The sequence below is a fragment of the Schistocerca nitens genome, chromosome 4, assembly GCF_023898315.1.
Source record: "Schistocerca nitens isolate TAMUIC-IGC-003100 chromosome 4, iqSchNite1.1, whole genome shotgun sequence".
NCBI classification, from domain to species: Eukaryota; Metazoa; Arthropoda; class Insecta; order Orthoptera; family Acrididae; genus Schistocerca; species Schistocerca nitens.
Genome location: NC_064617.1, coordinates 941,342,644 through 941,486,822, shown reverse-complemented (window position 1 = coordinate 941,486,822; position 144,179 = coordinate 941,342,644). Strand labels below are relative to the sequence as shown.

General features: G+C 44.3%; 1 protein-coding gene and 1 non-coding gene across 2 annotated transcripts; one reads left to right on the top strand and one right to left on the bottom strand.

Annotated features, from left to right (window-relative positions):
- The first annotated feature begins 41,464 nt into the window (after window positions 1-41,464).
- On the top strand, window positions 41,465-87,846 carry LOC126252811 (cuticle protein 21-like). The gene is made up of 2 exons (XM_049953751.1): window positions 41,465-41,560; window positions 86,876-87,846. Exons 1-2 carry the CDS (start codon window positions 41,549-41,551, stop codon window positions 87,626-87,628), a joined length of 765 nt encoding a protein of 254 aa, XP_049809708.1. The 5' UTR covers window positions 41,465-41,548; the 3' UTR covers window positions 87,629-87,846.
- On the bottom strand, window positions 86,256-86,329 carry Trnat-ugu (transfer RNA threonine (anticodon UGU)). The gene has a single exon. It is a non-coding gene; the product is annotated as a tRNA-Thr (tRNA).
- Window positions 87,847-144,179: the final 56,333 nt, after the last annotated feature.

Genomic DNA, 144,179 nt, shown 5'->3' with positions numbered 1-144,179 from the left:
AGGCAAGGCGTAGGTCCACTACATCTTCTTGTTCTTCTTCTTTTCTTTCTTTCTAGGCTAAAACTTGTTTCCTTCACTACTACTACCCTGAAGTTGTCAATCCATCTTTTCCTTAGACGGCCTATGTTTCTATTACCTGATAATGAATTATGTCTTACGATTCCCACAATCTTCCTTTCATCCAAACTGTCTATGTGTTCGCCTGCTTCATGCTTTCTCTTAGGTACCCTCTGATTAATGGAGCTCACTTTACATTATGGTTTAATGATTTTACTTCTCTGTCTACCTCTTAGTGTCTTCCCCACAATCCACAGAAAAATTTCACTCCTGTGGTTTCCTGAAGTCTTCTAGTGTCTCAAGTTTAGGACGTTCCTCAGCTGTCTATGTCATAATTGGTCTCACTTTTGTTCTATATATTCTTGCCTCTGCATCTTAGATGCTTGTTTTTGCAAATTGTATCACTTAAACACATTGCCATTTTGTTTGCTTTTGCTGCTTGTCATCTAACCTCCTTTCCGACGGTTTCACTGCTCAACAATTCACTACCAAGTTATCTACAGTGAAGTGACAAGGGAACAGTTGCAGGTATGCGTATTCAAATACAGAGATATGGAAACAGGCAGAATACGGCGCTGCGGTCGGCAACGCTTATATAATACAAGTGTCTGGCACAGTCCTTAGATCAGTTACTGCTGCTACAATGGCGGGTTGTCAAAATTCAAGTGGTGTTATAGTCGACGCACGAGGGACGGGACATAGCATCTCCGAGGTAGCGATGAAGTGGGGATTTTCCGGTACCACCATTTCACGAGTGTACCGTGAATAACAGGAATCCGATAAAACATCAAATCTCCGACATCGCTGCGGTCAGGAAAAAAACATGCAAGAACGAGACCAACGACGATTGAAGAGAATCGTGCAACGTGACAGAAGTGCAATCCTTTAGCAAATTGCTGCAGATGCCAATGCTGGGCCATCAACAAGTGTCAGTGTGCGAACCATTAAACGAAACATCATCGATATTGGCTTTCGAAGACGAAGGCCCACTCGAGTAGCCATGATGACTGCACAACACAAAGCTTTACGCCTCGCCTGGGCCCATCAATACCGAAATTGGACTGTTGACGACTGGAAACATTTTGCGTGGTCGGACGAGTCTCGTTTCAAATTGTATCGAGAGGATGGACGTGAACGGGTTTGGAGACAACCTCACGAATCCATGGACTGTGCATGTCAGTAGGGGGTTGTTCAACTGGTGGAGGCTCTTAATAGTGTGGGGCCTGTGTTGTTGGAGTGATATGGAAACCCTGATACGTCTAGATACGACTCTGACAGGTGACACGTACGTGAGCGTCCTGTCTGATGTCCTTCATCTATTCATGCCCATTGTGCATTCCGGACTTGGGAAATTCCAGCAGGACAACGCGACACCTCACACGTCCAGAATAGCTTCAGAGTGGCTACAGGAACACTCTTCTGAGTTTAAATACTTCCGCTGACCACCGAACTCCCTAGGCATGAATGTTGTGTCTAGACAAGACAGCCTAGACACAATGAGAGGAAGCCGAAAGGCACGCGCTAAGCTAAAGCAGGATGGCGTGAGGTCTGAAACAGGAAACGTAATGAATGCTATAAAGAAAAGTACGTAGCTTCTTAAATACTTAACTTCAATCCATCCTTGTGGTACATCTGGAAATTGTGGCGATACAAGTGAGACTCTTTAGATACATGCAATGTTACTAATGGCGCCTTGCTAGGTCGTAGTCATGGACTTAGCTGAAGGCTATTCTAACTGTCTCTCGGCAAATGAGAGAAAGGCTTCGTCAGTGTAGTCGCTAGCAAAGTCGTCCGTACAACTGGGGCGAGTGCTAGTCAGTCTCTCGAGACCTGCCGTGTGGTGGCGCTCGGTCTGATCACTGACAGTGGCGACACGCGGGTCCGACATGTACTAATGGACCGCGGCCGATTTAAGCTACCACCTAGCAAGTGTGGTGTCTGGCTGTGACACCACATTCCTCCCCCGCAAATCGGCGAACGGTCGTGTTATAAGGCTTCCGCCCGCCGTATGCGAGGAGGTTGGGAGCCTAACAACAGGCGAGGCTGTGCCACCCACACCCGGCCATTCGGTCCGAGGGGATCTAGGAAACGCCTGGAAACCTAGTCCAGGGTGCACGTCAACATGCGGTGTATGCGCCCGTAATGAGACAGGAGGTGCCGAAGGGTCGACCTCCATTTGGTCGGGGTACCCGACGGGCGAAGACGACATCTGGTCCGGAGCGGGCAAGAGTTCCACGGCGGAGGACGGTTGGTCACGGGAAGCGATCGGCGGCGCGTGACCCAGGGAGGCGCCCGGCGGTTGCAGCGACGCGTCCACTGCGGGCGGCGCCGGTGGGAGAACAGGCGGCGGCGGCGCGTCGCCATGAGGCAAAATGGAAGGCAGCGTCGGTAACACCTGGGGACGAGGCGAGCCAGTAGATGGGTCCCCAGGGCGCTGACCGGACGGCACCGTCGCTGAAAGCAGACGGGGAGCGGCAGAACCCAGGCGACGACAGAGGCGCAGCTGATTGAGATGCCGACGCACCTCACCAGAGGCCCCCAAAACCAAATACATCGCGCAGCCGAGGCAGCGAAGAATGCGCCCTGCGAGCCAACGCCGTGAACCGCGATAGTTGCGATAGAATACAACGTCACCTGGAGCAAAAGCAGGAGTCTGCCGCTGCACAGGAACCTGATGCGGCGGATGCAGCAAAGACATCAAGGTTCGATGAGGACGACCGTGGAGCAACTCAGCCGGCGAGCGACCATCGCGGGGCTGAGAGCGATACGAAGACAAAAACAGCAACAACGCGTCCTCCCGAGAATGCGACTCTTTTAACTTCAACATCTGTGACCTGAAAGTCCAGACCAATCGTTCAGCGGCACCGTTTGACTGAGGTGAAAACGGCGCGGATGTCAGATGTTGACTACCATTGGCCTTGCAGAATGACTGAAATTCTGCGGACATGAATTGTGGGCCATTGTCGGAAACAATAGTCTGTGGAAGACCTTCAATGCAAAAAATAGCAGACAACGCTTGGATGGTGGCAGATGACGTCGTGGAAGACATCCGGACAACAAAAGGAAAATTACTGAAAGAATCGACCACAACCAACCATCGAGCATTCCAGAATGGACCAGCAAAATCGGTGTGCAAGCGTTGCCAAGGGGAAGTGGCGTTCGGCCATGCAAAGAATTTCCGCGGCAGTGCGGATTGTTGTTCGGCACACGCCATGCAAGAAGAGCACATATTCGTAATCGCAGCATCGATTCCGAACCAAGTACAGTGCTGACGAGCAAGTTGTTTCGTTCGCACTATACTCCTATGTCCTTGGTGGAAAAGCCGTAAGACAGAGGACTGTAACGAACGTGGGACCACGACTCTGGACTGATCATTATCAGAACGCAACAACAAAACACCACGTCGTACAAAAAGTCTCTCCTTGTGAGCAAAAAATCGTCGAACCAACGGATCCTCGATCCGTGACTTTGACAAGGGCCATTGCGTAGCAACAAAACGCAAAACAGTAGCAAGGACAGGGTCAGCAGCTGTAGCTGTAGCTACACGACGAAAATCAATCGGAAACGAGTCGACCACGTCATCGGTTTCCGCATCAATGAACATGCAAGCAAGATCGGATGAATCGAATGCTTTATCCTCAGCAACAGGCAAAATTACTAAGGGTGAGGCCCAGAGAGAAGCTTGCACACGTTCAATGACACCTTGTGATTCGAAATCGGGTAATGTTCTTGCGACCTCATCACGCAATGCGTGGGGAACATAGCGCGCTCTGAAAAAGTTCGGTTGCGCGTTTACTTTCAGTTCCAAATGTGCTTCATAGCTCTTAGCGCAACCAAGGCCCGGTTCAAAAATGTCTGCAAATTCTTCACACAGACGAGAAACACTGTCTGAAGGCACAGTCTGATTCACTGATAGGACCTGATTTACTATAGACAAGTTAAACAACTGAAATAAATCTAAACCAAATAAGTTCACTGCAGTAGAAGAAGGAAGAACGTAAAATGACACAAGTTTTGTTTGTCCCTTACATGTTGCAAGAAGAGTGCACTGTCCTAACACAGGGATTTGCTGTCCTGAATAACTAGTGAGCTGAACATTTGCGGCACGCAACGGAGGTTTGCCCAGTTGTTTGTACGTGTCGTGATTGATTAAGGAAACTGCAGCTCCGGTATCGAGCTGGAATGGTATCACTTTGCCTTCAAAGTCTAAGTCCACAAAAATTTTATTGTCCTGCCGACGACAAGAGCGACCGTCTCGTGCAATTTGAACTGATACAGGTACAGAAGCACTTGCGACTTTACGGGATTTCTGGCGACGTCGATGCACACTTTTTGTGGGACGGACACAGTCACTGTTAGAGAGAGTAGCACTGGATGGCTGGAATTAACTACATGAATGTCCATGGGCGAAGGTCCACGAGCCTGAGTGTCCTTGGTTCGATTCCGGCGCGAAGCAAAGGGCCTGGAATGGTTGCAGTTGTCGGATCTGAGCTTTTGCTGGCAAACACTTTGAACATGTCCTTTCTTATGGCAGTAAAAGCAAATAGCTTGGCGTGACGGGCAATTGTCACGCGAATGTCTAGTGGCACACAGCGGGCATGATTTTAGAACTGCATTGGCATGCTGACGCTGCACACGTGTTTGAGAGCTAGGCTGCAGCTGCGCGGACGTGCGCGAGGGCCGTTTAGCGTTCCGTGCAGCGGGCCCGGCGGGCCGGTTAATGTGACACACGGCCGGCGAAGTTTCAAATGAGTCCTGAGCAAAGTCAAGTGTATCTTGTCTATCTAATATGTCTATCACTTGTTGAAGGGAGGGATTAACTAGTTTCAAAATTTGCTCCCGTATACGAACATCTGAAACGATCTGTGCAATTGCATCACGCACCATTGTATCTGAATAAGGGAGTCCACATTCACACTCAAACGCACAATCCCTAGTAAGGCCTTGCAATGTTGCAACCCACTCCCTATTAGTTTGACCGGCTGTACGTTTCATACGAAAGAAAGTATACCTCTATGCAACTACATTGACTGTATCTTTGAAATAGGCATCTAACGCCGACAAAATTTCTTCGTAGGATAGAGTCGCTACGTCGCGTCGCGGAAACAATTTCACTATCACACGGTACGTTTGCACCCCTACACATGATAATAAATGAGGCTGCCGCTCGTTACCTTGAATGCTGTAGGCGGCGAGATGAAATCCAAATTGGCGTGACCACTCCGTCCAAGTCTCTATGGCTGGGTCAAAGGGCCGGAACGGGGGTGCAACTGCATGTTGTGGCTGCGGCAGCGGTGAAGCGGCGGCTGCCGCATCGGTTTGCATTGCACGCTGACCCTGGACGAGCTGTCCAAGGGCATCCAATAATGCCTGCGTCTGCTGATTCTGCAAGCGATAAAATTCGGACAGTACATCTGGAGAAGCCATGACACAAGGAAATTTAAGCAAGTATAAAGAACAAGACCCCTTTCTTTTTTTTTCTCGTCGCCAAAAATGTTGTGTCTAGACAAGACAGCCTAGACACAATGAAAGCCGAAAGGCACGTGCTAAGCTAAAGCAGGATGGCGTGAGGTCTGAAACAGGAAACGTAATGAATGCTATAAAGAAAAGTACGTAGCTTCTTAAATACTTAACTTTAATCCATCCTTGTGGTACATCTGGAAATTGTGGCGATACAAGTGAGACTCTTTAGATACATGCAATGTTACTAATGGCGCCTTGCTAGGTCATAGTCATGGACTTAGCTGAAGGCTATTCTAACTGTCTCTCGGCAAATGAGAGAAAGGCTTCGTCAGTGTAGTCGCTAGCAAAGTCGTCCGTACAACTGGGGCGAGTGCTAGTCAGTCTCTCGAGACCTGCCGTGTGGTGGCGCTAGGTCTGATCACTGACAGTGGCGACACGCGGGTCCGACATGTACTAATGGACCGCAGCCGATTTAAGCTACCACCTAGCAAGTGTGGTGTCTGGCTGTGACAACACAATGAACATTACTGAGCATATCTGGGATGCCTTGCAACGTGCTACTCACAAGAGATCTTCACCCCCTCGTACTCTTACGGATTTATGGACAGCCCAGCAGGATTCATGATATCAGTTCCCTCCAGAATTACTTCAGACATTAGTCGAGTCCATGCCAAGTCGTGTTGCGTGCTCGCAAAGGGCCCTGCACGATCTTAGGCTGGTTAGCAGTTTCTTTGGTTCTTCGGTGTAAATCTCATCATTACCTGCTGAACAACTTTGCTACCTACTTCCGGTTTGCATCTGATTGGCTCTACAGACATGGTCATACATTTGGCTTCTTTGAGTTGATATGACCATATTTAGGTTTCTGACTGTCACGTTAAATACAAGTAAAAGTTTCTGCAGGTTATCTTCACTGTTTGCTAGCAGAACTGCATCGTCAGCATGACAAATGGTTTTCATTTCTTCGTCCCCCATTCTAAAACCTATGTTAATCAATACTTCTTTATCATCTCGTCAATGAATACATTAGAAAGGAGCGGGTTCAAAGGGCCACCTTGTCTAATGCCATTATTTACTGGTAAACAAGTTTACCTTGAACCATTTTCCGCCTGGATGTAATTGTTGGAATAAAAACCTTCAACAATTTTTATTAAGGTGGATGGAATGCATCGGTTGTAGATCAGGTTTATCACATCTGTTAACTTAATCCTCTCGAAAGCCTTCTGAAGGAGTAAAACAAAGTATCCAGCGAACTTCTCTACAATCTACCTAAGAATGAGGTGCACGTCTTTGTATGACGTATCAGATCTATAATTATACTGCTCCCTTGAAGAAGTTGTAATGTTGTATTTTATTACCTATTACTTTGGTAAACTGTTTAAGAACTGAATTCAGTAGATTTATCCCTCTGTAATTGGACCAGTCTTCCTTATCTCCTTTCTTGTACATGACAATAGTAATATTCTACATCTACATCTACATTCATACTCCGCAAGCCACCCAACGGTGTGTGGCGGAGGGCACTTTACGTGCCACTGTCATTACCTCCCTTTCCTGTTCCAGTCGCGTATGGTTCGCGGGAAGAACGACTGTCTGAAAGCCTCCGTGCGCGCTCGAATCTCTCTAATTTTACATTCGTGATCTCCTCGGGAGGTATAAGTAGGGGGAAGCAATATATTCGATACCTCATCCAGAAACGCACCCTCTCGAAACCTGGCGAGCAAGCTACACCACGATGCAGAGCGCCTCTCTTGCAGAGTCTGCCACTTGAGTTTATTAAACATCTCCGTAACGCTATCACGGTTACCAAATAACCCTGTGACGATACGCGCCGCTCTTCTTTGGATCTTCTCTATCTCCTCCGTCAACCCGATCTGGTACGGATCCCACACTGATGAGCAATACTCAAGTATAGGTCGAACGAGTGTTTTGTAAGCCACCTCCTTTGTTGATGGACTACATTTTCTAAGCACTCTCCCAATGAATCTCAACCTGGTACCCGCCTTACCAACAATTAATTTTATATGATCATTCCACTTCAAATCGTTCCGCACGCATACTCCCAGATATTTTAAAGAAGTAACTGCTACCACTGTTTGTTCCGCTATCATATAATCATACAATTAAGGATCCTTCTTTCTATGTATTCGCAATACATTACATTTGTCTATGTTAAGGGACAGTTGCCACTCCCTGCACCAAGTGCCTATCCGCTGCAGATCTTCCTGCATTTCGCTACAATTTTCTAATGCTGCAACTTCTCTGTATACTACAGCATCATCCGCGAAAAGCCGCATGGAACTCCCGACACTATCTACTAGGTCATTTATATATATTGTGAAAAGCAATGGTCCCATAACACTCCCCTGTGGCACGCCAGAGGTTACTTTAACGTCTGTAGACGTCTCTCCATTGATAACAACATGCTGTGTTCTGTTTGCTAAAAACTCTTCAATCCAGCCACACAGCTGGTCTGATATTCCGTAGGCTCTTACTTTGTTTATCAGGCGACAGTGCGGAACTGTATCGAACGCCTTCCGGAAGTCAAGAAAAATAGCATCTACCTGGGAGCCTGTATCTAATATTTTCTGGGTCTCATGAACAAATAAAGCGAGTTGGGTCTCACACGATCGCTGTTTCCGGAATCCATGTTGATTCCTACATAGTAGATTCTGGGTTTCCAAAAACGACATGATACTCGAGCAAAAAACATGTTCTAAAATTCTACAACAGATCGACGTCAGAGATATAGGTCTATAGTTTTGCGCATCTGCTCGACGACCCTTCTTGAAGACTGGGACTACCTGTGCTCTTTTCCAATCATTTGGAACCCTCCGTTCCTCTAGAGACTTGCGGTACACGGCTGTTAGAAGGGGGGCAAGTTCTTTCGCGTACTCTGTGTAGAATCGAATTGGTATCCCGTCAGGTCCAGTGGACTTCCCTCTGTTGAGTGATTCCAGTTGCTTTTCTATTCCTTGGACACTTATTTCGATGTCAGCCATTTTTTCGTTTGTGCGAGGATTTAGAGAAGGAACTGCAGTGCGGTCTTCCTCTGTCAAACAGCTTTGGAAAAAGGTGTTTAGTATTTCAGCTTTACGCGTGTCATCCTCTGTTTCAATGCCATTATCATCCTGGATTTGAAATCTTGATATATGTTATATCATTGTTAACTAACTCGATTAATTGTAGGCTCACAGCATCTCCTATCTCTGCATGCGAAGTAGTTACACCAATGTTCACTTGTATGCCGATCTCTGATTTCTTCTCGTTTTGTGGTACTTTGTACCTTAAACAACTGTGTAAAATATTCAGCCCATGATTCCTCATTTGCGTCATTTACTTCTAATATTTCATTCAGGTCTTTTCTCAGGTGTCATATCATTCTCCAGCTATATTTCTCCAGCCCATGAGAGTCATGTTCTATATTTTTAGAAAAGATTTCCTATTGTTCCTTCTTAAAACGATTCAGTAGTGAGTTTGTCTCATTACGAGTTCTTTTGCTATCTCGATGCACATACACTGAAGGGACAAAAGTCGTGGGATAGCAACATGCATATATACAGATTGGCGGAGCTGTCATTTGTACACAGGTGATTCACGGGACAAGGTTTACAACGTCAATATGGCTGCACGACGGAAATTAACAGAATCTGAACGCGGAATGGTAGATGGGACTAGATTCCCATTTCGTAAATCGTTAGGGAATTCAATATTCCGAAATCCACAGTATTATGAATGTGCCGGTAATACCACATTTCCGACAATACCTCTCACCAAGGACAACACAGTGGCCGAAGGTCTTCACTTTACAATCGAGAGCAGCTGCGTTTGTACAGGGCTATTACAAATGATTGAAGCGATTTCATAAATTCACTGTAGCTCCATTCATTGACATATGGTCACGACACACTACAGATACGTAGAAAAACTCATAAAGGTTTCTGCCACCAGAGCGCTTGAGAGCGCAGTGAGACAAAATGGCGAAAGGAGCCGAGAAAGCGTATGTCGTGCTTGAAATGCTCTCACATCAGTCAGTCATAACAGTGCAACGACACTTCAGGACGAAGTTCAACAAAGATCCACCAACTGCTAACTCCATTCGGCGATGGTATGCGCAGTTTAAAGCTTCTGGATGCCTCTGTAAGGGGAAGTCAACGGGTCGGCCTGCAGTGGGCGAAGAAACGGTTGAACGCGTGCGGGCAAGTTTCACGCGTAGCCCGCGGAAGTCGACGAATAAAGCAAGCAGGGAGCTAAACGTACCACAGCCGACGGTTTGGAAAATCTTACGGAAAAGCTAAAGCAGAAGCCTTACCGTTTACAATTGCTACAAGCCCTGACCCCCGATGACAAAGTCAAACGCTTTGAATTTTCGGCGCTGTTGCAACTGCTCATGGAAGAGGATGCGTTCAGTGCGAAACTTGTTTTCAGTGATGAAGCAACATTTTTTCTTAATGGTGAAGTGAACAGACACAATGTGCGAATCTGGGCGGTAGAGAATCCTCACGCATTCGTGCAGCAGATTCGCAATTCACCAAAAGTTTACGTGTTTTGTGGAATCTCACGGTTTAAAGTTTACGGCCCCTTTTTCTTCTGCGAAAAAAACGTTACAGGACACGTGTATCTGGACATGCTGGAAAATTGGCTCATGCCACAACTGGAGACCGACAGCGCCGACTTCACCTTTCAACAGGATGGTGCTCCACCGCACTTCCATCATGATGTTCGGCATTTCTTAAACAGGAGATTGGAAAACCGATGGGTCGGTCGTGGTGGAGATCATGATCAGCAATTCATGTCATGGCCTCCACGCTCTCCCGACTTAACCCCGTGCGATTTCTTTCTGTGGAGTTATGTGAAAGATTCAGTGTTTAAACCTCCTCTACCAAGAAACGTGCCAGAACTGCGAGCTCGTATCAACGATGCTTTCGAACTCATTGATGGGGACATGCTGCGCTGAGTGTGGGAGGAACTTGATTATCGGCTTGATGTCTGCCGAATCACTAAAGGGGCACATATCGAACATTTGTGAATGCCTAAAAAAACTTTTTGAGTTTTTGTATGTGTGTGCAAAGCATTGTGAAAATATCTCAAGTAATAAAGTTACTGTAGAGCTGTGAAATCGCTTCAGTCATTTGTAACAACCCTGCTAACAGACAGACAACAGTGCGTGAAATAACCGCTGAAATCAAAGTGGGACGTGCGAGGAACGTATCAGTAAGGACAGCATGGCGAAATTTGGCGTTAATTGGCTATGGAAGCAGACGACTGATGCGAATGCCTTTGCTAACATTACGACATCGCCTGCAGCGCCTCTCCTGAGCTCGTGATTGTATGTGTTGGACCCTAGACAACTGGAAAACCATGGTGTAGTCCCGATTTCAGTTGGTAAGACCTGATGGCAGGGCAAGAGCGTGGCACAGCCCCCACGAAGCCCTCACCCAGGTTGTCAACTAGTCAACAGGTGGTGGCTCCATAATGGTGTGGTCTATGTTTCCGTGGAATGGACTGTGTCCTGGTTATGTTCTATTACTTGGAGATCATTTGCAGCCATTCATGGAATTCATGTTCTCAAATAGAGATGTAATTTTTATGGATGACGATGAGCCATATCACCTGGCCACAAATATTAGTGATTGCTTTGAAGAGCATTTTTGTCATTTAGAGCGAATGATTTGGGCATCCAGATCGCCCGACATGAGTTCATCAATGTGTATGGTATTCCTTCTCCCTTACTCCTCCTCTCACTTTTTTACTACTGGAGTCAATTTTATTCCGCTTGTGGTTTTATTTATTTAGATATGATTATATATGCGTTGCAGCAAGTAAGTTGGTACATGGTAACTAGTAACTTTGCTTTACGATATTAAAGTTTGGATTTGCAATGTTCAGACTGATATAAAACTGAGAGCTGATGACAGTACACAAAATTATTTGTAACAAGTTGCTATGGTTTTGATTCAACGTTAACACACTGTCTTTACTTGGTAATTCTTTCTTCATAAAAGCAAGTACCTTTGAGTAATGTTCAGTAAATATTTCACTTTGGCTGTATGAGTCACACTAGCACACATATCTTAAGTTCAGACATGGAGTGGGAGAGGGAATAAACACTTTTATCATAAATGTGGCACACCGTGGATCAAATTATTGCTTGTCCACATCTGCTTTGGATAATCATGTAGGAAACATTCACTTGTTACTGTAACGTAATCAATAAAGAAAGAAAACTGTATCTGAACTCACTACCTTGCATAGTATTCAGAAAAGTCAGTAATGAAATTCAAATGATCGTCACAGCACTGAATGTTGGTTACGTTATGCAGTGGATTTTTGAACAGGCTCGCGGCTAGCCCGCGTTCTCTTAATCTCAGGGAAAAAATGTAAAATATTGCTTTAGTTTCACAAAATGTGAAAATGATAAAGCCATAACACAGTTACTTGTTATATTTTTGTGATCGCATAGAACATGTCGCACAGTACCTTTCAAATCAAACTGAGAAATGCACTGAATAATATAATATAGTCTACCGGCACTGCTGGAAGCTGTAAGAAAATGTTAAATATTATTATGTTACCTCGCTTCACCGGCGAGACGACTGCGATGCCTGAAATAAATATTTTTTAAATGTGCCGCGGCTGCGGCCGTTGTCCTCGCAGATTGGTACAGCGGCTTCCGCTAAATTAAATGCTGAAAATGTCTAAATTATTTACGGGACGAATGGCTGGCAACTTCACAAATTATTTTAAAAAATATATTTGCTCAAACTATATATTCAAACAAAAATGCATTAATTTTACGCACCTTTTACAACAACTCACCTAATGGCGGATATCAAGCTTCAGGAACAAAAGACTCACGGCCAGCATACACATTTGCTTAACACGCAAGTGTTACTCGTAACGAAACCCAAAGAGAACAGAGAAATTATTACAATGCTTTTTACTATTTATACATGTACTGAATTGTCCTTTTTATCTGAGGCATAGATCATAATCACTAATTCATTTAACAAGAATACGATTGTCAAAGATAATAATATGTCATGGATTCAAAGTTAAAAAATACATAAAACGTCAAATAATTATGAATGTTCTACATACACACATAATATATTCGTGAAATGTTTACACAGTCTTGCTCTATTGCTTCACTTGGTCATGTTTATTCGTGTTTAAATTATTTCTCTTTCGCCGTGTGCGTGGCACTATATCGATACATGTTAACTGGTCTTACACACACGGAAAAAATTCTGTCACACGCTTTTTATGACGATTGACCAGGAGACGCTACAATGGGACACAATCGACAGGTCAGTTCGTACAGAAAATCCTGCTCCAGCAACACTTCGCATTTATGGACAGCTGTAGAGGGAGTATGGCTCACTGTTTCTTCAGGGGCCGTCCAACTACTTGTTGAGACCATACCAAATCAAGTTTTTTTTTTTTTTTTGTTATGGTTTTAGGGCGCAAAACTGCTACGGTCATTAGCACCCAAACCACATCAAGTTGCTGCACTACACCAGCCAAAAGAAGATTCGACACGATATTCGGAGATTTCTCATGTCGCCTAGTGTACTAATGTCCAGTAATAAGTGTCCGGATACATTTGACCGGTTAGTGTCAATTCATGGCTCACCAGACGATGCGGATCAGGGCAGTAAAGTCTCAGTCTTGCCGCGTTGACGCAAGCTCGATTCGCAGAGTTGTGAGAGGGCTACAGAGGGCAGGATGGTGGCGGATAATCCCTCGCGAACTCTGCACGGCAACCTTTCAGAGCGCCGCAGCAGCTAAACACTGGCAGCGACGCGCTGCGCCTGCTAGGTCTGCTGCCCGCTCAGCTGCTCCAGCGGTCGGCGAACCCGGCGGTGGGCGGCGCACAGCTGCGTTTTCTTCCCGGCGCCGGCCAACAACCCGTGGTGAAAGGATCGCGACGCGCCGCTCCCAGCATTGAACTTGGCCTACAACCGCGCAGTCTTAATGGTGCTCGTGATATAACCCATGCAGCCGACTCGCTCGGTAGAAAGGAGTCAGCTGCTAACGATACGGCGTCCAAGGCAGGTTTGCTGGCGAAAGTCGTCCGAACGCACGTTACGTACGTCCATTCACGAAGCCAGCTAGAGTAACAGGTGGCCGCTAGGTCGCACATTCCCAGTCACCGCGATCAGTATTTATGTAGTCCGCGAACAGTGAACCGCAGACAATCTATGGCTGTTGCAAACGCATACGCTTTTGGTCAGCGTCCTAAAGCGAGCCGTGATGCAGAAATTTGCAGGTTAAGTCTCGCATACATAGACTCGGTTTTAAAGGTACTACAATCGATATTGGTATACCGTAGTGAGTCGTAACCCTCACTCATCGCTGGTTCTCTGAAACTTCTGTAGGTGAGCGTGCCTTTTCTCGGTAGAGACATTGTCTTGCTGTTACATTCAACCAAAATCTAATATATACAGTCGCGACACTCACTGCTGTAAAAGCTGTTACCGTCCAATAGACAGAACGACACATGCGCCCCTACCAGCGAGAAAGCCAGCCGTAAGATTAAGCTTTGCTTTCAACTGAATCGGTAAGTTGGAAAAGGGTTCATTTCCCAGAAAGTAAGAATCTCAGGAGACGCAAAAAATTGTTTTTCTACCCGGTCGGTTTAAGTGTGGTATCGTGGAGTAGCTATGTAGCAATTAGCCCCAGGGTGAAGCAGTATACACCATTTTAACATACTGTAGCCATCAAGTAATCCCAAAATTCAAATGGCTCTGAGCACTATGGGACATAACTTCTGAGGTCATCAGTCCCCTAGAACTTAGAACTACTTAAACCTAACTAACCTAAGGACATCACACACATCCATGCCCGAGGCAGGATTCGAACCTGCGACCGTAACGGTCGCGCGGTTCCAGACCGTAGCGCCTAGAACCGCTCGCCCACTCCGGCCGGCCAAGTAATCCAGTTTGAATGTACTGGAGGTGCCCCCTTTTTCGAGCCTAATGATGTTGGTGAGGCAAATACCACTCTCTTTGCAGCGGAAGGATTGTGTTATGCAAAAATATATATTGTTAATCCTCATTACAGCAATAGAAGATAGTGTTGTGAGAAAACAGATCCATTCATAATACACCCAAAATACAACTAAAATCAAAATACAGCAAAGCAGACAATGATGGGCATGCTTTATCTTTGTCTTGTCCACCCTTCGCTGGTAACCGGCAGATATTGTCATACAATTATTTCTGGTCATCAGGTATGTATCATAGAATTTTCTTTACATCGTATAGTTCCGTTTTTTTTAATGGAACAGCTCCACCATATGCTTGTTTATCTGGACACTGGCCCTTCTCTAACACAAAACGTATCTAAGTAGTACTTCTGTTGACGCGATGTGACCACTTGTTATACCAAACGATGCGTACAGATGCCGGTAAACGCAATATTAAAAAAAAAAAAAAAAAGACAGGGCGTCACACCTTTTCCAACTCACAAATTCAATTTTTTCTACTTAATTAACGGAATGGTTATTACATTTTGGTGTTCAAAGCTTTAATAAATTATCAAGGGATATCAATTATTGTGAAATAAATGTAAAAATAACTAATCTGATTCAGAGACATAGCTACAACTTATTCACGAAGAAATAATTTTGAATATGTGCATAATTGCAGCTTGCTCCGCTAAAAGCAGGAGAATATAAACACTTGTGTCAAGCATGAGAAGCACGTACTTCTATTGCCTGTTCTTATTGTGATAGACACTTTCCTACACATGCAACAATTTTATGTGGTAGACAACCTTTTAGATAGGGCAACCATGGCTATGAATAATCACCTTGGGTATTAATAAACAGCTTCAGCTGTATTTAGTCCTCTATTTTTAGAACGTCCACATCTTCAGGTGAACATCTGTGTAACAATATATCAAGAAGAATGACAACGTTAAGATATCCACTGATACGATAATTTTCCAAAATTATGTTAATATTTTAAAAAAGTTTCAACAAGCTTTTCCTTAAAAATATAGAAATATTTGTACAGTATTTGCACTTCACATTTATGCCGTCAGTAAGAGTACGCGGTCGCACGCCGTGCTCCGCGATTGCGTATTGACCGAAGAAGCGACGAGCGTGCTTTACAGGTTCTACTTTTGCGTCAATAGCTATTTTCTTGACGCATTTTGTCCGGGTTACTTAGAACATTTCTCTTTTTTGCTGCAACCACTGCTTGTTGTTTCAAGATAGCCGCAGATCAGGTTTTCATAATTTTTCTTGTATTTTTTCCATATCAGTAGGCCCCTATGGTGTAATTTGTTTGGGCCCCATCCACAGTACTGAATTTGAATCCAAAATCAGCTGTTTTATTGAATGACATACCGCCTTTTAGCGGTGTTTTATTTTGACGATGACTGGGTGTTATGTGATGTCCTTAGGTTAGTTAGGTTTAAGTAGTTGGTACTGATGACCATAGATTTTAAGTCCCATAGTGCTCAGAGCCATTTTATTTTGACGTACTACGAATTTTGGGTGGCAAGTTCCGAGAAAAAGCTAGTTATTTGAGTACATACACTCCTGAAAATGGAAAAAAGAACACATTGACACCGGTGTGTCAGACCCACCATACTTGCTCCGGACACTGCGAGAGGGCTGTACAAGCAATGATCACACGCACGGCACAGCGGACACACCAGGAACCGCGGTGTTGGCCGTCGAATGGCGCTAGCTGCGCAGCATTTGTGCACCGCCGCCGTCAGTGTCAGCCAGTTTGCCGTGGCATACGGAGCTCCATCGCAGTCTTTAACACTGGTAGCATGCCGCGACAGCGTAGACGTGAACCGTATGTGCAGTTGACGGACTTTGAGCGAGGGCGTATAGTGGGCATGCGGGAGGCCGGGTGGACGTACCGCCGAATTGCTCAACACGTGGGGCGTGAGGTCTCCACAGTACATCGATGTTGTCGCCAGTGGTCGGCGGAAGGTGCACGTGCCCGTCGACCTGGGACCGGACCGCAGCGACGCACGGATGCACGCCAAGACCGTAGGATCCTACGCAGTGCCGTAGGGGACCGCACCGCCACTTCCCAGCAAATTAGGGACACTGTTGCTCCTGGGGTATCGGCGAGGACCATTTGCAACCGTCTCCATGAAGCTGGGCTACGGTCCCGCACACCGTTGGGCCGTCTTCCGCTCACGCCCCAACATCGTGCAGCCCGCCTCCAGTGGTGTCGCGACAGGCGTGAATGGAGGGACGAATGGAGACGTGTCGTCTTCAGCGATGAGATTCGCTTCTGCCTTGGTGCCAATGATGGTCGTATGCGTGTTTGGCGCCGTGCAGGTGAGCGCCACAATCAGGACTGCATACGACCGAGGCACACAGGGCCAACACCCGGCATCATGGTGTGGGGAGCGATCTCCTACACTGGCCGTACACCACTGGTGATCGTCGAGGGGACACTGAATAGTGCACGGTACGTCCAAACCGTCATCGAACCCATCGTTCTACCATTTCTAGACCGGCAAGGGAACTTGCTGTTCCAACAGGACAATGCACGTCCGCATGTATCCCGTGCCACCCAACGTGCTCTAGAAGGTGTAAGTCAACTACCCTGGCCAGCAAGATCTCCGGATCTGTCCCTCATTGAGCATGTTTGGGACTGGATGAAGCGTCGTCTCACGCGGTCTGCACGTCCAGCACGAACGCTGGTCCAACTGAGGCGCCAGGTGGAAATGGCATGGCAAGCCGTTCCACAGGACTACATCCAGCATCTCTACGATCGTCTCCATGGGAGAATAGCAGCCTGCATTGCTGCGAAAGGTGGATATACACTGTACTAGTGCCGACATTGTGCATGCTCTGTTGCCTGTGTCTATGTGCCTGTGGTTCTGCCAGTGTGATCATGTGATGTATCTGACCCCAGGAATGTGTCAATAAAGTTTTCCCTTCCTGGGACAATGAATTCACGGTGTTCTTATTTCAATTTCCAGGAGTGTATATTATAATACCCTTATGTAAAAAGTTTTCAAAAGTTTTTTTTAATATTAAAATAATTTTGGAAAATTATCATATCAGTGGATAACTGGGTGTTGTTATTCCTTCTTTATTTATTTTAATGTAGGTATTCACCTGAAGACGTGGCTCTCAGTGCCATGAAACCGGTAGTGATCTAAAAGTCATGGACTAAATACGTCTGAAGTGGTTTATTAATACCATAGATAATTTCGTATAGAGTCTAATGATTCGCACGTTCTTACACTTCACTCAAATTTCCAATGCAGAAATATTTTTGTAAATGATACTTCTTTTGATAAAGATTCTTGCCGTTTTGTGGCTCAAAAGTAGCAATAATTGTGAAATTGGTTTTACTGTGTTGGAAGACAATTTTCTTGCTTTTGACGTTTTCTTATCACGTCTGCGTGGTTTTCGCTTCTGTTACATTTATGGTGGTTTTTTTGGTACGTCAAATAATGTAGGTAATACACTCCACACCAGTTTCTTATGTTCCAGAGGCAATGATTTCACTGGAAACGCAGTGAACAAATTTTCATGCTGTCAGGTAGATATATGACGTCTTTCTGTAAAAGATCAGGTCTTCTGTTGTTTACTTGACATCTTTCTGTTTTTAAAAGAAAACGACTTTCCTCAGTAAAGAGAACGGTAAATAATCTGTCTTGTAACGTACCGTTTCATATCTCTCAGAAACCTTGGGTAACTAAAGACAGACAAATGCGGTGTAAGTTTTTAGCAGATTTTTGTAGCACTACATACTCTTTCCATTGCAAAAACTATGTTACAAGTCAATACAAACGATACTATTCGCACTCATCGGATATCTTATTCATGTAGCTCGCTGGCCACTTGGTGTGCTGCTGTCGCAGAGTATAACAATAATACGTAGGAGTGTCGTGACTGTATGTCTCAGACTGCGATTCAACAATGCCCAAGAGATTTCGGTCACGCTTCAGAGTGCAAAGAGCGAGTCGTTGTTGCGGTTTATTGCGGAACGGTAGTGGATGGTTGCGACGCACAAAGTTAAATGAAAAGTTTGCTAAAGCGATGAGTTATTACTTTGGAAATATTACAACTGGTAGCGTAATAGCTAGCAATGATTCGGTTATTAGCGGAAGGTGTGCATAATTATCATAATTACCCATGAAATCAGTGACTGAACCGTCTCCACACGGTTTAGAGTATCTCCTCCACAAATAAAACAGGATAGTAGCCTAAAGTAAGAGGGATGAGGCCACACACAAAAACACCACTATTCTTCGCTGGAACAAATGGAACTTCCTGACCTCTGTAAGACCACGAAATCCGCATCGTTGTTAGCAAATATTACCTCCAGTTAGCTGATGCCTCCACGTTTTAATACGAGGCCTCTGTCCAAATATTCACACATTAAATCGCTCGCTTTCTCACAACAAGCAGAAAACAGTTTTGTTCATCAATGAGGGTAAACTAACTGTCGACTTCCTACAAACAAAACTTTTAAAAGCTCAGCTCCACTCCACAGGACCTACGATTCCGGTCCTAACTTCACGAGGGCTGCAGGCTCAGTCCTAATTTCACAAGCTCCAAAACCGTTCCACGAAGTTATTTTAACACTGAGGCCTCTCGGTTGTCGGCATCCACAGCAGAATGTAGACACGTCAGCTGGTCAGTTGCTTCTAACGCTCATAGTACTTGGCGTAAGATGTTGCTTCCTGCCAACACCATCACAGGCTTCTTTGCCATAGGGTACAAGAAGCACCGACCATCCTGTGGAAACCATTCGCCTTTGAAAACGATAGTGTCGGACCACATCACTACCTATTTAGTCGGATTAAGGGAATTCTCTAGGGTAGAGAACAGTCCTCGTCCCCCAGAAGCGAGAAAACTGACCTGGTGTTCACAGTAGCGGCCAGCACTACACAACGGGCGCAGTCAGTAACTGATGCAAGTATACTCGATAGGGAAAATGGGATAAGTACAGAAGAGTTCGAAATTCATGAACTTTTATGTTTCGAATAATAAAATGCAACTGCACGGAAATCGGGGGAATCTGAATGGCCACAAAAATTATGGGAATGTATACGGCCGTAAAAACAGCCACTAAATGTAGTTCTCATGCCCTTCTAGCTCCCCGTTGAATCGAAAGGCAAAAACGGGAGATCTCTGAGAAGCTGAAATTTCTGCAGATATTATACGTAAAAACATTTAACAATTTCTTTAACGAAAATTGAAATAACTAACATATTAATTTTCCGTCTTCTGCTGCTCAGTGACTTTATTTCCTCGTTATTCACATACGAATGTCGTTTTTGCTATTTGCCGTTTTCAAGTCGTCCTACAACATACAATATATAGTTTTTTCGTATAAAATCATAAAAATATAAGCATGATGGCCCACGTCTATTGCCGAAACCACAACCGTCGCATGTAAATAATCAGACAATAACATCAGTGTGCAGTAGAAAACTGAAAATATATACATCATTCATCGACCTAAAGCACGCTGCAGGCCCACTTGAAAAGAAAATAAAACTGACGTATCGTGTATAAAAAATAGTTTTAGAAATCACAATGGAATCTTATTTTTGTCTCGTAAAATATAAAGATTTCACTAAATACCTGTATATCGCATGCCTAAACGAAAAAGTGAACGCAATTTCACGGAAATCGAGGGAGTTTGAATAGCCACAAAAATTATTGTGATGTATACAGTAGTAAAAACAGCCAGGAAAATAAATCAGCTGAGTAGCGGTGGACGAGCCGTTTATTATACAAGTATTCCTGTTCTCTGTGTGCAAGCGTTGTGTGTACAGGGTGTTACAAAAAGGTACGGCCAAACTTTCAGGAAACATTCCTCACACACAAAGAAAGAAAATATGTTATGTGGACGTGTGTCCGGAAACGCTTACTTTCCATGTTAGAGCTCATTTTATTACTTCTCTTCAAATCACATTAATGGAAACACACAGCAACAGAACGTACTAGCGTGACTTCAAACACTTTGTTACAAGAAATGTTCAAAATGTCCTCCGTTAGCGAGGATACGTGCATCCACCCTCCGTCGCATGGAATCCCTGATGCGCTGATGCAGCCCTGGAGAATGGCGTATTGTATCACAGCCGTCCACAATACGAGCACGAAGAGTCTCTACATTTGATACCGGGGTTGCGTAGACAAGAGCTTTCAAATGCCCCCATAAATGAAAATCAAGAGGGTTGAGGCAAGGAGAGCGTGGAGGCCATGGAATTGGTCCGCCTCTACCAATCCATCGGTCACCGAATCTGTTGTTGAGAAGCGTACGAACACTTCGACTGAAATGTGCAGGAGCTCCATCATGCATGAACCACATGTTGTGTCGTACTTGTAAAAACACATGTTCTAGCAGCACAGGTAGAGTGTCACGTATGAAATCGTGATAACGTGCTCCATTGAGCGTAGGTGGAAGAACATGGGGCCGAATCAAGACATCACCAACCATGCCTGCCCAAACGTTCGCAGAAAATCTGTGTTGATGACGTGATTGCACAATTGCGTGCGGATTCTCGTCAGCCCACACATGTTGATTGTGAAAATTTACAATTTGATCACGTTGGAATGAATCCTCGTCCGTAAAGAGAACATTTGCACTGAAATGAGGATTGACACATTGTCGAATGAACCATTCGCAGAAGTGTACCCGTGGAGGCCAATGAGCTGCTGATAGTGCCTGCACACGCTGTACATGGTACGGAAACAACTGGTTCTCCCGTAGCACTCTCCATACAGTGACGTGGTCAACGTTACCTTGTTCAGCAGCAACTTCTCTGATGCTGACATTAGGGTTATCGTCAACTGCACGAAGAATTGCCTCGTCCATTGCAGGTGTCCTTGTCGTTCTACGTCTTCCCCAGTCGCGAGTCATAGGCTGGAATGTTCCGTGCTCCCTAAGACACCGATCAATTGCTTCGAACGTCTTCCTGTCGGGACACCTTCGTTCTGGAAATCTGTCTCGATACAAACGTACCGCGCCACGGCTATTGCCCCGTGCTAATCCATACATCAAATGGGCATCTGCCAACCCTGCATTTGTAAACATTACACTGACTGCAAAACGACGTTCGTGATGAACACTAACCTGTTGATGCTACGTACTGATGTGCTTGATGCTAGTACTGTAGAGCAATGAATCGCGTGTCAACACGAGCACCGACGTCAGCATTACCTTCCTTCAATGGGGCCAACTGGCGGTGATTCGGGGAAGTACAGTACATACTGACGAAACTAAAATGAGCTCTAACATGGAAATTAAGCGTTTCCGGACACATGTCCACATAACATCTTTTCTTTATTTGTGTGTGAGGAATGTTTCCTGAAAGTTTGACCGTATCTTTTTGTAACACCCTGTACACAGTTCAATTATTTTTGAATCTACTTTGAAGCCGACTACGACAAATTTGGTTAAGTTTGGTAGGAACACGGTCTCATTTGTTGCTTGTCAGACTGTCAACGCTTGCACACAAAGAGCAGGAATATTTGTGTAGTAAACTGCTGGTCCACCAGTACTAAGCTGATTTATTTTCACGGATTAAGCAAAATCGTACGTATGCGGTGGAAAAACCGTAACGTCTGCTGAGAACTGATGAAGAATCTCATCAACAGAGCCAATGACGTGGATGATGAAGATCTCCGTCATATGCAAATTTTTTAATTGTTATAGCACCTCTTTATCTTCGCGTAACTAATGCAACATCCATCCTTTTAAACCTGCTTACTGTATTTATCCTACGGTCTTCCTGTCCAATTTTTACCCTCCACACTTCCTTCCATTGCCATCGATTCCCTGGTAACTTAGATGTGTCATATTAACCAATCGCTTCTTTCAGACTAGAGATGCTACAAATTTCTTTTCTCCACAGTCTGATTGAGTACCTCCTCATTAGTTACTCTATCTACCATCTAATCTTCGGCGTTCTTCGTAGCATCACGTTTAAAAAGCTTCTGTTGTCTTCTTTTTGAACTGCTTAGTTCCACGTATCGCTTAACCTACAAGGCTGGACTCCAAACACCATGAGAAAAAACTTTCTATCTACTTAAGCCATCATCAGATATTTGCTGCCCAAATAGCAAAACTCATCTATTACTTTTTGTGTTTCACATCCTAAACTAATTCCCTCAGTATCGCCTGGCTTAATTTGACTACATTCCATTACCACTGTTTTGCTTTTGTTGTTGTTCGATGTATAATCTCTTTTCAAGGCGGTACCCAGAGCATTTATTTGCTTCTCCAAGTTCTAATCTGTGTCTGACTGAGTTACAGTGTAGTCAGCGAATGTCAAAGTTTTTATTTCTTCTTCCTGAACTTTAATTCCTACTCCAGATTTTTCTTTTGTTTCCTTTAGTGCTTGCTCGATGTGCAGATTGAATAACTACGTAGATAGTGTATAATCTTATCTCACTTCATTCTCAACCATAGCTTCCTTTGATATCCCTCGAGCCTTATTAACTATAGTCTGGTTTTGCACTAGTTGTAAATACGTTTCGCTCCTTGTGTTTCATACCCGCTGTCTCCATAACTTCAAAGAATGTGTTCCAGTCAAAAGCTTCCTCTAAATCCACAAATGCTATAAACATAGATTTGTCTTTCTTCAATCTTTCTTCTAAAGTAAGTCATAGGTTAAGTATTGCCACGCGTTCTTCTACATTTCTTTGGAATCCAAATCAAACTTCCCCGTCGGCAACAATCAGTTTTTCCGTTCATCTACTCATAATCCTTTCAGTATTTTCCAACCATGGCTTAGTAAATGGATAGTTCCGTAATACACACACCTGTCAGCACCTACCTGCTTTAGAATTTGAGTTATTACATTCTTCTTGAAGTCTAAGGGTCCGCTTCCCGCGCCCGGGTTCCCGGGTTCGGTTCCCGGCGGGGTCAGGGATTTTCTCTGCCTCGTGATGACTGGGTGTTGTGTGATGTCCTTAGGTTAGTTAGGTTTAATTAGTTCTAAGTTCTAGGGGACTGATGACCATAGATGTTAAGTCCCATAGTACTCAGAGCCATTTTTGAAGTCTAAGGTATTTCGCCTGTCTCGTGTATCTTACACACCAGACAGAATGGTGTTTCATGGTTGGTTCTTCTAAGGATCTCAGTAATTCTGAGAGAAGGTCGTCCACTCCAAGGGCCTTGTTTCGATTTGGATATTTCAGTTTTCTGTTAAACTCCTCTCACAATATCATACTTCCTAGCTCATTTTAATCTACCTCATCTTCCCTTTCTATAACATTTCCGTTGTAGAACCCTCTACATATTCCTTCCACCTTTCAGCTTTCCCTTCTTTGCTTATCACTGGCTTACCATCTGAGCGCCTGATATTCATACAGCTGCTCCTCTTTTCTCCAAAGGCCTCTTTAATTTTCCTGTAGGTAGCACCTATCTACCTCCTACTTATGCACTCTTCTACGGCCGTCCGCTTGTCCCTCAGCCATTCATTTTTTACCATTTTACACCCTCTGTGAATCTCGTTTCTTACCTGTATGAGCCTCTGCTGTCTTCACTATTTCACTCTCAAGGCTACCCATTCTTGAATTGTGTCCCTTACCCATTACCTCAAGTACAGTTATACGAGGACGAAGATGCCTCAGAACTGTTTTATTCTTTCTCATTATCATTTGGGGTATTCCATCTCATCCATAATACTCGGTCGACTTTCTCGCTTCCCCGACACAAATTGCAACCCTCTGCCGCTACAGAGCTGAGAATTGTAGCGTGTAAGGTGGCGGTGTGTAACGTAACTATGTCGATGCGCGAGAGACCCTAGGAAAACCGAAACCACGAATTCGAAAAGTTCATCCACACAGCTCTTTCTAAAACTTACAGAACACCTTCGAGTATTTCACTTTGATAGTGATGGAGTGGTGGAAGCGGAGGTGAGGTGGTGGCTCCGTCAACAAAGTCAAACATTCAGCAGTGACGGTATCAACAAACTGGGCTCTCGTTGCGTGAAATGGGTGCGTGGCTAGGATGACAATGTTCAGTTATAAATATGTACACATGAAAAATAAATATGAAGAATGTCAATAAAGTCTGATTTATTTAAAAAGCTTTTAAGATTTTGCACATATAAATTCGGACGCATTACTTTTCAGCACGCCCTTACGGTGTATATAATTCTGAAAATATTGTACCTGAAACATGTGTTGATCGCCCTAGTTTCTTCCACAAAAGATTCTTTCTACATCTGTCCTGTCGTCTGTGATTTCGAAACCCACAAGAGTTGACGAAAAATATAGTTCTGCGGACTCATATTACTTCTTTCTATGTCCTGTTTGGAATGCGATCCAGCCGGCCGTTGTGGCCGAGCGGTTCTAGGCGCTTCAGTCTGGAACAGCGCGACCGCTTTGATCGCAGGTTCGAATCCTGCCTCGGGCATGGATGTGTGTGGTGTCCTTAGGATAGTTAAGTTTAAGTAGTTCTAAGTTCTAGGGAACTGATGACCTCAGATGTTAAGTCCTATACTGCTCAGAGCCAATTTTGAATGCGATCCAAACGCTGTCCACGGAACGAAATGTATCCTGAAGGCATTATCGTGTTTCGTGGCAACAGGTCACCGTTACCATCTCATTGTAGCAACAGAAAGAAGACTACGAAGATACCAAAGTATTTTAAACATACGGTTCGGATCGTTCAAGTATATGTGAGCGAACAATATAAATTACAGATAATGAGTCAATTTACTTGCATTTCTACATCTACATCTATATCCATACAACGCAAGCCACCTGACGGTGTGTGGCGGAGGGTACCTTGAGTACCTCTATCGGTTCTCCCTTCTATTCCAGTCTCGTATTGTTCGTGGAAAGAAGGATTGTCGGTATGCTTCTGTGTGGGCTCTAATCTCTCTGATTTTATCCTCATGGTCTCTTCGCGAGATATACGTAGGAGGGAGCAATATACTGCTTGACTCTTCGGTGAAGGTATGTTCTCGAAACTTTAACAAAAGCCCGTACCGAGCTACTGAGCGCCTCTCCTGCAGAGTCTTCCACTGGAGTTTATCTATCATCTCCGTAACTCTTTTCTGTAACGAAGCGTGCTGCTCTCCGTTGCATCTTCTCTATCTCTTCTATCAACCCTATCTGGTACAGATCCCACACTGCCGAGCAGTATTCAAGCAGTGGGCGAACAAGCGTACTGTAACCTACTTCCTTTGTTTTCGGATGGCATTTCCTTAGGATTCTTCCAATGAATCTCAGTCTGGCATCTGCTTTACCAACGATCAACTTTATATGGTCATTCCATTTTAAATCACTCCTAATACGTACTCCCAGATAATTTATGGAATTAACTGCTTCCAGTTGCTGACCTGCTATTTTGTAGCTAAATGATAAGGGATCTATCTTTCTATGTATTCGCAGCACATCACACTTGTCTACATTGAGATTCAATTGCCATTCCCTGCACCATGCGTCAATTCGCTGCAGATCCTCCTGCATTTCAGTACAATTTTCCATTGTTACAACCTCTCGATATACCACAGCATCATCTGCAAAAAGCCTCAGTGAACTTCCAATGTAATCCACAAGGTCATTTATGTATATTGTGAATAGCAACGGTCCTATGACACTCCCCTGCGGCACACCTGAAATCACTCTTACTTCGGAAGACTTCTCTCCATTGAGAATGACATGCTGCGTTCTGTTATCTAGGAACTCTTCAATCCAATCACACAATTGGTCTGATAGTCCATATGCTCTTACTTTGTTCATTAAACGACTGTGGGGAACTGTATCGAACGCCTTGCGGAAACACGGTATCTACCTGGGAACCGGTGTCTATGGCCCTCTGAGTCTCGTGGACGAATAGCGCGAGCTGGGTTTCACACGACCGTCTTTTTCGAAACCCATGCTGATTCCTACAGAGTAGATTTCTAGTCTCCAAAAAAGTCATTATACTCGAACATAATACGGGTTCCAAAATTCTACAGTTGCAGCAAATAATGATGAATCGTACACAAAACGAAATATAAAAGTATGTTGTTTGTTGACTCAGGTTTCGTAAACTTCAAGTAGTCTGGAAAAAGAAAGTGAGGAGCTTTAGCTGTTGAAGGAACAACAATCTGTCGTAATTTTTTTCTTGAAATGTTTATTTGACCAGTAGAAAGGTTTCTTGTTACCGGCTATATTCACGGGAGACTACAGAGGAACCAACGTGTACATCACCGTGAGAGTGGTAGTTAAACATGTTACCTGCTACCGAAATTGGAACGAAATACTCGGGAAAGAGTCTACATTGCTACTTACGTGTCACAAGTGCAGAGGATTATAATTATACTACTTTCGCTATTTGAGCCTGTGTAGATAGAAAATTATTTACCATATGGATACCCAACTTCATAGGAATGATGTTCAGACTGTGCGCTGCAGCTTTTGTGTTGTTAGTACTATTAGCGTCATGACTTGCCGTCAGGTACCGGTACTGGAATGGCGACATAGGGTTGAAACATAAGCATTAGTTATATTGCAGACAGTCAAGTTGGTTCTGGACAAGATGAGCAGGGCTTTACTCGTAAAGCTGTTTTATCAAAACAACAGCAATAGCGCTGCTGCTCTTCCCAAGTATCGACTCATTAAAAGAATACGGAGAGGTCCTCTTTCCGAGCCGGTATTGAAGAACGTGATTGGGACGTTCGAATTAACAGGCGATTCGGGAATTGCTCCTGGAAGCGGCCGACTGCCAATTGCGCCACAGATTGTTGAAGAAGTTATTGTTGCCAAGGCACAACTTTCACATAGATTTGCAACTTGCGATGTTCCACTCGACTTTGTGTATTTATGACGTAATGGCAGACGATAGTGTCCTATTACGAATTTATGGTTTGCACTGAAAACACAGAAAAGCTGCAAATACTTTTAATAGTACAGTAAATATTTTCGCCTGAAACTGATAGAAAATATGGAAGATTTTTGGGTGAGTCGATACTTAACGAATGTATATATTATATTACACTGCTTCTCAGAGCTACTAGAAATACGCTTGGTAGAGCAATACTAAAATAATTGTACATGTACTGCTCACATTATCCTCATGAAAACGTAAATACACAATACGATTTCATACGGTATCTTCTTCGTTACTTCGTTCCTCCTAGTGTTCAAAGGTGATACTGCTGCTTATCCAGCATACTGCAGCACGTAAGCGCGTTGTTTGAAATATTTAATACAAAATTGCTGTAAATGACTTTAACATCAAATGAATAGCTAATGCCGATTCTGATCCACCCACAATAGAAGAGATAGAGGAAATCATAAAACAAATGAAAAATAACAGAGCTGCCGGAGAAGATGGTATTATCGCCGAGATCTGGAAACTCTAAGATGAAAACATCACCAAAAAAATCCATAAGATTATCTCCGAAATTTGGATCACAGAGAAAGTGCCAGAGGAATGGAAATGTGCATTGATCCATCCGTTACATAAAAAGGGTGATAAGTCAGATCCAAACAATTACAGAGGCATTTCGCTAGTACCAGTTACATACAAAATTTTCTCTAAGGTGCTATTAAACAGACTAGAACCACAAGCAGATCTGCAAATTGGGGAATACCAGGCGGGCTTCAGAAAAGGGAGATCATGCATCGAACAGATCTGGAACTTGAGAACACTTTTGAAAGTCAGACAGGCAAGAAACACTGTAGTTACCTTTGTGGACTTTAAAAAAGCATATGATTCCATAGACAGACAGACACTCTTTGACGTACTGGAAGAATATGGTATCGACAGAAAAACCAGGACACTTATACAACAGACGCTTACAGACACTACCTCCAAGATTAAGTTCATGGGAGAAATTTCGGAACCCTTCCACATACACACAGGTGTCCGACAAGGAGACGGGCTCTCACCAATCCTGTTCAACATGGTGTTAGACAAAATTATCAAGCAGTGGGAGGAACAAGTTAAAGGAATACAGCTGGGAAGAACACGTGAAACCAAAACAATCATAAAATGTCTGGCATTTGCAGATGATATAGCCATACTCAGCAATAATACACAGGAGGCAAAGGAAGCACTGGAATGCTTGCATGAAATAGCTGCCAAAACAGGTCTGCAGGTATCTTACGAGAAGACACAATATATGGAACGACAGACCAACAATGTACACACCATGCATACTGTATATGGATCCGTAGAAAGAGTCGAAAAATTTAAGTATTTAGGGGAGTACATACAAATGGGAGGATCAAACAAGGCGGCTAACATGGAACGAACGAAGAAACTCCAGAAGGCATACAAACTCACATGGTCACATTATAATAAGAAAAGCATATCGAGGCAGGCCAAACTTAGGCACTACAAAACAGTTGTATTACCAGAAGCATTGTACGCGTCAGAAACAACCACAATTGGAACATCAGGCATCATAGACACAGAAAAAATAGAACGCAAAATTCTCAGAAAAATATTTGGACCAATTCACAGAGATGGCATATGGATGAAGCGACCTACCAAAGAGCTGTACCAGCACACTGACAGACTAACAGACGCGATCAGAAAACGCAGATTAACTTTCTATGGGCACATACAGAGAATGGACAACAACCGACTTACAAAGAAAATTTTTGATGTAGTAAACAGCTCAAGCAAGAAAACAAATTGGTATCATGAAATAGACGAAGACTTAAGGCAGATAGGGATCAACAGGCAAATGATAGGAGACAGGAAATACTCCAGAAACAAAGTTAGGAGTGCAAAATTTATTGTAAAGGAGAGAAAGAAGACAGGAACATTATGGACAGAGCAAAGGAAACAGGAGCACAGCCAAAGGATGAAGAGATTTTGGGAAGAGAAGAGGAAGAGAGGAAAGAAGTGAAAATTGTGTCATCATGTGATTTTCGAGTTCAAACACTGTCCATAAGGGCAACAATGAAATGAATGAATGAAATGAATAGCTAATTATCTGACTACGTCAGAAGTCAAATATATTTATGTACTGAGTCAGAAAAATAATAACTTCAGAATATTGGCTTAAGACTAATAGGGAATTTTTGTTTTACTTGAATTCCAGAAAAATAACGTCACTTTGTATTGTTTCAACTAAAACTTAAAAATTTGAGCATTGAACGTTCACAGCACAATGCCGTGCACGAAGACTGGAGATACACTCATATTCAGATTTAAGCTTGCCAAATGAAAAATTGTAGTTATTGGCTGCTCATGTTACTCCCGCAACAGAAATTCATTCTGCTTTCACCTGGAAAATAATAAAAAATAGCTACTAATTTCAGTACATCCATTACTTTCGTATCAAACAAAAATATGCTAGTCATTGCTTCAGGCGGACATTCATCTCTATTGTACTCTCCCAAAGCTAAAACCTAACCCACACCCCCTACTCATCGAAAAAATGATAAATTGGAGAATAATTACCTGTTTCAGACCAATTTTATTATTTTTATTGCTATTATTATTATTGTTATTGCCATTATTGAAACTCTTGTTCGCTATACTTGCTTCCTCTAGCGAGACTTCGATTCGATGTTCAACTTCAAATGTAATTACAACGCAATGAATGACGATTATTCTCTTTACAATGGGTTTTAACAATGTCAATAACGACGGTAGATAACTGTTACTTTCGTTTAACAATTTTTGTTTAGTTTTGACGTTAAGATCGAAACTTCAATATTACACGTATTTATCCTACTTTTACACATGTATTAGTTAGCAACATCAATGGTGAATAATTTATGCTGCTACGGATGCTCTTGGAAATACGTCAAAGAGGAGAAGATTTTTCATAGGTAAGTATCTCAAACTTCTAACTGTGTTTATCATACTAATAAGATGTGCGTTAGGTGTTGAAAAACATCGAGGCACAGTTTAATAAATACTGCCGTACGGTTAATCAATCTGACTGCTGCATTTACGAGATAGTTATAGAGAAATTCGGTAGCAATGAAGTGCACAGCCAATGAGTCGTTTGAATGCATACAGATCTTGAGCAGTATTTGAATGCAGAAAGGATTTATCTGTGACAGTTTGAGTCATTTCACAAGTCTTCAAGCCATTAAGCTTGTTTTAAAGTAGGAAAATAGGAAACTGTACCACTAGTACCGGAAACTTTGACGTAGGGAACAATTACATCCGGTTAATATTTTAGTTTCCCTAATCATGAGCTGACATTAAAAATATGGCTCCAGAAAATAAAAACCGAAGACTTCCGTTCTTAAAAATATATCAGAGTACCATAAGTCGCTAATTCGTTGAATGTAGTAACTCCAAATTCGAAGCTTTGTTGAACTCTTTCACTTTCATGTACTCGGAGTCTATTTCACAATGCCATCGCAGTCGACAGTACGATAAGGAGCAGTGCAAAAGCTATAAGCTAGCGGTGGCTCCCCCTTCTTGCCCAGCAATTTAAAAAAAAAAAATATACGTAGTGTGTTCAAAAAGTGACGGGAATTTTGAATTTCGCATGTTGTATTAGACGAATTCGAGTGTTTTTTTGTTGTTGTGTTGGTAAACATGTCTTAAAAATATCTGTACAGTGTTATCCATTTGGATATTTAATATTTTATCAGCTGCCAAGAAGGTTGCATGTGTTTTCGTTGTATCGGCGATTATTTATTTTGTGTAAAAATGTGTAAGAGAATATCCATTACGTTTTGCTATAGGGACGGGGTAAAATGCAGCAGAGTTTTAGAATTGTTAAATATTGCTTTTGATGACTCTGATGTGGGTAAAACAAGGGTTTAAGAGTGTTAATAAGCTTTCAAAAGAAGGTCATAAAGACGTCGAAAATGCCGAGCCCCAGCACATCATCAACCGATGAAATCGTGAAAAACGTGATATAAATTACTATGAACGATCGTTGAAACACAGTCTGAGGCCGCTCTGATGATGTTGGTATCAAGTGGCTCGTGCCTTGAAATTTTTCCAGTTGTTTTCGATGTGAAGCGTGTTAAAGTTCAAACAAAACCGGCGGTGAATGCATGTCGCTCAGCAGTGGCTAGATAAAGTCAATAACGATGCTTTACTACCGATACGTGTCGCCACAGGTGATGAAATATCGGTTAACGGTTGTGACGTCGAAACTAAGGCCCTGTCATCCCTGTGGAAACATTCTGGATCGCTCATCAAGGTTATGCGCACTGTGTTCTTCGATTTTAACGGCGTAGAGTACCAAGCGTTATTGCCTCAAGGTCGAACTATCAATCAGGAATTCTTCATGCAAATTCGATGCCTATTATATGAAGTAAACTGAAAAAAAAAAACAGCTTGAATTTGGCTTTCGCACCACGATAATGAAGCTCGGTAGCAGAAAAGAAAACCAAATATTTTAGATTTAGTTGCAAGAATTCTGGGATATATTACGGCAGAGATGTGTTCTGTCTATCGCCGACCCAATGGACCAATAGAACACGTCTTTGATTACTGACAGTTACTCATCAACGGGTGTGAATTAGGGAGAGTTAATACAGATTTCGGTTATGGGTTGTACCATAAGACTGTGGCATGAGTGAACCTCATTTGAAAATAAATGTAGTACTAAATCTTAAACCGATCTACGAGATTGGTACAAACATGGCTTAAAATAAAAACATCTCTCGTAAGCAAACATAACATTTCCAAAATGAAACTTTTCCTGTACAGCGGAGTGTGCGCTGTTGTGTGACATCGTGACACAAAGTTTTAATATACTAGGAAGTTTCATTGCAACATATATGTACTTAGTATGCCATTGTACTAACGTGTTTCTGACTGTAGAATACTAAAGATCATGACGCCGCTGAATAGCTCCACGTAAATGTGACGGTGGTAGCACATTGCAACTCACGAGTGATAAGTTGCATTGTTTTCATACCATTTTTTACAAGAACCTTTGAGTGTCCCTCTCCGTCAGTACATGGGGTCTTATGGTCTTGGTATAGATGGCATTGTTCTCAAGCGTCACCAGCAGTGGAATTGGGCAGCTTTGGATGGCCCGAAATAATGTCCCTGATGGATTTATTAATGTGTGTTTAGTTGGGCCGTATTTTATGGCAGTGTTTGGCCACATAAACATTGCCATCAACATTTCTGTATTGTGTCTGCAATAGATGACAGTTTTGCAGTATGCCTGGAAAATATTTCTGATGTTACAGGTAGTTTCCGACGTATTACCCAGGGTCTGACGGTGTTGTCCACCAACGTTGGAGAATATTTCGTATTGCGGTGCAATAGCTATCTCTGTCCTCGTTTGTAAGTGCTTCCCTCTCGCTCTCGCCATTGTTTCCTACTTCTCTCACCAACAGCGCTGCAGTCACGTGTCACGTGTCTGAGCCAAGGTCTGAACGAAAACAATATCGATTTGGTTTTTTCCGAGAGTTCGCTCGCAAACATAAAGGCACGTGTTTTGTAGTTGTTGGCTGTCGTGACTTTGTTGTATACAGCAATGAAGAAGTGGACAAACGAGAGACTTATTTATTTTATAAATGCGATTCGCCTATGAGCAGAGATATAGGACGTCGAAATTAATGTAGACAAAGATTCTAGTCTGAAAAAAACAGTTGGCGAGCTGTTGCCAATGAGCTCAGAATCACACTTGATGAAGCATACAATAATTCCGAAGCCTTCGAACCTACGCCAAATGCGAGGCAAAAGTGTTCCATAGCAAATGTGGAAGTGCATATCGCTCTTCATCCACATGGTTTACACTTGATACCATGAGTTTCATATTAATCTCGGATATACCTGATGCAGAAAATGCCAGTAAAAACAGCGATGAGTGCTGGTGAACAAAAATCAAATAAAAATATTATTATTCTTATTTCAAACTTCCCTGAATGAAATCTTTTACTTCTGTCAAAGCACTGCATACTTCTGATACCATTTGCCTTATTGATGGACAGCCAACTTTATGGAGGTACATAAACTTCCGTACGAATCACCAATAGCAAAAAAACAGAAGGGCGATCACCAGTTGGGTTGTAACTCGTATAAAAGTTTGGAATAAATAAGTAAATAAAAAATAAATATACCTTGTCTCATATCTGCATCGGTTTTAGCAATTCTCGGAGAGATATACTGGAAACCTTGTTTCGAGATCCCTGTAAAATTCTGGAACAGGTTTGTATTCAGCACCAGTTCACTATTTAAATTTTCTGAAAACATTTTCTTAAAAAGAAACGCCTCCACTAAGCCCGACTCACCTTGTTCTTAATAACTTCATTATTTGTGTAATGTGAAGGCAGGAGAGCTACTTATGACCCGGAAATGTTTTGCCGCAAACATTGCCAGGCAATAGTGGCCAGTAATGTTGTAGTATGTGTGGCCGCAATGTTACAGCAAAATACTGTCGAGATATATTGTCGGCAATATATAGTTTTTATGGTCAATGTAAACGAACCTTTAGGTGACATCCAATGAGTATTCCACATCGAAGTCACTGATCTCTCCTGATAGGCGCATTCAGCTGTTAGTGCTTCCCTGCTGACAACACATTACTCCCCGCCTCTTATAATGGCGGATCCGCCTCTCGTGAGATATAACGCTCAATTCCGCCTTAAATAGAAGTGTTCGGAGACTTTTGATTAACAACTGTATTTGAATGTAGTGCCTTGATAGCAGACTGCTAGTAAGTTGCAGTACTTTGTTTTGGGCTTTTCTCACCCTTACGTAGACTTCTTCCATTACTACCTCAGGTTGATATCGATATGTTTGACTTCTCCACGCAGTTACATTACTGGGGATTAAAACTGCTACACCAAGAAGAAATGCAGATGATAAACGGGTATTCATTGGACAAATATATTATACTAGAACTAACATGTGACTACATTTTGACGCAATTTGGGTACATAGATCCTGAGAAATCAATACCCAGAACAACCACCTCTGGCCGTAATAACGGCCTTGATACGCCTGAGCATTGAGTCAAACAGAGCTTGGACGGCGTGTACAGATACAGCTGCCCATGCAGCTTCAACACGATACCACAGTTCATCACGAGTAGTGACTGGCGTATTGTGACGAGCCAGTTGCTCGGTCAGCATTACCCAGACGTTTTCAATTGGTGAGAGATCTGGAGAATGTGCTGGCCAGGGCAGCAGTCGAACATTTTCAGTATCCAGAAAGGATCGTACAGGACCTGCAACATGCGATCGTGCATTATCCTGCTGAAATGTAGGGTTTTGCGGGGATCGAATGAAGGGTAGAGCCACGGGTCGTAACTCATCTGTAATGTAACGTCCACTGTTCAAAGCGCCGTCAATGCGAACAAGACGTGACCGAGACGTATAACCAATGGCACCCCATACCATCACGCCGGGTGATATGCCAGTATGGCGATGACGAATACACGCTTGCAATGTGCGTTCACCGCGATGTCGCCAAACACGGATGCGACCATCATGATGCTGTAAGCACAACCTGGAGTCATCGGAAAAAATGACGTTTTGCCATTCGTGCACCCAGGTTCGTCGTTGATTACACCATCGCAGGCGCTCCTGTCTGTGATGCGGCGTCAAGGGTAACCACAGCCACGGTCTGCGAGCTGATAGTCCATGCTGCTGCAAACGTTGTCGAACTGTTCGCGTAGATGGTTGTTGTCTTGCAAACGTCCCCATCTGTTGACTCAGGGATCGAGACGTGGGTGCACGATCCGTTACAGCCATGCGGATAAGATGCCTGTCATCTCGACTACTAGTGACACGAGGCCGTTGGGATCCAGCACGGCGTTCCGTATTACCCTCTTGAACCCACCGATTCCATATTCTGCTAACAGTCATTGGATCTCGATCAACGCGAGCAGCAATGTTGCGATACGATAAACCGCAGTCGTGATAGGTTACAATCCGACCTTTATCAAAGTCAGAAACGTGATGGTACGCACTTCTCCTCCTTACACGAGGCATCACAACAACGTTTCACCAGGCAACGCCGGTCATCTGCTGTTTGTGTATGAGAAATCGGTTGGAAACTTTCCTCATGTCAGCACGTTGTAGGTGTCGCCACCGGCGCCAACCTTGTGTGAATGCTCTGAAAATGCTCTGAAAAGCTAATCATTTGCGTATAACAGCATCTTCCTCCTGTCGGTGAAACGTCGCGTATGTAGCACGTCATCTTCGTGGTGTGGATATTTTAATGGCCAGTAGTGTAATATGTCATCTCATATTGCTGCCTAAATGCTTTATGGTATGGTGGTTTGATTTGAAAGGAATTTGAAATACCTGAAGTAATAACATAGTTCGTATTTTATGGGCCTCAAAAATCATGAACAAAAAACGGAGTGAAGTTGAGGAAACAATCAGTTTCTTGTATACTGAAAAACTGCAGGAATGGTTGCAGGAATCTTTTAATTGGAAAAGGTGGAGAAAAATAAGAAGAAATATGGTTTAAAATTTAAAACTAACTAGTGAAAGAAGTTGGAATCTTACCCGAAGCATCTTACCAACTTGTTTAGGTCAGTCTCTGCAGCTGTAGACAAAAGCGAAATTAATCTGATTTTGTAATAGTAAAGAAGTGCATTAGCACCCACAAGCATGATTTAGAAACGTACGCCTAATTGAATACTGTATTCACAGGAGACAAAACTGGGTTTAAACAACGAAAATGCTTAACATGTAAGGAAGACATAACGCGCTTGATTGTTTTCGGTTTATTGCGAGAATTTTAGTAAAGTGTGGTTCATCTGTAAAAGATACTGCTTTAGGGCGCTGGTGCGATCTACTCTTGAATACTGCTCGAATGTTTAGGTTCCGTACCAGATCAGGTTGAAGGAGGACATTGAAGCAATTCAGAGGCGGGCTTCTAGATTTGTTACCGGTAGGTTCGAACAATAGCCGGCTGGGGTGGCCGAGCGGTTCTAGGCGCTACAGTCTGGAACCGCGCGACCGCTACGGTCGCAGGTTCGAATCCTACCTCGGGCATGGATGTGTGTGATGTCCTTAGGTTAGTTAGGATTAAGTAGTTCTAAGTTCTAGGTGACTGATGACCTCAGATGTTAAGTCCCTAGTGCTCAGAGCCATTTGACCCATTTTTCGAACAACGTAAGTGTTACAGAGATGCTTCGGGAACTCAAACGGAAATTTCTGGAGGGAAGGCGACGTTCATTTCGAGGAACACTATTGACATAATTTAGAGAACCGCCATTTGAAGCTGACTGTCAAACGATTCTACTGCCTCCAACATGCATTGCGCGTAAGTAGCACGAAGATGAGATACGAACTATTACGGCTCAAACGGAGGCATGTAGATAGTCGCTTTTCCCTCGCACTATTTGCGAGTAGAACAGGAAAGGAAGTGACTGGTAGTGGTACAGGCTACCCTCCAACACGCACCGAACGGTGGTTTGCGGAGTACCTATGTAGAAGTAGATGTAAAATATGTAAGAAAGAAAATAATTAATTGCAATAATGAAGGACACGAAGAGAACGAAATAGAGGAAAATGTCTCGAAAGCAGTGGACGATTTGGATATGAAAGAATTATGCATACAGAACACAGGCCGGCCGGAGTGGCCGTGCGGTTCTAGGCGCTACAGTCTGGAACCGCGTGACCGCTACGGTCGCAGGTTCGAATCCTGCCTCGGGCATGGATGTGTGTGATGTCCTTAGGTTAGTTAGGTTTCAGTAGTTCTAAGTTCTAGGGGACTAATGACCACAGCAGTTAAGTCTCATAGTGCTCAGAGCCATTTGAACCATACAGAACACACACAACCAGCAAAACACAGATGTTTTTCAATGCGACGAGATGTTTTCTCGAAATTGCAGTTATCAAATGTTCCCTTCGAATTCAAAAATATTTTTTTGCTCCCATCTATGTAGGAAGAAGTGACCATCATAATGAAATAAGAGAAATCGCAAATCAAATTCAAAGTTTTAGGTAATCATTTTTCCCTACATGCTACACAAGAATGTAACGATCGAGAAATTATCTGGAAATGCTTCTACAAACCCTTTGCCAAGCACTTAAATGTCAGTTGCAGAGTAGTCATGTAGATGTAGGTGTGGAGATAGACATACAAATTGAATTTGTGATTTTATGGTTATATTTGACTTTGAGATCGCAACAATCGGTGTCACTTCTACAAGTCTTTCAGACCGTCTTTAATGAAATGGACAGTTCTTTATCTCCCTTACCGAGCGAGGTGACGCAGTGGTTAGCACAATGGAGTCGCATTCGGGTGGACGACAGTTCAAACCCACGTCCGGCCATCCACGTTTTCCGTGATTTCCCTAAATCGCTTCAGGCAAATTCCGTATTGGTTCCTTTCAAAGACCACAACCGATTTCCTTCCCTAATCCTGACTTGCCCTCCGTCTCTAATGATCTCTTTGTCGACGGGACGCTACACATTATTCTCCTCCTATTCCTCCTCCATCACCCATGTCCCGTTCGGTGCTTGAGTATCGACCACCCACTGTTAGGTTTTGAATTGTATGCTCTTTGTGGGATGGATGTTCATTCCACTTCTCAATGACATCGAGTACGACTATGACCGAAGCAAGGTGCAAGGTGCAAGGTGGTTTGTGTCATTTCCATCGTATAGCTGGTAGATTCTGGGAAGCGCGACGACGTCTGAAAAACATGTTCAGAGATTCCATAATGTTACTACTTTTGAAAACTAAACTAACATAACTTACATTGAGAAACTAAGGGGTCAGGAAAAGATGTAGTGTAATACGAGAGTGGGACCTCAGTTACGATAGAGGGCTGAATCAAAAACAGACAGCCTCATTATATTTCCCTGTCTCCTATATTAAGACGATACCTTGCTTTTGGCAGATAAAGAGGATGATTTATTGGGCAAGACATGTAAGGAGTGTGGTCGTAAGGTATTGAATGTAAAAGCAAAAAATGGTTTTAAAGGAAAAAGTTACATAAGGACAAAAGTTGTTATACATCATGAAATGGTAGAACAAGTTAAAAGTTTTAATTACCTGGACTGTAAGAGAATATACTAATACGATAAAGATATAAAGAAGAAAATAGTGAATTTCGCAGATATACGTAGGCAGTAAACCTGAAACACAACATATGATTGAAATTTTGTAAGGTCCCAGAGTTTATTGTATCAATGTAGGGTCTGGGTCGTAAGTAATTCAAGAACAGTAGATTTCGGGCAGCAGCATTAAAATAGCTCAGAGTTGTGTAAATATGTCACAGATTAAATTACAAAGGATGATAATGAGGAACATTTCTAACGACTATACATTATGAAATAAAATTCACAAAAATAGAACAAAATTGATTGAACAAAATAAATGGTTAGTTTTTGCTTCTCAAAATTTTAATACATAAACCTGTAGAAATAAGATGGGCTCGCTACAAGAAGAAAAATAAGCAATGTCCAGTCCCTTGGTACACGATGTAGTAATGGCACACGATGTACTAACACGTCTAAAGAGTGCAAAGGAGATGCACCAACCGATTGATCTACACTGGATACTGGGTCATATCAACATTCGAACGTACAGACCAACTGCCGAAAAAGGTGCAGCACCTACTGTGCAGCAATCATCATAGCACACTCTCCTACATATCAAACACGGAATGGACAGTGTTTCTGAACCTGGACTATTAACATCAATGACACATGATATTGGGCGACACTGCTACATATAACAAAGCTATACTTGGTTTTTCCACTTGGAGATAGCGAGAAAAGAAATTGTTCCTATTAACAGACTAAGAGCATGTCATATGAGTGCCTACTAAGAAAGTGAGACATTTGTCAAAAATAGTACCCCCTCCAAACTGCGATTCCTGTCTCACTGAAGCTGACATTGTACATAAATTAAAAGAAGGTGACAAAGGCAGTCATTCACTACTCTTACAGTGTGCCATGTTTTAAAGATTACGGATTATTTTTCTGTTAGATTACCTCTTTCTTGCATGAATAGGATCGTTGGCAACTTTGTTATACATTTCATTCCTCTCAGTAAAACGCAACTTAAGAATTTTACAAGCATTCCCTGTGTATCACGTTGTATACTTCTGCATCTGTACAGTTTTCTATCAAAAATTGTGTTTCTCATTATACTACTGCAGCTACACTAACATACTTTGTAGAGTCATTGTTTTAAATAATTGTTGTCTTATCCGTATATCATTTTGTGTAATATAGTGTTTTATACTTCGTTGTGAATACCTGCTTGTACAGAGTAGCGCGAAGAGCTCTACCTTATAAGACAGGAATGTGAGGCAAACCACCCGGGATAGAATCCGTGTGGCGGATTAATGACCGTGAGCTGGTACACCGGCCAGCCCGAGTGCTGTTTTTAGACGGTTCCGCACGCTCGTTTTGGCAAATGCTGGGCTGGTCCCATGCTACGCCTCACACTGTACGATTCAAGAATAAGCAACATACGATAACACACAGAACAAAGTTTACGCGATTCACAGACAGATGGCGCTCACGACTTATCTCCCGACGAAAGTGGCTTCAGGAAGCGCATCCGACTACAAAGTCAAATAATAAAAACTGCTGAATTTTGATCAAAGCGGACCCCGTACAAGACGGGATAAAGATATTTTGTATTTAATACCAGTAAATATCCTGCTTGAATTTTTATGTCACAAATTGTATCTTTTAAATCTTGCTTTGCCTGAAACGAATAACAATTTTAGAAATAATTGTATCCGAAGTCCTCGATTTTTGTAGATTGCAATAGTCTTGTCACGAATGGCAGAATTATGTACTAAACAGTTCGATATACTATTTTACACAATGATTACGATACCGACAGAGCGATGTTCACACACTGTAGCCCAAAATGATTTACGTTTCTGTAATTTCTCTGAATGACTTTACGGGATACAGGAAATCTATTCAGTTGCAAACATCAACCAACTTCTGTTGTATATTGGAATGATGACGATGAGGATTTGTACCGGGCAGAGACTCAAAGTCGAAATTTCCACTTTATGCGAGCGGTTACCTTAGCCGCTTCGGCCATCCAAACACGAATCAGACCCAAACTTCCATATGTCGTCGTCCATGTGTCACAACCTGCACTCATAAGTCACTAATATTCCCGTCCGAAAAGGACATATTTAGTGAGAGCCAAGGGCCTGGTATTGGCGAATAAATACGGAATAGCAGTGCTTGTGTTATTAAGAATTACGAGGTAATGTTCTTTCTGTCACACATTCATGCATGACCGAAGAAACCGAATAGCATCGTACTCCCTAATTACATAGGCACTGCTATTTCGGGCCGGCCGCGGTGGCCGAGCGGTTCTAGGCGCTTCAGTCTGGAACCGCGCGACCGCTACGGTCGCAGGGTCGAATCCTGCCTCGGGCATGGATGTGTGTGATGTCCTTAGGTTAGTTACGTTTAAGTAGCTCTAAGTTCTAGGGGACTGATGACCTCAGATGTTAAGTCCCATAGTGCTCAGAGCTATTTGAACCATTTGAACTGCTATTTCGTGTCAACTTTAAAGGAATCCCACAATGGTTTTCTCAACAACACAACGGCAAATTCCCTATCTCATCCTTGTCGAACTGTCATTGTGCTGCCGGCCGGGCTGGCCGAGCGGTTCTAGGCGCTACAGTTTGGAACCGGGCGACCGCTATGGTCGCAGGTTCGAATCCTGCCTCGGGCATGGATGTGTGTGATGTGCTTAGGTTAGTTAGGTTTAAGTAGCTCTAAGTTCTAGGCGACTGATGACCTTAGAAGTTAAGTCCCGTAGTGCTCAGAGCCATTTTTTGACGTTGTGCTCCGTCTTTAAATATCTTCCTCCCCTTTTTATACCAAAAAAGACTTGCATAAAGTAAATAGAAGATTTCTAATCAGTCCTACTGTGACAGTGGTCTCAGCGGTCTCGCTGCCGTGTGAAGTGACGATGTAACCTGAAACAGCTGCAACTGGCGTCGGCGGAGGCCGTCTGTATGTGTGTGTGCAGTACGTGCTGACTCCGTACCGGAGTGTAAGCTGAGATCTGGAAATCGCCCTCTCTGCCTGCTGCGAGGCCTTCAGGGCTTGGGTGGCGTCCCAGTGCCCCTGGCATCCGTACGGGTATATAAGTGGTCCGCCACCACCCCACTGCAGCCCACACCCGAGATCGCTACCACGGCTGCACCGACGTCCGCTACGACGAACAGTATGAAGATCCTGGTGAGTTTCTGCAAATAATCTACCGTTGTTTGCTGCGACATGCCGTCTACGTGGCACACCATGGATTTTGCTCGCTGTAGCACACCGTCAGCAGCTGGCGCGTCTGATGATGTAATATGATCTTTAACTTAGCTGTCTGTCTCCGCAGCCGAAGCCACTAGCGACCTCCTCTCTCTTCACCACTTGCAACGGTACTTTCGCGTTCTCGTCAATACGGTACCAGAACGTTTAAGTTCTACCACTGTAAAGACGGAAGATCCGCGATTCGGAATGTCAGAACTGTGTAGTAAGTAGCGGCAGGAACACCACAAATTTACGTATGACTAACACTCCAAACCATCGACTCTCGGAGAGGGATTTTAACCGCGTTCAACCTAATGGTAAAGTATCGAACTATTTTTCTCCGAATCATACAATTTGTGGGAAAAGCAGGCAGAATAATTACTTTTGGAAACCTTTTAGCAGACAAAGCCTGTTATAACAATAAACTGTTTTGCTTAATAAAACGGCCGCCAGCCCAAATCGGGCACAGTGTCTACAAAAAAAGATGAAGTTATTTTTCGACACTGAACAAATAACTACTTTCACTTACTACGTAATTTAAACACAACCACTTAATTTCCAATTACTACGGTCACTTTGCAGTAAGTACTATTAATCCCACTTTCTGTTACTTATGGAATTTATCACTATACTTCATTAATTATTTAAAGAAGACACACATATATTTCAACAAGGATACAAAAACAAAACATTTAACTTATAGTTATCATTCATATGACCAAAACTATTATTTAACACGACTAAATTTCATTTCTTTAGGACTGTTATTTGTTAACATTTTACTAACACCAATATTTGTCTGGCTTTCTTTGACATGGAGAAGCAACACGAACAATTACTGTTAAGATTGTTGCAGTTAAACAATTATGTTACTTTACTTTCAGGAAAGCTATTGAAAACTTATCCTCATGGTCACGCAAAGCGGTGGCCCTTAAACTGATACGTGCAAACTTTAGTATTTAATAATGATTTTCAGAATTTACTACCAAAACAGTACTATTGCCAGTAATTTACTGTTACTCAAGCTTCAATAAACATCAAAATACTCGGAATAAATTCGTTTAGGTAAGGACCCTACTGAGGTAAATGAAATAGGAAAATTATGGTTAAACACAAAGGTACATTTAACAGTTATATTCCACTGATTGAAGATGTATGGTTCATACTGTGATACACTTCTAAATAAGGTTACTGATGTCGAAGGTGGTGTGAGGCGGTGCTGCGTAGTAACATTGCGCAGGTACGGCTCTTGATGTACATAGCTGTCTCTTCGTCTTGGTGGCGACGATAAAATTGCAAATTTCTGAGCTATTAATTTATTGCCGTACTGCGCCAATCATGTAGAACACGTCCGAGGCCAAAACCCATTCTTGCAGTTCCATTCTACCTATGATCCCTACACCTTTTCAATTTACGCTTCTGCTTACAAAAACCCTAAGTATGAACCATCTACAATTGCATGACAGCATATACATACAAAATTGACATAATTAATTACAGTTCTACCTGAAATATTACATAATTATTTACAAAATATGTTTTAATACATTTATTCCACCTACGTCATAGAGGTTATTTTAAATAGATAAACTCCCCTCGTGGTCTCGCGGTAGCGTTCTCGCTTCCCGAACACCGGGTCCCGGGTTCGATTCCCGGCGGGGTCAGGGATTTTTCCTGCCTCGAGATGACTGGGTGTTGTCGTGTCGTCGTCGTCGTCGTCATCATTCATCCCCATTACGGTCGGAGGAAGGCAACGGCAAACCACCTCCATTAGGACCTTGCCTAGTAAGGCAGTGCGGGTCTCCCGCATCGTTCCCCTACGCTCTGTAAAGAAGCATGGGACTTCATTTCCAAACTACACTTACCAAAAGCTTATTCTCGTTATAGTATTTGCTTAATTTTTCAAAATTATTACAGAACAAAAAAATTTTAAAATATACATATTAATGGCAGTATTATATTTACAATAGCATTACACACTGAATCACCTCACATAGTGCGGTAGCGCTAGGTTCAGAGGCAGACAGACAAACCATAACTGGATTACAAAATGGTTCAAATGGCTCTGAGCACTATGGGACTCAACTGCTGTGGTCATAAGTCCCCTAGAACTTAGAACTACTTAAACCTAACTAACCTAAGGACAGCACACAACACCCAGCCATCACGAGGCAGAGAAAATCCCTGACCCCGCCGGGAATCGAACCCGGGAACCCGGGCGTGGGAAGCGAGAAACTGGATTACATTCTGGGTAAAATATTAAAGCACGACTTAGTACCATGAAGGTAGTGATGGCGTATGGGCCAATCTTCTGCTGTCCGTGAGAAGAAACAACGAATCGACAAATGATTTCGCCATCTCCCTTTCGTTCCCTTAGAAATCCTCAAACAACACAAACAGTGCACTCTCTGCACGGGCACTAATCACACTTCTCCTCGCAACACAGAATCACCGCTGACGTACTAAGCTGCATTCGGCCTCTTTTTCTGAAGCGCAGCGTTTCGAATCGCTGTCCCACCATTCAGATCTCGGTTGTTCGTGGTTCCCCTAAATCATGAAAGGGAAAGGCTGGATGGCTTCATTGAAAAGCACATGGGCGAATTTCAGCCCCAGGCAGAGCCTGTGCTCCGTCTGTAACGATCTCACCGCAGACGGGATGTTAAAACCTAATCTTCCTTCATTCTCTGCTACACTGAAGAAGGGAACATCCGTGAATATACGTTACACTGACAACAGCAGCAGCTCCAGCCGTAAGACATTTTTTTTGTTTTCTTAGTTTCTTTCCGGTTCCTTTAGTTTTGCAGGTGCGGTGAATGAGCCTGCTCCACTTATTTCTGTGCACTCAAGGGATATCGATGACAGTCTGATGCAAGTGCAGACCTCGCTGTGCTACATCGTCTCTTATCTGTTCGATTCATATTTTCTTGGCCGCCTTCTTAGTCGCTCTAACTTCTTTCTTCAACCACCCTAGCTGTTTGTGGAACCATCCTTCTCAGATTGCTAAATCATTTCAGCCTATTTTCATTAATGATCTCATTAAGGGATTGTTTCTCTTGGACCAGGTGACGTTCCACATTTTTACCCTTATTTCTTCCGTCCGTATGTTCTGAAGAACCATTGTTAAGAACTTCGTATCGGCAACTTGACATGGTTTCCTAAACTGTCTAAACCAGCCATTTCTGTTGAGAGAAACTTACAATTCAGCTAGTCTTATTGCCACCAACTATCAAATTCACCGCCCTCCTTACTGAAAAATTCCTCGTACGTTACACTGTTTGACATAAATGAACGACTGGGGTAGAGTCGTTTACTAAGCTGCGAAAGGTCAGAATTCGCCATACTTCTACCGTTTTATGTTCTATAATCATTTATACAAATGGATACATCCCAACAACGTGACTTAGAACTGACGCTGGAAACGAGTGTCAAGAATTTCTCGTAAACGTATTATGGGATCACTGCTTTTTCGTAAACGGTTTAGCGTACAATATAGAAATTTCTCAAATAATGCTGATTCTTTATAAAATCCAGGTTCGGCTTCAGAAAAATAAGAAATTCATAAAATGTCTGCCAGCTTTAGCACTGAAACTTAATGACTATAACTTGCTATGCTGCCTTTTTAGTTCACTTACAAATCGCGCTCCTTATCGCCAAGTCACAAAACATCAAGAAACTAAACTTCGAGTCTCCTAATTCACCTGTGTTCTCCAGAAGTACATTCATACCATTCTGTAGTAAATTCTGGCAAGACGTTGATACAAGTTTCATGTATCGCTGTGTTGACTCCTACCTCAAGTTTCAGCGTTCACTCACCAGGAAGACCCACGCACAGAGTAACTGTCAAGACATGGCAGTGTGACACATACTTCGCAAGTATCTAAGAAAAGTACACAAAACATTTGTAAAACTTATAGCTTTTTGGCTACGATTCAGATTACGAAGCCCTTCTATTGATGAGGACGTATCAGAAAAATTATAGACCTGTAGCTATTTTTATCTTCGTATCGGTCCTATCGAAAGCCACATACACTCTTAATGGTATTTTCGCTGCCGGTTGCATGTCACAGAGTAACTGCTTTCCTTTTCAGGTTTTTTTCTGTGTTTATCGCTCATCAGTAAGAGATATTAACTTACAGCATTTGAATGAGATAACTAATACACTCCTGGAAATGGAAAAAAGAACACATTGACACCGGTGTGTCAGACCCACCATACTTGCTCCGGGCACTGCGAGAGGGCTGTACAAGCAACGATCACACGCACGGCACAGCGGACATACCAGGAACCGCGGTGTTGGCCGTCGAATGGCGCTAGCTGCGCAGCATTTGTGCACCGCCGCCGTCAGTGTCAGCCAGTTTGCCGTGGCATACGGAGCTCCATCGCAGTCTTTAACACTGGTAGCATGCCGCGACAGCGTGGACGTGAACCGTATGTGCAGTTGACGGACTTTGAGCGAGGGCGTATAGTGGGCATGCGGGAGGCCGGGTGGACGTACCGCCTAATTGCTCAACATGTGGGGCGTGAGGTCTCCACAGTACATCGATGTTGTCGCCAGTGGTCGGCGGAAGGTGCACGTGCCCGTCGACCTGGGACCGGACCGCAGCGACGCACGGATGCACGCCAAGACCGTAGGATCCTACGCAGTGCCGTAGGGGACCGCACCGCCACTTGCCAGCAAATTAGGGACACTGTTGCTCCTGGGGTATCGGCGAGGACCATTCGCAACCGTCTCCATGAAGCTGGGCTACGGTCCCGCACACCGTTAGGCCGTCTTCCGCTCACGCCCCAACATCGTGCAGCCCGCCTCCAGTGGTGTCGCGACAGGCGTGAATGGAGGGACGAATGGAGACGTGTCGTCTTCAGCGATGAGAGTCGCTTCTGCCTTGGTGCCAATGATGGTCGTATGCGTGTTTGGCGCCGTGCAGGTGAGCGCCACAATCAGGACTGCATACGACCGAGGCACACAGGGCCAACACCCGGCATCATGGTGTGGGGAGCGATCTCCTACACTGGCCGTACACCACTGGTGATCGTCGAGGGGACACTGAATAGTGCACGGTACATCCAAACCGTCATCGAACCCATCGTTCTACCATTCCTAGACCGGCAAGGGAACTTGATGTTCCAACAGGACAATGCACGTCCGCATGTATCCCGTGCCACCCAACGTGCTCTAGAAGGTGTAAGTCAACTACCCTGGCCAGCAAGATCTCCGGATCTGTCCCCCATTGAGCATGTTTGGGGCTGGATGAAGCGTCGTCTCACGCGGTCTGCACGTCCAGCACGAACGCTGGTCCAACTGAGGCGCCAGGTGGAAATGGCATGGCAAGCCGTTCCACAGGACTACATCCAGCATCTCTACGATCGTCTCCATGGGAGAATAGCAGCCTGCATTGCTGCGAAAGGTGGATATACACTGTACTAGTGCCGACATTGTGCATGCTCTGTTGCCTGTGTCTATGTGCCTGTGGTTCTGTCAGTGTGATCATGTGATGTATCTGACCCCAGGAATGTGTCAATAAAGTTTCCCCTTCCTGGGACAATGAATTCACGGTGTTCTTATTTCAATTTCCAGGAGTGTATATTCATCGAACTTTTGGACAAATACGTCTTCTGCAAGTCGCTATGAAAGAACACATTTGCAGTCACGAAGGAGGTAGAGCGAAGTGAATGAGAGAGTTTTTAGATCCTTGTTTTGAACTGCATTTGTTAAATGAAAGATATCCCGCTTCTCTGCCAGTTAACGGAGTGTTTGGTAAATATGCGGCCGAGACAAGCAGAAGACTACAGCAAAATTGGACTTTATATCTAAATTATATTTAAAATTAAGAGTAAAGAGATGTACGAGGGGACTTCAGAAAGTACATTACATAGGTCGTCCCACGGCAAGACCACTACGCAACAAGATATGTGCATTGTCAGAAAAGAACCTCATATTTTTGAGTTTCGTGTAGACACAATTCTGCTGCGGTGCGGATAAAAGGTATATCACAGTATGAGGGTGAAATTACGCTGCTACTGGGAACGTACTCCAAAATAGAAGTAAGAAGAACAGCACGGCTCTTGTGGACAAAAGGTATAAATTGCACTCAGTCTCACGGTGACATTCTAGTGATATATACTGAAGAAATGCAATGTGGTGTCCAGCCAACAATTTGACCAGTGCTGCACAGACATTGACCACAGACAACAAGACCCAGGCCATCAAGGAACTGATTCGCTGCAACTGTACATGTTCCAACGATGAGGGCGTTCACACAGCGATTCTCGAATGGCTCCATGACCAAGGTGCCGAAAAAACAGTGTATCTGTGTCATTATGTGCTGCAGCATTCACTAAAAGTTACTTGGCATACCATAATAATGTGTAGATTACGTTTTGAAGTCCGCTCGTAGATATTCTAGAAGAGATGCATATCCAGCATTGATAATAATGCAACTTCCGAGAGTTGCAAGGCGCCCATTGCTTACACTGACGGCTTTTGGAATGGTGTTTCAAATGTCCCTGTCGCGCAATAATTATACATAACAGGTATGTGTTAACGATGGAGAGAGATGAACAGAGATTTTAAAAACATGCTTCCTTCTCTTATTTTTCAGTACTGACAAAATTTCATGAGTGAAGATTAAGAAGCAAAGAGTAAAATGCTGCTTCTTGATACCAAACACTACATTTTGAAATGTTTGTATTTACTTGTCAACTGCTGTTTGTTCTAAACGTTTTAAAATGTTTACCATTAAGCTCACTGAACATACTGTTTTTTTACAATATTAAATTCATTTTTACTGACTACTTTTATTCTGCACATCTGACATTTTTGTCTTACTTAATCTGAGCCGAAAAAGAGGAAAATAACATGCAGATAAACACTAAATTACGTCCTTTCGTGATAATTTTATGGCCGGCGTTTCAGTGGGGCACGACTGCACTGAAATGCCGCGCAGTTATAAATCCCATTCCAACTTGTTAACTTTTTAATTCGTACTTAACCGTTTATGCGTCATTTAGATTGCAACGAAGATGCAAATGAAAAGAAACACTGCTCTAGATTTCCTATTCTAGTAATTCGTAACTACACACTGCTTTTTCAGTAACTAGTTGATTAGAATATTTTGGGATGTTTAAGCCTGAGCGGGAAACACGGAATTTGACTTCCTTGTAGCCATATGTTAATAAATGTAACATAATTTCTGTCAGAGGTATTCAAATAGTGAAGTGTTTTCGTGCAGGTAAAAATCCACGGAGTCCCCTAAAGACGTAGTAAATTTCTAATTTACCCACTTTGGTGGATGGGGTTGAGGTAGAGTAGCACGATTTCGTAATTTGCAGTTCGTGCCTTGATGTCCCGTAAATTATTTACAAGTAAGTGTTTACCAGTATGACAACAGAGTAAGACTTTGAATCGCTTTGTTCATTACCATAAAATCGTGCAGCGACGTCTCTTATAGTGTACCAAATGTCGTTTAAAGGCTTGTAAAGTGATATATTTTCTTCAATGATGTCCCTAGCCATGTAATCCTTTTTAAAGGACAGCATTTCACCTTCCACATTCAAAGGAATGTTATATTTAAAAAATGCATAAGAAACTGTTCGTGATATTTCTCGATAAATAGGCAACTTGATAAGCACCCTCTCACATGTCAGTTGGGATTGATAACACTGTGTAATGTTACACTCGACAGTCATGTACCCCGAATGGTTAACGTAGGACATAAGATCGCCCATTGCTTTTGAAGTAGCGTCGTCAATGCTAACAAACGACAAAGCACGTTCTCATTTAAGAGATAAATCCAGTAGCGTCAAAACCTCTTCATCACGTGAAACAAAAACACTAGAGGCTAGTGACGTTCGTTTGAATAATTTTGGAGACACTATCCATATTTAAAACAGTGACCTCTAACTTGTTTCTCTGATACTTAATGCTACGTGATATTTGGTATGCTAGACCCATGCCCACTTTGCCCCACCGAAAATCCCCGTAGGGTTTCGTAAATCACATGGGTGAACACAAACTGTTAGTTATACTAGATAATTCACGGAATATCAAAACGACTGACGCTACAAATGTATGTATTTCTTCCAAGAATCACGATCCAAGGTGGAGGAGATTTTAGGACGTATTTGGACAAGTACTAACTTCCTAATCACTAACTACCTACAAATAATGTTTTACAACGATGGTAGTTTCGTGTCCCGTCGACATCGAGCTGATCAGAGATGAAGCATATACTCAGATTGGTTCAGAATGGGCAAATAAATTGGTCGTTGCCTATTGAAAGCTGTCATTCTCTCACAGGATATAAATAATTTTGGAATTATTCTCAAAACATAAATCTGAATAGAGAAACGGAGACTAGATATCCAAGGCGTGCCTGGTGCCTGTGGTAGTAACCGAAGGCATCACGACAACTAATGACTGCCTGAGCATTATTGCAGACCAGTTGCTTCCATGCATGCCTGATGTCTTCCATGTAGAACATGTGGTTGACCATCTCAGATGTTTGTCCCAGTGCCAGAATTCACACATTTCTGGGCCGATTTGCCTCAGGAAGGGAATTAGAGGGTGGATCCAGACAAGAGAGGGTGTAACGTCATATTGATAAGTGGGCCCACGCTCCCAAGCTCTTTGTAAATATCACATGGTATTGTAATCACCGAAATAGCATACCCTCTCAATCCATAAGGTTTCATGTTGTTTCCTCTTCCCCTTTAGAGTGATTCACCTTATATGTGAGGCAGTGGATATTCTATCAAAACTTATCTTATATAACATTTTAGAGACATAATTCTTTATAGGGTAAAGAAAATACAATAACGAAGATGTTATTCGAAATCTTACAACCCATGAAAATCGTCCAGCCAATCAACATCGGTATAACAAATAATGATTTTTCGATATGGTGGACGTATTATGTAGTGTTAAGATTGTAGGGACACAACAAATTTTTGGCAAACAAAAGTGTGCATAGCGAATTAATAAACAGAAAAAAGCGCCCTGAGAACAACACAGAAACGAGATTCACTGGAAGAATGTGGATGTAGTGGACTGTTAAGGCAGCCAGTCCACAGTGAAGTAGCCGAAAGGGCACGCGTCAACTCACGCCGTCTGGCGTTAAGTCTGGAACAGGATTCGTAATGAATGTGATAAAGAAAAGAACGTAGCTACTAGAACACTTAACTTTTATATTGTCCTTTGGTATACAGCATTCTGGATGATACAAGTGAGACTCTATCTTGAGGTACATGCAACGTTACAAATGGTTAATGGCGCCTTGCTAGGTCGTAGCCATTAACTTAGCTGAAGGCTATTCTAACTGTCTCTCGGCAAATGAGAGAAAGGCTTCGTCAGTGTAGTCGCTAGCAAAGTCGTCGTACAACTGGGGCGAGTGCTAGTAAGTCTCTCGAGACCTGCCTTGTGGTGGCGCTCGGTCTGCGACCCTGACAGTGGCGACACGCGGGTCCGACATGTACTAATGGACCGCGGCCGATTTAAGCTACCACCTAGCAAGTGTGGTGTCTGGCGGTGACACCACAGTGGATGACAATATGGGTAAAGAAAAAAAGTTAAACTCTGCGATCAGGTCCTAAAGATCAAGCGATGGCCGGCCGGCCTCCGTGTCATCCTCTGCCATGTGGCGTCACGCGGATGCATGAGGTCAGCACAGCGGTCTCCCGGCCATTGTCGACCTTTGAACTTTAGAGCCGCTACCTATGAATCAGGCAGCTCCTGAGTTGGCATCACAAGGCTGAGTGCACCCCGGGCCAGTCCTCCCACCAAGGAAAAATCCTCGGCAGTATCGGGAATGGAACCCGGGCTCTCCGCAAGGCAGCCATCTACTTTCAACACTCAGCTACGGAGGCGGACACAATATGGAAAAACAGCTCAATTTTCACTCTCCTACAAGAATGACTTAGTATGAAATATCAGTATGGTCCTTCCAGTTGAAAAATTGTATAAAATGTTAGTGGACACTGTGAAACATAAACTTAAATGTAGAAATTAAACGTGGATTTAGAAGCTAGCACCATAACGGCAAGGTCCAGCGAAACGCAAATAAACTCTAAAATCTAATGGACATGGCATCCAAGTGCAAAACCGAATACATTTACCTGTTTATTGGGAAAATATGTTTAATAGGTAATATATCACGAAAAATCGTTCTATCTCAATAAACGCAAATGCTAAATATGAGCTGAAATACGAGCAGAATTTCTTGTCTGATATTTTAAACCAACAGAGATAAGTGACACTTTTATTTTCATCTCTAAAGCAAGGGTCGGTGTTCAGCTCCAAGTTTTGTACACATTACTAAATTTCCATCCATCGGATATACACTGATAAGCGAAAACATCTTGACCACTCGTTTACTAGAATGTTGGTCCATCAATGCAATGGAACTTAACATCTGAGGTCATCAGTCCCCTATAGCTTAGAACTACTTAAACCTACCTATCCTAAGGACATCACACACATCCATGCCCGAGGCAGGATTCGAACCTGCGACCGTAGCGGTCCGCAGTATAACAGCGTGTCTGCGTCAGGTGGATTCGAGAAGTCCTTGGTATGTTTTTTGAGATTTGCAGCACCAGATACCTACGCACAGGCCACGCTTTTCTCGTAAATTACAGGCCGGTGGTTTGTGGGTGCGGAGCTACCGTCTGATGTGTTCCAATTCAGCATCATGATACTCAAGCCACTGTAGCACAATTTCGCCTTGTAACTACGTTGTCCTCGATGGTGAGTGTTCATCGGAGGTGAGGGTATCGTCTGGAGTGCCCCGGGGAAGTGTGGTAGGTCCGCTGTTGTTTTCTATCTACATAAATGATCTTTTAGATAGGGTGTATAGCAATGTCCGGCTGTTTGCTGATGATACTGTGGTGTACGGGAAGTTGTCGTCGTTGAGCGACTGTAGGAGGATACAAGATGACTTGGACAGGATTTGTGATTGGTGCAAAGAATGGCAGCTAACTCTAAATATAGATAAACGTAAATTAATGCAGATGAATAGGAAGAAGAATCCTGTAATGTTTGAATACTCCATTAGTAGTGTAGCGCTTGACACAGTCACGTCGATTAAATACTTGGGCGTAACATTGCAGAGCGATATGAAGTGGGACAAGCATGTAATGGCAGTTGTGGGGAAGGCGGATAATCGTCTTCGGTTCATTGGTAGAATTCTGGGAAGATGTGGTTCATCTGTAAAGGAGACCGCTTATAAAACACTAATACGACCTATTCTTGAGTACTGCTCGAGCGTTTGGAATCCATATCAGGTCGGATTGAGGGAGGACATAGAAGCAATTCAGAGGCGGGCTGCTAGATTTGTTACTGGTAGGTTTGATCATCACGCGAGTGTTACGGAAATGCTTCGGGAACTCGGGTGGGAGTCTCTAGGGGAAAGGAGGCGTTCTTTTCGTGAATCGCTACTGAGGAAATTTAGAGAACCAGCATTTGAGGCTGACTGCAGTACAATTTTACTGCCGCCAACTTACATTTCGCGGAAAGACCACAAAGATAAGAGAGATTAGGGCTCGTACAACGGCATATAGGCAGTCATTTTTCCCTCGTTCTGTTTGGGAGTGGAACAGGGAGAGAAGATGCTAGTTGTGGTACGAGGTACCCTCCGCCACGCACTGTATGGTGGATTGCGGAGTATGTATGTAGATCCACTGCAGCGCACAGTACCTGCACCACCAACGATTGCTGTGTCTTAGTGAGGCGAACTTGGCACTAGACAAATACTCTTGCCAGTGGATGCAACAACAAGTTGTAGGTAACCCTACATTGATAATAATATTTTATTTGCAGATGAAGCAGGGTTTATTCGTGAGAGTGTGTTTAATTATCACGCTTTTCACGTTTGAAGTCATCTGCGCTCCAGCCCACATACTCTGCATGAGTCTTCAGATCAGCGAAGTTTCTCATAGAGTGCGTGGTTCGGAATACTAGGTAATAGTCTTATTGGGCCGTACATGTTATCAGACAAACGTAGTGAACGGTATTACCTTCGGTTCCTGCAACATCATCTTGCATGATTGCTTGAGGATGTTCCCTTAGAGCAACGCCACACGATGCGGCATAACTGGCGATCAAAAAGTTTTCGTTCGAAGGTCCGCACAGTCCAAAATCGGCATGCCAATCAGCAAAATCGCCATGAGCATTGAAGCAATTATCCCATCGACGCACCAGGTTTCAGATACCCGTTTGGTAAAACACCGAGTCCTGCTGTGTGAAAAATTCCGTAGCTGACTGACGCACATCATCGTCCGACGACAATCATCGACCCTTCACGGCCTTTTTTAAGAGACCGAGGGCGTGAAAATCGCGTGGTGATAGAGCACTACTGTAGGGCGGGTGCTCGATTGTCTCCCACATGAGTTGATGCGACTTCCACGTTATGACTTTTACGATATGGGTAGGTGCGTTACCATGAAGCAGCAGCAACATCCCTTGTCGCAGTTTTCCTGAACATTTCGCCTGAACTGCATGCCTTAATTTCTTCAGCACTGGGCTACACCAATCCCCAGTGATGGAGACACCAGGTTCCTTGAAATCAATAACCAAGAGAGACCAGTAGCAGCACGTTTGTCCTTTTGGGCGCTTTTGGTAATAACGCTTCTTCAGTTCACGTTTCCGCATTTAGCGCACGCACGTCTGAAAGCCACGAATGTCAGACTAATCTCTTTCCCACATTTCGTTGTTCATATACCCACATCTGAGTCGCAAGACGTTCCATATAAGCTGCAGCAACGCCCTCGAACGGAAACGTTTTGAACGCCCCCTATACGTGCTTGATGGAGCAGCGGCACATGTCGTCGAAGATGGATTGGGCGAGGAAGACCAGTACCGTGGCGTCCAAGTTCTCCTGGTATGAACCCCAAACATTTCTGTGTTTTGGGCCACCTTAAAGGTGTAATGTACGTCTCTCTGGTTAACACAGTTGAGGAATTGAAGTACAGACTTGTCAGTGCTTGTGAAGAATTTCAAAACGATCCAGTCGTGTTTGAAAGGGTTCGAACCTCATTTCGGCAACGGATACAGTCAAGCAGGCAGTTGCGAAGGTGACGTTCTAAACACTTGCTTTAACTACGAGTACAGTCAAGTAACTGTTGTCGTGTGCATTCAAAACACCTGCACCTCTGTCACAGTATCTCTTAATAGCTACGGCCGCTGTGGCCGAGCTGTTCTAGGCGCATCATTACGGAACCGCGATGCTGCTACGGTCGCAGGTTCGAATCCTGCCTCGGACATGGATGTGTGTGCTGTCCTTAGGTTCGTTAGGTTTAAGTAGTTCTAAGTTTATGGGACTGATGACCTCAGATTTTAAGTCCTATAGTGCTTAGATGGTGGTTAGTGGTTAGTGTTTAGCGTCCCGTCGACAACGAGGTCATTAGAGACGGAGCGCAAGCTCGGGTTAGGGAAGGATTGGGAAGGAAATCGGCCGTGCCCTTTCAAAGGAACCATCCCGGCATTTGCCTGAAACGATTTAGGGAAATCACGGAAAACCTAAATCAGGATGGCCGGAGACGGTATTCAACCGTCGTCCTCCCGAATGCGAGTCCAGTGTGCTAACCACTGCGCCACGTTGCTCGGTCATAGTGCTTAGAGCCATTTGAACCATTCTTAATAGCTTTTAATGATTCTGTACTTTTCTTAACTGGGATGATATTTATGCAGAATCAAGTCAGTGGTGGCTGGTAACCACAAAGTCACAGTTATCTCTCAAACGGATCGTTTGGGGACCTGTATTTATTGAGAGTTTTTTGCTGCTAGTGGCGCGTATTTTTAACGGTAAGCGAATACACCATTAATTACGATAAATCCTGTACGTGTGTGTGCAGTTTCGATTTACTAAAATGATATTTCGTTCAGGAAACTGCCATAAGACCACAGTAACATTTCTCGGCCTTTTTAAGTAGTGATTCTATTTCAGCACAGGTTTTCAGATTTAAGCGAGGTGGACTTCAGATAACTTAATTTGCATTACTGTATGCAATATACTATGTAGTTCTAAATTCCGCTTATAAACTGCAAACTCATACAGATGGTGCTGAGTAACAGTGGTTTGAATGGAAATCCAGGTCCGTAACATACCATTTCTGTGCTTAAAAGAACAACCATGTAAACCAATGTGTTTTTCTGTGTGTGGAACTCAATTGTTGAATCTCTGATAATTATCACATCTGTAATCAACTGATTGTCATAAAAATGCTCATTGTTAACTCGTGTTTTTATAGTGGATGGTATGTAGACCATCAGTATGAGAAGCATAATTTGCTTCTTGTCTCCTTCAACACTGTCATTACCACAGCATTATTTAGTTGTTACAAATGTAACAAAAAGAAAAGAAATTTGAGGAGTTATTAGATAAAGATCAAATTTGGTTTAGGAAAAGTAAGGGCACAGAGACACATTTTTGATATTGAGCTCGGTAATGGAAGCAAAACTTACGTAGAATGGAGACATATTTAAAGGACTTGTAGACCTATATAAAGCGTTCGACAAGTGGAAATGATGCAAGATTTCGAAATTCTCAGGAAAAGAGGTGGAACCTACAAGGAAAGAGTAGAATAATATACAATATGTACAAGAACCAAGAGGGAAGAAGAAGAATGTAAGATCAAGAGAAGTAGTAGTAGTGGTAGCAGTAGTAGCTTTATTCATCCGCAGATCTCTTTTTACAATGGTATAGGACATGTCAAATTATTTACAAGTTTAAATCAATTTAACATAAGCTAATTCGTATACACATATATTTACAGAATTCTAGTTAGAGACAATCATTAGATTTACTCCTGGTATACAATACTTTTCTTACAAATAACTTATTAAATAATGTAATGCCACACTGTTCACTCATATCTCACTATCAGTCACTGCACAAACTATACACACTATGTTTCATAACACTGCACACACACACACACACACACACACACACACACATACACACACATACTGGTGATCTCTGGGCCATTTTCTGTATCGCAACTTCCCATTTGCTATCCTGAAAAACTGAGTCAGCGTCCCTCCATAATGAATGAGATGTTGACCTCAAAAAGAGGAAGAGGTGGTAGTATTGTGCTATGCATAGCTTGCGGGGGTAAGTATTTCTAGAAAGGAAAGAAGAAGGGAAAAAAACATAAACTGAAGGAGTTATGTGGAATGTTGGATATTTTATAATCATTATTACTATTATTTATTTGTATAACATTTTTTTTATCAAACCCCTACTCTGTTTTACTCGGATAAGAAAGGGTATAAGACAGGATGCAGTCTTCCACCCCTAGTGTTCAATCGATACATCGAAGAAGCAGTGATGGGATTAAAATAAAGGTTAAAGAGTGGGATTAAAATTCAGGGCGAAAGGATATCAATGATAACATTCGGTGATTACGCTACTGTCATCATTGGACATGATGAATAATCACAGGGTCTGTTGAATGGAATGAACAGTCTCATCAGTACAGAACGTGGACTGAGAGTGAGCGGGAAAAAGGCGAAAATAATGACAACCAGCCGAACTGAGAATAGCGAGAATCTTAACATCAAATTTGGGGACCACGAAGTGAAGCCAAAAGCAAACTAGCCCCAGCAAACAAGGATTTCCTGACCAAATGATGTCCGCAGGTATCAAACATTGACCTTAATTTGAGGAAGAAATTACTGAGAATGGACTTTTGGAGCACAGGGGTGCACGCTTGTGAATCAAGGACTGCGGAATAATCGGAAAAGAAGAGAATCGAAGTGTTTGAGATTTGGCGAAACAGAAGCTTGAAAATTAGGTGGACTGGTAAGGTGAGGAAAGGAACATATGGAGAACCCTGACAAGAAGGAACAGGACGATATGGTACTAGAGGAAGACAGAGATTGGAATACATCCAACAAATAATTGAGGAAGTAAGGTGTAGGTGCTACTCTGGGACAAAGAGGTTAGCGTGAGAGAGAATTTCGAGGCGAGCAGCATCAACCTAATAGGAAGACTGGATTACCACAGGGCTTCGATTATTGACGTTGGAGTGGTGAGGAGTTGAAATCTGGCTCGCTGGTCAAAGCGAGGCTGACGATACTTCTCAAAACTAACGTTACGCGTGTAGCACTGCAGGGAATTACCCCTAGTCCGCCAAAGAACGTTTCCCATTATATCTGCGAAGCAGCACATCACATAGTTTGTTTGGTGCGCCGTTTATAGCCAGAAGCGCATCGAGCCTGACCGAGGCCGCGAATGTGATTTAGCGCTACGCCTCGGAAGCCCCGATGTGCGGACGAAAGTGGCGTTTCACGTTATATTTACTCTGTCTCAACCAAACGTGACACACTGGAGAACAATGTTTTCATGGGTATTGTTGTGTCTCGTCTCCGGACAAGTGTTTTACTTGTGATCATTTCCTGTCCCCACGTCTTCCACACGCCTAGCAACACGTAATGTGACTTCAGCAACATATTGCATTTACTTTACTCGCAGATAACGTCAGTAGTTCTCTGGGGCTCTTTTGAGAATGCTTACAAGGGAACCTCCCCATCGCACCCCTCTCAGATTTAGTTATAAGTTGGCACAGTGGATAGGCCTTGAAAAACTGAACACAGATCAATTGAGAAAACAGGAAGAAGTTGTGTGGAACTGTGAAAAAATAAGCAAAATATACAAACTGAGTAGTTCATGGGAAGATAAGCGACATCAAGGACTCTAAGAACACAGGAGCGCCGTGGTTTCGTGGTAACGTGAGCAGCTGCGGGACGAGAGGTCCTTGGTTCAAATCCTCCATCGAGTGAAAAGTTTAATTTTTTTATTTTCAGTTTATGTGACAAACTATTGTGTTTTCATCACTTTTTTGGGAGTGATTATCACATCCACAAGAAAACCTAAATCGGGCAAGGTAGAAGAATCTTTTTACCCATTCGCGAAGTGTACAAGTTAGGTGGGTCGACAACATATTCCTGTCATGTGACGCACATGCCGTTACCAGTGTCGTATAGAATATATCAGATGTGTTTTCCTGTGGAGGAATCGGTTGACCTATGACCTTGCGATCAAATGTTTTCGTTTGCCATTGGAGAGGCACGTCCTTTCGTCTACTAATCGCACGGTTTTGCGATGCGGTCGCAAGACACAGACACTAAACTTATTACAGTGAACAGAGACGTCAATGAACGAACGGACAGATAATAACGATGAAAAAATAAAGAAAGTAAAATTCTCACTGGAGGGAAGACTTGAACCAAGGACCTTTCGTTCTGCAGCTGCTCACGCTACCACGAGACCACGGCGCTCCTGAGCTCACATTCTCCATGATGTTGCCTATGTGGCCCATGGACTACTCAGTTTGTATATTTTGCTTATTTTTTCACAGTTCCACGCAACTTCTTCCTGTTTTCTCAATTGATCTGTGTTCAGTTTATCAAGGCCTATCCACTGTGCCAACTTATAACTAAATCTGAGGGGGGTGCGATGGGGAGGTTCCCTTGTTAGTTGTTTACGGTCTGTTCACTTCTTCAGGTAATTGTTGTGATACACAGGAAGCCAAACAGATTATCAATGTTGCTTTCATGAGTGACAGCCCAACCTATCAACATGAAACACAATTTATATTGCTTAAAACAACCATAAAAGTATGAGTGTAACTCGGTTATGGATCACCGGAATCTGTCGTAACTGCGGAACTTTAATGGGATCCGTATGTAGTATTTTAAAATGGATCATTAGTTACAGGGTTGAAACCACAATGTTAGATTAGAGAGTTAATGGAATACTAATTTATCCACAAACGAGACCGCTTGTTTCAGTGCAATTGGTATGTTACGTTTACTACACTGCTTTAACAGAAAAATTAAAATTCAAAGAATAGCTACGCAGTTCCTCAAATAGTAGTTCAGTCAGTTCGAGATCGTCACAGAAATGAGCAATAAACTCAGGTAACTCACAACAAAGGTGTTGTGCGTCGTCAAAATGCTTAATATTCCGAGAGCAGATGCATCAAGAAGAGTAAAAAAATGTTATGCCCATATGTGAGGGGCTCGACTCCAAGTATCCATTGCATGTAGTTCCCTTCGCAACGTTCGCTCGGAAACCGGTTGAGATGGACCTGCATTTATTGACAGCAGAAATTCGTGTCGGTTTTGAAGCCGACTGACATTGGCAAGGCCTGACAGTCGCTCACGCTCCCTGTCGGTCAGAATTTCATTGCGACCACTGTTCTTTCTCTGTGTTACACGGCGTCATTGGTACTTTGTTTCTTGCAGTTCGTTATACAGTCCGTGTTGGTACACCACTGTATGGTATTTTAAATCTATTTTGATGCGTGCGGTACCTGTGTCTTACTACATGGCCTGAGATCTTCGCTTTCAGTGTTTGCAACAACTAAAGTCATACGCCCACTGTCGGTTGAGTTATACATTACAGCATTAGGTGACCCCTCAGAAGAATTGAGAACCACAGTCCAAGTGCTCTCTAGTGATGTGCACAGACGGCAGTTGCCATTTGTGGACGTTGCATTCAACTGGGCACATGCAGTGCGACATCTCAGTGAAGTGAAAGACGCATGGGCAGTCTGGTTCAAGAAGGATGAGCTTACCGTTGTGTTGCTGCGGATAACAATATCTCTCCATCTGTCATCCGTAGGTTGTGGAACGCTACAGGGTGTTATCAGCACAAAAGGCGATAAGGACATAGCCAACGTCGCATTACAAACCCACGTGAAAACCAATATCTGGTCACGTGTGCGTTGCGGCGTCGTACGGATCCGTATTTTACGGTCTATAAGGCGCTACGGACTATAAGACTCATGTCAGTTTTTAATCAGTTTTTTAAAATAACATTTTACCATTTTCATCATTAGACTGCGAACTCAGACTAAAGAAATTGTTAGTTCATAAAACAGACCCGACCTTTAAGATCCCTGGAAATCGTCATCTGAACTTTCTTCTTCTTTTTCTTCTTCCTTTTCGTCATTGTTGTTGTCCTCTTCACATATAAGATAGCCTTCGCTACCATCGGGGGCGTTACTTAGACCGCACTTCTTGAAAGATTTAATAATAATGTCTTCTTTCACTCGAGACAACTACAGTTTCGTCGACTGACTCACTTGTTTGATTAAAAGCCGTTTTAAAGCTCCCTTCGGCGTGAATTCTTGATGTATTTCATCCATCATCCATTTGTTCCATTCCTCTCTCATATTCACTTCAAATGGTTAATTTGTCGAGCTATGAAAAGGTTGCAATTGTAATGTCAGTCCTCCCGGAATAACAGCAAGCTCTTTATTTCCCTGTCCCAATTTCTCTTTCATAGAATGTGTCAGATGTCTTCTAAACTGATATAGCAGAAGAAGAGAACTCTTCTTCAGTAAACTACCTTTCCTTCTGTCCCACACTCTGTTAAACCGTAATTTCATAACAACCTCGTCTATCCAACTCTTGTCATGTAGATGAACAACAACTCCTTTCAGAAGGTTTTTGCATTGTTTTGCGCTTGATAATGATCATTGAATTTAGTACCGTCAGCACAATATAAAAGGACAGCAGTGTAGAGCCTTTTTTTCATGTGCGCTTGCTTTTGTACTTACAATTGTAACACCTTTCATGGCAGCAGTTCTGTTATTCGGCACATCAAATATCATAGTTTTTTCGCCCATATTCGCTATTTCGCTTGGTTCCACACCGGTTTTCTTTCGATATTGCAAAATAAAGCAATGGAAAGATAATATTTTCATATTCTTGTGGCATTTCCTGAGATATTTTGGTTTTGGTTCGCATGTCAATTCCATGAAGCTTCATAAACATGTAGTACCAACCACTTAAGCCCTTAAAGCCTGGTAAGTTCCACTGTAGCGTTTATTTGAATCATTCTTGCGTTATTTCCAATGTCATTTTGACGTTGTACTTGAATCCATTTCAATAAGTCATATTCTAGTTTTGGCCATTTTGGGTTCATTCTTCTGTTTGCACGCTTAGTCTTCCTCATTTTCTTGATTTCTTCTTTAATAGTCCTCCAATCGCGAATGGTTTTTTTCTGTTAGTCAGGGCTAATACGCCGCTGAGTTGCTCTGTTTTCCTGGTCTTCTGCACATGCTATTACTCTCAATTTATGGCCTGCATGATATGAGTACCTTTTTTTCCCATTACGAAATTAGCTATTAATAAAAATATTGCGGTTCCCTATAATACAAATAACTTTCAAGTTCACTAGGATGCAATGATGCTTTATAGGCTAGACAGTGTTCTGGGATTGTGAGACTGTGTTAGTAAGCTTGTGAATCCCAACTACTCATGTTCGTCATGTCGGTGTACTGCTGCTGTCGGTTGAATCCAGTGTTGCCAGACAGAAGTATGTTATTTTCGGCATCGAATATATGGACATTTCATTTCTAAGACTGACGGGAATTTTAAATCAAACATGGAGCGTTTTTATATTAATTTCGAGGCCCACCTGAATTTGGAAGGCAATTTTTCGAAGGAAAAAGTGCGTCCTATAGTCCGTGAAGTTCGGTACCACCAGAGCACTGCAAGACGACCTCAGAAAGACCACTTGAGGTACTGTGTCCCATCAGACGCTAATGAACAGGTTACGACAGAGGACCTTACCACCTAAGCTCCCCCTTGATAACATCCAGCAGCTCACCTTCAGTTCTGCCGTTGCCATGTCTACTGACAACTTCGTCACTGGCGAAACGTCTTATTCACAAACGAGTCCAGATTTCCTCAGAACCAAGATAATGGCCGTGTTCCTGTGTGGAGACGTCTTAGTGAGCGATACGTGGCAAATGTTGTTCAAGAAATACGAGGGCAGTTCAATAAGTAATGCAACACATTTTTTTTCTCGGCCAATTTTGGTTGAAAAAACCGGAAATTTCTTGTGGAATATTTTCAAACATTCCCGCTTCGTCTCGTATAGTTTCATTGACTTCCGACAGGTGGCAGCGCTGTATGGAGCTGTTAAAATGGCGTCTGTAACGGATGTGCGTTGCAAACAACGGGCAGTGATCGAGTTTCTTTTGGCGGAAAACCAGGGCATCTCAGATATTCATAGGCGCTTGCAGAATGTCTACGGTGATCTGGCAGTGGACAAAAGCACGGTGAGTCGTTGGGCAAAGAGTGTGTCATCATCGCCGCAAGGTCAAGCAAGACTGTCTGATCTCCCGCGTGCGGGGCGGCCGTGCACAGCTGTGACTCCTGCAATGGCGGAGCGGGCGAACACACTCGTTCGAGATGATCGACGGATCACCATCAAACAATTCAGTGCTCAACTTGACATCTCTGTTGGTAGTGCTGTCACAATTGTTCACCATTTGGGATATTCAAAGGTTTGTTCCCGCTGCGTCCCTCGTTGTCTAACCGAACACCATAAAGAGCAAAGGAGAACCATCTGTGCGGAATTGCTTGCTCGTCATGTGGCTGAGGGTGGTTATTTCTTGTCAAAGATTGTTATAGGCGATGAAACATGGGTTCATCACTTCGAACCTGAAACAAAACGGCAATCAATGGAGTGGCGCCACACCCACTCCCCTACCAAGAAAAAGTTTAAAGCCATACCCTCAGCCGGTAAAGTCATGGTTCCAGTCTTCTGGGACGCTGAAGGGGTTATTCTGTTCGATGTCCTTCCCCACGGTCAAACGTTCAACTCTGTAGTGTATTGTGCTACTCTTCAGAAATTGAAGAAACGACTTCAGCGTGTTCGTAGGCACAAAAATCTGAACGAACTTCTCCTTCTTCATGACAACGCAAAACTTCACACAAGTCTTCGCACCCGAGAGGAGCTCACAAAACTTCAGTGGACTGTTCTTCCTCATGCACCCTACAGCCCCGATCTCGCACCGTCGGATTTCCATATGTTTGGGCCAATGAAGGACGCAATCCGTGGGAGGCACTACGCGGATGATGAAGAAGTTAGTGATGCAGTACGACGTTGGCTCCGACATCGACCAGTGGAATGGTACCGTGCAGGCATACAGGCCCTCATTTCAAGGTGGCGTAAGGCCGTAGCATTGAATGGAGATTACGTAGAAAAATAGTGTTGTGTAGCTAAAAGATTGGGGAATAACCTGGTGTATTTCAATGCTGAATAAAACAACCCCTGTTTCAGAAAAAAATGTGTTGCATTACTTATTGAACTGCCCTCGTATATTCGCCTAGGTTGCGTGACGGTGTGGGAGGCATCAGTGTCGGCAACCATACGGATATTAAACAGTTTTTGATGTTGCTGACCAACAGTCATACAATAGTTTTTAAATGTACTCACTGCTATTTGACTGTACTGTTGTTTATTTAATTACCACCCACGTTTCGGCATTTATACTATTTTCAAGTGACATAAATTCAATCACTTGAAAATGGCATAAAAGGCCGAAACCTGGGTCGCAATTAAATAAACAACGATACAGTCAAATGGCGGTATGTTCATTTAAAACCGTATGGATATTGTTGTCCGTGGTTGCCTTACCGCCAGGCAGTACGTAGAACGAATGCTGTTGGACGTTGTGGTGGCACTTGCATACGGTAGTGGCCCTGAATTCCTTTTCATGCAGTATAATGACAGGGCCCATGTGGCGTGTGTCAGAAGGGGAATCTTGCAAAACATGGACTTCAAAATAATGGAAATGCCACCTGTGAGTTCCGAAGTAAATCCCACCAAGCATGTGTGAGTCATGCTCGACAGATATGTTTCTGGTTGCCCTGTTCCACCACAGACACTCCAAGAACTCTCAATGTCCGGTATCACAGGGTACGACCGGGTAACATCTGTTGCCTTATACGGAACGTGCCACGTAGCTGTCATGTTGTTGTTGTTGTGGTCTTCAGTCCTGAGACTGGTTTGATGCACCTCTCCATGCTACTCTATCCTGTGCAAGCTTCTTCATCTCCCAGTACCTACTGCAACCTACATCCTTCTGAATCTGCTTAGTGTATTGATCTCTTGGTCTCCCTCTACGATTTTTACCCTCCACGCTGCGCTCCAACGCTAAATTTGTGATCCCTTGATGCCTCAAAACAAGTCCTACCAACCGATCCCTTCTTCTAGTCAAGTTGTGCCACAAACTTCTCTTCTCCCCAATCCTATTCAATACCTCCTCATTAGTTACGTGATCTACCCACCTTATCTTCAGCATTCTTCTGTAGCACCACATTTCGAAAGCTTCTATTCTCTTCTTGTCCAAACTGGTTATCGTCCATGTTTCACTTCCATACATGGCTACACTCCATACAAATACTTTCAGAAACGACTTCCTGACACTTAAATCTATACTCGATGTTAACAAATTTCTCTTCTTGAGAAACGATTTCCTTGCCATTGCCAGTCTACATTTTATATCCTCTCTACTTCGACCATCATCAGTTATTTTACTCCCTAAATAGCAAAACTCCTTTACTACTTTAAGTGTCTCATTTCCTAATCTAATCCCCTCAGCATCACCCGATTTAATTTGACTACATTCCATTATCCTCGTTTTGCTTTTGTTGATGTTCATCTTATATCCTCCTTTCAAGACACTGTCCATTCCGTTCAACTGCTCTTCCAAGTCCTTTGCTGTCTCTGAGAGAATTACAATGTCATCGGCGAAGCTCAAAGTTTTTACTTCTTCTCCATGAATTTTAATACCTACTCCGAATTTTTCTTTTGTTTCCTTTACTGCTTGCTCAATATACAGATTGAATAACATCGGGGAGAGGCTACAACCCTGTCTCGCTCCCTTCCCAACCACTGCTTCCCTTTCATGCCCCTCGACTCTTATAACTGCCATCTGGTTTCTGTACAAATTGTAAATAGCCTTTCGCTCCCTGTATTTTACCCCTGTCACCTTTAGAATTTGAAAGAGAGTATTCCAGTCAACATTGTCAAAAGCTTTCTCTAAGTCTACAAATGCTAGAAACGTAGGTTTGCCTTTTCTTAATCTTTCTTCTAAGATAAGTCGTAAGGTTAGTATTGCCTCACGTGTTCCAACATTTCTACGGAATCCAAACTGATCTTCCCCGAGATCCGCTTCTACCAGTTTTTCCATTCGTCTGTAAAGAATTCGCGTTAGTATTTTGCAGCTGTGACTTATTAAACTGATAGTTCGGTAATTGTCACTTCTGTCAACACCTGCTTTCTTTGGTATTGGAATTATTATATTCTTCTTGAAGTCTGTGGGTATTTCGCCTGTCTCATACATCTTGCTCACCAGATGGTAGCTGTCATACGGTGATAAAAACTCACGAAGGGCGTATAGGTTATTAAAGTTCCGAAATTTCAATCAAAAGCACCCAGAATGACGGGACGAATTATTGTTTCAGCTTTGTTTTTGACATCTGTCGAATATTTCAGGTCTTTGTGTGTAAATGAACAAGACTGTAAGATGTTTTGCTGTTTAGATAATTTTTGAAAGATAAAGGTGTAATTTGGTAACACATCCATACCTCAATTATCGCTCAGTAGAAAGTAACAGTCAGCCCAAAGTAATGTGCCTCTAATTCTATTGAGCACTGTACGTCATGGAGAAAAAGGAATCTCGCAACGGCACCTCGCAATGGCTTCCATCGCAGCAAGCTGGATGACGAAAATACTTGCTTTCATGAGTTGCCTAATGAAGAAGAGCTTTTAGTTACCCTTTTGTCAGGATAATTTTTATGTATAATGCAGAGGCGTCCTCATTATCGATACGATTTTAGAGCGGTTATTTACGATTTTTAGGTCAGTCTTAGAATATACGGGATGCGTCACTTACGGTGTAAACTCTCAGGGACGATGGAAAGCAAAAACGTATTAATCCATAGGGATCCATGGACGGGGAAGTCCTTAACCAAAAGTAAAAGTGGGAAAATTTCAAATGTAGCATTGGTCTGCAGACGGTGATAAAACTCCAAATGGACACATTTTTGCAGTAATTTAATTTATCTGCAGTGCTTGCACAAGCTGACACACTCACGACAGTTGTTCAAAATGGCGCCCCCAGTTTCTACGCGGACACGACATCGTCCACAGTCCTGCTGTACTCGTTCGAGTAATCCCAGTGTCGTTCGATAATCCCACAGGCAGCGAAATCTTCTTGGGCCGTGACAGATGTCTCGTACACAAGACCGTAACCAAGATCACGCCAGCAGAAATGAAGTGCGGTCAGGTCAAGGCCACAATTTCCCATATACCTTTCAGAGACCATCTGACGCATATGTTCATAAGGAAGATGTGCACGATGGGATGGGGTTCTGTCATGCTGGAACCACACGCGTGGACGAAGAGGAAGTGAGATACGAGGTGCATTCAAGTTCTAAGGCCTCCGATTCTTTTTCTAATTAACTATTCACCCGAAATCGATGAAACTGGCGTTACTTCTCGACGTAATCGCCCTGCAGACGTACACATTTTTCACAACGCTGACGCCATGATTTCGTGGCAGCGGCGAAGGCTTCTTTAGGAGTCTGTTTTGACCACTGGAAAATCGCTGAGGCAATAGCAGCACGGCTGGTGAATGTGCGGCCACGGAGAGTGTCTTTCATTGTTGGAAAAAGCTAAAAGTCGCTAGGAGCCAGGTCAGGTGAGTAGGGAGCATGAGGAATCACTTCAAAGTTGTTATCACGAAGAAACTGTTGCGTAACATTAGCTCGATTTGCGGGTGCGCTGTCTTGGTTAAACAGCACACGCGCAGCCCTTCCCGGACGTTTTTGTTGCAGTGCAGGAAGGAATTTGTTTAGGATTCACCTATTACCGGAGTGCCCTTTGGAATGCAATGGGTAAGGATTATGCCCTTGCTGTCCCAGAACATGGACACCATCATTTTTTCAGCACTGGCTGTTACCCGAAATTTTTTTGGTGGCGGTGAATCTGTGTGCTTCCATTGAGCTGACTGGCGCTTTGTTTCTGGATTGAAAAATGGCATCCACGTCTCATCCATTGTCACAACCGACGAAAAGAAAGTCCCATTCATGCTGTTGTTGTGCGTCAACATTGCTTGGCAACATGCCACACGGGCAGCCATGTGGTCGTCCGTCAGCATTCGTGGCACCCACCTGGATGACACTTTTCGCATTTTCAGGTCGTCATGCAGGATTGTGTGCACTGAACCCACAGAAATGCCAACTCTGGAGGCGATCTGTTCAGTCATTCGGCGATCCCCCAAAACAATTCTCTCCACTTTCTCGATCATGTCGTCAGACCGGCTTGTGCGATCCCGAGGTTTGTTGTCACACGATGTTCTGCCTTCATTAAACTGTCGCACCCACTAACGCACTTTCGACACATCCATAACTCCATCACCACATGTCTCCTTCAACTGTCGATGAATTTCAATTGGTTTCACACCACGCAAATTCAGAAAACGAATGATTGCACGCTGTTCAAGTAAGGAAAACGTCGCCATTTTAAGTATTTAAAACAGTTCTCATTCTCGGCGCTGGCGGTAAAATTCCATCTGCCGTAGGGTGCTGCCATCTCTGGGACGTATTGACAATGAACGCGGCCTCATTTTAAAACAATGCGCATGTTTCTATCTCTTTCCAGTCCGGAGAAAAAAAATCGGAGGCCTTAGAACTTGAATGCACCTCGTACGTCCCAACGTCGTGGGGAGTATGCATCTCAGGAACACTGCGTGCACTGGTTGCAGTAAAAGGGGAAGAACGGCGCGCGGGCATAATGATTGTCGGTAAATATCCGTATGAGCTCTAAGTTCTCTGATTATTTCGTCATGATCATTTCGCGAAATGTATGTGCGAGTATGTAACATTTTGCATTGATACCTCATAGAACGTATTCTCTTGAAACTTCAATAGTAATTTACAAAATCGTTCACGCAGCGTCTGACAATGGAGTTGCTTCATCAACATACAGGGGTTGGTCAAAAATATGGAAACACCAGATAGCACAACACATTACCGTACCTAATATGGTGTACGAAAACACTTGGCTTTCAAAACAGCTTCCAGTCATCTCGGAATGGATGAATACAGGTCCTGTATAGTTTTCAAGGGAATCTTATACCATTCTAGCTGCAAAATACCGGCAAGTTCAGGCAACGATAAAGGAGGTGCATAGCGATTAAACACTCCTCTCCTCAAAGTAGACCACTAGGGCTCAATAATATCGAGATCTAGTGACTGTGACGGCCAGGCTCAGACCATCGCACCTGGTGTTTGTTCGCCATGCCGCTCCACAATGCAGCCCTCCAGGTTGCGTTCATCACGGTACCACCGGCCACGTATGCGGCCATCAGTTGCTGACACGTTGAAGTGAGACTCGTCCGGTAAGATTACATGTTGCCACTCAGAACCCCAGTGTCGGAGTTCACGTGCCCATTGCAGTCGGAGGAGTTTGTGGCTTCTGGATAATGGAAGCCAACGTAATGGTATGCGTACGACCAGTCCAACCAGCAGCAGACGGCGACGAACCGTCGATGCAGACAAGTTCACACCTGTTGCACTGCTCCAGCGACGAGCCAACACTGTGGATGACGCTGTACGGTCCGTAATGGCCATGCGGACAAGATGGCGGTCATCCCGTGGTGTGGTAATGTTCTGTGGTCCAGTTCCCGCTCGTCGCTGCGTACGACCTTCCTCTATCCTCTGTTTCCACATCCGCATCAGTAAAGTAGCAGCATGCCCTGTGCGATCCGAAATGTCACGGTATGACAACCCCGGTTCTCGGAAACAGATCATTCTGCGCTGTTCGAACTCGCTCAACTGCCGATACGGTTCCGTGGCAGTCCCTGGCAGTCACTGTATTCAGAATGAGATTTTCACTCTGCAGCGGAGTGTGCGCTGATACGAAACTTCCTGGCAGATTAAAACCGTGTGCCCGACCGAGACTCGAACTCGGGACCTTTGCCTTTCGCGGGCAAGTGCTCTACCATCTGAGCTACCGAAGCACGAATCACGCCCGGTCCTCACAGCTTTACTTCTGCCAGTATCTCGTCTCCTACCTTCCAAACTTTACAGAAGCTCTCCTGCGAAACTTGCAGAACTAGCACTCCTGAAAGAAAGGATACTGCGGAGACATGGCTTAGCCACAGCCTGGGGGATGTTTCCAGAATGAGATTTTCACTCTGCAGCGGAGTGTGCGCTGATATGAAACTTCCTGGCAGATTAAAACCGTGTGCCCGACCGAGACTCGAACTCGGGACCTTTGCCTTTCGCGGGCAAGTGCTCTACCATCTGAGCTACCGAAGCACGAATCACGCCCGGTCCTCACAGCTTTACTTCTGCCAGTATCTCGTCTCCTACCTTCCAAACTTTACAGAAGCTCTCCTGCGAAACTTGCAGAACTAGCACTCCTGAAAGAAAGGATACTGCGGGGACATGGCTTAGCCACAGCCTGGGGGATGTTTCCAGAATGAGATTTTCACTCTGCAGCGGAGTGTGCGCTGATATGAAACTTCCTGGCAGATTAAAACTGTGTGCCCGACCGAGACTCGAACTCGGAACCTTTGCCTTCCGCGGGCAAGTGCTCTTTGCAAAGGTCCCGAGTTCGAGTCTCGGTCGGGCACACAGTTTTAATCTGCGAGGAAGTTTCAGTCACTGTATTGTTTCCACCTTGTGTGACAGCTCTGCACCGACTACACTAGGCGCTACACCGACCCTGTCGGGCTGACATGAGAGGGCTCTGTTCGGCCTACGTGTACCCAATCTCGCTGCAAAACGTCTCACGTATTGCTTGCACACCCGTCGCCACTTCCACCAAGTCTGGCGTTATTCGGATAATTCTTTCTCGGTGTGGCACTTTTCACAAACGGCAGTGTAGCAAAGTGCGACGAATGCTTCTGTTAACTCACTCGCAGACCAGAGTGGGGCGTCAGTAGAAGACAGCAAAAGGAAACCCGAATTTTAAATTTACCCTTTAGAAAATCTTTTATGCGGAAGGATCGTACAGACATACTATTGTTTGACCGCCGCACAAACTCCCTCATGGAGGACATAGAAGTAGGTGTACATAGAAACAGGCGCCCCTGGCCTTGCAAAACTGCTGAAGGAGCCGAAAACAAATAAGGCGAAACCCAATTAGGTTTTACGGAAAGCACTCCTCGGCACTGTACAATCCTTAGCTTGCACTAGTCGCGAACCTTTCACGCAGCCGGAAGTCCCATACGATTGGAAGAAAGTACAGATGACTCCCGTACGTAAACAGCATAAGAGAAGGAACCCGCAAAATTATAGCGAAGTATCCTTAACATAAGTTTGCCGCAGCATTCTTGAACATATTCTGAGGTCGAATATAATAAATTTGCATCAGACAGAAATACTTCTACACTCCTGGAAATTGAAATAAGAACACCGTGAATTCATTGTCCCAGGAAGGGGAAACTTTATTGACACATTCCTGGGGTCAGATACATCACATGATCACACTGACAGAACCACAGGCACATAGACACAGGCAACAGAGCATGCACAATGTCGGCACTAGTACAGTGTATATCCACCTTTCGCAGCAATGCAGGCTGCTATTCTCCCATGGAGACGATCGTAGAGATGCTGGATGTAGTCCTGTGGAACGGCTTGCCATGCCATTTCCACCTGGCGCCTCAGTTGGACCAGCGTTCGTGCTGGACGTGCAGACCGCGTGAGACGACGCTTCATCCAGTCCCAAACATGCTCAATGGGGGACAGATCCGGAGATCTTGCTGGCCAGGGTAGTTGACTTACACCTTCTAGAGCACGTTGGGTGGCACGGGATACATGCGGACGTGCATTGTCCTGTTGGAACAGCAAGTTCCCTTGCCGGTCTAGGAATGGTAGAACGATGGGTTCGATGACGGTTTGGATGTACTGTGCACTATTCAGTGTCCCCTCGACGATCACCAGTGGTGTACGGCAAGTGTAGGAGATCGCTCCCCACACCATGATGCCGGGTGTTGGCCCTGTGTGCCTCGGTCGTATGCAGTCCTGATTGTGGCGCTCACCTGCACGGCGCCAAACACGCATACGACCATCATTGGCACCAAGGCAGAAGCGACTCTCATCGCTGAAGACGACACGTCTCCATTCGTCCCTCCATTCACGCCTGTCGCGACACCACTGGAGGCGGGCTGCACGATGTTGGGGCGTGAGCGGAAGACGGCCTAACGGTGTGCGGGACCGTAGCCCAGTTTCATGGAGACGGTTGCGAATGGTCCTCGCCGATACCCCAGGAGCAACAGTGTCCCTAATTTGCTGGGAAGTGGCGGTGCGGTCCCCTACGGCACTGCGTAGGATCCTATGGTCTTGGCGTGCATCCGTGCGTCGCTGCGGTCCGGTCCCAGGTCGACGGGCACGTGCACCTTCCGCCGACCACTGGCGACAACATCGATGTACTGTGGAGACCTCACGCCCCACGTGTTGAGCAATTCGGCGGTACGTCCACCCGGCCTCCCGCATGCCCACTATACGCCCTCGCTCAAAGTCCGTCAGCTGCACATACGGTTCACGTCCACGCTGTCGCGGCATGCTACCAGTGTTAAAGACTGCGATGGAGCTCCGTATGCCACGGCAAACTGGCTGACACTGACGGCGGCGGTGCACAAATGCTGCGCAGCTAGCGCCATTCGACGGCCAACACCGCGGTTCCTGGTGTGTCCGCTGTGCCGTGCGTGTGATCATTGCTTGTACAGCCCTGTCGCAGTGTCCGGAGCAAGTATGGTGGGTCTGACACACTGGTGTCAATGTGTTCTTTTTTCCATTTCCAGGAGTGTAAATTAATGAAGACATGTAAGGAAACAATCCTGTGATGGTCGATCACAGTGGTAGCGGTGTGTTGCCTGACGCAGTCATACCTTTTAAATGTCTAGGCGTAACGTTGCAGCGAGCGAGGTGGCGCAGTGGTTAGCACGATGGACTCGCATTCAGGAGGACGACGGTTCAAACCCACGTCCGGCCATCCTCATTTCGGTTCTCCATGATTTCTCTAAATCGCTTCAGGCAAATGCCGGAATGATTCATTTGGAAAGGCACGGTCGATTTTCTTCCCCGTCCTTCCCTAATCCGAGCTTGTGCTCCGTTTCTAACGACCTCGTTTTCGACGGGGCGTTAAACACTAATCTCCTCTTCTTCGTAACGTCGCAAAGCGTCATAAATTGTAGCGAGCGTGTGGAGCCGGTCGTAACGAAGTGGAATGGTCGACTTCAGTTCAAATGAGAGAATTCTAGGAGCGTGTATCTCATCTGTCGCGTTCAGAACATTTGTACGGCCCGTTGTTGAGTACTGCACGAGTGAGGAAGACAGCGAAGCATTCCGGAAACGTGCCGCGGCAGATTCTATCAACACTTGTATATTACGGAAATGCTACGTCGACTCTAATGGAAATCGCTGGAGGGAAGAAGACGTTCTTTTCGTGAAACACAACTGAGAAAGTTTAGAGAACCAACCTTTGCAACAGAATGGAAAACAAACTTACTGCCACCAACAAATATCTGGCGTAAGGAACGCGAAGGCAGATAACAGAAATTACGTTTCGTACGGAATCATATAGACAGTTATTTTCCTTCGCTCGATTTGGAACAGGAAAGGGAATGACTACCAGGAGCACAAGGTATTCTTCAGATCCATCGTGTGGTGGCTTGCGGAGTATGGAGACGGCTCGGAGAAAATATACACTCCTGGAAATGGAAAAAAGAACACATTGACACCGGTGTGTCAGACCCACCATACTTGCTCCGGACACTGCGAGAGGGCTGTACAAGCAATGATCACACGCACGGCACAGCGGACACACCAGGAACCGCGGTGTTGGCCGTCGAATGGCGCTAGCTGCGCAGCATTTGTGCACCGCCGCCGTCAGTGTCAGCCAGTTTGCCGTGGCATACGGAGCTCCATCGCAGTCTTTAACCCTGGTAGCATGCCGCGACAGCGTGGACGTGAACCGTATGTGCAGTTGACGGACTTTGAGCGAGGGCGTATAGTGGGCATGCGGGAGGCCGGGTGGACGTACCGCCGAATTGCTCAACACGTGGGGCGTGAGGTCTCCACAGTACATCGATGTTGTCGCCAGTGGTCGGCGGAAGGTGCACGTGCCCGTCGACCTGGGACCGGACCGCAGCGACGCACGGATGCACGCCAAGACCGTAGGATCCTACGCAGTGCCGTACGGGACCGCACCGCCACTTCCCAGCAAATTAGGGACACTGTTGCTCCTGGGGTATCGGCGAGGACCATTCGCAACCGTCTCCATGAAGCTGGGCTACGGTCCCGCACACCGTTAGGCCGTCTTCCGCTCACGCCCCAACATCGTGCAGCCCGCCTCCAGTGGTGTCGCGACAGGCGTGAATGGAGGGACGAATGGAGACGTGTCGTCTTCAGCGATGAGAGTCGCTTCTGCCTTGGTGCCAATGATGGTCGTATGCGTGTTTGGCGCCGTGCAGGTGAGCGCCACAATCAGGACTGCATACGACCGAGGCACACAGGGCCAACACCCGGCATCATGGTGTGGGGAGCGATCTCCTACACTGGCCGTACACCACTGGTGATCGTCGAGGGGACACTGAATAGTGCACGGTACATCCCAACCGTCATCGAACCCATCGTTCTACCATTCCTAGACCGGCAAGGGAACTTGCTGTTCCAACAGGACAATGCACGTCCGCATGTATCCCGTGCCACCCAACGTGCTCTAGAAGGTGTAAGTCAACTACCCTGGCCAGCAAGATCTCCGGATCTGTCCCCCATTGAGCATGTTTGGGACTGGATGAAGCGTCGTCTCACGCGGTCTGCACGTCCAGCACGAACGCTGGTCCAACTGAGGCGCCAGGTGGAAATGGCATGGCAAGCCGTTCCACAGGACTACATCCAGCATCTCTACGATCGTCTCCATGGGAGAATAGCAGCCTGCATTGCTGCGAAAGGTGGATATACACTGTACTAGTGCCGACATTGTGCATGCTCTGTTGCCTGTGTCTATGTGCCTGTGGTTCTGTCAGTGTGATCATGTGATGTATCCGACCCCAGGAATGTGTCAATAAAGTTTCCCCTTCCTGGGACAATGAATTCACAGTGTTCTAATTTCAATTTCCAGGAATGTAGAAACATGGCAAGAAATGCTTTCTTGGACATAAATGCAGATATTAGCCAACCTGCTGGATGCGCTGTCGTATTTGGCCACGGACGGCACCTGTGCAATGCCCTCAATACAGGGTGGTCGGAAATTCTCGGTACAAACTTTTAGGACATGTAGAGGCTAGTGAGTACACAACGTTTTGAATAGGAACACATGTCCGGAATCGTATCGTTTCCGTTCTACAACAGTTTCAGCTCAGATGTGTACGTCGTCAACGTCTGCTTAGGGCCAGAGAAACGTCTCAGAGTTCCCTGTCCTGGTATGCAACAGGGTAGACACGATGACGGGTACTACGTCAAACGATCCTCAGATGTCACTTATTGTCCGCTTTGCTGTGAGACCGAGTCAATACCCATGCAGTCCGCAGCTCGTGGTCATACGGTAGCTTCCGAGCTTCCCGCGCACGGGGCCTCGGGTTCGATTCCCGGCGGCGTCAGGGATTTTCTCTGCCTCGTGATGACTGGGTGTTGTGTGTAATTTCATCATCATTTCATCATCATTGACTAAAAGTCGCCGAAGTGGCGTTGAAGGACTTGCAGTACGGCGGACAAAGTTCCCCGCATGGGGCCTCCCAACAATGCCATACGATTTCATTTCAATACCTGTGCATCAACGATAAAGGAAACAGTGCAGCACAAGTTTGTGGAATACACAGACATACTCCTTGTGTATGAGGTAACGAAGAGCTGCTAGTCGGCTATCTCACGGACGTTTACCACACCGTCACACAAACTGTTTGCCTAAGTTACACAACGGCTACGAGAAACGGATACCTTCACCGTGAGGAGGCAGGACTGGGGTGCTCCACGGCGACGTTGCACTCCCGAATTTGAAGAAGGTGTACTGCGTCGCATTGAAGATAGCCCGTCTACGAGTTCGCGAACAATTGCACGTGCAATGGCTGTTAGTCACAGTACCGTCTTCGATGTCCTGCAGGAGCAACAATTGCATCCGTACCACTTACAAAGGGTACACGCTATGGGTCCATCAGACTTTCCACAACGCGTCGCCTTCTGCACATGGTTCCTCCACCGTTGCATCGACGCGCCCCTGTTTCCACGTCAAGCTCTGTTCACAGATGAATGTAGGTTCACAAGGGATTGTGTTCTGAATGGTCGAAATAGCTATGTCTGGGCCGACGAAAACCCTCATGGCACGCATGTTTAGAGATCTGAAGACAGGTTTCGAATTGCCGGCCGCGGTGGTCTCGCGGTTCTAGGCGCGCAGTCCGGAACCGTGCGACTGCTACAGTCGCAGGTTCGAATCCTGCCTCGGGCATGGATGTGTGTAATGTCCTTAGGTTAGTTAGGTTTAAGTAGTTCTAAGTTCTAGGGGACTGATGACCACAGCAGTTGAGTCCCATAGTGCTCAGAGCCATTTTTGACCCAGGTTTCGAATTAACGTGTGGTCAGGTATTCTGGACGGTCATGTGATTGGAGCATACCTCCTTCCATCCATGTTCACTGGTCCTGCATACTTAGTCTTCCTACGACACGTAATGGACCCGTTACCGTCCGGTGTGGCCGTGCGGTTAAAGGCGCTTCAGTCTGGAACCGCGTGACCGCTACGGTCGCAGGTTCGAATCCTGCCTTGGGCATGGATGTGTGTGATGTCCTTAGGTTAGTTAGGTTTAAGTAGTTCTAAGTTCTAGGGGACTGATGACCACAGATGTTAAGTCCCATAGTGCTCAGAGCCATTTGAACCATTTGAATGGACCCGTTCTTGGAAGCTGTGCCACTGAATGTCCGTCAGGAAATATGGGTTTCAGCATGCTGGTGCACCACCTCACTTTTCACTGGCTGTCCGGAGACATCTCAACAGACGGTATGGTGAAAGATGGATAGGCCGTGGTGGTCCAACCGCGTGGCCGCCACGATCGCCGGATTTAACCCCTATGGACTACATCTTGTGGGATCGTATGAAGAGCCTAATTTATTAGATACCTGTAGAGACAGAGGAAAGTCTGCTGGCACGAGTTCTGGCCGCTGCACGAGATATTGAAGAGACACCAGGTGGGATGGAGAGAGTGCACCAGAACATGCTTCGGAGGGACAATGTGTGTATCAACGTTGGTGGTCGCCACATCAAGCCGCTGTTGTAATGCATCGGTACGTTGCGGCTGGTGCCGTAGATGCTGGGTACTTGTTGTTGTCGATTAATGTAAACCATAAGGTGTAAGTTGTAACGCAAATGCGCAAGCAATAACGAAACGAGTCAGTATTCTTTTTAAATGGATTGCATCAATTGTACTGGGTCACGCCTAAGTACATTCCTCACGTGGGTGTGGATGAGATAATCATTTACATTGAAACTGTCGCAGAACGGAAACGATACGTTTCCGGACATGGGTTCCTATTCAAACTGTTATGTACTCGCTACCCTCTACATGTCCTAGAAGTTTGTAACGGGAATTTCCGACCACCCTGTATATTGCAAGTGTCAGTAGTGGTCAGAAGAGTGTTCTGTGTAGCTGTCAGTCCGTTGCGTAGCATCTCAATGAACTCGAAAGTGGGCAAATTTTTGTTGCTCGTGTGGTGGCTGCTTCCGCGACCAAGAGAACCGAAGTGTATGGAGTTTCAAGAACCGTCGTATCGAAGATTTATACCGCATACAAGGAAAGCAGAATAGCATCAAGTCACAACGCGGACGAAAGAGTGTGTTGATTGATTGTGACAGGCGGTCATTAAAGAGGAATGTCATGAAAAATAAGAGACGGACAGCTGCAAAAGTTACTGAAGAACTGAATGTCGCACTCGCGGGCCCTGTCAGCACCACAACAAAAAGAAGGGAGCTCCATAAGCAGGAAACTGCAGGGCGAGCTGGAACTACAAAACCAGTCATCAGTGATTCGAATGCCCGTAACGTGGTGCCAGATCCATAAAACCTGGAATTCATTTGATGGGATGAGTCTTGTTTCACACTTTATTTCAGCTTCTGGACGAATTTACATCCGAAGAGCAAAACATGGCGTGGGTTCGTGATGGTTCGGGCAGCCATATCTCGGTATTCCACGGATTCGACGGTTATTTTGCTAGGTCACATTACTGCCAAGGACTTTGTGACTATTTTGGCTGGTTAGGTCCAACCCATGTTACAATATTTGCTCCCCAATGGCGCGTCTGTGTTCCAAGAAGACAGGCGACAGGACCCCTGTTCACAAAGCTCGCGTTGTCCAGGGCTGGTTTTGTGAGCAATACACTCAATTGATGCGTTTCCTTCTTGGTGTTGCAATTTCCACAAACGGTAGTGTATTACATGGAGGACCATAATTTTGTAGGATTCTCGGAAAGATCTGTCGCCAACGTTAGACGACGGAAGATGAATGCTTCGGGCATAGATCTTTTATGAACACACGAATTTCTACTGACTTTTGTATATTGATAGTTCAGCGTTCTTTTTTCAATCTCAAGTGCAGCATTTTCTGCATTTTTTTTATTAAACTACGATGGGTTTCTTTAGTCCATACGCCACTTACTCGTCACATACACTCCTGGAAATTGAAATAAGAACACCGTAAATTCATTGTCCCAGGAAGGGGAAACTTTATTGACACATTCCTGGGGTCAGATACATCACATGATCACACTGACAGAACCACAGGCACATAGACACAGGCAACAGAGCATGCACAATGTCGGCACTAGTACAGTGTATATCCACCTTTCGCAGCAATGCAGGCTGCTATTCTCCCATGGAGACGATCGTAGAGATGCTGGATGTAGTCCTGTGGAACGACTTGCCATGCCATTTCCACCTGGCGCCTCAGTTGGACCAGCGTTCGTGCTGGACGTGCAGACCGCGTGAGACGACGCTTCATCCAGTCCCAAACATGCTCAATGGGGGACAGATCCGGAGATCTTGCTGGCCAGGGTAGTTGACTTACACCTTCTAGAGCACGTTGGGTGGCACGGGATACATGCGGACGTGCATTGTCCTGTTGGAACAGCAAGTTCCCTTGCCGGTCTAGGAATGGTAGAACGATGGGTTCGATGACGGTTTGGATGTACCGTGCACTATTCAGTGTCTCCTCGACGATCACCAGTGGTGTACGGCCAGTGTAGGAGATCGCTCCCCACACCATGATGCCGGGTGTTGGCCCTGTGTGCCTCGGTCGTATGCAGTCCTGATTGTGGCGCTCACCTGCACGGCGCCAAACACGCATACGACCATCATTGGCACCAAGGCAGAAGCGACTCTCATCGCTGAAGACGACACGTCTCCATTCGTCCCTCCATTCACGCCTGTCGCGACACCACTGGAGGCGGGCTGCACGATGTTGGGGCGTGAGCGGAAGACGGCCTAACGGTGTGCGGGACCGTAGCCCAGCTTCATGGAGACGGTTGCGAATTGTCCTCGCCGATACCCCAGGAGCAACAGTGTCCCTAATTTGCTGGGAAGTGGCGGTGCGGTCCCCTACGGCACTGCGTAGGATCCTACGGTCTTGGCGTGCATCCGTGCGTCGCTGCGGTCCGGTCCCAGGTCGACGGGCACGTGCACCTTCCGCCGACCACTGGCGACAACATCGATGTACTGTGGAGACCTCACGCCCCACGTGTTGAGCAATTCGGCGGTACGTCCACCCGGCCTCCCGCATGCCCACTATACGCCCTCGCTCAAAGTCCGTCAACTGCACATGCGGTTCACGTCCACGCTGTCGCGGCATGCTACCAGTGTTAAAGACTGCGATGGAGCTCCGTATGCCACGGCAAACTGGCTGACACTGACGGCGGCGGTGCACAAATGCTGCGCAGCTAGCGCCATTCGACGGCCAACACCGCGGTTCCTGGTGTGTCCGCTGTGCCGTGCGTGTGATCATTGCTTGTACAGCCCTCTCGCAGTGTACGGAGCAAGTATGGTGGGACTGACACACCGGTGTCAATGTGTTCTTTTTTCCATTTCCAGGAGTGTACTTCTCCAGAGAGCGATCTGCAATCAGTTTAAACTTTGCCCATAATTCCCCTTACTTCATCATAATGGAACTAAATAATATCCATGTGCTGTCTTAGTACGATGCTAACAGCTGCTCTTTTCCGCATAAAAACTTTCGTAGTACTCTTAATGGATTCATTAAGTTTAGTAACCATCATCTAATCATTTGCTCTCTGTATTTTATTTCTGTCTGAAATTTAGCCCAACTTTACAGAACCTAATATGAACTGAACTGTATTTGACATGAATGCAGCTTGATTTCGTATTAAATGCGCAACGGAAGTGAAACAATGGTCTGGCCCTAATTAAAATTTCCACTTACCTCGCGTCTTGTCAATATTGTTGCTGATTTATCGAAAGAACAACAGCAAATAGCAAGCAGACACCGGCTAAGCTTGTGTTTCTAAACACATATTCAAATTGTTGTATGTGGTAATGCGTAATGATAAACAATGGCGTATGAAATGATATGCCGATATTACTATTTTAGAATGAAATATGTATTCAAAAAGGCTGAGTAATACTTCACGTGATCTTTACACTGGTCTGAACAACACTACGCTTCACAAAGTGAACAATGATTTTAAAAGGGTACAAAGTTAGCACAGAATTTCTATAAAAATCATACAGCTTAATCAATTAATGTGCAAATGCATGACTCAGGGAAGTGTCTGTCTTTCTCTCAGCTCTGAGCAAGTTAACTAGCTGACAATAATCATTCCTAGCTGCGCAATGCCGCAGTCTCACCTCAACTTCATCTCTTCAAAAATAATTACATTATTCAAGAATATTCCTTTCGTCTTTCAATGTGTACATGATTTTGAACCTTCTGTCCGTTCTTCATTTAACAGATGTAATCACAAATCCGCACAACATTTCTAAATACGTTCATCATCTACCACACTTCAACTGCTGGCTGTGGCCGAGAGGTTCTAGGCGCTTCAGTCTGAAGCCGAGCTGCTGCTACGGTCACAGGTTCGAATCCTGCCTCGGGCATGGATGTGTGTGATGTCCTTAGGTTAGTTAGGTTTAAGTAGTTCTAACTCTAGTGGACTGATGACCTCAGATGTTAAGTCCCATAGTGCTTAGAGCCATTTGAACCATTTGAACACTTCAGCTAAGAATGTATCAGATTGGGCAGAGGCAAACACTGTGCCACGACAAGACCAAAGAATGTTTAACAGTAACGTAACTTGCTCTCTCTCAGATGCACATCAGTGACACACAAAATCAAAATGACACGACCACCTTACTAAATCTAGAACATGGCCATTGCCAGCACCAGTACGTAAGTTAGTTAGCCATGTGACAGCCGAGAGTACAATTCAACGCATGCGCTTTCCTTTCCAGAAACATACTGCACGATAGCTAACTCCGTGCAGAGTTCATTGCATATCACTAGGGTGACTAGAGCAGCGTGTAATCACTACTAACAACGGAACCTCCCCATCGCACCCCCCTCAGATTTAGCTAAAAGTTGGCACAGGGATAGGCCATGAAAAACTGAACACAGATCAATCGAGAAAACAGGAAGAAGTTGTGTGGAACTATGAAAAAATAAGCAAAATATACAAACTGAGTAGTCCATGCGGAATGTATGCAACATTTAGGACAGTGCCAGCTTACGAGCGCCGTGGTCCCGTGGTTAGCGTGAGCAGCTGCGGAACGAGAGGTCCTCGGTTCGAATCTTCTCTCGAGAGAAAAGTTTCATTTTTTATTTTCAGACAATTATCAAAGTTCAGGCTCTCACACATAATCAACTTCGCTCTCCAAAGTTCCAGGGCATGTTCAGATTTGCTTGGACATATGCACAATTTTACGGTCTACACACGGAAACATTTGAAAACGTAAAAAACATATGTTTTGACAGAGCACAGGGAAAACTGTGCGACTGTGAAACTGTTGCATTCGTTTGTTGCAGTTTATGTGACAAACTCTTGTGTTTTCATCACTTTTTTGGGAGTGATTATCACATCCACAAGAAAACCTAAATCGGGCAAGGTAGAAGAATATTTTTACCCATTCGCCTAGTGTGCAAGTTAGGTGGGTCGACAACATATTCCTGTCATGCCGTCACCAGTGTCGTATAGAATATATCAGACGTGTTTTCCTGAGGAGGAATCGGTTGACCTATGAAATTGCGATCAAATGTTTTCGGTTCCCATTGGAGAGGCACGTCCTTTCGTCTACTAATCGCACGGTTTTGCGGTACGGTCGCAAAACACAGACACTAAACTTATTACAGTGAACAGAGACGTCAATGAACGAACGGTCAGATCGTGACTTTGCGAAAATAAAGAAAGTAAAGTTTTCACCCGAGGAAGGACTCGAACCCAAGACCTCTCGTTTCGCAGTTGCTCACTCTAACCACGGGACCACGGCGCTCGTGAGGTTACACTGTCCTTGATATTGCCTATCTCGGTCATGGACTACTCAGTTTGTATATTTTGCTTATTTTTTCATAGTTCCACACAACTTCTTCCTGTTTTCTCGATTGATCTGTGTTCAGTTTTTCAAGGCCTATCCACTGTGTCAATTTATAGCTAAATCTGAGGGGGGTGCGATGGGGAGGTTCCCTTGTAAGGAAAGCAGTAATTCATTACGCCAAATTTGCGCAACTGAAAACCATCTGTAAGTACAGCTGACCGTCCGAAGCATCGACAAATAAGTATAGAGGCCCTAAACTCCAGGTCCAGCGAACGTCACTGTCCCATTAGCAACCGCATGTCACGAAAGAAACCTTGCATAGCGAACCGAAAACAGTTCCCCAAGACGTCGTGCCTAAACTAACATGAACACACACGTTGACTGGTTGCCGGGGTCGGGGATTTTCTCTGCCTCGTGATGAATGGGTGTTGTGTGATGTCCTTAGGTTAGTTAGGTTTAAGTAGTTCTAAGTTCTAGGGGACTGATGACCATAGCTGTTAAGTCCCATAGTGCTCAGAGCCATTTGAACCATTTGACTGGTGGATAGCGGCCGCGCGGTGCGACCGCGCGGTTTAAGGCGCCATGTCACTGATTGTGAGGCCCCTCCCGCCAGAGGTTCGAGTCCTCCCTCGGGAATGGGTGTGCGCGTTGTTCTTAACATAAGTTAGTTTAAGTAGTGTGTAAGTCTAAGGACCGATGACCTCAGCAGTTTGGTCCCTTAGAAATTCACGCACGCAAATGGACAGCGTTCGACCGACAAATATTAATTGACCTTGTAACCCTGCACACTATTCGCATTTGAAACACACTCCTCTGTCCTAATCGACAACTACACGACATTAGGGACACACGAAGGAGCCAAGATGAATTTCGAACTCGAGGTACAAAACTAACTAGGAACAGACACACAAACACTAAACCCGCCGCGAAACCATGCAGTCGTCAGCAAACCCAGGACTACAACAAGGAAGACTTACTGCAGCTGGTAGAATGTAGCAACTCCAACCGATTACATTTGCAAGGGAAGTTTCCCACCCCACCCCGTGGCCCGTCAAAAACTGAACACAGATCAAGCATGAAAACAGGAAGAACTTGTACTGATCTGTGAAAAAAGAGACAAAAAAGAAACAGTGAGCGCCCCACGCTCGAGGTGTACAACATCGAGCGCATTTGAATAGCTAGGACTCCGTTGTTATGAGATCACGGTGTTGCGATATGAAGAGGGGAGGGTGTTCAAATCTCCCTTGTGCCCCTTTCTCACAAAATTACGAACTGTCTGTCCGGTCACTGACGTGTCTGTTCGCTCTATTCAAATTTGTGTCTGTGTCGTGTGCGACAGCGAGGGTTAAAGAAGGGACCTTCAGACGTATTGACATCCTACTTGTTCCACACAAGTACCACATGTCATGATCCTCGTGTCCCGTTTTGGAAGATTTGTCTCTTGGTTTACTCTGTTGTAATATAATTGACAACAGATATGTGTTTTTTTTTTCATCTCTATGAGAGGTCTATGCATAATCTCACCTGCTCCCAATATTTATCATATTTACTTGCGACGGTAATATAGCCTTACCATATGACGCATATTCTATAACCAATGTATAGTATGACAGATGCCACAACTATGGCAGGAGAACAGACACGTCAATGGGCGTACGGAAAGTTCATGGCTCTGAGCACTATGGGACTTAACATCTGAGGTCATCAGTCCCCTAGAACTTAGAACTACTTAAGCCTAACTAACCTAAGGACATCACACACATCCATGCCCGAGGCAGGATTCGAACCTGCGACCGTAGCTGTCGCGCGGTTCCAGACTGCAGCGCCTAGAACCGCTCGGCCACCACGGCCGGCGGGAAGTTCATAATTTTGTGAAAAAAAAATGTGTTCGGGCCACGAGAGAGATTTGAACACGTTTCTCCCGATTTTCAGTCCAACACCGTGACCACGCAACCCCGACACCTGGCTCGATGTTGCACATCTTGAGCTTGGACTGTTCACTGTTTCTATTTTGCTTCTTTTTCTCACAGTTCAGTGCACCTTCTTCCTGTTTTCATGTTTGATCTGTCTTCAGCTTTTGACGGGCTATCCACTGGATCATTTTAATACTAATTCTGAGGGGAGAGGGGGATTATGTGCGATGGGGGAGTTTCCCTTGTTACCAAACACGCAAAACACTGAGGATGGACACAAACAGCTTCCGCTCCTAAAAGAACGCTGCACAGATGGAAGTGGACTCTGGTGCCTATAACGGTGTGATCGAGAACCTATCACAATCTTTCACATACGTCTCTGCACTCCTCCGCGACACAACGAGAAGAATTCTCACACAACCGCTAGAGGCGGCCCATACTGCTGGCTAGTTCCACACTGCACTTGCCTGCTGTCACGAAAGATAAGATTCGTCTCTGGCCACCACTCGCCCCACGTCGCGAGAACAAGCCACCAGAGAGCGTCACTTTGACAGCGGCATCGTCGATCGCTACGAACACTCCCCCTTCTTTGATGCATTACCTCTGTTTACGATAAACCTTCCACGCCGTGTTAAATATTTCTGAGCTTTCTCTTTCTGATTTCATAGAGTATACACTACTGGCCATTAAATTGTGACACCAAGAAGAAATGCAGATGATAAACGGGTATTCATTGGACAATTATATTCTACTAGAACTGACATGTGATTACATTTTCATGCAGTTTGGGTACATAGATCCTGAGAAATCAGTACCCAGAACAACCACCTCTGGCCGTAATAACGGCCTTGATACGCCTGAGCATTGAGTCAAACAGAGTTTGGATGGCGTGTACAGGTACAGCTGCCCATGCAGATTCAACACGATACCACAGTTCATCAAGAGTAGTGACTGGCGTATTGTGACGAGCCAGTTGTTCGGCCACCATTGACCTGACGTTTTCAATTGGTGAGAGATCTGGGGAATGTGCTGGCCAGGGCAGCAGTCGAACACTTTCTGTATCCAGAAAGGCCCGTACAGGACCTGCAACATACGGTCGTGCAATATCCTGCTGAAATGTAGGGTTTCGCAGGGATAGAATGAAGGATAGAGCCACGGGTCGTAACACATCAGAAACGTAACGTCCACTACTCAAAGTGCCGTCAATGCGAACAAGAGGTGACCGAGACATGTAACCAATCGATGTCGCCAAACACGGATGTGACCATCATTATGCTGCAAACAGAACCTGGATTCATCCGAAAAAATGACGTTTTGCCATTCGTGAAGCCAGGTTCGTCGTTGAGTACACCATCGAAGGCGCTCCTGTCTGTGATGCAGCGTCAAGGGTCTCCGAGCTGATAGTCCATGCTGCTGCAATCGTCGTCGAACTGATCGTGCAGATGGTTGTTGTCTTGCAAACGTCCCCGTCTGTTGACTCAGGGATCGAGACGTGGCTGCACGATCCGTTACAGCCATGCGTATAAGATGCGTGTCATCTCGACTGCTAGTGATACGAGGCCGTTGGGATCCAGCACGGCGTTCCGTATTACCCTCCTGAACACACCGATTCCATATCCAGCTAACAGTCATTGGATCTCGACCAACGCGAGCAGCAATGTCGCGATACGATAAACCGCAGTCGCGATAGGCTACAATCCGACCTTTATCAAAGTCGGAAATGTGATGGTACGCATTTCTCCTCCTTACACGAGGTATCACATCAGGGTCTCTCCAGGCAACGCCGGTCAACTGCTGTTTGTGTATGAGAAATCGGTAGGAAACTTTCCTCAAGTCAGCACGTTGTAGGTGTCGCCACCGGTGCCAACCTTGTGTGAATGCTTTGAAAAGCTAATCATTTGCATATCACAGCATCTTCTTCCTGCTGGTTAAATTTCGCGTCTGTAGCACGTCATCTTCGTGGTGTAGCAATTTTAATGGCCAGTGGTGCAGTTTGAGTGCGACAACTTTCCAGGATGGCGGTAAAATCAGGCACTTCATAACGAATGCTTGCTCTAGAAAGTTACTCTACCTTGTACGCTTTCAGATTTCGCTCTGTGCATACTGACTGACGCGCGTTCATCAGAGCTCTTAAGTATCGCGTAGCCTTGATATGAATGTTATGCATTCGACGTGTACTCTGATGCACTTCCTCTGTGTGATAAGCCGTGGCCTATCTACGGAATTATACAATTATATATATGAAGACAGTAACTGTTCTCGAAAGAACAGATACTGTAGATGACCGTGCAGCTTTTCCCTGGAATTAATGATGACTAACTGAAACCCTCAGCTGCCGACAGGTGTTGTTGGTATACCTCGATGTGGACAGCTGAAAATGTGTGCCCCGACCGGGACTCGAACCCGGGATCTCCTGCTTACAAAGCAGACGCTCTATCCATCTGAGCCACCGAGGACACAGATGAATAGCGCGACTGCAGGGACTTATCCCTTGCACACTTCCCGTGAGACTCACATTCCCAACTGTCCACAATTCTACATATGTATTGTACCTTATAGACATTTGCCCATTCATGCGAATGCGCACAGGTTGCCCTAACTCTTACGGGAATCGCCAAAGCGTGCGCGAGTAACGAGTGAATGGGCAAATGTCTGTAAGCTACATTACATAGGTAGAATTGTGAACAGTTGGGAGTGTGAGTCTCACGGGAAGCGTGCAAGGGATAAGTCCCTGCAGTCGCGCTATTCATCTGTGTCCTCGGTGGCTTAGATGGATAGAGCGTCTGCCATGTAAGCAGGAGATCCCGGGTTCGAGTCCCGGTCGGAGCACACGTTTTCAGCTGCCCACATCGAGGTATATCAACAACACCTGTCGGCAGCTGAGGGTTTCAGTTAGCCATCAATTATACAATTAGCGACGCAATAACGCTGGTCCAGGAAGGAGAGGAAAACGATATTGCTGTGCAGTGTTCCCGATGTGAACGCAAACGTACGCCCGGCAGGTACTGCTGAGCGCCGTGACGGCGGCCTGCCTCGCCTCCCCCGGCTTCCTGGCTGGCGGCGCTACGCCGCTGGACGCCTTCCGCTGCGCCGGCGTGCCCTGCAGCCTGGCCGGGCTGCCCGCCGTATCCTACGCCGCCTCGGCGCCCGCCGGCGTCGTCTTCCCCGCCACCGCGCCCGTCGCGCTGACGTCACAGTTCCACGCGCAGGACGAGCTGGGCCAGTACAGCTACGGATACCAGGGCGGGCCGTCGGCCAAGTCCGAGACGCGAGCCTTCGACGGCTCCGTGTCCGGCGGCTACTCCTACGTGGACGCCAACGGCGTGCTGCAGACGGCGCAGTACGTCTCCGACCCGGTGAACGGCTTCCGCGTCGCCGCCACCAACCTGCCGACCGCCACCGCGCGACCCGTGGAGGACACGCCCGAGGTGATGCGTGCGCGCGCCGCCCACGCCGCCTTCGTGGCGGATGCCGCCGCGCGCTCCGCCGCCCTCGCCGCCGCCGCCACCCCCGCGCCACCGGCCGCCGCCCCCGAGGCGCGGGACGGACAGCAGGCCGCCCGAACCGCCCCCGCACCGCCCGCCTCCGCTGCCACGGGCCGCGCCGCTCCCGCACGCCCACCCTCTGCTACCAGCTACGCCAACCTCGTGATAGGGCCCTCGGGAGTTCCGCTGGACACCCCCGAGGTGGCCGCCGCCCGCGCCGCTGACGCCGTCGCCCACCTGCAGGCGAAGGCGGCGGCACTCTTCGGCTGAACGCGCGAACTTCGCTGCGGGCTCCCAATCTGCGAGTTAGTCATGAAAACCTACAGCTTTCACACTTCTCCTCTTCCTTCAGCAGTGGGTTCGCTTCTGTTGCACCGTATCTGCACACCATATATTTGCAAGTGTATCTCAATGACGACTATGGCAAAGACTCGTATTTATGACTACAAGTATGTATACTGTAAAGGAAATAAACAGATCCCACAATATTTCTTCTTTATTCACAAAAATATGAGGTCTGCTAGTACCACTTGATGTGCCAGCATGAAACTAACCCATCCTCAAAACAAAGTATCAACACAACTGCCAAGAATTACTTGTTGGGTTGGGCCAGTTCACACACAAAAATGGCTCTGAGCACTATGGGACTTAACTACTGAGGTCATGAGTCCCCTAGAACTTAGAACTACTTGAACCTAACTAACCTAAGGACATCACACACATCCATGCCCGAGGCAGGATTCGAACCTGCGGCCGTAGCGGTCGCGCGGTTCCAGACTGTGGCGCCTAGAACCGCTCGGCCACCCCGGCCGGCAGTTCACACACAAGCTGCACTTACATTACACATACATTTTACAAATGGTTCAAATCGTTCTAAGCACTATGGGACTTAACATCTGAGGTCGTCAGTCCCCTAGACCTAGAACTACGTAAACCTAACTAAGCTAAGGACATCACACACATCAATGCCCGAGGCAAGATTCGAACCTGCGACCGTGGCAGCCGCGTGGTTCGGACTGAAGCGCCTAGAACCGCTCGACCACAGCGGCCGGCATTCATTTTACTAGAACATCCCAGTATCTTGATTAGTATTTATGACATTCACAATGCATTAAGAATTCTTTGCTAAACCCATAATTTATTTTGCCCACAAACTTCGTAAAATCACAATAGCTTCAACAAATTACAACAGAAAGGAGTTTTGCTATTTGGGGAGCAAAATAACTGATGATGGTCGAAGTGGGGAGGATATAAAATGTAGACTGGCAATGGCAAGGAAACCGTTTCTGAATAAGAGGAATTTGTTAACATCGAGTATAGATTTAAGTGTCAGGAAGTCGTTTATGAAAGTATTTGTATGGAGTGTAGCCATGCATGGAAGTTAAACATGGACGCTAAATAGTTTTGACAAGAAGAGAATAGAAGCTTTCGAAATGTGGTGCTACAGAAGAATGCTGAAGATTAGATGGGTAGATCACATAACTAATGACGAGGTATTGAATAGAATTGGGGAGAAGAGGAGTTTGTGGCACAACTTGACTAGAAGAAGGGATCGGTTGGTAGCACATGTTCTTAGGCATCAAGGGATCACCAAATTAGTACTGGAGGGCAGCGTGGAGGGTAAAAATCGTAGAGGGAGACCAAGAAATCAATACACTAAGCAGATTCAGAAGGATGTAGGTTGCAGTAACTACTGGGAGATGAAGAAGCTCGCACAGGATAGGGTAGCAAGGAGAGTTGCATCAAACCAGTCTAAGGACTGAAGACCACAACAACAACAACAACAAGAACTTTATATCAAATTTTTATGTTTGTCATTTTAAAAGAATTTAAACGATTTAATTGAAATGTAAATTTACTATATCTTAAGGTTCCAAAATCTCTTAGAAATAGTACGAATCTCCAAATGGCTCTACACCTCAAACGTGGTTCAACAGTAACCATTTTGAACAGATACAAAGCACACACTGAGGCGTCTCTATCTTGGGCCGTCTATTAACATGACAAAGTAGATTACATTATACAGCACCTACGAAAGAACTCTTATTAATCTTATTTTTTCTTCTTCTTTTGCTACCGCCTTTATACCGCATTGTGCGCACGGTCCGCGGGGTTAATACGGAATTGGCATGGTTAATTTTAGGGGGTGGCCGGATGCCCTTAGTGCTGCCATCCCATACACCCCAGGACGGAAGTAGTGTACCCCAGCCGTCTGTGTCTAGTGTAAATCGTGAAATAGTTAGAATGTGTTTCAGATGTCTACGAGTCATCTAACTGAGGCGGGACATGGGGACCAGCCCGGTATTCACCCAGTAGGATGTGGAAAACCGCCTAAAATCCACGTCGAGGCTGTCTGGCACACCAGCCGTTGTCGTTAATCCACCGGGCGGATTCGATTCGAGGCCGGCGCGCCTACTCGAGTCCAGGAAGCAGCGCGTTAGTGAGCTCGGCTACCCTGGCGGGTGAAAGAAGTTTTATTACTGTCACATGATAATCACATTAGGCCTCACAGGAAGCAACCTGCAATGCACACAGATGATTTGACTTTCTCATTAATGCTCCATCAAGTAGAACCAGCTAAAACCGCTCCATGGTATATATATATATATATATATATATATATATATATATATATATATATATATATATATATATATATATATAATGGAAAAAAGAACACATTGACACCAGTGTGTCAGACCCACCATACTTGCTCCGGACACTGCGAGAGGGCCGTGGCATACGGAGCTCCATCGCAGTCTTTAACACTGGTAGCATGCCGCGACAGCGTGGACGTGAACCGTATGTGCAGTTGACGGACTTTGAGCGAGGGCGTATAGTGGGCATGCGGGAGGCCGGGTGGACGTACCGCCGAATTGCTCAACACGTGGGGCGTGAGGTCTCCACAGTACATCGATGTTGTCGCCAGTGGTCGGCGGAAGGTGCACGTGCCCGTCGACCTGGGACCGGACCGCAGCGACGCACGGATGCACGCCAAGACCGTAGGATCCTACGCAGTGCCGTAGGGGACCGCACCGCCACTTCCCAGCAAATTAGGGACACTGTTGCTCCTGGGGTATCGGCGAGGACCATTCGCAACCGTCTCCATGAAGCTGGGCTACGGTCCCGCACACCGTTAGGCCGTCTTCCGCTCACGCCCCAACATCGTGCAGCCCGTCTCCAGTGGTGTCGCGACAGGCGTGAATGGAGGGACGAATGGAGACGTGTCGTCTTCAGCGATGAGAGTCGCTTCTGCCTTGGTGCCGATGATGGTCGTATGCGTGTTTGGCGCCGTGCAGGTGAGCGCCACAATCAGGACTGCATACGACCGAGGCACACAGGGCCAACACCCGGCATCATGGTGTGGGGAGCGATCTCCTACACTGGCCGTACACCACTGGTGATCGTCGAGGGGACACTGAATAGTGCACGGTACATCCAAACCGTCATCGAACCCATCGTTCTACCATTCCTAGACCGGCAAGGGAACTTGCTGTTCCAACAGGACAATGCACGTCCGCATGTATCCCGTGCCACCCAACGTGCTCTAGAAGGTGTAAGTCAACTACCCTGGCCAGCAAGATCTCCGGATCTGTCCCCCATTGAGCATGTTTGGGACTGGATGAAGCGTCGTCTCACGCGGTCTGCACGTCCAGCACGAACGCTGGTCCAACTGAGGCGCCAGGTGGAAATGGCATGGCAAGCCGTTCCACAGGACTACATCCAGCATCTCTACGATCGTCTCCATGGGAGAATAGCAGCCTGCATTGCTGCGAAAGGTGGATATACACTGTACTAGTGCCGACATTGTGCATGCTCTGTTGCCTGTGTCTATGTGCCTGTGGTTCTGTCAGTGTGATCATGTGATGTATCTGACCCCAGGAATGTGTCAATAAAGTTTCCCCTTCCTGGGACAATGAATTCACGGTGTTCTTATTTCAATTTCCAGGAGTGTATATATACAGGGTGTCCCAGCTATCTTGTCCACCCAAAATATCTCTGGAACAATAACAGCTATTGGAAAACGACTTTCACCGGTATCAATGTAGGGCTGGGGCCCGTGAATGTACATATTTGGAAACATTCTAAAACGAAAGCATATGTGTTTTTTAACACTAACTTATGTTTTTTTAAATGGACCTCCTACATTTTTTCTTCAGCAATCCATAGCATGACAAAGCACATACACAATGGCGTTGATTGCATCGCAATATTCCCATTACATCCCGAGATATTAAGACGCGAAGTTGACGCTTGAAACACCCGACATGTGCTGCTAACGCACGTCCTGAGGCTCAGGCGTGAACCCCATGCTGCCCGTAATCGCGATGTGATTGACATGCGTAATCACACTTCCATACTTATCAAGAGGTCCGAAACGAATAATACGGTCTGCTGCCATCCTGCATTAACGTCGTACATTCCAGCAGGTATTTATCCCATAGGCTAAGGGTGATGCGGTTCTGTAACATATCTGTGAACCGCAACGTTAGTCACAAAGTTAACTTCCCTTATCGTTAATCCGTTACTAAAAGGTAATGCCGTTCAACGTTAAAACTTTACTTTACTGTAGATCTAGCGCAAGTGATAGTTAATCATTCACTCGTAATAGTAGAATTCATGTTGATGGTTTTAGTGAAACGAGCAAGTGGATTAAAAGTTTTACCGTTGTTTATGTAAAAATGTTTTGATTTGGGAAGTTCAGGTAGGACATAGAAGATGAATGTAAACATGTTTAACCAATTAGTTTTATTATCACACAATTATCAATGTTATGTTTATCTAATGCGTTAAATGACAAATTGTTGCAAACAAATGTTTCTTAACATCACTGGGTAAAATGGCCCTTTGCAGAAACTTCCACTGTGATACCAGCACTACATACTAAACATAGCGTTCACATCTCATGCTCAAAGTGATGCCCATTGGCTTGCATACATGGGGTCACTCTGCGGATGAAGGATGCCCTACTTCGTGCTACTGTTTCCTCTTTGATGGCTGTACAAGCATCAATAATGCGTTGCTTCATGTCCTCTGGTGTTGTTGGTTCATGTTGGTAAACAGCATCCTTCACTGCTCCCCAAAGAAAATAATCCAGCGGTGTAAGGTCCGGAGATCGGGCAGGCCACCTAACTGGGCCACCTCGTCCAATCCACCTACCAGGGAACTTAAGGTTCAGAAGTCGTCGTGCTCGTAAGGCGTTATGTGCAGGGCATCCGTCATGCTGATACCACATGACCATTCTGCAGTTCAGAGGTACGGTGTCCAACAGAACAGGAAGATTGTGTCGTATAAGTCTGGAGTATTGTCTGCCATTTTGGATGCCATTTATAAAGAAAGGTTCGATAATGGTATCTCCAATAATCCCACACCAAACATTAACTTTCCACGGACGTTGATGCTCTACCTGACGGAGCCATTTTGGATTGTCTGCGGACCAATAATGCATATTCCTCATATTGACAATTCCTTTGTTGGAGAATGATGCCTCGTCCGTAAAGAGAACATCTGTAAAATAATTTGGATTAGTCAGAAGTTTTTGCTGAGCCCACCGACAAAATGTTACCCTATTGCGGAAGTCATTTCCATGAATATCCTGGTATAAATGAACATGGTAAGGATGAAATTTATGATGTTTAAGAATACGCTGTGCACTTGATTTCGACACACCAAATTCACGTTCAATTTGACGTGTGCTGATTTGAGGATTCACAGCTATGGTAGCGAGCACAGCAACTTCAGCACGTACATCTGTGCACGTTCTAGGACGATGTCGAGGTCTTGGATTTAAGCTTCCCGTTTCACGTAGACGAGATGTGAGACGACCAAACATCCGGCGCGAAGGCGATGGCTCGTCAGGGAATCGTCTTCTGTACAGTCGTTCTGCCTGAACAGCATTTCGTCCACCTACAACAGGGTACAGTACAGGTATGTAGAGAAGGGTAGAAAACAGACATATTAACTTAATAATCATAATGTTCGCTAACAATACTATCAACAAACAAGCAATCTCATAACGTATTTCCCGTCAACGTACATTCTCCATAGATCAGCAGCATTTCTATCATATCTTCATGTGTGTACATTATACTGTACAGTATAAGTTCCACAACACAACGTTTATTCACAATGTGTACTACCTCCGTGCCGTCACTAGATTACTCTGATGCACGACTACACTGGCAAGCGGTGTACTGCACGCCAAAGCAACAACAAATGGGATGCTCGGAGGGTGGTGGAGTACAGGAGTTTGCATGGGTCGCAAATCATAAACAAGGCGAAGTGGCAACTGTGGCAGGAGTGGGAACTACGTTGGACACTTGACTAGGTAGAGCCAGGCCCTGCGCGACAGGCACAATGGGTCATGTAACGCATTAGATAAACCTCATTTTGGGTGTGCAGGATAAATAAGACAACCTGACGGGTGTACACCGATCGGTACTGGTTCATATTGTGTACGTAGATACGTAAAACGTGCAAGAGGGAAACCATTATGTGCTTATGAGAGTTGATGGCAGCAGACCGTATTATTCAAAAATGGTTCAAATGGCTCTGAGTACTATGGGACTCAACTGCTGTGGTCATAAGTCCCCTAGAACTTAGAACTACTTAAACCTAACTAACCTAAGGACAGCACACAACACCCAGCCATCACGAGGCAGAGAAAATCCCTGACCCCGCCGGGAATCGAACCCGGGAACCCGGGCGTGGGAAGCGAGAACGCTACCGCACGACCACGAGATGCGGGCCCGTATTATTCGTTTCGGACCTCTTGATAAGTATGGAGGTGTGATTACAAATGTCAATCACATCGCGATTACGGGCAGCATGGGGTTCACGCCTGAGCCTCAGGATATTCCAGAGGGGACGACGAATTAGACTCCAAATTACAGGTTGCATAGCAGACCGAAGCGATAAGACATTTCACTACCCATAGCATGGCCATAACTTCGGTTAACATCCATCATTTGGAAAGCAATTCCATCCAGTTCACTCATAACAAAAAGCAGGGTGCCGTCACAATACAGTAACTTATAATTCACTGTTGCTGAACGCACGACCTTCCCGTATTCTTTAAACAACCACCACAGTCCTTAACGCACACTCTTGTACTATCCCGCGTAAAATTTGTCACAGCGACAGACAGTTTCAAGCCCCACTGTTCAAAGGCATCGCCTACCGGTTTCCAAACAGCATTCTCTTCATCACAAGCCACGACTGCCCTCTGCGTGCGCGCCGCTGCCGGCACCCAGTCGTCTCTCTCCACGCCAATGGATTCTGCTCGTACCGACAATTCCCAGTAGAAGATTTAAAATCTGCAGGCAATCGGCACACACTGTAATTCTTTCAGAGACAGCAGATGTCTTTGAAGAGCGATTGAACGGAATCGATAGTCTCTTGAAAAGAGGTTATTCTTTTGGTGTACAACCCTGAGGCTGGTTTGCGGCAGACCGCCATTCCTCTCTTCTGTCTGCCTTCCACTTCATTTCCACGTATGTGTTACATCCAACGTCACTCATGATCTGTTGCATGTATGATATGCTTGGTCACCCCCGCTGATTCCTTCCCTCAATAGCTCCTTCTGCTATTGTTCCAATGATGTTGTTGTGTAGTAGTATATGCCCACAAGTTTGTCTCTTCTTGTTTGGATGTGCCTCCACAGAGATCGGGTTTCCTGTACTCTTCTAAGCAGCTCTTCATTTGTCACTTTGTCTCTCCAGCTGATCTTCATCATCCTTCTGTAGCACCACATCTCCAGGGCATCTAGCCGTCTTCTCTCTTCTCTTCCAATTGTCCAAGTTTCACTTCCGTATAGGGCCACGCTCCAAACGAAACCTTTCATGATACGTTTCCTTGTTTTCAGACTGATGTTGTTGCTGGTGAATAAGTTCCTTCTTCGATTAAATGCAATTTTGGCTTTTTGTATTCTGGTCGAAATTTCTTTCCGGCTTCTACGAGGCTTCCCAGGTAAGTCAATTCCTCTATCACTTCCAACTCCTCTCTTCCAATTCTCATTCTCAGAGGTTCATATTCTGCTCCTGTACTGCACACCATCACTTTATAGTCTTTTTCTTGTTTATTCTCATTCCATACTGATTGCATAGAATTTTTCCCATTGTTCTGAGGACTTCCTCTAGATCTTCTTTTGTCTCCGTGACTATAGCAGTATCATCTGCACAACGTAGCATGTCTGTCTTCTGCCTATTAATTTTGATCCCCACCTCAGTAGTTTCCCGAAATAATAACAAAAGTAAAATGAGGATAATTGAATGTAATGGAATCAAATCAGGCGTTGCTGAGCGAATTAGATTACGAAATGGAACTCTATGGTAGTAAATAAGTTTTGATATTTCGGCAGTAGAACTTAGAACAACTTAAACCTAACTAACCTAAGGACATCACACACATCCATGCCCGAGGCAGGATTCGAACCTGCGACCGTAGCCGTCGCGCGGTTCCAGACTGTAGCGCCTAGAATCGCTCGGCCACTCCGGCCGGCGACAGTAGAACTGAAGCGTGTAACATAAGCTCAGCGGTGAGGAAGTGGAAGGACTAGGCCTCAAACAAGCAGCATTCGTAGGAAGCACAGATTTATTAACCATAAATATTAATGTTTAAATATTAAGTTGCTTAATGCAGTCGAAACGTTAGCAAAAGTGCGGTTGAACGGTTGAGTTGAATGACAATGGAAGAAATGGAGCAGGACTCAAATCCGTCCAATAGTTCCAGGCATCAGACACCACATGACGGGAGGCTGAGAAATGTAGCGCTGCACACACCACATCTATAACAGGGAGATAAAGAGTGTAAAAAAGAAAAACACACTCAATGTTAATTACCAGCTGCATCCATAGTAAGACCAACCAGCTGTGTCACCAGAATGGACGCATACATTTACATCCATTAATAGAAATATATTTTATAGGCTAAGTTCCCCGTGCCTCTCAGTTTAAACCAGTGCCTCACAAAACTGCCAAGCAATAACCATCTGAAACCGGGCTGTGGGGGACATAATCCCGTATGGCGCAGCTAATTTACATTGACTTCCCGTAGCAACCATCAATTTAAGTACGAAATCACACAAGTCACATCCGATGGTGAACAACATCTACATCTACATCTACATGGATACTCTGCAAATCACATTTAAGTGCCTGGCAGAGGGTTCATCGAACCACCTCCACAATTCTCTATTATTCCAATCTCGTATAGCGTGCGGGAAGAATGAACACCTATATCTTTCTGTACCAGCTCTGATTTGTCTTATTTTATCTTTGTGATAGTTCCTCCCTATGTAAGTCGGTGTCAACAAAATATTTTCGCATTCGGAGGAGAAAGCTGGTGATTGGAATTTCGTGAGAAGATTCCGTCGCAACGAAAAACGCCTTTCTTTTAATGATGTCCATCCCAAATCCTGTATCATTTCTGTGACACTCTCTCCCATATTTCGCGATAATACAAAACGTGCTGTCTTTCTTTGAACTTTTTCGATGTACTCAGTCAGTCCTGTCTGGTAAGGATCCGACAGCGAATAACAGTATTCTAAAAGAGGACGGACAAGCGTAGTATAGGCAGTCTCCTTAGTAGGTCTGTTACATTTTCTAAGTGTCCTGCCAATGAAACGCAGTCTTTGGTTAGCCTTCCCCACATTTTCTATGTCTTCCTTCCAATTTTAATTGTTCGTAATTGTAATTCCTAGGTATTTAGTTGAATTTATGGCTTTTACATTAGACTGATTTATCGTGTAACCGAAGTTTAACGCGTTCTTTTTAGCACTCATGTGGATGAGCTCACACTTTTCGTTATTTAAGGTCAACTGCCACTTTTCGCACCATTTAGATATTTCTTGTACATCGTTTTGCAGTTTGTTCTGATCTTCTGATGACCTTATTAGTCATTAAACGACAGCGTCATCTGCAAACAACCGAAGACGGCTGCTCATATTGTCTCCCAAATCGTTTATATAGATAAGAAACAACAAAGGGCCTATAACACTACATTGGGGAACGCCAGAAATCACTTCTGTTTTGCCGGCCGCGGTGGTCTCGCGGTTCTAGGCGCGCAGTCCGGAACCGTGCGACTGCTACGGTCGCAGGTTCGAATCCTGCCTCGGGCATGGATGTGTGTGATGTCCTTAGGTTAGTTAGGTTTAAGTAGTTCTAAGTTCTAGGGGACTGATAACCACAGCAGTTGAGTCCCATAGTGCTCAGAGCCATTTGAACCATTTTTTTCACTTCTGTTTTACTCGATGACCATCAATTACAACGAACTGTGACCTCTCCGACAGGAAATCAAAGATCGAGTCACATAACTGAGACGATATTCCATGAGCACGCAATTTCACTACGAGCCGATTGTGTGGTACAGTGTCAAAAGCCTTCCGGAAATCCATAAATACGGAATCGATCTGAAATCCCTTGTCAATAGCTCTCAGCACTTCATGTGAATAAAGAGCTAGTTGTGTTTCACAAGAACGATGTTTTGTAAATCCATGTTGACTGCGTGCCAATAGACCGTTTTCTTCGAGGTAATTCACTACGTTCGAACACAATATATGTTCTAAAATCCTGCTGCATATCGACGTTAACGATATGGGCCTGTAATTTAACCAACTGTAGCTATTCTAGCAGGGAGCAAAGGTAGCTATTCTAGCAGATAATCCGAGGGCGCACAAATACCACGTTGTGAACGTTCCAGAATGTGCTCACCAATTTCACTGAGGCAACTGCGGAATATTCCGGCGAAGCTCCGCGGAGAACGTCGCTGAAGACCTCGCCCCAAGGTAGGAACCCGGTACCTGAAGACAAGAGGCGCCCCGTTACACTTCCACAAGCGGGTTGCAAAATGGTTCAAATGGCTCTGAGCACTATGGGACTTAACTTCTGAGGTCATCAGTCCCCTAGAACTTACAACTACTTAAACCTGACTAACCTAAGGACATCACACACATCCATGCCCGAGGTAGGATTCGAACCTGCGATCGTAGCGGTTCCAGACTGTAGTGCCTAGAACCGCTCGGCCACCCCGGCCAGCCAAGCGGGTTGCAGATCAGTGGTCTATTGCCGTTGTGCCCCCAGTCGCCCACACTGGCTTCCGGCACCTTCCATCGATAGTTGAGAAGCTTGCTGTCCCCTGCCGAAACACAAATGGCCACCATCCGATATCGCTCGCGTGCAGCAAAATTGAAACATCCGCTCGCGCCCTCTGAGTGGGAGATGTGCCAAGCGTTCAGTCACAGAGCTTACACATGCGGTCTGTTGACATGAGCCGCGACGGCTCCAAAACAACTAATGATGGATATAAAGTGCAGACTGGCAAGAGCAAGAAAATCATTTCTGAAAAAGAAGAATTTGCCAACCTATAAGTGCATGTGTTTGGAAGTTTTCTGAAGCCATTTGGAAAGCAGCTTGTGGCAGCTCCCTTTCGTAAAACAAAAAGGTATTTGAATAAGGATGCAACCCATGCTCTAAGTTCATGTTTCTATAGTTCAGCTCGGGTGAGCCACTGCTTTTAGGGACGTAAAATGAAAATGCCCTAGAAATATTAATTTATCAGTGCAAGGGGCCTTAGAATATGCATCTGACTTTCTGTTTATGTTGCTCCGGGCGTCGACAAGTTCGAGAGAATACTAAATGACAAAACAAGGAATAACGAACTACACACAGCAACTAATAAAAACAATTCTGCACACTGCACTCAGTTACTGGAAACAAAATTAGAATATCTTTAACACAGTTCGCTTTATAAAGGAAACGACTGATGACTGATTACTGGATTAACTCTGTAAATAAAATTAGGATCATTGTACCTTGTCGTAATAACTTCCTAACAGTTCTTAAATCAATGTCAACAATAACAGAAATATCCCAAGTCTGGTGCAAATGTAAACACTTCCTTCCAAAATGGGTACAATACTGAGACTGACAAATACGTACTTTCATTAGTCTATTACTTTTTCGTGACACTGGTGGGACGTGGATGTTGTGTCTCTTAGATGATTGTTCCGTGGCAATCCCTCAGTCATCCGGGTACTGCATCCTCCGAACTCCAAGCGACTGGGCGCTCGGAATTCTTTGACGACGACACGTAACAAATTTTTACACAAATCATAAATGAAAAAGACATTTTCCGCACTTGTCACCATCTGCTATCACTCAGCCACAGTTTGAAATGAACACTTTCTTGACTTATACTATATGATCAAAAGTATTCAGACACCGCCAAAACTATACGTTTTTCATATGAGGTGCATTTTGCTGCTACCCATTGCCAGGTGCTCCATATCAGCGACCTCAGTATTCATTAGACATCGTGAGAGAGCAGAATGGGCCGCTCCGCGGAACTCACGGACTTAGAACGCAGTCAGGTGATTGGGTGTCACCTGTCATACGTCTGTACGCGAGATTTCCACGCTCCTAAACATCACCTAGGTCCACTGTTACCAATGTGATAGTGAAGTGGAAACGTGAAGGGAGACGTACAGGCCGCGCGGGATGGGTGTGTGTGTTTGTCCTCAGGGTAATTTAGGTTAAGTAGTGCGTAAGCTTAGGGACTGATGACCTTAGCAATTAAGTCCCATAAGATTTCACACACATTTGAACAATTTTTTTTGACATCTACAGCACAAAAGCGTACAGGCCGACCTCGTCTGTTGACTGACAGAGACCGCCGACAGTTGAAGAGGATCGCAATGTCTAATAGGCAGACATCTGTCCAGACCATCACACAGGAATTCCAAATTGCATCAGCATCCACTGCAAGTACTATGACAGTTAGGCGGCAGGTGAGAAAACTTGGATTCCATGGTCGACCGGCTGCTCATAAACCACACATCACGCCGGTAAATGCCAAACGACGCCTCACTTAGTATAAAGAGCGTAAACATTGGACGATTGAACAATGGAAAAATGTTGTGTGGAGTGACGAATCACGGTACACAGTGTGGCGATCCGATGATAGGGTGTGGGTATGGCGAATGCCCGGTGAACGTCATCTGCCAGCGTTTGTAGTACCAACAGTATAATTCGGAGGCGGTGGTATGGTGTGGTCGTGTTTTTCATGGAGGAGGCTTGCACCCCTTGTTGTTTAGCGTGGCACAGACTTACATTGATGTTTTAAGTACCTTCTTGCTTCCCACTGTTGAAGAGCAATTCGGGTGGCGATTGCTATCGAGCACCTGTTCATAGCGCACGGCCTGTGGCAGAGTGGTTGCACGGCAATAACATCCCTGTAATGGACTGACCTACGCAGAGTCCTGGCCTGAATCCTATAGAACACTTTTGGGGTGTGTTGGAACGCCGACTCCGTGCCAGGCCTCACCCACCGTCATCGATACCTGTCCTCAGTGCAGCACTCCGAGAAGAATAGGCTGTCGCTCCCCAAGAAACCTTCCAGCACCTAACTGAACCTATGCCTGTGAGAGTGGAAGCTGTCATCAAGGCTAAGGATGGGCCAACACCACACTGAATTCCAGCATTACCGATCGAAGGCGCCACGAACTTGTGAGTCATTTTGAGTCAGGTGTGCGGATACCTTTGATAACATAGGGTATATTTGAGCTAGCTGTACCTGGCCGTGCGTTGCTGCGAGTCACTGTGTTTAAATGAAAAAGAAAGTGGGATATACGCCCTAATCTCCTTGTCGCCTATGTCTCTGTCCATATCACCCCCCTCTCTTTGTCCGTCTCTTTCTCCTCATTCGCCTTCTCTCTGTCCGCCACCTCCTCCCCATTCCATCTCCTCTTTTTTAACACAAAACCTGCAGATAGTTGTTAAGAAATATGTGTTGTATGTCCGTCTGAATGTTTAGCGGAGTATCGTTTAAAATTTGAATCTTTAGTGGAGTTCCGATTAAAATTTGAAGTGAATCGGTCCAGAACTTGTCGATATTTTTGATAACAACTTTTCCCCTTTACATATTACATATTTATTTATGTATAATAGCCAGTCAGATTAAAACAATGATCACATTCACTTCGAAGACTAGATGAAAATAGAATTCTCATCGACTGATTTGGTTTCACGGTTAACTTCCAGTACAAAGCGAATTATAGTATTGACAGTTCAGTTCATCGAACTTTCACAGTAAAAGATAACTGGGTCCTACATCGAAGAAAGACGTATTTTGGAACGTGCTGTAGACTATTTAAAAACAATGAAATAGATTAAGCAGGCTTAAAAAATACGTGAACCCAACTGAAATAGAAATGGAACAACATCAGAAAATGTTATCAACGGAAGAACCCAGATTCTGAACTACTTTCCATCATAGTCGTCAGGAGAGTAGAAACTGTTTAAAGACAAGTAACGTAATGCACGTATGAGGCAGCTTACGAAGAGAACTTGTCGAACTGAATGTGTGATGAAAAGACAAAGTCGAGGAGCAGTAGCACATAAGGAAACCTTTGGCGAAACTAAACGGGATTCAATTTTTTGTTAAAATTTAAATCTATTGACGTGGCAAATAAAGTTGGTTTGACAAATACTCTTAGAAAGTTTGTGTAACTGATTCTTAATAGAGGTACTGATAAACATAGACTCGAAAACCTGAACGAAAATACTCTGGAACTAATTACCCCAGGCACACATTGACCATAGACAGGGACAAGCTCAGGAATACAGGCGTAATTCAGATGTTCCTTTGTAGGAAACAAAGGAACGGACAAACATCAATCATCATACAAAGAACACACAGAGAAGACGTATTTTAATGAATAAACATTTCCATTCAAACGCTTTTCATGCATTACTCTATATTACTACTTTAGTTTATCCAGATTTTGCTTCCTTTCACTGCTACAAAGCGTTCTGAAACTGCCACCAATTGCTGTTCATAGAAACCCTGAGCTGCAAAATAACATGTTGTACGGCTGCGTAAAGCATCCACAAGGGCATGTCTCATACCTCTGTCGTTAAGTTCCTCTTCGGTTTAGCACTTGAGCAAACGTTTTACTGAAGAAAATCAATAGCTTTCAGATGGTACCACAATTTGAAGTCATGGACACTGTGACCGGAAGACCCAATTTCGAGTCTCGGTCCGGCACACAGTTTTAATCTGCCAGAAAGTTTCATATCAGCGCACACTCCGCTGCAGAGTGAAAATCTCATTCTGGAAACATCCCCCAGGCTGTGGCTGAGCCATGTCTCCGCAATATCCTTTCTTTCAGGAGTGCTAGTTCTGCAAGGTTCGCAGTAGAGCTTCTGTAAAGTTTGGAAGGTAGGAGACGAGGTACTGGCAGAAGTGAAGATATGAGTACCGGGCGTGAGTCGTGCTTCGGTAGCTCAGATGGTAGAGCACTTGCCCGCGAAAGGCAAAGGTTCCGAGTTCGAGTCACGGTCCGGCACACAGTTTTAATATGCCAGGAAGTTTCACATCAGCGCACACTCCTCTGCAGAGTGAAAATCTCATTCTGGAGACAGTTGAGGACCTTGTAATTTATAGCTGCAAAGTACACAACGTGCGTCACAGTTCCTAAGAAAGCAGCCACTCTGCCTCCGAACACAGTCAATCTCCCGCTTCATATAATGTGACTAAATTCTTTTCTTCCATATATTGGCTGTTCTCATCGTCTTCAGTACGAATGAAGCACACAGGCACAGGAAGCTGCATAAAGGCCTCCAGCCAGACTGCTTCTCTCACAACCGATGACCACTCTCTTAGTCTAATTTTCAACATTCTTTTTTAGGACCATATCTCAAATGCTCTCTCCCCGATGTTATTCAATCTGTATATTGAGCAAGCAGTAAAGGAAACAAAAGAAAAATTCGGAGTAGGTATTAAAATTCATGGAGAAGAAGTAAAAACTTTGAGGTTCGCCGATGACATTGTAATTCTGTCAGAGACAGCAAAGGACTTGGAAGAGCAGTTGAACGGAATGGACAGTGTCTTGAAAGGAGAATATAAGATGAACATCAACAAAAGCAAAACGAGGATAATGGAATGTAGTCAAATTAAGTCGGGTAATGCTGAGGGAATTAGATTAGGAAATGAGACACTTAAAGTAGTAAAGGGGTTTTGCTATTTAGGGAGTAAAATAAGTGATGATGGTCGAAGTAGAGAGGATATAAAATGTAGACTGGCAATGGCAAGGAAAGCGTTTCTCAAGAAGAGAAATTTGTTAACATCGAGTATAGATTTAAGTGTCAGGAAGTCGTTTCTGAAAGTATTTGTATGGAGTGTAGCCATGTATGGAAGTGAAACATGGACGATAACTAGTTTGGACAAGAAGAGAATAGAAGCTTTCGAAATGCGGTGCTACAGAAGAATGCTGAAGATAAGGTGGGTAGATCACGTAACTAATGAGGAGGTATTGAATAGGATTGGGGAGAAGAGAAGTTTGTGGCACAACTTGACTAGAAGAAGGGATCGGTTGGTAGGACATGTTTTGAGGCATCAAGGGATCACAAATTTAGCATTGGAGGGCAGTGTGGAGGGTAAAAATCGTAGAGGGAGACCAAGAGATGAATACACTAAGCAGATTCAGAAGGATTTAGGTTGCAGTAGGTACTGGGAGATGAAGAAGCTTGCACAGGATAGAGTAGCATGGAGAGCTGCATCAAACCAGTCTCAGGACTGAAGACCACAACAACAACAACATCTCAAATGCTTCTATGATCTTCTGTTCTGGTTTTCTCACAGTCCACGATTCACTACCATATAATTCTGTGCTCGAAATGAACATTCTTACAAAATTCTTCCTCAAATTAAGGCCTATTTTTGATGCTATAGACCTCTCTTGACCAGTAATGCCCTTTCTGGCTGTGGTAGTCTGCTTTTTATGTCTCCCTTGCTTCGTCCGTCATGGATTATTTACTCCCAAGGTAACAGAATTATTAAACTTCGTCTACTTCGCGATCACCAATTCTGATGTTAATCTTCATGCTATACTCATTTCTGTTACTTCTCATTACTTTCGTCTTTCTTCGGTTTACTCGTGATCCATATTCCGTTCTCTTTAAACAGACCCTGTAATTATTCTTCACCTTCACTGACTACGGGAATGCCACCAGTGAATCTTCTCATTGATATTATTTCCCCCTGAACTTTAATCCTTCCTTTGATCGTTTCTTTTATCATCGTTATTGCTTATTCGGTGTACAGACTGAACAGCAGGCGCGAAAGACTGCTCGTTACAGAGTAATAATTCAATCTTGACTTATTCAGTTTTTACCCCATTATCTTGATTTCAGTGAAAGTATAGCCACAACAGTGAAAAGGATTGTAATAATGACTAAAACGTACAACAGCTCACAGTACCGTGATGTTGTCGCCCTCTCTGTCCGAACATCTCAGCATAGCATTATTGTGCCGAGCTCCCATTACACTCTTTGAACGCAAACACGAGATGTGTAGTGGTCAACTTTCGATCATTAAACCTCTCCGTACCGTCTTGTATCACTGTTAACGACCAACTAAGCTTCAGGGCGATGAGTAAATTAGGTACTGCTGTTGTCAGCCGCAAGCAACGCGAGTGAATGGAAAAAGTTTGTTTCCAAGCAAGTCAGACAGCCTATACCGTCGACAGTTCCCCTGCTATGTAGATATTTTCAATTCACTACAGATACAAAGATAAATAGGGCAAAGAAAACAAATTAAAGCAATTACGCTGTATCGATCCAACGGAGAAGGCAGGTCCTTTATATCAAAATGAGCAATTTTGTCGACGTAGGTCTGGCTGATCCTTTATGTACACCGCATCGTCAAAGAGTTTGCGAAGAAAAGGAGAGCAGCATTAAACAAGTAATATATTAAGACGTCATCACCTTCCCACTCCGTCTGTTGGTTGGTTGGTTGTTTTGGGGAAGGAGACCAGACAGCGAGGTCATCGGTCTCATCAAATTAGGGAAGGACGGGGAAGGAAGTCGGCTGTGCCCTTTGACAGGAACCATCCCGGCATTTGCCTGGAGCGATTTAGGGAAATCACGGAAAACCTAAATCAGGATGGCCGGACGCGGGATTGAACCGTCGTCCTCCCGAATGCGAGTCCAGTGTCTAACCACTGCGCCACCTCGCTCGGTACTCCGTCTGTTCTGTGCAGCAGTTCCTCGCAGTAGTTGAGAACGTTTCTCTGTAATGGGATATTTATTCTACACTCTCTGTTTTTCCGTGTTTTCCTCATTCTTTGTTTATAAATTTTGTAATCAGCATTCCGTAAACTATGTACCGACTCGGTCCATGATCAAGTAGCTTTTACTCTAAAGGTCACACGTAGCCTGACAAATAAATAAATACCCACTGTTGGATAATAGTCTCCTGCTTCTTTCCTGACGTCCTCAATTCACCTTGTATCAGGTCATCTGTTCTGTATTTTTCTATCTTTTGGAATCCTGCGAAGTTCTTCGGTCAACCTACCACCCATTCTCCTGGCTATACGTCCGGTACATCGCCACCTCATTTTCGTTAGGACCGTCATTACGCCTTCCATTCCCGTCTTTTCCTGACGTTATTTTCTCCTGTCTCTTCCACAAATTCCCAACGTGAATCTCTCCAATGTTCCTGTGTAATCGTCAGATTGTGTATGGTTTTCGCATTAAAAGAGCGTGTCCCGCTACCATCACTCAAAACCAGAAACCTGTTATACACAGAGATTGTCAGCTTCACTTTTGACTCATCGGAAGCTTGATTTTCGAAATTCTGTTTAGTTTGCTAACGGCACTTCAGGCCATTTTAACAGATCTTTCTTTCCAGTCGTCGTCTACAATTCCCCTATCCATGGGAACGTTTTTGATTTACACGTTATTTTTTGCTAACAATCATAGGCGCCATTTGAGTTTTCACTACAGCTGCAAGTATGCAGTACTTTGGTCTAGCCGTAAGTGGCAAGAGGATCACTAGAAGTGTAATACCTGCACGGTAAGCCCATTATCCCCAACTGCTGTGATTACATGGGTGGACAACATGGAGTGTGACCATCAAGAACATGTTTCTGTAGAAGGAGGGTGGGAACACAGCGGATATTCACAGGCTATTAGTGGCAGTGTGTGGACCATATGCACCGTTCGACTCGTATGGAGACGAGCGTTGTCGCGTTGAAAGAGCACTTCGTGACGGTGCACAGTCTCCACTCACTGCAACCAATCGCCCGTCAATATCCGTAGTGTTTACACCCTTCTACAAAAGAAACCTAATCGTCCGGCGCTGATCTTGATGTCGACATACGGTGTTGTCCGCTTACGTAATGACAGAAGTTGGGAAAATGGGCTGTACTGTGCACGGATTACACTTTTAGTGGTTTTCTTGCCACCTACGGTTAGATCGAGGTACTGCATACTTTCAACTGTGATAATAAGTCATATACGGTTAGATCAAAATACTGCATACTTGCAACTGTGATGATAAGTAATATGGCGCACCATGACTGAAGAGAAAAAAATGTAAATCAATATGGAACGCCCCTTCAACAAATATACGTCTGGGTCGTTCCATGTGAAGTGTCCTAGGGCTCCGAGCTCGACCATCTTCATTTTTGATGAAATTTGTACAGGATGTACCTGAGGGCCCTACATGAACTTACGCAAAGTTTCAGGCTCAACTGTAACTTGGTTGAGGTGCTAGAGCCATTTTCGTGCAGACCACTTTTACAGAGACCGAAAAGTCGTGAAGAACTGTTCCTAATGTAAAAGAGCTAGCCTCTTGCTTCTGGGTATAGTGGAACAACTTTGTGTGGTCTACACACAAATGTTGCAAGCAGAGTTCAGAAATCAATGCATTTGGCATAATCTAAGCTCAAAGTGGGCAACAAATCATGTCGCTAGAAATTGGCCCCATAGTTTAACGAGGCATAAGTAGTGGAGAAAGTGCACTATGGACCTGGTCGTTTGCCAAACTACTGTCTGTCTGGGTGTTTAGTACATCACAAATTTTGGCCTGGCTTGTGTGTTTAATTACTGTGCTATCATCCAGTAAATTTGCTAAAAAACATGAATGTATCAAAATATACCCGAGTTCAAAGCCATATATCTCAAAACAGACATCTACCACATTACATTCATTAACACCATTCAACACAGCACATTTCATTCTATTAGAAAAACGTATTTTCATTTTGGTGTCTCTTTGGGTAAGGTGCAAAAAATTCGCCTAAACTATTGACTTTTTTGGTAGTTCGGAAAATCCTTGCGTTGGTCCATGTTGGCGATACTGTCAATGAGGTGTCTTAACGTCTGTGGAGGAATGGCAACCTATTCTTCCTAATGAAACGATAATTAAATCAAGATCCTAAGCTGCCGACAGGCGTTGTAAAGCCTAAACCGGGGAAGGTAGTGATCCCGAATGAGATTTTCACTCTGCAGCGGAGTGTGCGCTGATATGAAACTTCCGGGTAGATTAAAACTGTGTGCCGGACCGGGACTCGAACTCGGGACCTTTGCCTTTCGCGGGCAAGTGCTCTACCGTCTGAGCTACCCAAGCACGACTCACGCCCCGTCCTCACAGCTAAGCCATGTCTCCACAATATCCTTTCTTTCAGGAGTGCTAGTTCTGCACGGTTCGCAGGAGAGCTTCTGTAAAGTTTGGAAGGTAGGAGACGAGGTACTGGCAGAAGTAAAGCTGTGAGGACGGGGTGTCAGTCATGCTTCGGTAGCTCAGATGGTAGAGCACTTGGTCGCGAAAGGCAAAGGTCCGGAGCTCGAGTCTCGGTGCGGCACACAGTTTTAATCTGCCAGGAAGTTTCGAAGGTAGTGATATTACACCCTTTACACTGAAGCGAAGATGACGTTCTAACTCATCCCAAAGGTGTCCCTCTGGGTTCAGGTTGAAGGTTCGGGCAAGCCAGTCGATTCCAGAAACCATTGCCTCAAAGGCTCTGCTTTATGGCTTGGGACGTTCTCACACTGATATAATTACAGTCTCAGAGCTGTTCCTCACTTGTATACAGTACACAGAGCTCTAAAATGTTTTCATATCCTTCCAAATTTGGCATTTTCTTCATACCCCAATCACGAGAAACATCTCCATTCCGTAACAGGCCGGCCGGAGTGGCCGAGCGGTTCTAGGCGCTACAGTCTGGAACCGCGGGACCGCTACGGTCGCAGGTTCGAATCCTGCCTCGGGCATGGATGTGTGTGATGTCCTTAGGTTAGTTAGGTTTAAGTAGTTCTAAGTTCTACGGGACTGATGACCTCAGAAGTTAAGTCCCATAGTGCTCAGAGTCATTTGAACCATCCATTCCGTAACACCACCGCCTCCATTACACACATAACATTCTCCAAACCCAAATTCTTCCGACCGACTGACACATGGAATAACGTGACCCATAACTCTAAACTACTCGTCTTCAGTCATACACTGTCCAATGAGGTCGCTCTTTCTGCACCTCCACTGCCGCTTATCGTTAACTACTGACATGTATGTCTTATGAGGAGCTGTTCGGCAATTGTACCTCATTCTTATAATTCGTTACGCACGGTCATTGTGTTCGCTGCGCTGCCGGTGGCACTTTGGAACTCACGAGTCATTCTTTCCTCTGACTTCATGCGATTTCTTACAACCATCTTTCGTAATGCTGGACAGTCGCTGTCTTTCCATACCTGAGGTCTGACTGGTATTTGTTTATCTGTGGTTGTTCTTTCACGTTTCCGTTTCACAATCAAATTTCCAGCTGTCGACCTGGGCAGCTTTAGAAGTGTTGAAACGTCCGTGATGGACCGGCTACTAAGGTGACATCCGGTGACTGGTCCACTTTCGAAGTTACTGAGTTCTCCTCACCAACAGATTCTGCTTTTACGGCCTCTCTGCTGCTGACGTAATACTCCCCGACGCCTTTTGATACTGGCAGGTCCTCTCTGGTGACATCCAGTGGTCAGTCCCATATTACATTAGGGTGTGAAAATGCTTTTGCTTAGGTAGAGTAGATACTAGTGTCAGTGGCATCCATGTTGTTGTTGTTGTTGTGGTCTTCAGTCCTGAGACTGGTTTGATGCAGCTCTCTATGCTACTCTATCCTGTGCAAGCTTCTTCATCTCCCAGTACCTACTGCAACCTACATCATTCTGAATCTGCTTAGTGTATTCATCTCTTGGTCGCCCTCTACGATTTTTACCCTCCACGCTGCCCTCCAATGCTAAATTTGTGATCCCTTGATGCCTCAAAACATGTCCTACCAACCGATCCCTTCTTCTAGTCAAGTTGTGCCACAAACTTCTCTTCTCCCCAATCCTATTCAATACCTCCTCATTAGTTACGTGATCTACACACCTTATCTTCAGCATTCTTCTGTTGCACCACATTTCGAAAGCTTCTATTCTCTTCTTGTCCAAACTGGTTATCATCCATGTTTCACTTCCATACATGGCTACACTCCATACAAATACTTTCAGAAACGACTTCCTGACACTTAAATCTATACTCGATGTTAACAAATTTCTCTTCTTCAGAAACGATTTCCTTGCCATTGCCAGTCTACATTTTATATCCTCTCTACTTCGACCATCATCAGTTATTTTACTCCCTAAATAGCAAAACTCCTTTACTACTTTAAGTGTCTCATTTCCTAATCTAATCCCCTCAGCATCACCCGATTTAATTTGACTACATTGCATTATCCTCGTTTTGCTTTTGTTGATGTTCATCTTATATCCTCCTTTCAAGACACTGTCCATTCCGTTCAACTGCTCTTCCAAGTCCTTTGCTGTCTCTGACAGAATTACAATGTCATCGGCGAACCTCAAAATTTTTACTTCTTCTCCATGAATTTTAATACCTACTCCGAATTTTTCTTTTGTTTCCTTTACTGCTTGCTCAATATACAGATTGAATAACATCGGGGAGAGGCTACAACCCTGTCTCACTCCTTTCCCAACCACTGCTTCCCTTTCATGTCCCTCGACTCTTATAACTGCCATCTGGTTTCTGTACAAATTGTAAATAGCCTTTCGCTCCTTGTATTTTACCCCTGCCACCTTCAGAATTTGAAAGAGAATATTCCAGTTAACATTGTCAAAAGCTTTCTCTAAGTCTACAAATGCTAGAAACGTAGATTTGCCTTTTCTTAATCTTTCTCCTAAGATAAGTCGTAAGGCATCGATAGACGGGCGAAATTACTAAAACTCGAGAGAGCTCTAGGGCTCGATGGAATTCGTACCAAATTGTATACCGACTCTGCGGCTAAATTAGCACCTCTTTTAACGAAAATGTACAGTAGATACCCAATACTGTGCCCAGTAGCTGGAAGACAGCGCAGGTCACATCCTTCTACAAGAAAAGGATAACGACGCGTAATTTTTCGGATCACTTCTTCTACAAGAAAAGTGGCAGATGTGATCCGCAAAATTACAGGTCAGGTCCTTCATATTCATTTGTAGTAGACTAAGAGAACTTTTACATCAAATGTACGTCTCGAGCAGACGGGCTTCCTCAATTCCAACTAGCATGGATTGTAAAAACATCAATCATGCGAAATCACGCGCTTTTCTTACATGACATCCTGAAAGTCATGAATCGAGGCAGTCAGGTACATGCAGTATTTTTTGACTTTCAAAAAGCATTTGACTGAGTATCACACTTATGCTTATTATAGGCATGAAGCCAAATTTGCAACTGAATTGAGGATTTCTTGGTAGGTTGCACACGGAGTCGTGGACAGAGGTAGAAGAAACTTCAGGTGTGCCCCAGGGAACTGTGTTGGGACCATTGCTGTTTACGTCGTGTGTACTGACCTTGCAGACAATACTAATAGTAACCTCGCACTTTTCTCAGACGATGCAGTTATCCTTATGCACGTAAGATCTGAAAAAAGCAACAAAAATGTTCCGTCAGATCTTCATTAGATTTTAAAGTGGTGCAAACACTGACAACTTTCTTTAAATAATAACAAATGTAAAATATTTCGCTTTAAAAAATGAAAAAAATATGCTGTCCCATGACTACAATATCAAAGAGTCACGACTGAAATCGAACAACACAACAAACATCCGGATGTAATAATTTTGAACGATCACATCATAGGTAAAGAAGATTGCAGACTTTGGATCATTGGTAGAATGATAAAGAAATTAAGACTACAAAATAGATTACTTACTAAACATTCGTCCTATCCATCCTAGAATATTGTTCCAGTGTATGAGACCCTTAGCAAATAGGTCCAGCCAGGGTATATTGAACGTACACAAAGTAGCCCAGCAGCAATGGCTTGAAGATAGGCGCAATCCTACTTACAAAATCTCAAGAATCAACTTTAATTAAGGACTCTGGAAATATACTATAACCCATTACGTATCGATACCGCACGTACGCAGAGAGGCGTTTAAGTTATCTTCCTTTCCGCGATCCGTACGTAAATGTCACGGAAAGAAACCCTGATTACATACAATAGGATGTAACCTCTGCCATGTACTTCTAATAGTTTTGTTAAGTATGTATGAAGATCATTTCAACTATCCTTTTAACGAAATGTGTCAGAGGCTGTGGTAGTTATTTTTTACTTTTCATAATATTTCTAGAAGCCGGTACACAGAAAGTAGAGTGCGTTGGAAAAGGGCGTAAATTATCCCATAATTTTTAGACTGAATGAACTTGGTAATGCACAACGGACTACAGAAAACATGGCGCAGGGTCAAATGACAGAATCGTGAAAGTTTGATTAACTCTTTTCTTTCTAAAATGTTCATTTTTAAGCAGTGGTACTGAAGAGACAGTAGTTCTTCCTGTTACTGTATTTTCATTCCCTTCATCTTGATGGGTGCCCTGTATATTACTTGTACTTTTCTACATTATCTGAAATAGACAAAAAAAAAAACATTGCTTTGGAGGTGTAGCAGACGTGATGCAGTAGTGCATATTGTTTATGAACGAGTTCAGTTATCTGCCTGCACAATAAACACATAACGTAGCTGACACAGATGTGGTTGGCGTTTTGTTACCATTCCAATTACTGCAGTGCCTCTCAGCCGGCGACGCAGCGCTCTTGTTTGCGGGGCTAGTAATGGCCTAAGAACTTCGCAGACTCGCCGTCAGATGGCAGCGCTAATCAACATAGTCGATCGCTGTACTGCGGCAGAATTTGTAGTCGGGTGTTGTACGTGTAAAGTGATACCGATGTTAGCAATGCTGACTTTATCAGAAATGCGGAATCCTATCTTTATATAACTTGTTAAAATCACAAAAAATTACAATAACCTTTTAAAGCCTAGATCGCATTAACATAAGACAATTAAAATACGATGACTAGGTTTCCGTTGTAAGTAACAAGCGTTTTCAGATCTGTAAAGAAGCAAAATACAATCACCTGCGAATAAACTCTTTAAAACGTAACATACAACATAAAAATTTTGCAAAAAGCAGTAAATACAAAGCTAAAACCCACTACTCTGGTAAAAATTGTAGTATAAAATATCGTAGGTAAAAAAATCAACATGTATGAAAACGAACGAGCATTACAGTCAACTTTCCAGTGCCACATCGATAATTTTTTTATACTTTTAATATAACCATATACATATTAAATGCTGGTTGGACACAAGCTGGATGTACCAGTAGTAATTTCATGCACTGACATTCAATTGTCTAGAGAGCTATATGAATTAGAAATTTGGTGCCACGATCACAACAAAACCGAGCCAGGCTGTACACCGGTAGGAATACACAAAAAAACAAATACCTAATCAAAAAATTTCCATACCAAATAACCCTAAAAAATTTAGAATGACTGAATCATCATTACAAAGCTACAAACCTATCGTTCATGGTAAACATATCAACACATCACGTACGCAACCAACATCTTACGTAACTGTCATTTGAAAATGAACACAAAAGATTCCATAGTCGTACGAGACACATGTTGACCAAACTGGTTGTCGCATGAAAAATCACATTTGCAGTTCTGTGAAAGGCAAGTTCAGAGAAAAAAAAACTTTTATGCAGCTGCACCAAAACAGAGAATGGTTCTACACCGGCAGGAATGAACCAGACAATATACAGTAAACAGTAGAAAATGAAACATTATTAAGTCCGTATCAAAACTAAGGGGAATAACGTACCCTGTTTGATAAAATAGTAGTCAGTCATAAAAGATGGGCATCGTTGCATCATATAACTCGTCGACAAAGTAATAAAATTCTTGTACGTCCCGCTGGGCTGACTTGACTGTCACCATTCAAAGACAAAACATAACTGACCTGATGTCGATATACTCTTCAACATAAATAGAAGCGCATGCATCTTGCCAATATGTTGTATTTTTATGTAATTTCTTTATCAGTGACATGTAAGGGAAATTGTAATACAACCAACTACAAAACAGTATTCACTTTCCTTGCTACGAAATAAATTCATTAAATAACCTGTGACGATAAAACAATGTCGGTTACGAATGTGTAGTTTTTGGGATTTAATAAAATGTATCAGAACGATAAATAAACACATAATAGTAGCTATTTATAAGAGTTGCGAAATATTATGTGCTATATACTTTTATGAACATTTTGTTTATATGTGTACTTATCTACTCTCATTTCATACATATTAAATATTCATCTTTCCTTGTAACATTCTCGGTCTTGAAACACAATTCTGCGTTGTTCAACTAGTTCACTTGATTGTCTTCTCGTGAAAGAGTATCGTATTAAAGAAATAATTAGGTATACCTTAAATAAATTAAGAATTGAGGGAGGTGAATTTAGATTACGTCGAACCGAGACGTGAAGGGATTGATCGACCTTACTGTTTCATATGATACTGGCTCTTGAGCAGTAGATAGAGATATTAACGTAACACCCACAGGAAGTATAAAAAGCCTCTTAGCACAACACGAACAGGATCTAGGACCAGCCACGCCTCGACATTCCTGGTTAGTGCAAACGGCAGAGGTCAGTTCACAGTGCGATACTTGCAAAGTACATTTCATCTGGATCTAACGAGATTGCTAATTTTTCGTTCGAGCTGTACTTCCATAACGTTAGCCTAGAGCAAGCCTCCAGCAGATCATAGAAACAGATTTGCGAGTGTATTTACGAGGAACAGTAGTATGGGAGACGGAAGTGTTGATGAAAAGTACTGAGAATCCTAGTCGACACTCATTGAAACAAAGAGGATGATGCCGCCATGAAGAGCTACGAACATAAATCTTTTTTTTTCATTTCCTCTTGGGCTCCATTTATTTTTTTGTACCCGTCCCAAGATCTGAGTTATATTTCTATATCCTATAAGACAAGGTCCCAGATCTTGTGTTACTGTGAAGTTTGGAAAGTAGGGGAGGAGTTATTGGTGGAGTTAAGAATATGAGAGCTTGTTGTTGCTAGTGCTTTGGTAGCTCAGTCGGTAAAGAACATTCTCGCAAATACCAGCAGTCCTCGGTTCGAATCCCGATGCGGCTTACAGTTTTAATTAACCAGGAAGTCTAAGGAAAAATGTTGTTTCGAATTTCAGCGTCAGTTTCGTACCATCGCCTTAAAAATAATAATGTTAAGCTGAGAAAATATTGCTTTCTCTTTTACTCACAGAGCGGTATCTCTGATCTGGTAATTGTGAAGCACGGCAGTATAAGTTTCGTGAAGGACGAACAAGTCCAATTAACACTACATTTGCTTTACAATTCGAGCGCTTTGACCGATACATGTGTTTCCCAAATACAATTAACCAGTAAAAGAATAAAAAGATGTTACTTGTTCTCTCTATTTATTTATATAATGTTACTTTAACTCTTAACATCAGATGGAAGATATGTTTGATCGAAAGAAAATTTGATACATCACATCACAGTTGATGTTCTCTATTCTCTTCACTAATGAGTGATTCCTTTAAATTTACTTAAAACATAACAAAATAGCGTCATCATATTGCAACAGAAGCCTTTTATAACGCCCACATCAGAGCTATGTGACATCAAATAAACCAACGTGCCACAATTTAATAAAGTCTTCATAAATGAGTTTTCCATTATTTTTGAAGTGTATCACGTAATCTGATATCTTTCGATAAGGCACATCTGGCAGAATTTTAAAATTTTTGTAGGATAAGACACACTAAGGCAACTCCTGTGGAAAAAATTGATGGATTGAGGGTAACCTAAACTGAATACAGGGTGTCTCAGAAATGTTGTGACAAACTTCGAGGGATTGTAGATTGTCTCTTGATGAAAAAATCGAGGATAGGAACTCATGTCTGGAAACACCATCCAACGATCTACATAGCGCCAAAGTTATAGGCACCGGCGCCTGCCGCTAGGCTACCCTTCGGCGGCATACTTCACTTTGTACTGCGATGGACAGTAGCGGAACGTCTTGCAATGTTGTTTGTTATTCAGTGATCGTGACTGATAACCACTATTGCTAGTGGGGAAGATGGAGCTAGCTGCTGCGTCTCCTATGACAGTGGTGCACTGTTACCTAGGTGGATGACGGTTCCAGACACGGGTTTCCATCCGCAATTTATTTTTTTCCTGGAACCCTCCAATATCCCCAATGGTTTTTTTTTCGGTTTACAGGAGATAAAAATTCTACAGATGGGAACCTGCGTCCGAAACGGTCATCCACAACGTCTAGATCCAGTTTCTCCACTGGCGATCATGGCAATCACCCCCGACCAATGTAAACAAACAACATTGCAACACCGTCCGTCAGCGTACAAAGTCACGTTTGCTGCTGAGAGGGTCGCCTGGTGGCAGGCGCTGGCCCCTATAACTTCTAAACTCGGGAATGTCGTTAGATGACGTTTCCGGACCTGGGTTCCTGTCCTCGACCTGTTCCTCAAGACACCCTCTACAATCTCTCGAAGTTTGTCGCAACATTTCCGGGACAATCTGTATACAGGCAGCAGTAATGAAGATCAACTCCGTCGAACAGGCCTCGGAAGGCTCAACGGAACCGACCGACCGCCGTGTCAACCTCAGCCGATAAGGGTCACTGGATGCGGATATGGAGAGGCATGTGGTCAGCACATCGCCTTCCCGGCCGTTTTCAGTTTTCGAGACCGTAGCCCCTACTTCTCATTCAAGTAACAACCCAATTGGCCTCACAAGGGCTGAGTGCACCCCACTTGCCAACAGCACTTGGCAGACCCGAATGGTTATCCATCCAAATTCTAGCCAAGCCCGACAGCGCTTAAGTTCGGTGACCTGGTGAGAACCGGTGTTACCACTGTGGCAAGGCCGTTGGTCCAAGATATCTTAGAATTTACTAATTATCTTAGAATTTACTGATAGATGCGTAAAAAAAAATTTCCTACACATTCCGTAAGAGTCCTAAATGCGAAACACATCTTTCTTTGGGACAGCTAGGTGTTAGGTAGATGCTGTGATGTCCGTGACGGAGCACTTGATCAAGCTTGTAACAACTGAAATTAATACATAAATTACATGAGGCGAATGCCTTTACGATTCGCATAACAAGGTCAAAGCTAATTCTCCTTTTTTCCCCTAAGTACGTCGACGCTTGATGTATCTCTGCCATGATACAGCCGCCGGTTCATTTAAACTTTAGAGTCAGTTGGCAACTCTGTTACCTCATTGATTTTTGAGTAGCACTCTAATTCTTGTTGACTATCCATCACCGCCAATGACGCAAGTTCTTTTTCTGTTATTTGATTAGTTTCCAGTTCCAACAGAACAACTGTGGCTTTTGTAGAAGGCCGTCCTTTCCACCAGCTGCCGGCGAACTGATATTTGGAGAACACGAATCCAGAATGGTAAACATATGACACTGTCTTTCCAGTTACCTCTCTTACTTTATAACACAGGAATGTCTAATGAAAAACCTGTTCAGAATTGGAATGTTGGGACACGAGAGGCTAAGGAGATATAGACACTTGAGTAGCAACTCCTGCAAGAAACTGTCAAACAGTTAACATGAAAATTTTCTGGATATGGTACCGCTCCATGCCGAAAAAAAAATGTGATCGATGAAACCAACTACTTCGACGAAAAAGTTTAGGAAACTTGTTAAATTTGTTTCTTAAATTTAAGCCAATGTTTCAAACCATTAATTAGTTCTATGAAAAAAACATACATCATGTGGACTGATCTGCCTTTTATGGCGTTAATGTCACGAGAATTTTTTAGTAATTCACTACCCAGGGTTCGAAATTCGTTCACTTTCCAGTCTACGTTTTCAGGAACTTCTTTTGGCAGATTCTTCCACTCGTTTCGTTTCTTTATACGATATAAATGAGCTGTTATATGCATTATTGATACGAATTCTATCCAGAACCCTATCTGCCGTATGCTACTTTTAATTTCTTCTCTAAGAAAAAAACATCGATGCACTACGAAGGAATTAGCCAAATGGGACGGAAGTACAGACAAACAAATGGTACCGATTTCAGAAAAATTGGATGGTTTATTCAAGAGAAAAGGCTTCACAAATTGAGTCAGTGACGTGTTGATCCATCTTTGGCCCTTATGGAGACAGTTTTCAACTTGCAATTGATTGAGAGTGTTGTTGGATGTCCTCTTCAGGGATATCGTGCCAATTACTGTCCAACTGACGCGTTCGTGAAAGTTCGAAATGGTTGGAAGATCCTGCCCATAACGCTCCAGACGTTCTCAATTAGACAGAGATCCAGCATCCTTGCTGGAAAAGGTAGGATCTGGCAAGCACGAAGGCAAGCAGCAGAAACGCTCTCCGCGTGCGGGCGGGCATTATCTTGCTGAAATGTAAGCTCGGGGTGACTTGTCATGAAGAGCAACAAATCTAGGCGTGGAATATCACCGGAGTACCGCTGTGCTACAAGGGTGCCATGGATGACAACCAAAGAGGTCCTGCTACGAAATGAAATGGCGCCCTAGACCTTCATATCTGGCTGTCGGGCCGTCTGGCAGGCGGCAGGCAGGTTTGTATCCCACCGCTGTCTGGGGCGTTTCCAGACACATCTTCGTTGGTCATCGGGGCTTAAATCGAAGCACGAGTCATCTCTGAAGACAGTTCAGTGAGATACAAGGCCGAATGTGTCATCACTGCAAACGGGCTTGTTGTTGTACAGAGGTCAATGGTAGTGCGCACAAGAGGCGCCGTCCCGAGTTCCCGGGTTCGATTCCCGGCGGGGTCAGGGATTTTCTCTGCCTCGTGATGACTGGGTGTTGTGTGCTGTCCTTAGGTGAGTTAGGTTTAAGTAGTTCCAAGTTCTAGGGGACTGATGAAGATAGATGTTAAGTCCCATAGTGCTCAGAGCCATTTGCACCATTTGACGATAATACACTACTGGCCATGAAAATTGCTACACCACGAAGATTACGTGCTACAGACGCGAAATTTAATCGACAGGAAGAAGATGCTTTGATATGCAAATGATTAGCTTTTAAGAGCATTCACACAAGGTTGGCGGCAGTGACGACACCTACAACGTGCTGACATGAGGAAAGTTTCCAACCGATTTCTCATACACAAACAGCAGTTGACCGGCGTTGCATGGTGAAACGTTGTTGTGTTGCAAGACAACAACCATCTGCACGAACAGTTCGACGACGTTTGCACCAGCATGGACTATCATCTCGGAGACCATGGCTGCGGTTGCCCTTGACGCTGCATCACAGACAGGAGCACCTGCGATGGTATACTCAACGACGAACCTGGGTACACGAATGGCAAAACTTCATTTTTTCGGATGAATCCAGGTTCTGTTTACAGCATCATGATGGTCGCATCCGGGTTTGGCGACATCGCGGTGAACGCACATTGGAAGCGTGTATTCGTCATCGCCATACTGGCATATCATCCGGCGTGATGGTATGTGGTGCCATTGTTTACACGTCTCGGTCACCTCTTGTTCGCATTGACGGCACTTTGAACAGTGGACGTCACATTTCAGATGCGTAACGCCCCGTGGCTCTACCGTTCATTCGATCCCTGCGAAACCCTATATTTCAGCAGGATAGTGCACGACCGCATGTTGCAGGTCCTGTGCGGATCTTTCTGGTTACAGAAAATGTTGGACTGCTGCCCTGGCCAGCACATTCTCCAGATCTCTCACCAATTGAAAACGTCTGGTCAATGGTGGCCGAGCAACTGGCTCGTCACAATACGCCAGTCACTACTCTTGATGAACTGTGGTATCGTATTGAAGCTGCATGGGTAGCTGTACCTGTACACGCCATCCAAGCTCTGTTCGACTCGATGCCCAGGCGTATCAAGGCCGTTATTACGGCCAGAGGTGGTTGTTGTGGGTACTGATTTCTCAGGATCTATGCACTCAAATTGCGTGAAAAGTAATCACATGTCAGTTCTAGTATAATATATTTGTCCAATGAGTACCCGTTTATCATCTGCATTTCTTCTTGTTGTAACAATTTTAACGACCAGTAGTGTAATATCCGGGGTTGTGAGGGCCTGACGATTTCTCGGTCCCCGCGTTCTGTCGTCTCTCGAGAAAAGAACGCTTACTCTTTGACGATGTCTTCGACCATGGTTCAACTGTTCCTGCCAACATCATGGAATAGTGGCATCGCTCCTTTTGCAATGTCGAGCGATTAGCCAATTATTCCAACTGGCTTCTTTGAGCGCAACTAGACGTCCTCTCTCAAATGCTGACACATGCGTATATTGTTCACGTGTCCGTCTGCGAGGCATAGTTATTGTCTAATTGAGTAAACGGAGTGTACTGGTATCGACATATCCCCAGTTGACTCTCCTTGCCAAATGCGCGGCGAAACTGCGCAGCAGCGTCACACGTTCATCCATCGGCAGCCAAAGATTACAATTTTGTAATTTCCGTCGATACCAGTACGAATATCAATTTGTGAGCAATTTGCATATTTCTGGAGTGATACATCTTTTTTTTTCTTAGAGTGTATTTTATCGTCATGTGAAGCAGAGATCATTGCCAGAATACAAGCAGGAAACCGCTCTTACCACAGCCTAGCACAACTGCTTTGGTCCAGATATCTCTCCACACAGTTCAAGATTCGACTGTACATAACCCTTATCAAGCCTGTTGTTGTATATGGCTGTGAGACATGGAGTATCCGGAAACAGGACTCCCATAAGCTCCTTGTTTTTGAGAGAAAAGTGCTTCGGAAGGTCTTCGGTCCGGTTCTGGATGCAGATACAGGGGAATGGAGGATCAGATACAACCAAGAGCTTGAGGAAATATACCAGTAGCCCAACATAGCAGGAACTGTCAAAGCCAAACGAATGCAGTGGGACGGCCATGTGGCCCGGATGGAGGATCACAGACGGCCTCGGAAGCTCCTGGATTTCACACCTACAGGAAAGAGACCGCCAGGGAGACCCAAGAAGCGTTGGAGGTATGTACTCCATGAAGATTTAAACCAAGTGTCAATAGATGTGAACGGAAGGCGGATAGCAGCAATGGACAGAATACAGTGGAGAGAAAACCTGTAGATTCGTGCGGTCCACTGGGCCTGATCACGTAGTAGTAGTAATAGTAGCGTATTTTCTCGGATACTGGTTCAAATGGCTCTGAGCACTACGGGATTTAACTTCTGAGGTCATCAGTCCCCTAGAACTTAGAACTACTTCAACCTAACAAACCTAAGGACATCACAAACATCCATCCCGAGGCAGGATTCGAACCTGCGACCGTAGCGGTCGCGCGGTTCCAGACTGTAGCGCCCTGAACCGCTCGGCCACCACGGCTTTCTCGGACACTACCAGGATATATTGTTATTGGGCTTACCCATAAACTCCATTGCTTATGTACTTTTTTTTCTCATATTGAGTGAAATCTTTTTACCATGACCCACGTCACATCCTAGTCAGATTCGCAGTGCAGTAGTATGAACTATTTAGGACGGAAAATTTCGGCATCTGGCTCCAGCAAGACGACGCCAGACGCATACCGCAGCGGCCGCACCCTTGCCGTGGACGAACCGTGGAGCCGCGGCGGCAGGTTGGCAGGTTCCTCTGGGCCGGCGCTGTCGTCCTTGCGGGAGCCTGTTCCGCGCAGAACCTGGTTCGCTTCCCACGCGCCGTAACGGACACCCGGCCAGACTCGCTTTTACTGCTACGGTTACGCCGTAAACTAGGGCAGCCGACAAGCCGCACTGCATCTATCGGAGTCGTCCTCTTTTGTCAACAACAGTGACGCTGCCAGACGCTGAAACAATGCGCAAGGTTCACAGCAAGTGGAAGCCTTCGACGGAAAACACGCTGCTAATGAAGACGGCCGTCTCTTTGTGCGTCGAGGGCTACAGATTTCGTTAGCATCGGCCCTGGTCCCCATCCTGTCAATTTAACTGAGTTTTCCTAACCACAGTACAGATAGCGTCGTGGCTCATCTCGATGCGTTTTATAAATCAGTAGTCTGTCGTTAATGAGGATCGTCCGACATACTGTTAACTTCTCATTATAATAGTCACTTTCACTCGACGATTATTGCAGCTTATTTATTATCCACGAGCTATAAATGTTTAACAGTAATTGCCTCACGCAAATACTATCTAGCAATTATGTCAGTCTACGTCTACATCAGCAGGCATTATAAACCATCGCGAAGTGTTCGGCAGAGGCTACTTAGCATGGTACTGTGTGTTAGAGTACCTTACCGTTCCAATAGCGCCGGACGGTGTGGCCGTGCGGTTCTAGGCGCTTCAGTCTGGAAACGCGTGACCGCTACGGTCGCAGGTTCGAATCCTGCCTCGGGCATGGATGTGTGTGATGTCCTTAGGTTAGTTAGGTTTAAGTAGTTCTAAATTCTAGGGGATTGATGACCACAGATGTTAAGTCCCATAGTGCTCAGAGCCATTTGAACCATTTCGTTCCAATAGCATATGGAGCGCAGGACAATAATTCCTTTACGTGTGTTGTACTTAGTCTAATTTTAGCAAGACCTGACATCAGGTGACAGAACAAGCGATCCGACGTACGAGGTGTGATCAAAAAGTAACTGAAATTTTTCCTAAAAGTATCTTTATTTATTCACCAATATTAACTTCGTCCCCTTCAAACTAATACACCACAGACATAATATACTTGTGCCAGAGTTGTTTCTAATTTTGGAAGCACTTCTGAAATTCACTTTCCGTTATGGTGTTCAGTTCCTCCAGCGATTCTGTTTTTATCTCATCAATGATGACAAAACGACATCCTTTTTTGCCAAAAAATCGCGAACTTGCATTGGGGTGTGAGCAACAGCATTGTCGTGATGCGATTTCCACTAACGATTTGGCCACTGTTGGCGTGTAACTTTCAGATAATATTCCTTATTGATCGTACAACCATAAGGTAGGAGCTCGCGATGCACAATCCCATTGTTATCGAAGAAGACAGTGAGAAGAACCTCCACAAATGATCCAACTTGTCGGTCTTGTTTTTTTTTTTTTTTTCGGGTGGAGTCTTGAGGCAATGTAAGTAGGCTGTTTAGGTTTTTGTGTTGGTAACGCCACGTAGCGCTCTGTATGAAAATCACTGACTGTGCTGTGTGCAGTCTGTGGCTGGGTTGCATTGTTGGAATATTTGCTATTGTAGTGTTGGGCAGCTGGATGTGGACAGCGCGTTGCGTTGCGCAGTTGGAGGTGAGCCGCCATCAGTGGTGGATGTGGGGAGAGATGGCAGAATTTTGAGAGCGGACAATCTGGACGTGTGTCCATCAGAAAGAGTAAATTTGTAATACAGGATATCATGAACTGATACACTCCTGGAAATTGAAATAAGAACACCGTGAATTCATTGTCCCAGGAAGGGGAAACTTTATTGGCACATTCCTGGGGTCAGATACATCACATGATCACACTGACAGAACCACAGGCACATAGACACAGGCAACAGAGCATGCACAATGTCGGCACTAGTACAGTGTATATCCACCTTTCGCAGCAATGCAGGCTGCTATTCTCCCATGGAGACGATCGTAGAGATGCTGGATGTAGTCCTGTGGAACGGCTTGCCATGCCATTTCCACCTGGCGCCTCAGTTGGACCAGCACGTCCGCATGTATCCCGTGCCACCCAACGTGCTCTAGAAGGTGTAAGTCAACTACCCTGGCCAGCAAGATCTCCGGATCTCTCCCCCATTGAGCATGTTTGGGACTGGATGAAGCGTCGTCTCACGCGGTCTGCACGTCCAGCACGAGCGCTGGTCCAACTGAGGCGCCAGGTGGAAATGGCATGGCAAGCCGTTCCACAGGACTACATCCAGCATCTCTACGATCGTCTCCATGGGAGAATGGCAGCCTGCATTGCTGCGAAAGGTGGAATATACACTGTACTAGTGCCGACATTGTGCATGCTCTGTTGCCTGTGTCTATGTGCCTGTGGTTCTGTCAGTGTGATCATGTGATGTATCTGACCCCAGGAATGTGTCAATAAAGTTTCCCCTTCCTGGGACAATGAATTCACGGTGTTCTTATTTCCATTTCCAGGAGTGTATGATGACTTTTGAACACTATTAAGGTAAATACATTGTTTGTTCTCTATAAAAATCTTTCATTTTCTAACTATGCCTATCAGTAGTTAGTGCCTCCAGTAGTTAGAATCTTTTATTTAGCTGGCAGTATTGGCGCTCGCAGTATTGCAGTAGTTTGAGTAACGAAGATTTTTGTGACGTAAGTGATTCATGAAAGGTAAAGGTTATTGTTAGTCAGGGCCATTCTTTTGTAGGGATTATTGAAAGTCAGATTGCGTTGCGCTAAAATATTGTGTCTTAGTTGTGTTGATCTGAATAAGTAAAGAGAGAAATGTCTGAGTACGTTCAGGTTTGCTCAGCTGTTTGAAAATCAAATAATGTAAGAGGTTAACCAGTACAGTAATTCATAATTTTTTCTAAGGGGATGTTACAGCAGTTTCCATTGGGACGATTGGGCCCTGCTTTCGACGTCCTACCCGTATACTCGTTTCGTACCTGCTATAACCTAGCTTAGAAGTTCTGGATCGTGCCGACTTCATTCAGCAACTACTGAGCGATGTCAGTGCAGCGTCGTTTTCGGTAGAAATTCAACAGTTTTGAACAAACTTTACTACTACACTTTTCTCGCCCGAGACAACCGAAAAAATTGTTTTTCATGTGCCAGAGGATATGCCGACTCATCAGCAACCTCTCTGATGGTGATTCGGCGATTTTTCGCTACCATTTTCTTCACTTCTTCCTCATTGTCGTCAGTAGTTCATGGGCTATTCTATCCAGGGCGGTCGTCGTCTTCAAGGTCTTCTCGACCCACTTTGAAACGTTTATATCACTCGTAAACTTTTATCTTACTCATAGTAGATTCTCCAAAGGCCACAGCAAACTTTTCGAATGCGGTTCTGCACTTTAGTCCATTTTTCAAACCAAATTTAATGCAAAGTCTTTGATCCATGTTTTTCGAAAGTAAAAATTCGCCAAGCACTCGAAAATACTTAGAACCTTTTAGATTGTCAGCAATAAACTAAATGTCAAAACACCTAAAAATGCAAACATACACCAGGAATTTATGTACCAACAAGGTAAAAAAGTTTTGAAAATATGATGTATTAAGCCAGCCAACTTAAAAATATAAGAGTTAAAAGTTGGTCAAAGCATGTTTGTCACCGTTTGAAACCATCAGAAGAATGACTCATAATCTCCTTGTATTCCAACAGTGTATTGAAAACATGGTTCATTAGCGAGCAAGTGCCTAGATACACTTCCAGACAGTGTTGTCGTAGCCTACACTGTAAATGGACACAGAACGTATAGCATGAGTGATCTGAAGATGGTTGTCTAACAACCGAAACTAGTAATCATTATTGCGATCAACACAATCAAAAAAATTAGAAATAAATTTTATAAAATTTTTCGAAATACGAGGTGTGATCAAACAGTAACGAGAATTTTTTTAAGTTGGCTAAAGCATGTTTATCACCTGTTGCAGTCACCAGAAAACTAGCTCATAACATCGTTGGTATAACCAGCAATGTACTGAATCTCACTGAATCACTGTACATTTCACGCTGACTGTAATTTCAGCCCATGTTTATCAACGACCCTTTGCATTTTTGTAATAAATTTGAGTTTGCCCATCAGTTTCATTCGGTAGTTAGGTGAAACACTTCTTTACCATATCCGTCAGCTATGAGCCCATGCTCTCATGTTTGTTAGGATCACAGTCTTGTCACTCGAAGTTTCAGCAGTTTACGTCGTGCGACTTTTTCATGAATTAATTTCACCTGATTTCAAGAGAGAGGGCGACCAGTTTCCTGATTAGGTTGCTGATTACAGGTCTTACTAGCATCATAGGAGTATGCTGAGCACCCAATTGTAGTCTCACATAAAATTTTGTCGACCCTGGTTCAAAAATGGCTCTGAGCACTATGGGACTTAACATCTGAGGTCATCAGTCCCCTAGAACTTAGAACTACTTAAACCTAACTAACCTAAGGATATCCATGCACGAGGCAGGATTCGAAACTGCGACCGTAGCGGTCGCGCAGTTCCAGACTGAAGCGCCTAGAACCGCCTTGCCACACCAGCCGGCTCGACCCTGGTCCTTGAGGCACACCATCAGGGCTGTTGCAATTTGTATTACATTGTAAAGCTTTGATAATTTTATCATGTGTTTCTGTGTGTTTGTTTAATTATGTTCAAGTGTCAGTATCATGTGTTTTACAATTTAGGTGTGATATAGGCCCATCAGTATTTACAGTTGTACTAGCAGTTTTTTGTACAGTAACACAAGTGTTTTGATTATATGTCTTAAGGTCGATTTTATTAATTTCATCTCAGATGATTATAAATCAAATCCAAAAGATTGAAAGAATTTCTGTTATGTTTTAAGAGATCCAACTGTTGACTAAGTAACCTGTGTGTTATTTTGTGTATGAATATTTTTAGTTTGGGAAGACATCCACAGCTGGGAGTTCAGGGGAATGTCACTTTCAGATCTTTGTATAGTATATTTAATAAGAGTGAATGAGAAATTAAGAGCTGGTAGTCGTTTATTTATATTTAATATTGATGAAATGTTATCATGAGTCCAGTAAAGTGTATGGATGATGGAGGCTTTACCTTAGTTTTAGTGAGTATTCAAATAATATTGTGACCTCGGTGTCAACACTCCCTAACGCATCCTATTACCTGTACTATGGATACAGCAGTCCGAATGAACAAAGCAAAGAAAAACGAAAATTAGCACACGTAATCCAATCTAAAAAAAAATGGATTGATGTATTTGTTCTAAAACGAATCACTACACATACATCAGCATCAGTTATGAAAAAAAAAAAAAACAGAGAAGTGATGTTACATGGCAGTTTTTGGCAAACCGACACATAACCTAATTATCATTCATTTATTTCAAGTAGGAGACCAGTAAAGTCATAAAATGAGTAGTGCAATTGAGTATGTATACAAATATGAGTTATTACAATGGTTGCGATTCCTTTTAGTTTCTGTTCTTTCTTTTTACACTCTGGGCTCCTTTCATTCCACCAGCAATACGAGTGAGCTCCATGGGATATTTCAACTCAAGGGGCGCAATATGGGCCATAAATTTGTTTCTCTCTGAAAACCCTGAATGAACAGGTGGTCACCGTGGCTGGGGGCCGAAGGAAGCCAGAACCATCCAGGGGCCCTTACAATAGCAGGCATCCTGGCGAAACTGTAGATCTTCACGGCTGTGAGGGGGCTTAAAGACGCTATTTAGAGAGATACAGATTTATGAGGTGGATAAAAGCAAAGCAACGAAACCTTAGAGAAAAAGAAAGAAGCCAGGTGTTATTAATCGGATTTGTAAAACAATCTCTGATTGGTTCACGAAAATTATTTTGGTAACCGAAGGAAGGGCTCACACCTTACTGACCAGGACAGAAAATAATAATCTTGACAAGGGAGTACTCTGAACTTCAGCCTCCACTTTTCTCCTCACCTGAAATATACTGTAATATAAATACACAACAGTGGGAAAATAGGTGTTGCTTTTTAAAGTCTTGGAGGAAGATAGACACTGAATATGACTTGTTTAAATAACTGAATTTTTAATATTCAGGAAATTATTGAAGAGAATATCTATGAAAACTTGAACAAGATGTAACAAGCTTAAAAATAGGCAATATTTAGTCCATGTACGATGCTAAAGAAGTATAAATTAGTAACTAACTGTACAGTTAATTAAAATTAGAAACTAACATCAGTATGATGACACTGTCTACATGTCATGGTACACTTCTATGTGTTGTGCTACACTTCTAGCCAAGTACTACTGGATGAATGTCAAACCAAGACACTGACGCAGAAAGTTATATTTGCATTCAACGGGTACCGTATCAAATGAACAAGAATGTTAGAACCTTCGTACAGGCAAGTATATGTGATCAATAAAATTTGGACTGGCATCTGGACCTGCCCTATTCCCTCCAAATCAAGTCATGAACTGCAGCATCCTCGACTAACAAACGATCCCAATCGACAGTGAGTTACACTGGTGTGCAACACTTGAGGACGAAAGAACCTTGTGCAAGATGTGCCACTGCCAAGTGGCTTGATGTAAGTTTTATCATAAATGGGAAGAGCTACTATAGCACAGTGCAGAAATTAACTGAATTAAATACGCAATAAAACGAAGAGAAACGACACTTTTGTTCAATGACAATAATTACACTGAAATCATTGCGATTTATAGAAGGTGGTACATAGTTCTTAATATGGTGTGTGATCACCACAAACTGTAGTGTATGCTCTGCAACACGATCCCATGCTGACCACAAGGTTGGTAAGAAATTCTTGTGGTAGGATCTTTGTATAGGTTATTTAATAAGAGTGAATGAGAAATTAAGAGCTGGTGGTCGTTTATTTATATTTAATACTGATGAAACATGATCATGAATCCAGCAAAATGTATGGATGATGGAGGCTTTAGTGTTAGTGAATATTTAAATAATATTGTGACCTTGGTGTCAACACACCCTAACACATTTATTGATGCAGCAAATCACTGAACGAAGCAAAGAATCAGCGCAGTTGACACTTGATGGATGGTTGTTGATGCATGTGGATATGCTGTAATACATCTCCCAAATGCATCCTGTACATGTTCTATGGGATTTAAGTCAAGCGAATGGGCAGGCCAGTCTACTCGTCAAACATCCTCTAGTTGCAAGTTCTCCTCCACCTAAGCTGTTTGATGCTGTCCTGCATTGTTATCCCTAAGAATGAGGTCAGGGCTGAATGCATCCCTGAAAACTTGCACATGAGGAACGAGAACAGCACCATAAGAACGTTGACCAATTGGTGCACTGTGTTCAAAAGATGGGAGGTCAGCACACTCATACAACGCCGTGCCCCCCCCCCTACACTTAACACCATGATAATCATGTTCAAGAATGTTTCTCGTTGCATTATTTGCTCCTCCCTGCCACCACATGAAGGTTTGTAATGCACCCAGTAACGTTGTTGACCATGACCATTTTGGTGGTCCAAGTGCTATGGTGTGGGCAAGCATTATGTTGCCTGGGTATATTGACACCAACGGTATGCTCACTGGTCAGAACTGTTGTGACACTATATGCCTTCCTGATGTGCATCTTTACAGAGGTGCATTCAGCCCTAACTTCATTATTATGGATGACAGTGCACGACTGCATCAAACTGCACAGCTGGAGGAGCTCTTGGAATGAGAGTATATTTGGCGAATAGATTGGCTTGGCCATTCCCCTTACAGAAATCCCATTTAACACATCTGGAATGCATTGGGGAGCATATTGCAGCACATCGAGATGCACCAATGGCCGTCCAACAGTTGTTAACTGTGCTGGTGTAGGAATGAAATGTACTGCCTCAGGAACTTCTTACCAACCTTCTAACCAGCATAGAAGCAAGTCGCAGAGCATGCATTGACATCCATGGTGATCCGGCCGCAGTGGTCTCGCGGTTCTAGGCGCGCAGTCCGGAACCGTGCGACTGCTACGGTCGCAGGTTCGAATCCTGCCTCGGACATGGATGTGTGTGATGTCCTTAGGTTAGTTAGGTTTAAGTAGTTCTAAGTTCTAGGGGACTAATGAGCACAGCAGTTGAGTCCCATAGTGCTCAGAGCCATTTGAACCATTTTAACATCCATGGTGATCATACATCCTAATAAAAAACCACTTCCCACCTTTTGTGACCTCCAGAAGACTTTAGTGTAATTATTGTCTTTGAATGAAAGTGTCATTTCTGTTCCTCTCATTGTCTATTTATTTCAGGTATCTTCTGTACTACACTGTAGCAGTTCTTCCTATGTATGGTCCAAGTTTCATAGAACTATGCTATTTTGCAGTGACACACCATGAGAAAGTTACTTTCGTCGTTACATTTTGGGCACCAATGTATTTTCGATAGGCGGTGCTGCACAATACGGCACTCTTGATCCAATTTATTTTCCTACCTGAAGCTATCTTTCATTTGAAACAAACACCTCACTTCATCTCATCAGTGATTAGTAAATTTGGCATCGCCACAAAAAATTTTTTGTAACCTGACAACAGATAGTGGCCCATTACCGTAAATCTACACTCCGATTTGCTTTTTGCAACGACTATGACCAACCCAAGGTTGGTGTTTTCTGAAGGATGAAGCCAAGATCCCAGTGACGAATGTCATACGCATATATTCATCAGTCGTGAACAGCACAGTCTGTGTTAAAGTCGTTAACAGCATGGCATGTGAACACATTCCATATGAGACCAAACAGGGACTCTGCTTCTGTCATTCCTATGGCAATGTCTGAGCAGTGACCAATAACCACACCAGCTTAGAAATACATATAATACGCGTTTTTCAATTGCCATTTGAACTTCCAACAGAGGACTTGTTGCATCTCTCTGATCATGTGGCACAGTCCATGGCCATTCTGCAGAGAAATGGATTCAGTTTCGTCCAACAGATCACCACTGATCTCTGAAGCCATGCCCAATCGTACTTAGAGATCGACAAATGCCATGCAATAATCATGTACAACAGTCAGCGTCTAAAGCGTTCTGGGTGGGGTAAAGAAGGTCATCTTAGATCCGAATGCTTACAACGATGTATTAGTTAACTTCCAGCTGCCGTCGGGCCACCCACGTTGCAAACAATGGTACTGCCAGTGGCCTACATCACTCCTCTCTCTACTTCTGCTGCCTCGCAACGAACACCCAGACGCCACCATTGAGCCAGATTATACCCCAACAGAGGGGGACGCCTCGGATGGCCTATCACCTCGGCCAGCAGTCGACCCCACTCTGATGGTGCTCACTCTGCTGAGCACTGTCCCAGTCCTCAGCAACAAGATGGAGATTGATTCGCTCAATGTCCCTATGACTGTCTTGTTGCAAGAGAGATACGACTCCCTGCTCTCGGTGGACGTGAAGGCCATGTGAGGAAGCAACATTCTCTGAAATTTCAAACCCTCTCCAGCCAAGAGGAGACATTGCAGTCTGAAGACGAGGCCCCTGTTGACCTAACGACACCCACGAAAAAGCCACTGCCAAAAGGGACAACTTGAGCAAGGTGACATCTACCAACGTGTCTGTGCCGGTCCCATCACAGCACCGTGAGGACGTTGAACTACCTTATGGACTTAGCTCTGCTGATACAACATCACGAAACACTACCACATCTTTGGAGGACCAAATGGATAATACACTGAGGCCCACCTCCACGGCATGGGATGAAGAGGACGTCAAGGAGCAGGACCCGTTATGGGGCCCTGTGTCGTCAATAGAGTTCCACTAATCAAACTCTTCGCAAAAACCTCCCATGGGTGATCAAGATGCCTACATCCTTCTACAGACACCGTGGCGTATCCACATCCAACGGTCTGCCACCAGGCCTATCGGATAGCAACGATCACCAACAACAACAACAATTCACCAATGAAAATCGACCTTACGTGTGACATGTTCTGGACTTTTGATATAGATTTCACCCTATTTTTAGGGCGATACGAACACTACTTGCTGTTGTTGTTGTTGTTGTTGTTGTTGTGGTCTTCAGTCCTGAGACTGGTTTGATGCAGCTCTCCATGCTACTCTATCCTGTGCAAGCTTCTTCATCTCCCAGTACCTACTGCTACCTACATCCTTCTGAATCTGCTTAGTGTATTCATCTCTTGGTCTCCCTCTACGATTTTTACCCTCCACGCTGCCCTCCAATGCTAAATTTGTGATCCCTTGATGCCTCAAAACATGTCCTACCAACCGATCCCTTCTTCTAGTCAAGTTGTGCCACAAACTTCTCTTCTCCCCAATCCTATTCAATACCTCCTCATTAGTTACGTGATCTACACACCTTATCTTCAGCATTCTTCTGTAGCACCACATTTCGAAAGCTTCTATTCTCTTCTCGTCCAAACTGGTTATCGTCCATGTTTCACTTCCATACATGGCTACACTCCATACAAATACTTTCAGAAACGACTTCCTGTCACTTAAATCTATACTCGATGTTAACAAATTTCTCTTCTTCAGAAACGATTTCCTTGCCATTGCCAGTCTACATTTTATATCCTCTCTACTTCGACCATCATCAGTTATTTTACTCCCTAAATAGCAAAACTCCTTTACTACTTTAAGTGTCTCATTTCCTAATCTAATCCCCTCAGCATCACCCGATTTAATTTGACTACATTCCATTATCCTCGTTTTGCTTTTGTTGATGTTCATCTTATATCCTCCTTTCAAGACACTGTCCATTCCGTTCAACTGCTCTTCCAAGTCCTTTGCTGTCTCTGACAGAATTACAATGTCATCGGCGAACCTCAAAGTTTTTACTTCTTCTCCATGAATTTTAATACCTACTCCGAATTTTTCTTTTGTTTCCTTTACTGCTTGCTCAATATACAGATTGAATAACATCGGGGAGAGGCTACAACCCTGTCTCACTCCTTTCCCAACCACTGCTTCCCTTTCATGCCCCTCGACTCTTATAACTGCCATCTGGTTTCTGTACAAATTGTAAATAGCCTTTCGCTCCCTGTATTTTACCCCTGCCACCTTCAGAATTTTAAAGAGAGTATTCCAGTTAACGTTGTCAAAAGCTTTCTCTAAGTCTACAAATGCTAGAAACGTAGGTTTGCCTTTTCTTAATCTTTCTTCTAAGATAAGTCGTAAGGTTAGCATTGCCTCACGTGTTCCAACATTTCTACGGAATCCAAACTGATCTTCCCCGAGGTCCGCTTCTACCAGTTTTTCCATTCGTCTGTAAAGAATTCGCGTTAGTATTTTGCAGCTGTGACTTATTAAACTGATAGTTCGGTAATTTTCACATCTGTCAACACCTGCTTTCTTTGGGATTGGAGTAATTATATTCTTCTTGAAGTCTGTGGGTATTTCGCCTGTCTCATACATCTTGCTCACCAGATGGTAGAGTTTTGTCATGACTGGCTCTCCCAAGGCCATCAGTAGTTCTAATGGAATGTTGTCTACTCCCGGGGCCTTGTTTCGACTCAGGTCTTTCAGTGCTCTGTCAAACTCTTCACGCAGTATCTTATCTCCCATTTCATCTTCATTTACATCCTCTTCCATTTCCGTAATATTGTCCTCAAGTACATCGCCTTTGTATAAACCCTCTATACACTCCTTCCACCTTTCTGCCTTCCCTTCTTTGCTTAGAACTGGGTTGCCATCTGAGCTCTTGATATTCATACAAGTGGTTTTCTTCTCTCCAAAGGTCTCTTTAATTTTCCTGTAGGCAGTATCTATCTTACCCCTAGTGAGATAAGCCTCTACATCCTTACATTTGTCCTCTTGCCATGCCTGCTTAGCCATTTTGCACTTCCTGTCGATCTCATTTTTGAGACGTTTGTATTCCTTTTTGCCTGCTTCATTTACTGCATTTTTATATTTTCTCCTTTCATCAATTAAATTGAATATTTCTTCTGTTACCCAAGGATTTCTATTAGCCCTCGTCTTTTTACCTACTTGATCCTCTGCTGCCTTCACTACTTCATCCCTCAGAGCTACCCATTCTTCTTCTACTGTATTTCTTTCCCCCATTCCTGTCAATTGTTCCCTTATGCTCTCCCTGAAACTCTCTACGACCTCTGGGTCTTTCAGTTTATCCAGGTCCCATCTCCTTAAATTCCCACCTTTTTGCAGTTTCTTCAATTTCAATCTGCAGTTCATAACCAATAGATTGTGGTCAGAATCCACATCTGCCCCTGGAAATGTCTTACAATTTAAAACCTGGTTCCTAAATCTCTGTCTTACCATTATATAATCTATCTGATACCTTTTAGTATCTCCAGGATTCTTCCAAGTATACAACCTTCTTTTATGATTCTTGAACCAAGTGTTAACTACATGCTAGAAAGCACTTAAAATCTACATGCTAGAAGGTGATTTTAAGTGCTTTCTGCACATGAAAGACAAGGCACCCCACTATACCACAGTCAGAAACTACGTTGAGTGCTGCAGGACCTCCTGCTCCCTAATATGTGGGAAGTGCAACATGACGACCGTTTTGGCCATATGTATCTTAGAAGCCATCCTGCGACCTGTCTTGACAATATATGTCTCACAGGACCTTACATCTGCAGCATGAGACGTTGAACGCTGTCCGCTCGCCTTTCCCGACTTTTGCACTTACTTCTGCATAGTTCTCCTTCCACCACGACCTGTATGGAGCGGTCAAGCGCTTTGGAAACTGAATGCTTCTCATCGACATGACGCAGCTTGTTGCTAACACTTTGCTATGACATGGGCGGCCTGCGACAGATGCCTTTCTCGCTACTATTCGACAGGCACAGAACTAAGGAGACAATATTGTGCTGACTCGCCTCAAATTGCAGAGAGTGGTGATACGGACGTGACGCCATGACCAGGAAAGATTGGAAATTTCATTCACGTAAGATATAGCGTCTGATGAGCGACACTCTGGTCATCTCTCATGCTCCTTGCGTGACTCATCAGAAAGACATTGTTAATGTGTTTGCTGAACACTAGCAACGTACTGACAGGGTAGAGGATGCCAACTACATTGCAAATGATGCTGTCTTGCAATGCATCATGCTTGCCCTAAACCACATGGAGGCGTATACTTTAACGATGGCAGTCTTATGGGACGAAGTCGGTGACATAATCGATAAGGGTGCAGTCAACAGGTTGCCCGACATCGACAGCTTGCCAGTTAAGTTTTGCTAAGCCTTCCAGAGGCTCATGGCACCATGGTAGAAGTCTATGTTCCAGGAAGTGATGACATCTGACGAAGCAGTCCCACCTGCATTTGTTAAAGGCATCATCGTTCTGGTCCACCAAAAATCCCGTGGTTTGATGGTGATACACTATTGACCATTCTCCTCTCCCTACTCAATGCAGATTACAAGATCTTGCCTGTGTACTAACAACGTATCCCTGAAAGATACTCACTCGCATCCTTTCCCTGAAGCAAAAGATGTCTGGGGGGAAAAGGTAACATACAAACTGCCACAGGTGAATGTCACAACTTACTTACTATGATGGGGATGTGCAGTCCCTACACAGCGTTCGTCGCTTTAGATTCAGGTAGCGCCTTCGCTAAAGTGCACAACAGTTTCCTGTTTTTGTTGACGGCCGGTTTGGGCGTCCCATCTCCCTTAATAAACGTCTTCTGGCGCCTTTACAGTGATGCCAGGTCCCAAGTCCAAGTCCACAGACATTCGTCAGTGCCGGTACCCACCCACAGTTCAATTCAGCAAGAATGCCCCCTCTCTACCTTCCTATACGCTATTTCCCTAGGGCCCTTCAGTTGAGGCCTGTCGACCTAGTTCTCCAGTCTCGCCTTTAGCTAGCATATCTTTTGTTGCCAACCATTTGCTGACGACCTCCGACTCCTTGTCCACTCCAGCTCCAAGATTCGAAAAGTTCTCAAATTCATTACGCATTATGAGGCTGCCACAGGCAGTGTCATGAACGTGGCCAAATCTCCTGTGATGTACGTCAGAAGAGGCCTCCAGGGTGATGAAGTGGCAGCTCTGCCACAAGTGCAGACTTTCCGGAACCTGGCCGTTACCTTTGCCCCCACCGTCACACGCACAGCTTTGACGAATTTCTGTCACTAGTTACAATTCAGCCCCCCAAAAAATGGCTCTGACCACTATGGGGCTTAACTACTGAGGTCATCAGTCCCCTAGAAGTACTTAAACCTAACTAACCTAAGGACATCACACACATCCATGCCCGAGGCAGGATTCGAAACTGCGACCGTAGCAGTCGCGCGGTTCCGGACTGAAGCGCCTACAACCGCTCGGCCACCGCGGCCGGCCTTCATTCCCAGTGACGTCTGCAGAACCCCCTACTCTGCCAAGACACCCTTCAGTGTGTTGACTTCCTTAATCGTTATGTGGTGTGTAAATTGGTCCATGTCGCAAAAGCGTTCCCTCTGCCAATAGCGACTGGGCACAATCTTCAGGTTGCCCTTGGCTATTATCTTACAGTTGGGTCCATTATGTGACTCTTATCCTCCTCCCACGGGGTGGTGGCCTCGGATCTGTCAAAGTCTAAATGTGAGCTGTGGTCTTGTATATGATTACCATGAGAAAACAAAGGATTGGATGAACACATCCCTAACACGGGGCTTTCTTGAGGTCTTCCTACCTGCGTCTACCGTACCATCAGTCCCTGTTGACCACACTGTGCCACACCTGTCGCACATTTTGGCCTTCCTCGTTGGCCACAGTTACCCACATAGCGGCCTCCCGGATTTTTACACCCTCCTATTGCACTGCCTTCCGTGTAATGTACTGGAGACCAAATACCCATCAGTTCAGTGGCCCACAGTGTGGTGTATTATCCACCAGTCCTTTCCACCTTACTGACGTCCAGGCGACGTGGTATCACACAGTCAACGGTAAATATGCGCAACATTGGTTTGCTCAATCCCCCTATTTGCCTTCTTTGCCGTCAACTCGACGTTCATGAGCACCAGCTGACATACGCCTCTTCGCACAGTATCTGGCAGTTTGTGCGGCATATGACTGCCAGCTACATCCAGGGCCTCTGGATGCGTTCGAACCGCGAATGTTTATGTGGGTAAAGCAGTGAGCGATCAGTTACTTTTTCCATGGGGCACACTTGTATGTGGCACCACAATAAGGTAAGAAGATTAACAAATTAAAATGAAACTAGTGTACTATAAACGATGAATGTCTCTGAAAGGCTCGATGATGCTGATCGCTGACTATGAGCGACTGCAGAGCAAAAGATACAGTACTGCTAGTGTGCTGCTACCAAGAGTTAGATTAATGTAGGTATGTCAGTATTGTTGAACATGGAAGCAGAAGCCTTCATGGAAATAAGGTAAAAGTGTTAAATAATTGTGATTTCTGTTTTTGCCAGCGCGTTAGTATAGATGAGTTGGCTGATAACTTATAATTGTTGAGTAATCCCATAATGAACGTAAACGATTTTGATAAAGAGGGTAGTTAAATACTTCATTTTTGTAGTGCTTTTAAGATTTGTTAACAGAGCTATGTATAATTTGATGATCTGCATTTATATTGTATTAATGAAATTAGATAATACTTGCTGTTTAAATCTCATAGTTTGTAAATCAATTGTGAGTAACGTAACTTCAATTTACAGATTGTTTTGAAAAGACAAACTTAACTTGCAATATAATTTTGCTTAAAAAAACTGAGTGTTAGTTTGTTGTGGTCTTCAGTCCTGAGACTGGTTTGATGCAGCTCTCCATGCTACTCTATCCTGTGCAAGCTTCTTCATCTCCCAGTACCTACTGCTACCTACATCCTTCTGAATCTGCTTAGTGTATTCATCTCTTGGTCTCCCTCTACGATTTTTACCCTCCACGCTGCCCTCCAATGCTAAATTTGTGATCCCTTGATGCCTCAAAACATGTCCTACCAACCAATCCCTTCTTCTAGTCAAGTTGTGCCACAAACTTCTCTTCTCCCCAATCCTATTCAATACCTCCTCATTAGTTACGTGATCTACACACCTTATCTTCAGCATTCTTCTGTAGCACCACATTTCGAAAGCTTCTATTCTCTTCTTGTCCAAACTGGTTATCATCCATGTTTCACTTCCATACATGGCTACACTCCATACAAATACTTTCAGAAACGACTTCCTGACACTTAAATCTATACTCGATGTTAACAAATTTCTCTTCTTCAGAAACGATTTCCTTGCCATTGCCAGTCTACATTTTATATCCTCTCTACTTCGACCATCATCAGTTATTTTACTCCCTAAATAGCAAAACTCCTTTACCACTTTAAGTGTCTCATTTCCTAATCTAATCCCCTCAGCATCACCCGATTTAATTTGACTACATTCCATTATCCTCGTTTTGCTTTTGTTGATGTTCATCTTATATCCTCCTTTCAAGACACTGTCCATTCCGTTCAACTGCTCTTCCAAGTCCTTTGCTGTCTCTGACAGAATTACAATGTCATCGGCGAACCTCAAAGTTTTTACTTCTTCTCCATGAATTTTAATACCTACTCCGAATTTTTCTTTTGTTTCCTTTACTGCTTGCTCAATATACAGATTGAATAACATCGGGGAGAGGCTACAACCCTGTCTCACTCCTTTCCCAACCACTGCTTCCCTTTCATGCCCCTCGACTCTTATAACTGCCATCTGGTTTCTGTACAAATTGTAAATAGCCTTTCGCACCCTGTATTTTACCCCTGCCACCTTCAGAATTTTAAAGAGAGTATTCCAGTTAACGTTGTCAAAAGCTTTCTCTAAGTCTACAAATGCTAGAAACGTAGGTTTGCCTTTTCTTAATCTTTCTTCTAAGATAAGTCGTAAGGTTAGTATTGCCTCACATGTTCCAACATTTCTACGGAATCCAAACTGATCTTCCCCGAGGTCCGCTTCTACCAGTTTTTCCATTCGTCTGTAAAGAATTCGCGTTAGTATTTTGCAGCTGTGACTTATTAAACTGATAGTTCGGTAATTTTCACATCTGTCAACACCTGCTCTCTTTGGGATTGGAATTATTATATTCTTCTTGAAGTCTGTGGGTATTTCGCCTGTCTCATACATCTTGCTCACGATGGTAGAGTTTTGTCATGACTGGCTCTCCCAAGGCCATCAGTAGTTCTAATGGAATGTTGTCTACTCCCGGGGCCTTGTTTCGACTCAGGTCTTTCAGTGCTCTGTCAAACTCTTCACGCAGTACCTTATCTCCATTTCATCTTCATCTACATCCTCTTCCATTTCCATAATATTGTCCTCAAGTACATCGCCCTTGTATAAACCCTCTATATACTCCTTCCACCGCCGACCGCGGTGGTCTCGCGGTTCTAGGCGCGCAGTCCGGAACCGTACGACTGCTACGGTCGCAGGTTCGAATCCTGCCTCGGGCATGGATGTGTGTGATGTCCTTAGGTTAGTTAGGTTTAAGTAGTTCTAAGTTCTAGGGGACTGATGACCACAGCAGTTGAGTCCCATGGTGCTCAGAGCCATTTGAACTCCTTCCACCTTTCTGCCTTCCCTTCTTTGCTTAGAACTGGGTTGCCATCTGAGCTCTTGATATTCATACAAGTGGTTTTCTTCTCTCCAAAAGTCTCTTTAATTTTCCTGTAGGCAGTATCTATCTTACCCCTAGTGAGACAAGCCTCTACATCCTTACATTTGTCCTCTAGCCATCCCTGCTTAGCCATTTTGCACTTCCTGTCGATCTCATTTTTGAGACGTTTGTATTCCCTTTTGCCTGCTTCATTTACTGCATTTTTATATTTTCTCCTTTCATCAATTAAATTCAATATTTCTTCTGTTACCCAAGGATTTCTATTAGCCCTCGTCTTTTTACCTACTTGATCCTCTGCTGCCTTCACTACTTCATCCCTCAGAGCTACCCATTCTTCTTCTACTGTATTTCTTTCCCCCATTCCTGTCAATTGTTCCCTTATGCTCTCCCTGAAACTCTCTACAACCTCTGGTTCTTTCAGTTTATCCAGGTCCCATCTCCTTAAATTCCCACCTTTTTGCAGTTTCTTCATTTTCAATCTGCAGTTCATAACCAATAGATTGTGGTCAGAATCCACATCTGCCCCTGGAAATGTCTTACAATTTAAAACCTGGTTCCTAAATCTCTGTCTTACCATTATATAATCTATCTGATACCTTTTAGTATCTCCAGGATTCTTCCAGGTATACAACCTTCTTTTATGATTCTTGAACCAAGTGTTAGCTATGATTAAGTTATGCTCTGTGTAAAATTCTACAAGGCGGCTTCCTCTTTCATTTCTTCCCCCCAATCCATATTCACCTACTATGTTTCCTTCTCTCCCTTTTCCTACTGACGAATTCCAGTCACCCATGACTATTACATTTTCGTCTCCCTTCACTACCTGAATAATTTCTTTTATCTCGTCATACATTTCATCTATTTCTTCATCATCTGCAGAGCTAGTTGGAATATAAACTTGTACTACTGTAGTAGGCATGGGCTTTGTGTCTATCTTGGCCACAATAATGCGTTCACTATGCTGTTTGTAGTAGCTAACCCGCACTCCTATTTTTTTATTCATTATTAAACCTACTCCTGCATTACCCCTATTTGATTTTGTATTTATAACCCTGTAATCACCTGACCAAAAGTCTTGTTCCTCCTGCCACCGAACTTCACGAATTCCCACTATATCTAACTTTAACCTATCCATTTCCCTTTTTAAATTTTCTAACCTACCTGCCCGATTAAGGGATCTGACAATCCACGCTCCGATCCGTAGAATGCCAGTTTTCTTTCTCCTGATAACGACGTCCTCTTGAGTAGTCCCCGCCCGGAGATCCGAATGGGGGACTATTTTACCTCCGGAATATTTTACCCAAGAGGACACCATCATCATTTAATCATACAGTAAAGCTGCATGCCCTCGGGAAAAATTACGACTGTAGTTTCCCCTTGCTTTCAGCCGTTCGCAGTACCAGCACAGCAAGGCCGTTTTGGTTAATGTTACAAGGCCAGATCAGTCAATCATCCAGACTGTTGCCCCTGCAACTACTGAAAAGGCTGCTGCCCCTCTTCAGGAACCACATGTTTGTCTGGCCTCTCAACAGATACCCCTCCGTTGTGGTTGCACCTACGGTACGGCCATCTGTATCGCTGAGGCACGCAAGCCTCCCCACCAACGGCAAGGTCCATGGTTCATGGGGGAAGTGTTAGTAATTAGTGAGTGTTAGTAATTCACCATAATCAGTACCGCCTCTCAGTCCAGGTCATATATTTTTTAAAGAAGTTGAGTTTTCTTAAATGTTCTCGTTTATCAGCCCAATGAATTTCATATGTATTTCAAGTATTGAGGGCTGAATTGCACACTGCTGAGCCTGTATCTAGCGTTCATATTAATTTGAGAGACCAGAATATATCACGTTACTCCGTTGCTGCTCTAGAGGTAAGATAATTTAATTTATTTGTTATGTGCACAGGGACCAAAATATCAGTTTTAAACAGGACCAGATGATTCAGCGCCTAAGGGCTGAATGTATTTTGCAGTGACTGTATTTCGTTTTTGGTATTGGGAGTTGCATTGCCAAATCGATTCGTGTAAAGTTTTTGCTAACAATAACACAGAGTAAGCACGCCACTTACAGTTACAACACTCTACACGACAATTCGAGTTTGCAGCCATTCCACAGTCCACACTTCATTCAAAGTAGTCGCAAAGTTTATTTCATTATGAAAGAACGTTACAAGGGAGATAAATCCCGTCTCGACCTCTGGAACTAATTACAAATTGCCCATGCAGCGCTCAAACACACTCCACGTTACTGACTTTTATTTTCCTGCTACCGTCAAAGGGTCTTTGTTACACCCAAATAGTTAGGGAGTACTTGGAGATGAGGGCACCTACCCTCCCTAAGGCAGTGTCTGAGTTTCGGCTATGAGTGATTCTACCCCCGACTTCCACGGATGGGAGAGCGCGCCGTAAAAGCACGGATACGGTTTTTTGCTTTTCGTTTTGCTTCACACCTCTTCCATCGCCAGGTACTAATCCCCTTCCGGCTCCTACGCAAGACCGACGTACTCTTGCCCCCTGGTAACGTGATCCCCCCCCCCCTCCCTTTCATTTTCTCTCCTTGTTCCCTGAACCAGACTTTGGCTATATAATTTAATAAAGGTCTTTATTCTAATGAAAAAAAGTCGGAAGATCACTTGCCCACGAAAGGCAAAGGTCCCGAGTTCGACTCTCAGTCCAGCACACAGTTTTAATCTGCCAGTAAGCTGCAAATCTTATTTGTCTTGGAAGAATCGCTGTGGCATGAAAAAACCCCTACCAATAAAGGGATGAGGCACATCTACATCTGCATCTACATGGATACTCTGCAAATCACTTTAAGTGCCTGGCAGAGGATTCATCATACCACCTTCGCAATAATTCTCTATTATTGCAAACTCGAACAGTGCACGGAAAAAATGAATACCTATATCTTTCAGTGCGAGCTCTGATTTCCCTTATTTTATTATAATAATCGTTTCTCCCTATGTAGGTCGGCGTCAACAAAATCAAAATATTTTCGCACTCCGACAAGAAAGTTGGTGACTGAAATTTCGTGAGAAGACTCCGCCGCAACGAAAGAATCCCTTGTTTCAATGATGTCCATCCCAAATCCTGTATCATGTCAATGACACTCTCTCCTCTATTTCGTGATAGTACAAAAGATACTGCTTTTCTTTGTACTCTGTTAATCCCGTCTGGTAAGGATCCCGCACCACACAGCAGTACTCTAAAAGAAGACGGACAAGCATAGTGTAAGCAGTCTCTTCTGTCTGTCCTATTTTCTAAGTGTCCTACCAACAAAAACGCAGTCTTTGGTTTCCCTTCGCCACAACATTTTCTATACGTCCTTTCTAGTTTAAGTTGTTCGTAATTGTAATCCCTAGGTATTTAATTGAATTAACGGCCTTTAGATTTGGCTGATTTATAGTGTAACCGAAGTTTAACGAATTCCTCTTAGCACTCATGTGGATGACCTCACATTTTCGTTATTTAGGGTCAACTGCCAATTTCCGCACCATTCAGATATCCTTTCTAAATCTTTTGCAATTTGTTTTGATCTTCTGATGACTTTATTAGTCGATAAATGACAGCATCATCTGCAACCAACCTAAGACGACTGCACAGATTGTCTCTCAAATCGTTTATATAGATACGGAACAGCAAAGGGTCTATAACACTACCTTGGGGAACGCCAGAAATCATTTCTGTTTTACTCGATAAGTTTCCATCAATTACTACGAACTGTGACCTCTCTGACAGGAAATCATGGATCCAGTCACGTAACTGAGACGATATTCCATAAGCATGCAATTTCACCACAAGCCGCTTGTGTGGTACAGTGTCAAAAGCCTTCTGGAAATCTAAAAATACGGAATCAATTTGGAATCACTTGTCAATAGCACGCAACATTTTGTGTGTGTAAAGAGCTTGTTGTGTTTCAGAAGAACGATGTCTTCTAAATCCGCGTTGACCCTGCGTCAATAGACCGTTCTCTTTGAGGTAATTCATATTGTTCTGACAGAGTATATGTTCCAAAATCCTGCTGCATATCGACGTTAATGAAATGGGCCTGTAATTTAGTGGATTACTTCTGCTACCTTTCTTGAATATTTGTGTGACCTGTGCAACTTTCCAGTCTTTGGGTGCGGATCTTTCGTCGAGTGAGTGGTTGTATGTGACAGTTAAATATGGAGCTAATGTATCAGCATACTCCGAAAGGAACCTAATTGGTATTCAGTCTGGACCGGAAGACTTGCTTTTATTAGGTGATTTATGTTGCTTCACTACTCCGAGGATATTTACTTCTACGTTACTCGTGTTGGCAGCTGTTCTTGATTCGAATTCTGGAATATTTCCTTCGTCTTCTTTGTTGAAGGAATTTCGGAAGGCTGTGTTTAGTAACGCTGCTTTGACAGCACTGTTGTCGATAGTATTTCCACTACTATCGTGCAGAGAAGGCATTCACTGTTTCTTGCCGCTAGCATACTTTACATACGACCAGAGCCTCTTCGGGTATCTTGCCAAGTTTTGAGATAAAGTTTCGTTGAGGAAACTATTGAAAACATCTCGCAATGAAGTCCGCGCCAAATTTCGAGCTTCTGTAAAAGATCTCCAATCTTGGGGGGGGGGGAGGGGGGGTCTGCGTTCGTTTAAATTTGACATGTTTTTTTCTATGTTTCCGCAACAGTGTTCTGGCCCGTTTTGTGTCCCAAGGACGATCAGCTCTATCGTTTGTTAATGTATGTGGTATAAATCTCTCAACTGCTGTCGATACTATTTCTTCGAATTCAAGCCACATCTGGTCTACACTTATATGATTAATTTGGAATGAGTGAAGATTGTCTCTCCGGAAGGCGTCAAGTGAATTTTATCTGCTTACTTGAATAGATATATTTTCCGTTTATTTTTGGAGGATATGGGGGTTACAATATTCAATCTCGCTGCGACAGCCCTATGTTCACTAGTCGCTGTATCCTCCTGCTCGTTATTAGCTCAGGATTACATTCCTGGAAATTGAAATAAGAACACCGTGAATTCATTGTCCCAAGAAGGGGAAACTTTATTGACACATTCCTGGGGTCAGATACATCACATGATCACACTGACAGAACCACAGGCACACAGACACAGGCAACAGAGCATGCACAATGTCGGCACTAGTACAGTGTATATCCACCTTTCGCAGCAATGCAGGCTGCTATTCTCCCATGGAGACGATCGTAGAGATGCTGGATGTAGTCCTGTGGAACGGCTTGCCATGCCATTTCCACCTGGCGCCTCGGTTGGACCAGCGTTCGTGCTGGACGTGCAGACCGCGTGAGACGACGCTTCATCCAGTCCCAAACATGCTCAATGGGGGACAGATCCGGAGATCTTGCTGGCCAGGGTAGTTGACTTACACCTTCTAGAGCACGTTGGGTGGCACGGGATACATGCGGACGTGCATTGTCCTGTTGGAACAGCAAGTTCCCTTGCCGGTCTAGGAATGGTAGAACGATGGGTTCGATGACGGTTTGGATGTACCGTGCACTATTCAGTGTCCCCTCGACGATCACCAGTGGTGTACGGCCAGTGTAGG